General features: G+C 42.4%; 2 protein-coding genes and 2 pseudogenes across 2 annotated transcripts; 2 read left to right on the top strand and 2 right to left on the bottom strand.

Moving 5' to 3' along the window:
* The first annotated feature begins 32,567 nt into the window (after positions 1-32,567).
* On the top strand, positions 32,568-36,249 carry LOC139703615 (PDZ domain-containing protein 8 pseudogene; annotated as a pseudogene).
* Positions 36,250-60,953: 24,704 nt separating this feature from the next.
* Positions 60,954-61,586, top strand: LOC114084522 (protein lin-28 homolog A pseudogene; annotated as a pseudogene).
* Positions 61,587-66,376: 4,790 nt separating this feature from the next.
* On the bottom strand, positions 66,377-92,777 carry LOC139703633 (butyrophilin subfamily 1 member A1-like). Its single transcript, XM_071607116.1, has 6 exons — positions 92,444-92,777; positions 88,077-88,358; positions 85,393-85,506; positions 68,253-68,279; positions 66,605-67,093; positions 66,377-66,480 (listed from the first exon to the last, which is right to left on the bottom strand). The coding sequence occupies exons 1-6, from the start codon at positions 92,775-92,777 to the stop codon at positions 66,377-66,379; spliced, it is 1,350 nt and encodes a 449-aa protein (XP_071463217.1).
* A 15,992-nt stretch (positions 92,778-108,769) lies between these two features.
* On the bottom strand, positions 108,770-109,702 carry LOC114083904 (olfactory receptor 14A16-like). Its single transcript, XM_027925142.2, has one exon. It carries the CDS (start codon positions 109,700-109,702, stop codon positions 108,770-108,772), a length of 933 nt encoding a protein of 310 aa, XP_027780943.2.
* Between the last annotated feature and the right edge of the window lie 34,477 nt (positions 109,703-144,179).

Below are 144,179 nucleotides of genomic sequence, written 5' to 3'. Positions count from 1 at the left end.
TAATGATCAACACACAGAACAAGTTGATACTTTCTTTAAGTTGATGTCAAAACAGAATGGGATAAGTAGAAAGCTACCATGAATTAAAAAAAAAAAAAAAAAATCAATATCCCTAAGATGTCATTCTTCCATGTGATATCCATATATAATTTGATATAATCTCAATAACACTTAGAAGTAGTCAATGGATGCTACTTTTCCAAGTGTAATAAGAATAATTAATGTGTAAATGCAGCAGACTGTTGGCTTATATAGTCTACAGTCATGTGCCTCATAATAACGTTTTGCTCAAAGGTGTTTTGGGTTAATAATAGGTCATTATTATTATATTATTAATATATACTAAAGTTGTCTGTAGTAAAGGGACTCCTTGTGTGTGCACAGTGCTGCTGGTATAAACAAACCTAATGTACTGTTAACTACAGTATTTCATAAAGCAAAATGCTGTGGAGATTTTTATCCCAGGAAACATTGAGACCATAAAGCCTAGGTGTGCAAGAGGCTGTGCCATCCAGGATTTGGGGAATACAGAAAGATGTTTGTGCAATGGTGAGGCAGCCTAAAAATGCTCCTCCAGAATGTATCCCTGTATTTATGTGACATATGAATGTACATAAAGGACTTTCTAATTATGACACTCAGAATTATTGTTTCATTCTTACTCTATCTGCTGATTCTGTGCTATCAGACAGAGTAAGAATGAAGCAAGACAGAAACAAATTTTCAGGGGGCTGACAATTATAGGAAGAGCTTAATAATGACATAAAAGGTATTTGAGAGGGAAAAATAAATCACAAACAATGTGAAATGGGACCAAAACTAACTGGTATCTAATTGCAAACATACACTGTTTTCCTCTCTAATCCATAGACTATTGTTCATTAGAGATTCTGATGTGAAAAACAAAACTAAACACTTTCAGATGTGTATAAGAAATGTCTTACAGAATCCAAAACTCTTTTTCACAAAGAGTAAACATTGAAAGAGTAAATATTGAAAAAAATGAGAAATTCAAATACATTAAATAAAGGGAATTAAAAGATAAAAATGGAGGAGAAACCTGCAATACGTGCAACACCACAGAGCAAGATCACAGAGTGAGAGGAATAAATGCACAACTGAAATGGAACACCAGGACGTGGAGCAGAAGTTGAAAGCCACGTGTGGAGAGAGGACCACCTCAGTGAAGAAGAAGGCCCAGGAGAACGGCAAGCACATGGCGTTGACACCCACTGCAGGCCCAGGACCCCTGGGTCAGGACGGAGGACTGGGGAGAGCAGGAGGCTGCCCCTGCAGCAGTATTGTCTCTTGTGAAATTTACCACGACCTGCAGCCCATGGGTTTTCCTGACTATTCCTACAAATTTATAATGTTTTTTCCCCAGAGACACTGACAGTATATCACAGTGAAGATTCTCTCCCTCTCTCTCCCTCTCTCCCTCCTTCACTAGCTCCCTTATGACCTTGTATGCATGCATGCTTACATCTTGCCCCACCTCAAGCTCACTGGTTAAGGCATGGGGACAAGAAAGAGGACATTTTCTACTATTCCCAGAGAACCCATCCTTCCTGAGCCCTACATTCTGAAGAAGCTCTTTCCAAAGGCTCACTCACCTGAGACGTTCTCAGCCAACACGTCTGGGGAAAGAGAACCCCCAGCCCATCTTCCCCTACTCTTCCTGCATAGATCAGGAGGAGGAAGGGCTGAGAAGTGCTCATGAAGAATGGCCCTGGGAGGCCTGAGTGTCCTGAAGACCAGGGCAAGGCCCAGTCAAGAGAATGCCCCTGAAAAGACACCGCACCACCAGCAGAATACCTCCATCACAACAGCATGGCTGAAGGAACCGTAGGTCACACCTCAGTTAACAAGTCCCCAAGGTACAACAGATGGAGTGACACAGAGGAAGTGGACAGAAGTCGAGAAACACACCATATACAGAAGAAAGAGAAAATATGAACAGTTCTAGACATGGACAGAGTGAATTAGCCTCAGTGAATGAAAACCCAGGAGCAGCAGTTCACTGCTGAAATCTCCCCCAAATTCACCACAATTAATACATATCTTCTTCAAATTCTTTCTGAAAACTGAAAAGGGGAAAGCACTTCCACAATCACTCCTTGAGGCCAAAATTGTGCTGATTATGTATAAAAAATTGCACATAACTGTCTTTCATGAATACCTATGCAAAAATCTTCAAATAAATACCAATAAACCGTCTGAGGAGATTCATTTAAGGAATACACATAAAGACCAAGGAACTGTATTCTTGAACTGCAAGATGGTCTCACACTTGAAAATCAATTGGTGTGACACAGGATTTGCAACATGACTGAAACACAGAGCCATCTCACTTGGTGCAGAAAAAAAAAACATTTGAAAAAGACAACACACTTGTACAATAAACAGCAGAACAAATTTGGTCAAGAAAGGGGTTACTTCAACATAATTAAGTAATACCTGGAAAGCAGAGAGGACCATCATGACCTATGGTGAAAAAAAAAAAAAAGCTTTCCCCTAGGATTAGAACATAAGATGTAAATCTCATCAATTCCCACAAGAACATGCAGAGCACAAGTCTCACAACACTAGATTTGGAAATGGTTTCTGGGATGTTGTACCATCCATGAGATTAATGAAAGCATAACAGATCAATTTGATTTCACCAAAAACACCTTTCAGTCCTGTCATTTGCAGCACTGAGGCTGGGACTATGGCACCAAGTTCAGAGAAAGAAAGCAGCACACAAGGCCCTTGTGTGTCCCCCTCACAGGGTGAGCTACAGAGTGATTTCACAGAAAGTACAAGATTGTCACCAGAGGGAGGACAGGGTGGGAAGACAGGTGGGACTCACCCACAGAGACAGCATCCACAGGCCCCAAGATGGAAGGAGTCAGAGCAGCCTCTGCACCCATCACCTCTCTCCATCATCCACAGCAACCAGCTCACACAATGTGCATTTGACTTATTTCTGGCTTCCTGCTCCCTAGAGTCTCTACTGCAAAAGAACAGGGACATTTGAGGTTGCTCCTTCACTGCTGCTCCTACCAGAAAGCCTGCTCACAGTGGGAGATCAGAACCTGAGAATTTGTGGGGCTCCAGCACACCCACACATACACAGAGGCCTCACACAAACCTCCTCACAGGGCCATGACCACTCAACTTTCAAAGGCTGAAGTGATCATCTGCATGTCATATGTCACAGTGGTGGTTCCTGGACCCCAAGCCATTTCCCAAAGTTGATGTATCCCCAATGAGTCCACATGTAGGTCCTCGTGCACGCTGCACTGCAAAACTTACAGCAACAGGACAAGTGGTGCTTAAAACCTGGAAGCACCCAATAAATAGGAAGATGTGTGCTCAAGGCCAGCAGTGAAAAAGTAAGACACAAAACTCAATAAAAATCAATTAAAAGGGGCTGGGGTTTGTAGCTCAGTTGGTAGAAAAAGAAAAGAAAAAAATTCCTCAATAAAAATGAATTCATAATAAAAAATCAACTTCTATATATGAAATAAAATACTGAAATGAAATTAAGACAAAATTTCATTTATAAAAGAATCCCAAAAACAAATATGGAACAATAATAAAAGCAATAATATATAGTACATAATATATATGCTTAATACATGCATGATAATATAGAAGACAGCAGTCTGAGTATTACAGCTTGGATGTGAGGTGTCCCCCAAAAGTTCATGTGTGAGACAATGCAAGAAGGTTTGAAGGAAAAATGATTGTGTTATATACTTTAACCTAATTGGTGAATTAGTCCCTGATGGGATTAACTGGGTGGTGACTGGAGGCAGCTGGGGTGTGGCTGGAGGAAGAGGTTCATTGGGTGTGGCTATGGGGGATATATTGTATCTGGTGAGTGGAAACCTCTATCTCTGCTTCCTGATCACCACACAATCTTCCCCCATGATGTTCTGCCTCACCTTGAGCCCCAAGACCCAATGCTGAGCACTGGCTGCCCTCCAGGCTCAGTTCTGCAGAGAACTGAGGCTGGAGGGGTACGAACAGCATGACCATGTGTTAAAGCAGCAGCCCCAGCACAAATGTCCACAGGCCCTGGAGGAGCTGAGCTCTTGATGTTTCTTCTGTTTTCTTTCCAGCTATTTCCTCACGGAATTCTGTCAAAACTCAGGCTCAAAAAAAGCTGAGAGAGACCCTCTGAGTACACTGAGCAACTAAACTACTGTCTCCAAAAATACTCTGGAAAGTCACTATACATAATAGCAAACAAGAGCAAACTCTGAATAGAGGGAAAAACTAATTTCAGAGGAACCATTATAATATTCATATACCCACTTTTTGAAAGCAACAAAATAAAAAAACACACAATAGGAAAATACATCTCATCAGTGGAAAAAATGCTTGAATTAAACCACTATTGAGGGGTGGGGATATAGCTCAGTTGGTGAAGTGCTTGCCTTGCATGCACAAGGCCCAGGGTTCATTCCCCAGCACCAAAAAAAAAAAAAAAAAAAAAAAAAATTACTGACACTAGACTCATTAAAAAGACTTAAAACCCACTACCTTGATCATTTAGATGCATGACCTACAACAGTTCAAAACACCTGATAAACAACCGAGAGACTCACAAGGAAACATGGCGATAGCAATCATCTAACTGTGAGTGACAGATGGAGCACACAGGAGAGCACTCAAGATGACAGTCTGACTCAACATCACACCCACTACAGTGTTTTCATGGACACATCTAGGGCACTTCAACCAAGAGCAGCAGAGCACACATCCTTCTCAACATCACAGGAGAGTCGCTAAGACCAGACACTCTAAGCCCCAGCAGGCGTTAGTACAGAAGGCTACCAAATCCCAACATGGCACCAGGAACACTGGAATTACCATGGCATCAGTAACAGAAACACAGCTGGGGGACCACCAGATATCTGCAGGTCAAATCCCAAAGTTCTAAACAGCACATGGGTCAAGGGTGTCTCAGGATCAGTCTGAATATTTTAATGGAAAAGAACTGAAACTGCATCTTAGGAAACTTTGTGGAACAGAGCACAGGCAGGGCTTAGGGGGGATTAAAGGTGCTGAAGGCTTACATTAGAAAAGAAGAACTAAAATCAACTATTCAAACTTCCACTTTAGGAACTAAAGAACAAAGAACAAGGTGAACATACATCTGATGCTAGCATATAAGACACCAATGAAACTGCAATCTTGAAATCAATAGAATAAAAATCAAAAGCGGGTTCATCATGAATATCCTTGTAATGACACACAACAGCAAAGTAAAGAAAAAGATAAAAATTAACTCAGTAGAAAAGAAACTCAGTAGACTATTATTAATCCTACAGAGAGCAAAAGAACCATAAAGGAATATTATTAAGAACTGTGTGGCCACAATTTGTGAACTCAGATATACTGGACTGATGGAGTGCTTTAAGTCTCAAGACATGTGGAAGGTTAACATCCTCCGAACTCTTGGCACACCAGAGCAAGCAAGAACAGCACACTATTCTCAGGACACACTCTGCTGACGTGATCAGACTTGCCACAAGTTCCTCTTAAGACTGAGTCTTGCTTTACGCGTACTCTGTGGTTAAAATTATTTTGGGGAATATTCATGTTAACTTGTTCCCCTTAAGTTGTGATTAATCATTGGACTTAGATCTAAGACAGAGATTAAAGAAGTAGCTTGTGAACATTGCATTATTTTAATGTTATTCTTGGTATCTTGCTTATGGTAACCTCAAACAACTTGCTTAACTCTAACACAAGGGATATATAATGTCTGGGTTGCTTAAAATAAACATCCTTAGCTTTCCACAGCTCTGGGTCCCCTGTGTACTGTTTCTGGTCTCGCTCAATTCCTGATCTTCATCACTGGACCAATTCTTGGAGAGAAACAATCTACCACAAGTCACACAGAAGGAGGAACACACAACATGGACAGGCTAATGAAGTGATAACTAACCATCATCAGAGGAAAGGCCTGGCCCAGTAATGTCATGGTGGATTCTGCACCACACTAAGGAGGAAATGAAAACTACCCTTAATTCCCTCTAAAAGGAAGCAGGTAACACTTCCAACTCATTCCTCAAGGCGTTGTAGCCTATGTGATATGCCATGATGTGAACAGTTTCTGGCAGCCAAGCCACAGAACCTGCCTAGACCACAGATGGCTGGATTCGGCAGACACAGGAAATAAGAAACAAGAGAAATGAAGAAATGAATTGCATGCATTTTGATCAAAGTGTGGAGAAGCAGCTTTTTTGTTTCTCCAGCTTCATTTCTTAAATTCTGTGAAATCCAAGACCAGGATGGCTTTGTTGAGGAAATTCAGAAAACTACTTCTACAAGTGGAAAGAGTAGACGAATATCTAAGAGTAGCCAAATGTCCAGAAGTCTCCAACACCTTGTAGAGAACACCATCAGGTAGTATTATAGTCAGAAGGTCCATGCAAACCCCCAAATTCACAAGGTGCAAGGTGAACTCCAAGTGGAATGGTATTAGGAAGGGGCATCTGGGAGGGACATGGAATTAGATGAAATCATGAAGGATGCTCATGAATTATTAGTGTTCTCATGTAAACATGTTCTGTGCACGCAGCAGAGATGTCATTTAATAACAATTTTCATGATACTGAATCAATTTGTAAACAATGATTATATTTTGATATTTCAGGCAACTGCCATGTTTGCCTCATAAAATTTATTGTTAATCTTCCAAGTTCAGAAAACAGGAAACAAAACAGACTCTCCACCATCAGGAATTCTTAACTGTACAAAGGAACCAATATTCTCATGGATCCTTGTAGTCTGAATTTACCTACTAAGGTTTTGTGAATATCTAATCACTTTCTTCAGCAAAAATGACAGATGGATTTTTTTTTCTAGTACTATTCCTGAGTCTAGGACCTGTAATTCCATTTGAAATCAAATTATTAAAAAATTGAGGTCTCTAGATATTTCTATACATGCTCAGAAGAAGCAGAAAGATAAGAATTTGTATCAAATAAAACATTAGGTTTTTTTTTTTTTTTTAATCTACTTCTTTTTACCTCTTTAGAATATTTTACCATGCTCAGCTCTGAATACATACATTTCACGTTTAAGGGAAACCTAGGTCTCTAATAGGTGAGCAAATTATTTCAAAGTGATAAACACAGAAAGGGCTGGTGCTGAGGGAGCACAGATGTGTCAGGCTGAAGGGGCAACGAAGGTTCCCTGAGAACTGGACATCCTACTACCTGGTCTCGATCACAAAACACTCCATGATCACCCTCCCAAGAGACCTGGACCATGACTCCAGTCTTTGAGATTTTTCAGGTTTGCACAGCACTGCACTGGGGTTTTCCTCCTACACAACTGTGAGAGAATGCAAGGGCAGGAATCACTCCTGACCTGGCCCCTCAGCACCACCATCCACAGGCTCACTGTCCACCTGTCTCCAAAGAATGGGGATAGGGCTTGGGAGACAAAGTCAGAAGGAGGAAGCTCTTTAGTTGGGGCCTGTTCAAGGAGATTCCTCAGCCCCAGGGGTTTCAGCTGCTCCCCTGAGAGTCAACACCCCACACCTCAGGCTGTCCTCTAGGAAGGCTGACCCAGGGCCTGAATTTGCCTGCTTCCTGCAGGACACAAGGTAGCTGTGGGCACCTTTGGACAGCCCCAAGAAAGGACAGGAAAGTAGTTGAGGACACAGGACCCTGTGAAGAGTCAAAGGAAATTTCTACCCAAAGATTTTACATTGTCTGTGCTTGGGGAAGATAAAGGAAGACAGGAACAAAGTCTTTTTTTTTTTTTTTTTTTTTTTTTTTTATGTACCATTTAAATTTATTTGTTTATTTTTGAACAGGTTCATTCTTGCAAATATTCATAAATTCATTCAATATATACAAAGACTAGACAGTTAAAAGTAAAACTCTTAATTCCCCCTGTTTTCTTATTTCCTATTTACTTTGTGAGCTTTATCTACAGTTACTAGTTTGTTGTATCATTCCAGAGAAACTCTGTAATTTAGAAAGTGAATATAAAATTAGATAGTGATAGATGGATAGATCTGGATAGATAAATATTCTGGTTCGCTCAGAATAATTCCAAGTGATGCCCATTGTTACAGAGTAACTATAAAGGCAGCAGAATACAACAGACACTAGTATGGCAATATGTAAATCAATGGATGTGTAACTGATGTGATTCTGCAATCTGTATATGGGGTAAAAATGGGAGCTCATAACCCACTTGAATCAAATTGTGAAATATGATATATCAAGAACTATGTAATGTTTTGAACAGCCAACAATAAAAAATTAAAAAAAAAAAAATGCCTTTTTTTTTTTTTTTTTTTTTTCCTCATCTCCAATGCTTCTTTTAATTTGGTATATATTTTTTTTTTTAATTTTTTTTTATTGGTTGTTAAAAACATTATAAAGCTCTTGACATATCATATTTCATACATTAGATACAAGTTGGTTATGAACTCCCAATTTTACCCCAAATACAGATTGCAGAATCACATCGGTTACACATCCACATTTTTACATAATACCCTATTAGTAACTGTTGTATTCTGCTACCTTTCCTATCCTCTACCATCCCCCCTCCCTCCCCTCCCATCTTCTCTCTCTACCCCATCCACTGTAATTCATATCTCTCCTTGTTTATTTTCCCATTCCCCTCACAACCTCTTATATGTAATTTTGTATAACAATGAGGGTCTCCCTCCATTACCATGCAATTTCCTTTTTCTCTCCCTTTCCATCCCACCTCATCTATCTGTTTAATGTTAATCTTTTCTTCCTGCTCTTCCTCCCTGCTCTGTTCTTAGTTGCTCTCATTATATCAAAGAAGACATTTGGTATTTGTTTTTTAGGGATTGGCTAGCTTCACTAAGCATAATCTGCTCTAGTGCCATCCATTTCCCTGCAAATTCTATGATTTTGTCATTTTTTAGTGCTGCGTAATACTCCATGGTGTATAAATGCCACATTTTTTTTATCCATTCATCTACTGAAGGGCATCTGGGTTGGTTCCACAGTCTAGCAATTGTGAATTGTGCTGCTATGAACATCGATGTAGCAGTATCCCTGTAGTACGCTCTTTTAAGGTCTTCGGGGAAAAGTCCAAGAAGGGCAATAGCTGGGTCAAATGGTGGTTCCATTCCCAGCTTTCCCAGGAATCTCCATACTGATTTCCAGATTGGCCGCACCAGTTTGCAGTCCCACCAGCAATGTACAAGAGTACCCTTTTCCCCACATCCTCTCCAGCACTTGTTGTTGTTTGACTTCATAGTGGCTGCCAATCTTACTGGAGTGAGATGGTATCTTAGGGTGGTTTTGATTTGCATTTCTCTGACTGCTAGAGATGGTGAGCATTTTTTCATGTACTTGTTGATTGATTGTATGTCCTCCTCTGAGAAGTGTCTGTTCAGGTCTTTGGCCCATTTGTTGATTGGGTTAGGAGCTAGATATCAAATCAGAGACTCTGCGTCTGATAGAAGAAAAAGTTGGCTCCGATCTACATATTGTAGGGTCGGGCTCCAAATTCCTTAATAGGACACCCATAGCACAAAAGTTGACAACAAAAATCAACAAATGGGACTTACTTAAACTGAAAAGTTTTCTCTCAGCAAGAGAAACAATAAAAGAGGTAAATAGGGAGCCTACATCATGGGAACAAATTTTTACTCCTCACACTTCAGATAGAGCCCTAATATTCAGAGTATACTAGGAACAAAGTCTTTTAACAGTGGAGTTCCAGCTGACTGTCCTCTGCTCTCACCACATGGCAAATTCAGAAACAGAAAACAAATCTTTCATGCTGTGCCGCTGGAATGCAGTATGAGGAGCAAGGAATTGATAATGCTGTGAAGAGGAGGGGGAGATACATTCTGGAAATGTGAGGAGAGGTTAGGAATATTAAGGTTGTGCCAACAACCCTAGCAGGGGCTGGGTGGGGAAAGCAAGGTGACTCCTGGGGAGAAGGAGCACAAATCCTCAGATCAGCATCCTCCACACAGGAGCCCTACACCTGAAGCAGGATCCATGAGGCCCTCTGCTTTCACTACACACTGAGGGCCTAGGGCTGGGGTCCAGCTGGGCAGAGAGGGTTCTGCCAAAGTGGCTGCAGACCAGGCAGCATACTGAGAACCCACCTGCACCAGCCCACATCATGTCCTGAAGGCATCAAGGGCTGAGCTGTAGCAGCATCTGACTCAGGTCTGGGCTGGCTGACTCTGGGGCTGACAGTGGGAGGCCAGAGTCCAGCCACAGCTGGTTCCCACCAGTTCTAACCATCCCACTTCCCTGAGCAGTCCAGGCCCCACACACTCACCATTTCCTGCCTTCTGGGGAGTCCTGACATCCTCCCTGGAATCTCATAGCACCTGCAGGTCACAGGGAGATAAATCTAAGCCAGAGTCACTTGGGCCTCACACAGCAGAGAAGATACAGTCCTGGAGATGAATTCTGAGCTGCACAGGGTGAGAGATGAAGGCCTCTGACTGTGGAAGGCCACCTCCTCCCACCAGCTGCCTCTGACTGCCCAGGGTGCCACAAGACCCCTGCATACTCCAGCCCACATACATACCCTTTGGGACCCTAAGTGACAGGAGATGTATTAGACTCCTGGATAAATGAGGCCAGAAAGACACGGTCTTGGCAAAAGCACTTTTCAGGCAGGGTGTCCTTCCTGCAAGGGGACCTGCCCCACCAGGGGAACATTTCTACTTAGGCAGAACTGTCTTCCTGCCTTTCTGGGTACAGAGTCACAAGCCTATATGAGGAATTACAGCCTTGGTGTCCAATGCAGCCAACCCTGACCTCAGAGATGGTAAGTGCCAGGTCCGGCCTTACTGAAAAGGAGGGGACAGGCATCCATCACTTTAGAAGAGGCTGGTGCTACATGACCAAGGCCTCCAAATATTTTACCTCTCAGTCAACTCATTTTCAGTCAAAAAAATAAAAATATAATCAGGAAATACAATTATTAAATGCATGAAAAACTAATTATATGGTAATAATAGAAAGAATTCAATAAAAGGAAAAGCAAACACTTTAAGGCACCTGCTTCTCCCACAGTTCAGAATGAAAACCAACTTGTAGAAGGGTAAACACATTCCCAAGTTGGGAGCCACAGTCTGACTGCTGAAATGTGGCCCCAGGAGGGCTCATTCCCTGCTGGCCAGGAGGGGACATGTAAGCATTTACCTCTGGAACCTCCTATACCCCTTGTCCTTTAGGTTTTCTTAATAAGATAAATTCCAAAGAAAGAGAATGATATAGTCACATCTATTAAAAGGGGGTCTCTCCATCAAACTGCAAGAGGAGGCAAAAAGGCTGCCCTACCTCAGGGCAGATGTCTGCGGTCTTTACAAAGAGAAATAAATTCATGTACAGAAAATATTAAAAGAAAAAAGAAACAACCTCACAAATGAACTAAACATGAGAAAATGAGTGAAAACCATTTACAAGAACATGGAAATACACAGAAAAATGTTCATGCAAATGGTATTCAGTGAAAAACTATATCTAGTCACACAAAGTAAACACAGACAGACAGGTAAGAGAGATAAACACACATGGATGAATGGCCAGAGAGCTGTTCCACACACTGCACTGCAATTTATCCATAACCACGATTTTCCAATGTGTACATACTTATAAAGTGGGCCAACTTGGGGACCAAATTTAAAAATAGAATGAAATTGTAAAGAACATAAAAGTTACACTGGAAACAGGTGAGGTTCTGGAAGAAGGAACTTGGGAGGGACCTAGGAGACCCACGGCCTCAGACAGCAAAAGGAGTCTAGCCAACTGAGGCAGAGAACCCACACAATGCACGTTACAGCACCACAGTGGTAGAGCACTAATGGTTAACATTCAGTTACTGAAAACTCAAATCAGACAAAAACAAATAAAATTCTGCTTCCTCACAGCTGGTTAAAATACAAGGAATGACAGAAGGAACTGGCACTGTACCACCTCTCTGCACAGGTAGGGGGAGCAGGGAGAGAGAGAGAGGAAGCCTGCCCAGGGCCACGTTGTCCCTATTTAGACAGGGATATATGGGTTTACAGATTCTTACTAAACTAAGCATTAAAAAATTATTTCAAGACTTCTCTGTTCCTCTTTACATCAAATTACTCTATGCAAATAGTTGTTAACCGATGCCATAAAAATCTTTGATTCAATGAAGGAATGAAATTCTTTGCTGGGTACAGTGGAGCATTCCTGTTATCCATTTAAATTTAATATTTCAACAGGAAAATCTAGGTACTCCTTTTCAGACAATAAACATGTTATTTAATTGCTATATCCCAGATAATATTTGGTAACCATTCATCATATGTGACTTCTATTAGGAATTCCTAGTTCTGTCAATGTTATCAGTGTTAAACATTCACCTGCAGTTCACAGGGTACAGAACAGACCCATCCACTTCCAAAGCCCTGCAAACTACAGAGCTGATGTTTTGGTGAATTTTTGTAATGAACCAATTCATTTATCACAATGAATTGGGTTAATATACTCACTTTTTGCAACCATATTGGAAGAAATCTTCCCTGTTTCTTTTCCTAGGTAGCATTCCCAAAGCCAAGCCCTGGAATTCTATTTCAAACCACTCTCCCACCCCCACTTTCCCATAAAGAACACATCTGAAAGGAGAAAAGGGTACTGTGCAGGCCTGTAATCCCAGTGACTCCGGAGGATGATACAGAAGGAACATAACTTCAAAACCAGCCTCAGCAACTTAACAAGGCCCTCTTCAAATTAGTGAGGTTGAATCTTTGTAATAAAGAAACCGACCTCTCTACCACACTTTCTTCTGGGGCATTCATATCTGCAGCCACACTGAAACATAAGTTTTCCCTTTTTCTATTCCCAGGTAGCATTCCCAAAGCAAAGTCCTGGAATTCTATTTTAAATTAGCAACACCCACTCCTCTCCAAAAAAGAAGGCATCTGAGAAAGATGGTAAATTCACTCTTGGGAACAAAAACATTCATAAGTATTTTTAACTAAGGGAATATAAGGCCAAGTGTTTCTTTCTTTTCTGTTTCTAGCCTTCTTTTTTTCCCCCTGAATTGTATCTCTATCTTACCCTTTAGGGATACTTTCTAATCAGCTCTACTAATAAACTACATTTTACAGTTCATGAAAAACTGACACTAAAATAAGTGAGCCAGTCTTTCCAAGGCAACAAACCCAGGGAGCTGCAGCACCACTGGGCACTGACCTGTCAGACTCCAGCTTCAGGTCGGGCTTCTGTCACCAGGCACATCCTCCCACCCCCTCCTGCTGCTGAAAAGCTTTGTAGGGCTTTGCTCCACCTTGCTGGGGTCAGTTTCCCCTGCTCTTTAGGATAATTGTTCTTCCTTCAAAGCTATGAGCACATCTAGAGGGCAGGAACCATGTGTGTCATGTTCCCTCAACACCAGCATCTCACTGCCTGACCTGGGTATCTCTGACTGCTCCCCTGGGAGGCTGCTCCCCACACCTCAGGCTGTCCTCTAGGAGGAGCTGATGCAGAGCTTAAAATTGCCTGCACCCTGCAGGGCACAGGGAAGCTTAGGGCAACTTGCAGCAGCCCCAGGAAAAGACAGAACAATGACTGAGGACACAGGACCCTGTTCAATATCCAAAGAACTCCTCTGCCCAAAGGCACCGCACAGGTGTCTGGGTCTGGGCAAGATGAAGAGAGGAATAAGTACTTTTTAAACTCAACTTCCAGGTCATTCCTCTCTGCATTCCACTCCTGGGAAATGTTTGTGCATGTTAAAAAATAAATAAAATAAAATGTTTTTTTTTTTTTTTTAAATATCATTCATTAATAAGTGAAACTACCACAATTAAAACACTGTCTATTTGAATGTAGACTGGAACAAATGGCTGGCAAAGTGTGAACTGGAGGGTGCAGCTGGCATCTGGGAATGCGGGAGGGAACTAGAATTTCAGGTGTCTGCTGCCAGCCTTAGGAGGAGCCAGGTTCCAGAATGGAAAATGGATTTGATACCGTTTCCTGCACATTTAGCAGTATGTGTCTGTAGGACTCATAATCCTGGGGAGAAAAGAGGGACAGACGGGGACCCCTAAGGCCAAATGTCACAGTCAGAACACACCTTAGTCCAGAACCCTGATCCTCCCCTGCTCACCACGCACTCTGGGAGCATCAGGCCACATAAACTGCCCAGATTTGAACCAGGGAGGTCGCCAATAGGGAGCAGAAAAGAGGGCAGGGACCTGCTGCCCAGCTCACCCATGGGACAGGAGCCCAGGGCGACCCGCCAGAGAGGACTCAGCCATGCTCTGCAGCTGACCTGGGGAACCTGCCTCCCAACGCACCCAGCGGGAGGGACCAAGGGCCAAAGGCAAGGGCCACCCGCCAACAGAGACTCGGTAATACACTGTGCAGCTGACCTCGGAGACCCGGCATCTACCACCCCCGCCGCGGGACAGAGGGATAGGGCCCAGGGCCACCCGCCGGTGGGGACCCGCCCCAAGCTCCGCAGCTCACATGCACTCGGGTCCCCAAGGCAGATGGTGACCGGGTCCCGCCAGTCCTGGCCACACGCTCGGCATGACTCGCTGACCTCCTGAGGATCTCCCGGTACCCGAGCTGGTGAGGACTCCGGCTATGCAGGGTCACCTGGGGATCCCGTAAGAAGACTCCGGAGCAGTGGAGGACGAGTTCAGCAAGGGAGAAAAAAAAAGATGCGAGATTGTGAGAGCCCGCCCTTCCCCTCCGCCTACGCACCTGATTGGACAGTTCCTCCCCAGCGTCCCTGATTGTCCGCCTCCAGGCACAGACCCAGTCTTGAGTGACAGCTACCCTAGCCAATCAGTGGCTGAAACAGGCCAGAGTGACAGATCCAGGCTTTTAGGCTGGGCTTTCTTGGGACCTGACCTCGGCTGGAAACGTTTGTATTTAGCCTGGTGTAGAAGGCAACATCTAAAGAGGAGGACTTACGAAGGTCAGCGATATCTAGAAACCGTGCTGTCCACGATTGGGAGCAACTTGAGAATTTTATTAAGGTTTCAAATTACATGACCTTCCTCACCTGTGTTCCTTTCAGTAGATGGCCCGAGCTATGGAAAGCAAGGCCCTGTTTAATTGAAAAGAAATTTGTGTCATGTATTTTTAAATTTTTCGGAAGCCGCACAAAAACGTTAAAGAAACAGGTAAAGGGGCTGGGGATGTGGCTCAAGTGGTAGCATGCTTGCCTAGCATGCGTGAGGCACTAGGTTCGATTCTCAGCACCACATAAAAATAAAATGGAGATATTGTGTCCACCTAAAACTAAAAAATAAATGTTTAAAAAAACCTACAAATTCAAAAATTTTTTTTTTAAAAAAAGAAATAGGTAAAATAACTCAGGCATAGCTCAGTGGTAGAGTGTTTTTGTAGCAAATGCAAGTCCCTGTGTTCCATCCCCTTCAAAAACACAAGATGATTCAAAAAGTGAGAGAAAGTCACAGATAAAATTGGTTGTGATTTCTTTAGTGCAATATTATGTAAAATAACATTGCTTTTCTATGCAATTGATGCAATGAGGTATTACTGTAAGCACAGAGCCCACAAATGACAGAGGTTGGAGAAGGGAAGCAAATCTCTTTATTCTGCAGGGAAGTCAATCCATCAGGCCTGGGTGGGTTCATTTTCTAGGTAGAGCAAATGGTCCCCGGGTTACAGAAGGACTTTGGGTTTTGTAGTTTACAATGAGGGTGAATATTAATTCATTAGAGACTGAGGTTGTGCACTTTGGACAGTCAGGGACCTAGTTATGCAAGTTAAAATTTTATCTCAGGAAGGCAGTTGTAAAAAGTTTAAAACTTGTTGTCACTGGGAAAAGCCCACACTGGGAAAAGCCCGCAGCCTGGAGCAAGAGAAGGGGACCCAGGAACGAGAAACGCCCCTCAAGGGTGGGCACCACATGACATTCTTCCTCCAATAGGTCCCATGTCCTGCCCATATCCTAAAGCGTCCATCACCTCTCAGTAACTCCAAATGCTAGGAATGAAATGTTCAGCACATCAGCCACTGGGGAAGATTCAAGGGTCAAAACACAACAGTAATCTTGAGGACTTGTGTATTTAGTGAAAGTATAAAATATAAATATTATTTTTTAAGATTCATATAAAGATATGGATACATATTGATAGCAGCAGTGAAGTGGAGGCAAGTTAGTCTGGATGCCTCCAAAGATGACTTTCTTTCTGTAAAGCTGCCCAATCCCAGTTCCTGGTACATAGAAGTGATAAATAGACATGTGTAAAATAACTCTGTGCACAAAGAAATGAATAAGCCATGTTACATCTAATGTAAATTTACATTGTGTGTTAGCCAGAAGGTACAAGGTAGAGAAGACCTCATGGGCAGAGGGCACACCTGTGTGATGGCAGAAGCCCAGGAGCAGCCCCCCTGTTAGGTCACACCAGGAGAGCCCCCCCCACCCCCCCAGCCGTATGCTAGGGGACCACAATAGCACAATTACTGAAAATCCAAGATTTTTAAAAAGTAGGAGTGGATGTAGCAGCAATGTAGTAATTTATGGATCTTACAGAAATCACGACCAGATTGTGAGGCATTAGGGAGAGAATTCTACAAAAATATATCCAGGAGGCTTATGACAACAGTTCTAGAGCAGAATTTTAAATATATAAAAAATAAAGAAAGGAATTGGGCACATTTTTATAATATAAAGGGAAGTGTCAGGTGAGTGATGAGCTAATGATGATGTGAAATCCTGCTGAAAATGAGGCCAGAGGGGATACATCAATGAGGGGGACAGGGAGGTGGCTAGGAGGAAGGACACTATTTATTCCACTCAACCATAAGATAGAAGGATAAGGAAATTGTTGATTGTGTCTGGGAGGAAATGAGGTCACTTAATGAGAGGTTATGTGGTGACATCAAGAAAGGCATTAATGAGCAGAGTTTCACATGGCGAATTGTGAGAAGGAATGTGGATAGGGAAATAGAGAATGCTTATCAGAAATAACTGACAACTCTGATGTCGCTGGAATGGATGGTGTTCCGTATCCCTATGTGCCTTGAATTCTCCATCAGTACCTGACAATCTGCTTGTAGGAAAAGGCAAGCCCACAGCTCACCCAGGGTTAAGGATTTGCCTTCAGTTCTGAAGAAAGAGCAAAACACCTGCTAGTTTTCACAAGGCCCTGTTTGAGGTCACAGGTGGAGATTTCTAAGCTTGGTGGAGATGAAAACGTAGACTGCACGTGGTGCTAGATAAGAAAGAAATCTAAGAGTCCGGGAATCGGGATTCTCTTAGCTGACATTTAATTGGAGCAATTTCTAGAGGGGGAGCACCAGGGTGAGTAAAGCCCAGTAAAGTCGGTGTGACCAGAATGCAAAGCGTCTAGGCCTTCTGCACTTCAGGTCTCCTGCCCACAGCTCTTGCCTGGGATTCCCTGGTGACCGCACTGGCTGCAGGGGAGCGTCCAAGGAGTGGAGCGGAGAGTACCCTGGAAGACGATGAACAGCACCCGCCTTCAAGTCTCCGTGGCTTATCTTTATTTATTTGTTTTTACTAGCATTCTACTCAACTCCCAGAGCCTAATTTTTTCCAATTCTTTTCTGTTACAGTAAATGAGCATTGAGGGCTTGCAGATATGCCTGGCTGACATTCCTTCACACATATCCTCATTCTGGTTTATCTCTCCTAATCCTGCCATAGGAATATTCCTAAAATTCCTCTCAGTACATCACTCCCTCCTTTAAAATCCCTCAATGACCTCTTATGTTTGCATCACAAGACACATTTCGAAGTGTGGTCAGCTTGGAAACCTTCATGACATTTTCCTTTTCTCTTCTCCTAAAATGCCATATCCATGATGCTTAGGTACAAATCCTTCCTGTCCACCAAATTCCTTCATCATGTAAGCCCTCCCTCTAGGGAACAAGCATCTCTTTGTAAATATAGTTAAATTCCCAATGTTTCTCACTTGGAAGGCACTCGGTACACAGGAGCCAGGGAGGGTGTGCTGGAGCATGCCTGTCTATTTCCACTCCAGTTACTCAGAGTTCCAGAACACCCTCCCGTGAGCCACAGCTCCCTGAAGGGCATTCCTCCTGTAGAGGTCAACTTGCAAACTGCCTTGGGAGGCCTCTGTCACCCCTCAGTTACTGGTTACCCACTATTTTCTATTTTGGGGTCACTAGCAGGCCTGTGTTTTTTTTTTTTTTTTTTTTTTTTTTTTTTTTGTGTGTGTGTGTGTGTGTGTTGGTTGCTGGGGATTGAACCCAGGGCCTTGTGCATGTGATGTGAGGCAAGCATTCTATCAACTGAGCTATATCCCCAGCCCTCAGGCCTGGTCATCTGGTCATCAGCATTAGGTTCAAGGTTCCATTTAAGGGCCAATATCCTTCTAATTGTTTTATGACATTTACAATCCCTATGTTGTTATTTGGATATGGTTTAAGGTTCTGTAGAGATTCCATAAATAACATGAGCACTGAGACTTTAAACCTCTCACAACTCTCAAAAGCATTCTTCAGCATCAGTTTCAATTACTCATCTACTTAAAGAAATAAGGGGATGCTAATACTGGAACAATTTGCTTCATTGTAGTGACATTCTGACTGTGGCGAAAACCCACCCAGTTCTTTTCTATAATAAGCTATTGGTGCCTTAATCAGAGTGTGTTTGCCTTTCAAAGTGAAACAACAGAAACCAGAAATCCTAATTCCATTCATTTCAGCAAGTCTTTGTGAAATTTCCACCTTGAGCTTCAGCTTTTTATAACACATTTGCTGCTGTGATTCAAAGATTACTTTGCAAAAACCAATCCCTGCCGACATGAACCACCACAGGCCATGGGGAGCTGATGCTGGTGTGTACTGTTATTTTTTTCAGGGGAGTTGATCTCATTTGAGTGAACCCTCTCTGTCTCTACAAGATTTTTCTGAGGCACCTGGAAATAGAGTGGGAGGAAATAGCAGGGAAACTACATTTCCTCATAGAGGTTTTCAGTGGAATTTGCCCGGGGCCACCTGTGTCCTCAGGAGTGCTGACAACATTCCTGGCAATGATTAATGGTAAGGGTAGTGTGGGTGCACACACCCCAGGTGGCCATGCTCAGCTATGAGGAAGTTGATCTGCAGGTTCTGCCAAACAGGTGCATTGACCTGGGCATCAACAAACATTCCCAAGGGCAAAGTCTACACAGAAACACTTTGAACTGGAGTGGAATAAGAGCCATGGTAAGTCTGTGTGGGGAAGGTGCATGCGGCCTTTGACTCTTTACCTCCCAGGCAAATGGACTATGAGGTCATAACCTGACTCACAATCTCTGGTGTAGCTTCCATGTGGAGACTGGTTTCTTTCCAATATTCTTATCTGTAAAATGTTGCTGATAACATAGGTCGAATACATTTATTTTGAGAATAAATAACTAAATGATGACAGAGTGAGATCCTTCAGCTACCTCTCCCCATAGACCACTAAGATGAACAGTTTTCATGCACCCAACTATTAGTACAAGAGCTTAGAAAATCAGGCAAGAGACCATAATGCCTGATTTTAGTAGAGCACAATGAAAAAATGCATTGCAAGTGGTGTCAATGAGCCCCCTGCCCCAGCTCCATAACCCCAGGGCACAGAGGCTTCTCATCTGGGGGAGAACAATGGAATTCTGTCCACACCTTAGACTCAATACTCAGTACCAGGCCCATGCAGTGAAACCCAGTAAAAGGTAAGCACCAAAGAACCCCTAGTGCCAGGCCAATCATTCAGAACCAGTCACCAACAACAACAACATCAACAACGAAACTGCATATTAACACAGGTTTCCATAAAGCAAGAATGCATAAGAGTCATAGACATTTAGGCACCCCATAATACAGACCACCAAAATATATAAAACAAAGAAGACCAAAACGATGGAAGGAACAAAAGGTTCTACAATAATAGCTGCAGACTTCAGCATCTCATCTCAATAATGGACAGGATAGCTTCACAGCAGAAAAGTTGAGAAGCAGTGGACTCGGGCAGCACAGGAAATGAACGAGTTATGACACAATTTTCATTCTTTTCAAGTGTGCTTGGGATAATTCCTGGGACAGAGTGTATGTTAGACCACAAATTGAGTGTCCATTGATTTTAAAAGATATTAAATACACAAAGTATCTTCTACTAATACAACCTGATAAAGTTAGAAATCGATGATAAGTGGGGAGCAATGGTGGGTGTAGTCCCAGCATCACATGAGGCTCTGGCAAGAGGATCACGAGTTCAAAGCCAGCCTCAGCAGCTTAGTCTGACCCTAAGCAACTTAGTGAGACCCTGTCTCAAAGTAAAACATAAAAAAGGGCTGAGGATGTGGCTCAGGGGTTAAGCACCCCTGGGTTCTATTCCTGGTAAGAGGGAAATCCACAAAATTTTCAAAATTAACAGGTCTTTCTATAGAGGGGTGGTAAAGTTTCCAACTATAATTGTGGGGGTATCGACTTTTCCTTGCACTCTGTCAGCTTTTTCTGTGTCTTGGAGAGCAGAGCCTCTGGTCACTATGCATGGCTCTTCTGGCCCCTTCCATCTTGCCTCGCTTTGAGGTCTGCTATGTCTGAAACCAACATAGGTGTTGATGCTTCTGATTGGTGTCAGCATCACGAGTCTTTCTCAACCCTTTGATTTGAGCTGCATGAGATTTACATTGTAAATGGACTTCTTCCCAACATACACTTAGATCTTGCTTTCTGATCCATTCTGACAATTTTTGTGTGGATCTTTTCTTTCTTTCTTTTTTTTTTTTTTGTGTGTGTATGTTTATTTTGTTGTTTTAGAGTTTTCTGTTGTCTGTCTTTCTTGCCACCATTTGGATAGCCTCTTTCTGGGCTGTATTTTTTTCTTTTATTTTATTAGCCATGCATTATAGTTACACTTAACATTAGGATTTATTTTGACATAAATATTCAAGCATGGAATATAATTTGCCCCAACTCAGTCCCCAGTACTTCCTTTTCCCTCCCCTCCTCCCTTTCCTATTCCCTTCCTCTACTCCCTTGGTCTTCCTTTTACTTACTTCTGTGTTTTATATGAAGGTGAATGCACTGTGGTGTATATTTTTTTAGGACAGTTTGTTGGATTTCATGGCCCTGTTCCTCCCTTTTCCCATCGGCCCCTCCACCTCAGTCCCCTTCCTCTACTTACTGATCTCTTCTATTTTCATGGGACACCCCTTTCAACCCCTTACTTTTCTCTGGCTTCCATGAATGAGGGACAACATCTGACCCTTGACTTTCCAAGTCTCCCTTATTTTACGTAGGTTGATGTCTCCAGTTCCATGTACCAGCAAATACCATGGTTTCATTCTTCTTCAGGGCTGAGTAGAACTCCAGTGTGTATATAAATGACATTTCTTTATCTATTCATCTGTTGATGGTCATCTGGGCATTTTTGTCTCTTAATTGATGTAATCAGAACATTGATGTTTGAGGTGACTGTGGGCATAGTTGGCAATGTCTACAGTAGTTAGCAGTGTCTCTATTTCTTGCTCTTGCTCTTTGCTTCTATTTTCGACTTTACTGTTTTTCTTGTTTTTGTGATTGGAATTCAGTATCTTACAATTTTGTTTTTTCTTGCCTTTGGCATGGGGGACCCAAAGCCCACAAAGTGTGTCCAGAAGTTTCCCAACTAAGTCTAGCCTCCAGATCCCACCTCTGACCTGTTGATTTCTGCCTCTGACTCTGTGTGCCCTGTGCTGTCCCAAAAAAGACTTCTGCGCTGGGTGAGCCTGCAGCCCTCTCCCTCCCACAGGGTCACTGCTGCAGAGGAGTCTGCCCAGGATGAACCACATCTTGAGCCTTACGCATCTGCCATTCAGATGACATTTAAAGGAGATTTTGGACTTGAAGTTGGTGCTGGGACACGTTGACCTTGGGAGACCATTGGAAAGAGATGAGGTATTTTGCATATGAGAAGGATGTCCGTTTTGGGGCCCAGGGGTGGAATACTATGGTTTGGACAGTTTCATCCCCATGAGCACACATGTTAGAATTTAATACACACTGTGTCCATTTCAAGGGTGGGGCTTTGGTGAGTGACTGGCAATGGGATAAACAGGACCTTGGGCCCCCTCCTTCTAAGCGACCTTTGCCCCCTCTTTAGATATGAGCACACAGTGTTCTTACAGTCTGGAAGACACAGACACAAGGCACCACCAGAGAGCAGAGACCAGGCCCTTACCAGATACCCAGCCTGTGGGCTCCTTGGACTTCCTGCCTCCTGAACTGTGAGAAATACACTTATATGTCTAAATAAATCATCCAGTCTGAGCCATGTTACTAGGGTGGTGTGAGTGGGTGAAGACAGAGGCTGTCCAGCGGGTCCTTTAGCCATGTCCCTGTCATACCCTGCCAGCTTGATTTTTGGGAGCAGAAAGAGGGCAGGCTCATGTTAAGCTTGACCTCTCTCTCCCAGAAGCTTCCTCTCCTCCAAAGACTCCTGTTTCCTCTAGTGGAGAAATACATTTAGAAATCCAGACCTGGTGACCAAGAGCAAGCACTGCATCCAGCTGTCTGTGCTTCCAGACCTTCCATTCAGACAATAGGCCCGTGCACTGTCACACGCACACACACACACACACACACACACACACACATACACACACACAAGAGCGTGTGTTTATACTTAGGCCCACTGGTCTGTAGTTTATATTTGAATTTTGGTTCTTTCTGGGCGAGCAATATGTGATCCATGCCCTCTCCCAGCGCTAGGCAGGGGGGTGAGCCGCCCCTCCGTCAGCCCAGGGCCAGGCAGGCGAGCCCTCCACACCCCACGGTGCTTTCTGCTGCTGAGCAGGGGGGCTCAGAGGGCTGTGCATCCAGAGCACCTTGCACTTACCATGTGTTAGTCTGTGACGGCTGTTGGGACAAAATCCCAGTGCAAGGCGGGAGCACTGTGTGTGCACGTGTGGCCTTTACACCCTGCCTCGCTCTCCTCGCAGAGCTGTGGGTTGTGGGCAGCGCAGCCCCTTCCTGATGTGTACACGGGCAGCCGCTCTTTCTCACTGTGAGAAGCCTGAGTCTCTCCTTGTTCCTATCATCTATTCACTCATAGTTTAAAGACTAGAATGCATGAAACGCATTTCAGAATGCTCGCCTCAACAGGGCAATGAGCACATCTACTAAGGGGAGCTCCTAGATCTGCTGTGAGCTCATACCATTCACGTACGATGGACATGAATCTGGTATTATTTGATCAATGCTGCATCACCAAACTTCAGAGACCACCCCCACTTTCTGCCAACTTTCTGTGGCTCAGGGTTGAGGAGTATGGCTGGGGACTGGCTGAGTCTCATAGGGTTGTTTGGAGTGGAATATCCACTTTAGAGGGTCACATCCCCATGCCCAGCAGGAGGCCTCTGCTCCTGTCCTCCTAGTCCTCTGCGCAGGACCACCTACAGGTCCTCACAAAGCCAGGACGAGGTCTGGGACAGGCCTTGGATGCTGTGTACTTCTTCTCTCCTGCAATCTCTAAGCCACAGCCTGTCATCCAGCAGGGGACATCCATGCAAGGGAATGATGCAGAAGGAAGGCAGAAGCCTGGGAGCTACCCTGGAGGAAGGCAGCCAGGCTGCAGGAGCTGGTGAAAGAGGTGCAAAGAGTGATTTCATCCCACCAATAGGTCCTCGAGACCTCCTCCAGAGACAACTGAACATTTCCCTACTTCAGGGTGTCCACTTAGCAACCCCCCTCAACAGTAGGCGGTCACCTGATTTCTTTTTTTTTAAGCTTTTAAAAAATATTTTATTAGTTTTTGATGGACTTTTATTTACTTATATGTGGTGCTGAGAATCAAAGTCAGTGCCTTGCACATCACCTGATTTCTTTACCACAGACCTGCTTTTCCTCCTCAAGAATTTACAGAGAGGTCAACAGTATGCACTCTTTAGTGTCCACTTTCTTTTGCTGAGCACATGTTGGACCCTCATTCATATTTTCGTGTCAATGGTTCTTTTTAGCTGTCCAACACCATCCACTATATAAACACACATGGTCTATGTATGCATTTTTCTCCTTGAAGTTGTGTTCTCATAAACCACACTTAGGTTGATTTCCGTTTTTCATTATTCTTTATAAAGTTCCTATAAACACTCATGTGCAAGACACTAGACACCTGTACACTCAGTCCTGTAGAGGATGTCTCTCAGAGTGACACTGCTGATCACAGTTGTAAAGAAATGGCATTTTCCCAAAGCCACTGTACCAGAGATGTGAGTTTAGTTTCCTTTACAGCCTCATGTTCTTTACCTTTAATCAGCCAGACTGTGCAGTGCTGTGTATGTGCGGTGACACATGCTTCACAGCATGGACCAGGCAGAGGGGCATCGGCTGCATTTGGGACACACAGTTCAGAGCCATGTGACAGAGGATCTGAGGGGATACCACCGACAGAACCACAGGCAGCCTGCAAATGGGGAGACCACCTACAGCAGTGCAGGGGAGACCACATACAGCACCACAGGCCACCCGCAAACAGGGAGACCACCTACAACAGCTCAGGCCACCTGCAAATGGGGAGACCACCTACAGCCCCACAGGGGAGACCACCTACAGCCCCACAGGGGAGACCACCTACAGCACCGCAGGCCACCTGCAAAGGGTTAGTCTGTTGTTGACAGTACTCGGTTTTACTCGGTAATATTAAATGTGTTGTCATGTTCAAGATACTGATTCTGGTGTGGTGATGGCAATCAAAGTCATTAGCATGTGGTGTTGAAAAGTCCACAGCTTATCCTCAGTGACAGAGAAACACCTTCCAGTCTGTGTGTTGTGTGATGAGAAGTGCACAGCACTGATTCTGCTAAGGAATCTGCCAACTATTTTCAGAACTTCAAACTCAAATCCAGGAAGAAGTGGAGAACTTGTTATTTATTAAAGCCCAAAGAAATCACAGGAAAGGGGCTCAGGAGGGCCTGGGGACCAAGAGGATCAATGAAGATTGCCCCTAGTCTCCCACAAAGCTGAGAATGAGCATGCAGGACACTGCCAGCACCCTGCTCTTCAGAATCCAGGAGGGGCATGCCTGTGCACCACCGTGGTCCCTGTGGCTGGCCGCTGTGGCCTGGTGTAGTTGTGCTGTGGGGACCTGCAGGTAACCGCTCACACCTTCAGGATGCTAAGGCCATTCGTCTTTTCGGCACTGACAGTCCCAGGGTAGAAATAAGGCCTCAGTGGCTCGCTTTTGAAGTTGCTCTTGAAGGTGAAGAGAATGACAAACTCGGTGACATTGTAGAAAGAGATCAACCCTTTTTCATACTCCAGAAAAACCCCCAGCAGTGAGAGGGGTTCTCGGGTAACCACTGTGCGGGGTGTGGCAAAAGCTGAGCACTCGCCGTTCTGCAGGCGAAGAATCCAGAAGCCGGTTTCAGGACAGGCCTTGGTATACTGGCCCTTCCGCCTGACGGACTCCAAGCACAGCCCGACGGCCCACATGCTTTTGCCTGCCACTCCCACCTCCCAGTAGTGATCTCCACCAGAGAAGCGGTTCCAACCCAGCACACCCACCAGTGTGTCAAATCGCTCAGGGTTGTCGGGAACGTCCTGCCTCTCGGGCACATATGTCACACATTTCCCATCATCTGTCACGGCCAGGTAAGGGTGAGCGGTGGCTGCATCCAGTGTTATGTCTGCTGTAGGGGAAGAAAGTGTACCCATTAACTGTCAGGCAACTCAGAGAGCAGTGTGCCTGTGTGAAAGGGCCAAGCGCATGGCCTCGGAGGGTCCTTTAGAGATCCAAAGAGACAACACAGACCCCAGCAGTACACACTTGCCCGTGGTGTCTTCCATCCCCAAATCTCCTCCTGGGAGATGACATCTCCAGAGACCCCAACCTGAAAGGGATTTGCAGGGTTACCCTCAGGTGCAAGGGCAGGGCTGAGACTGGACACTGCTCTCACCTTGGGACCGGTCTTAAGCAACCTCAGAGTGCCTCTGCCATGTCTGCCCCAGGACTATTATGCCTGGCAGGGGTGTAGGCAAAGCAAAGCAGGAGAATAGGGATGTTTCAGAGGGACAATGCCAGGAGAAAGCCCAAAGAGCAGGACACTGGCCCTTGCCTCTGGAAGAGAGATCATGCTCGGGATCTTGGCCTTTTTCTGGATAAGAGGGAGAGAAATCAGAGAGTGGAAAATGGAGAGAGCGTGTATTCACAACTATTCAGGGAAGTGTTACTGTAAAGGAAAGGAAATGTGACAGGAGGCACCAAGGTGTTGCGTCAGGAGAGATCGTGGGTGAATCTCCTGCGTGTGTTTGTTTGCAGACAGGAGGAAATGGCACATGAGGATGTGGCAGAGGGGGTGTGGACGTGACAGGCGGAGGCTTTGAGAGCAGAGGGGACAGCGACCAAATCCCCACTGCATCAATCATCTCTGGCTCTGGAGGATCCGCGGTGGTGGTGTGGGTGGGATCAGGACAGTGAGGACTTTTTCTTGCCCAGATTTAGAAGCTGCGTTTCAGAATGAGGAGGTCCCACCACAACTCTGCTGGGCACACCTGGTGCATTTGTTTAAGGCAGTTTCCTAAATTGATCTTTCCCAGACAGTAATTTGGTTACTTACCATCAAGTTCATATTTCCAGAATCAAGTTATTTGAGAGTTGAAATGTGTCTTATGGATTATTTGAGCAAAATCTTTTTATCTTCTGAGGTAATTCAGAGAGGTTAGATGGCAAGGCAAAAGTCATCCTTGCCACACATTTTTCCCCCATCATATTTACCTGCAAATCTTTGAATCTTCTTTAGTTCTAAAATGAGATAGAGACATGCACAGTTAGTTGAGCCACTGGGCAGGGTGGGGGTACAGCAGGTCAGCAGTGAGGTCACTGGTCTTACTTACCAGCTTCCGCAAGGCGTTTTCTATGTGCTGCAAGAAATAACAGAGCAAGGTCAATGTCATGAGGGATGCCGGCTCGTTCTGAATTCAACCCACCAGAGAAACACAACTTACCGAGTTCTTTTTTGACTCTACCTAAAAAAGAAAGAGGTAAAAAAGTATGAATTTCTGAAATTCCCAGATGTTTAATCCTAGGTCATGGCTCTCTGGGTCTTGGAGGATGTTGGTGGACATCAGGTGAGAGCTCTGGAGTGTGAGGCCCAAAGACTGAAAGCCCACCATGTGCGGGGTCTCTGGCTGCACCCCACCTCACCACCTGCTCCTGAAGCCTACGTAGCGAGGCCTTCTCTTATCAGCCTTCAGTGACAGCTGCCTTGGTTCTGTTTCTAGTCATGGATCCCTGAGTTGATTCCAAAAGTTTCCTGCCCAACTAGCATGTTTTCCTGAGTCTCTGCATTAGATTGAGAGCGATTTCCTGTACTAGGGTCACTGGGATGAGGGTGACCATGTGTCCAGGTACAGGGAAACTGACCTGCAAGGTGCCAGCTGTAACTTCATGCCAGAGGCGGGTGCCCGGGGGAACAGAGGCGGCCTCTCCAGCACTTCTGCACAGGTTTTACTTCTTGATTAATTATAAATACGGGGTAGTATTGCTAAAGCAACAAGTGCTTATTTCATCAAAGAATTAGACAGAAAGTTAAGACAATCCCATGAGGTAGCCATCACCCTGACACAACCACGTTAAAATGTGTGGGTGTAAATGTATCCAGAGATTAATGAATTGCACTCCATGAGGGATCTCTTCACCATCTCTGTGGACACAACATCTGGTTGTGCAGCAGGAGGGAGACCCAGCGGCTCCTCTCCTGGCCTCCCTGGCCCTCACTTGGTTGCCTGGGGCCTCCTGGCCTGCCTGGTCCTGGGTCTCAGAGGCTGGCATCCCATCCCAACACCTCACCTCCTGCCTGTCTCCCTCATCTCTGTGGAGGATACTCCTCTGGTCTTCTGATGTCCTCTCTTGCTTGTGACAGTGTATTATATACCCAAGAGTCTGCATTTTGATTTTTCTAAAAAGTTCCATTTTCTGTATTTTAGGTTTACAATGTGATGCTATGAAATACATATAGACAATTAAAGAGTTGCTGTGGTGAAGCAAATCAGCAGACATATCGCAGTCACTTGTGAGAGCAATAGCTGAAATCAAGCCGTTTGGTGAACATTGCTAGCAGTTTGATTTTACCAGCCGGAGCTCCCTCACTGCAGGCCACATCTCTAGACGTGTGGGCTCTGCTCACCTGCTTCTTTTTCCTTTTACAAACATCCCCCGCCTCCTCTCTTCTCCCTGATCCTCAAAACCTGTTTGGTTCTCTATCTGTGTAGTTGATGTCTCTGCTTTAGATTCCACATAGAAATGAGACCAGGCAGCACTTTCCTTCTGTCTACTCCATTCAGCCTAAAGTCCCCCGGTACTGCGGTCCACCTGGATCATGAGCATCAGATTCTCCTCTTTCAAGGCTGAATATCTCACTGCGCATATGTGCCAGCACAAGGGGAATGGTCACATCCTCTGCTAATGGACACCCAAATAGTCACCATATCCTGGCTGTTTTGAATCATGGGATAGCCTTAGGAGGTGGTGATGTCACCTCCTTAGGGTACAGACACAGAGGAGGGACAGCATAGTCACACACTAGACCCCCTCTTACCTATTGGAATCTCCATGGTGTCTTCACAATGGCCAATCCAGCAGTGGGGGGAGCACCCTGTCTCCACACTCTCCCCAAAATTGTTATGTATTTTCCATGATCATCACCCCAATGGTGGAAATGGAATTCCTGTGATTTCAGCAGATTCAGTCTCTCTTTATTCAGAATTCTTCCTTTTGTTCACCATCCAGGGGAAAAATGTGAGGATTTCATGCCCTGAGTGCTGTCTACCTCTCCTGACTCATCCCTTCTACTACTTCTTTAGCAATATCTTTGCTTGATTTTTTTTATCTTTCTGTTTTTCAGTGCTGGGGATCAAAGCCAGGGCCTTGTGCATGTCAGGCAAGAGCTGTACCACGGAGCTACAACCCAGCTGTTCTGTGGTCCAACTACAGTTAAGCACTAAAGTTAAATGCTTTGCTTCTTTAGTGGTCAGGTTTCTTGTTTTGTGATAGCAGAAGATCTGGTTCTTTGCATTGTTGGCAAAATCCATTAAAATATTTTCCTTATTTAAACCAGATATTAATTCATTTCTGCTCAGATCAGTTGAGCAGACAGACTGGAAATGTAAATGGATGTGGAGTTGTTTCTGGACTGGGGGCCTGAGGCGTATGTTGCACCAGGGGGACATGGGGCTTAGGCACATGTGATGAACTTCATTTGACAGATACCTTCTCTTAGTAAAAAAGAGAAAAACCTGAACAGGACTTTGCAGCCAGAGTGAGGTGTGCTGGGAAAACATCCAGGCCAAGATCATTTAATCTTAATTTCTCCTCAAGTCCAAGATGAGAAACACTGTGTGTGAGCCCTCAGGAATGTCCTGTGCTCTTTGTAATGCAGAAGTGCCCTCAAGGGCTGGAGGACACGGGAAGCACAGCTCTGGGAAAGCTGAGCATGGCACAAGCCGGGTGGACAGCCTCCTCCCTCCATGGGGTGGTGGCCTGGTGGGCAGTATCTGCCATCCGTAGGGTGGGAACTGGTGGGCAGCCTCCTTCCTCAATGGGATGGGGACCTTGTGGGCAGCCTCTTCCCTCTTATGTCCATGGGGTGGGTACCTAGGGAGAGGCCAGCTCTCTGTTTGGGCAGGGCATCGACTGAAGGGAAAATGTCTTGCCCCAGGGGCTCTAGTGAAGGGATGCTGCGCCTCGAGCTACTCTTCCCTGAAACTGTGATGTCCCCAGAACTGTGAATCGGCCACTGAGGGCAGAAGCACAGTTCATCCGGGTTCATCAGATCAGCCAATTTCCTGGGTAAATGTGAGATTGTCACGTTCATGGCTTACCTGTGGAGATACCTTCCTAAACACAATGAGCCAGTGAGACATAAAATGCCGAATAAGACTTACCACATTCTTCTTCTAATTTAGCTGAAAATAAAATAAGAAAAGAGAATTGGCAGACAATACTGATACTGTAACTTTAATATCAGATGATGCTTTTATTAGTCTACATGATAAGTTAAGGCTTTGGTCATATGACATTTGTGGTAGCCAAATATAATATTTTATGACTATTTCAGGTTCTGGCTGGGTCAGTGTACCTAGAGCAGGAAGGTGGGAAGAGGCCACCAGGCTGATGGTGCCTTGTGGTCTCATGACAGTCTGAACGGGGCGGCTCTGCTCTTTTCACAGGAAACTCAGTAGGTTCATTTTGGTTCCCAGGGTCCAGATACTGCCCAGGACAAGAACCTCTTCTCCCAGCTCAGCACCACACCACTGAGGCTGGCCATAGCAACCACAGTGTCTGGAACTCTGTGGAGGTGTTTTGAGGCACATGTCCAACACTGAGAATGACCCTAGGTCACAGCTGACATTATTATAGCCACGTGACAGGTGGAAACTGTACCCCGGGAGGCTAAGCATCTGCACAGTCTTGGAACTTATTAGATATGGAGACATAATTTAAAGTATATTCTGATCCCATTATTCATCTAAAAAGAAAACAAGAGCCAAACTATCACTTACTTCTCTCGCTCTGAGTGAGAGTAAATGAAAGAGTGAGTGAATGAATAAGGAGTTGAAGTTAAAAAAAGAAAACTCGGCTCACACAGAAATTCTCTCTTGTACTGGAACTGTTTTCATTACTAAATACCAAACTATTAGATTTCTAAAAATAATAAAAATGAATGTATTGAGATTTTGAAGATGAAACACCAAAGCTACATTATTATTTCTTGACTCTCTAGAGCTATTTATTTAGATGAGAGCATGTCCCTAATTGGGTTCCTTCTTTTTTCTTTAAGATTGTAGCTGTTCAACATCTAACTTGTTCTCTACCAACAAGAAAAAATATGTTTAGTATTCAATATCTACTTGTGATAACACTTGCACGTGAGAACGTCAATGATTTGCTCATTTTCAAAGCCAATGTTCAAAATTCCATTCCTTGAGCACCTTTACACGTGGCCAGCAGGTGCTGTTTCCAACCACTACCCTCCTTACAGCCTGCCCTCGGTCTCTACGGTCAGATCACCTGGCTCACCTGTCCTCCTCACACCCTTCCCTGGGTTTCTGCAGCCAGATCACCTGGCTCAACAGTATTTCTCACAGCCTGTCCTGGGTCTCTGCAGTGAGATCACCTGGCCAGCAGGTCACCTAGCTCACCTGTCCTCCTCACAGCCTGCCCTGGGTCTCTGCAGTCAGATCACCTGGCTCACCTGTCCTCCTGACAGCCTGTCCTGGGTCTCTGCAGTGAGATCACCAGGCTCACCTGTCCTCCTCACAGGCTGCCCAAGGTCTCTGCAGTGAGCTCACCAGGCTCACCTGTCCTCCTCACAGCCTGCCCTGGGTCTCTGCAGCAGGATCCCTTGGCCACTTCTGGTCTGCACCTGTCACGGGCTCCGCCACACCTTGCTTCAGTTCATGTGCTATCCCCCTTTATCCGTCTATACCTAACAACTTTCATCATCCTACACATACTTATATGTATTTTTTGAAATATGGAAGAAAGATATTGTGGTTGTCTTAAAATACTATTTTAGGTCATTTGGTGTGTCTGCACATAAGGCTTTCTTGCTATAATAAAAGAACATCAAGTGTGGTATATTCTAATATTCCACAATTTATGAGTTAAATGGAGCTGTCACTTACCATTCTCGTCTTCTGTTTTCTCTGTACAAAGCAACAAAACACACAAAAACAATGCTATGTTAGAAAGGGTCCTAGGTTCCTATTCTCAGATAATCTACCCCAGCCAGTGGCATGAAGTGCAGGTCAATAGGAGATCAGTGAACATAAAGGAATGATCATGAACCCTGAAGTTCTGTTAAGTTCAGATGTTGTAAGACAGGTTAGCCCTGGACCAAGAAATTTAAAAGAGCTCAAGTCTCCTTGATGTTCTGAAAAATAAAGAGCAAATAAAAGCAAACACAGCACACGCTGCAGAGAAGGCCACTCTTCCTTCTGCTGAGGGCTGTGCACCAGGCACCCTAAGCAGGGTGATCACTGGGACTCACAGGAAGAGGAGAGGGGTCCCACCTTCCACAGGTGCAGAGCTGCATGCAGTGGAAGTCCAGTGTCCACACAGCTCAGGGCCTGGAGGACACTCAGACCCCTCCCTTAGCTAGAAAGGGCCAGCATTATGGGGGAGCAGAGTGCACTTGGAAATGACCACAAAAGGGCATCTCCTGGGAAAGAGGACAAGTAGCAAGTGCAAAGTCCTGGAGGGCACTGGCTCACTAGACAAACACCCCCTGGAAGAACAAGGTTGAGACATCAAAACCCAAGCAAAACAAAGGCGAGTGCAAAGAAAAAAAAGTCGGGCTTGGGGGAGGCGCCGTCCCCGCCTCCTCCCGCCCTCGCCCCGCCGCCGCCGCCGCCGCGGTCTCACCGGCCGCCCCCGGAGAATCTGAGGAGGCGCGGGCCGCTGCAGGCTCAGGCGCCGCAGCGCGCGGGCCCAAGTCCCGGACGAGGCCCAGGGAGCCGCTCGCCCCGACCCCGCCGCCCCATGCCCTCAAGATGGAGGCAGCGGGGGCGGTGGCGTGAAGAAAGCGGCGCTGTGGGCGCGGGAGTAGGGGGCCCGGCGGCCCGGGCGGCGGCGGCGGGATGGGGCTGCTGCTCAGGATCCTGCCGTCGGCCGTGCTGGGCTCCTTCCTCACGCTGCTCACCCAGTTCCTGCTGCTGTACCGCAGACAGCCAGAGCCGCCGCCGGACGAGGCGGCCAGCGCAGGCGACGGCTTCCGCTACACCAAGCCGGTGCCGGGCCTGCCCCTGCGGGAGTACCTCTATGGCTGCGGCGGGGCTGAGGAGCCCTCCAGCGGGGCGCCCGAGGGCGGTGCGACCCCGGCCTCCGAGACCCCGCCCCGCCGACGCGGGAGACCTGCTACTTTCTCAACGCCACCATCCTGTTCCTGTTCCGGGAGCTGCGGGACACCGCGCTGACTCGCCGCTGGGTCACCAAGAAGATCAAGGTGGAGTTTGAGGAGCTGCTGCAGACCAAGACGGCAGGGCGCCTGCTGGAGGGGCTGAGCCTGCGGGACGTGTTCCTGGGCGAGACGGTGCCCTTCATCAAGACCATCCGGCTCGTGCGGCCCGTGGTAGCGTCGGCCACCGGGGAGCCCCATGGCCCCGAGGGGGAGGCGCTGCCCGCCTCCTGCCCGGAGGAGCTGGCCTTCGAGGCGGAGGTGGAGTACAGCGGGGGCTTCCACCTGGCCATCGACGTGGACCTGGTCTTTGGCAAGTCCGCCTACCTGTTCGTCAAACTGTCCCGAGTGGTGGGGAGGTTGCGCTTCGTCCTCACCCGCGTGCCCTTCACCCACTGGTTCTTCTCCTTCTTGGAGGACCCGCTGATCGACTTCGAGGTGCGCTCCCAGTTTGAAGGGCGGCCCATGCCCCAACTCACCTCCATCATCGTCAACCAGCTCAAGAAAATCATCAAGCGCAAACACACGCTGCCGAATTACAAGATCAGGTTCAAGCCGTTTTTTCCATATCAGACCTTGCAAGAATCTGAAGAAGATGAAGAGTATATCCATATACACCAGTGAGCACTTGCTGAAGGACGTCTTAAAGTTACGTTGTTAGAATGTAGCAGATTACTCATTTTTGGATCCTATGATAGAGAAGCAAATATTCATTGCACACTTGAGTTGAGCAGTGGTGTTTGGGAAGAAAAACAAAGGAGTTCTATTAAGACGGTTGAATTAATAAAAGGGAATTTACAAAGCGTTGGACTTACACTTCGTCTTGTTCAGTCAACTGATGGATATGCTGGGCATGTCATAATTGAAACTGTGGCCCCAAACTCACCTGCTGCAATTGCAGATCTTCAGCGGGGAGATCGACTCATTGCTATTGGAGGTGTAAAAATTACATCGACACTACAGGTGTTGAAGCTTATCAAGCAGGCTGGTGACCGAGTCTTGGTGTACTATGAAAGGCCTGTTGGCCAGAGCAATCAAGGTACTGTTCTGCAAGATAATTTTGGCCAGTTGGAAGAAAACTTTTTGTCAAGCTCATGCCAACCAAGTTATGAAGAGGAAGCTGCAGGACTTGCAGTGGATGCTGAAAATAGAGACCTTGATTCTGAATTTGAAGATTTGGCAAGTGATGTCAGAGTACAAAACGAGTTCAAAGATGAGGCACAGTCATTAAGTCATAGTCCCAAACGTACTCCAACAACACTTTCTATTAAACCTCTTGGCGCTATATCCCCAGTTTTAAACCGTAAATTAGTTACAGGAAGTCACCCACTACCACCAAAAATTCCAGCCAAAGAAGGAAATAAACCGCCAGCCCTAAAAACTTCTGAGGTACTAGACCCAGCACAAGTGTCAAAACCCACCCAAGGATCCACTTTCAAACCACCTGTGCCACCACGACCACAATTAAAAGTTCCTTTGCCTTCTGCTGACACCCCAAATCAGGCTGAACCAGACATTCTTTGTTGAAAAGCCAGAGAAGGTGCTTCTTCCTCCTCCTCCTGCAGATAAATCTGAGAAGCAAGCAAAAAATGTGGATCACATAGAAGATGTGACTACATCTAAGCAGTTTATAGCAAAGCAAGAAATGACTAAAGATTTTACTTCAGAAGGTTCTTGCCCTACTAAAGACAGTTCGGATGACCATCAAATGTGGGAGTCATCAGAAATTCTTTATCGGAATAAGCTAGGAAAGTGGACAAAAACCAGAGCATCCTGTTTGTTTGATATAGAAGCCTGCCACAGATACCTGAATGTTGCACTGTGGTGCAGGGATCCTTTCAAGTTGGGAGGTCTCATCTGTTTGGGGCACATTAGTTTAAAACTTGAAGAGGTGGCTTTAGGATGCTTAGCTACATCAAACATGGAATACCTTTCAAAATTCAGACTGGAAGCTCCTGCACCTAAGGCCATGGTCACTAGAACTGCTTTAAGGAATCTGAGTATGCAAAAGGGCTTCAATGACAAATTTTGCTATGGTGACATTACTATTCACTTCAAATATTTGAAGGAAGGAGAACCAGACCACCATGTAGTTACTAATTTAGAGAAAGAAAAAGAACTCCATTTGGTTGAAGAAGTTTCTATCCTGCCTAAAGAGGAGCACTTTGTTGGACAGATGGGTTCATCAGAAAGTAAACATAGTTTCCAGGATACTCAGTTCCAAAACCCAACTTGGTGTGATTACTGTAAAAAAAAAGTTTGGACAAAAGCAGCTTCCCAGTGTATGTTCTGTGCTTATGTTTGCCATAAAAAATGTCAAGAAAAGTGTCTAGCTGAGACTCCTCTTTGTGGAGCAACTGAGAGACGAATAGACCGAACCCTGAAAAACCTTAGGCTAGAAGGACAGGAACCCCTCTTGGGCCTGGCTCCTCGTGTTGATGCCGAAGCTAACAAGTCAGTTAATAAAACGACAGGTTTGACAAGGCACATTATTAATACAAGCTCTCGTTTGCTAAATTTACGTCAAGTCTCTAAAACTCGCCTTTCTGAACCAGGAACCGATCTCGTAGAACCTTCACCAAAACACACACCCAACACGTCAGACAATGAAGGCAGTGACACAGAGGTCTGTGGTCCAAACAGTCCTTCCAAACGAGGAAGCAGCACAGGAATAAAGTTAGTGAGAAAAGAAGGTGGGCTGGATGACAGTGTTTTTATTGCAGTTAAAGAAATCGGCCGTGATCTGTACAGGGGCTTGCCTACAGAGGAGAGAATCCAGAAGCTGGAGTTTATGCTGGATAAACTACAGAATGAGATTGATCAGGAGTTGGAACACAATAATTCCCTTGTTAGAGAAGAAAAAGAGACAACTGATACAAGGAAAAAATCACTTCTTTCAGCTGCTTTGGCTAAATCGGGTGAAAGACTACAAGCTCTCACACTTCTTATGATCCACTATAGGGCAGGCATTGAAGATATTGAAACTTTAGAAAGTCTATCATTAAACCAGCACTCCAAAAAAATAAGCAAGTACACAGAAGATACAGAAGAAGACCTTGATAGTGAAATAAGCCAACTGATAGACTCGCAGCCATTCAGCAGTATCTCAGATGACCTATTTGGTCCATCCGAGTCTGTGTAACCAACAGGCTGTGTCAGCTTTCAAATGACTGGGGAAAAGATGCATCTAAAGTACCATGGATACAGCCATGTTTCAGTTCTCTTATAATGCACCTCAGCCTGCTGCTCCAGTTATTTACTTGTATAAGAAAGAACAGGAATGAGTTTGTTTTCCAGTAAAAATATGACCAGCTCATTAATTGGTTGTTTTGGGTTGCATTTATAGCTATGCTTTTTTGGGGTTTATACTGGGAATTTATTTTTACTAATTTATTTTTAACTTTTTCTAATTATGTAAGCTAATTTGTCACATTTATGTATGTGTGGTGTCTCACTGTGTTATTTTTCCTTCAACTTAGTTTTTGAATTAGTGTTAAATAGGATATTGTCCAGACTCTTAATATTTTCATTTCCATCACGGTTATAACAACAGTTTTGCTGCATGCCCAAATTGACAACAGCAATCTTTGAGGGAACAGGTTTTGAATCTTTTTGTTTTGTTTTTTGTTTTGAAGTTTGTCATTTCTACTTGCTTGAGATTTTTGTTACTTTGGGGCTTTGGGGGGCTTTTTCTTTTGTTTTTGCCAAATATAACATGGAAGCAGATGCTGCAGTTTTAGTCTGTTATGCTGATTTAGTAAAATTATTTTTTACATATATTGCTTGCTATCTATGCTTCTGAGATTTTTGTCTAAAGCTTGTGTGCAGCTGAAGTATAGTAGATACACAGTGATGAATCTGAAGGGCTTGCATTGATAAACAAAATAGGGAATAATAGAATACAGTTGGTCAAGAATTTTGTAGAAGATAACAAGATTACTGAAAATTAGTAGCCAGTAGGGTTTTGAAATATTTTTTCAATATTTTTCAAAATTTCAATTCTTTCCTTTTAAATGGAAGTCCTAAGCATTCATGATTTTTTTTTTTTATCTTCAGTTCTCCCATAGGAAATAAAGCATGTACAAGGATATTTAAAGTTTCAGAGGACTGTTGTTAAATGACTATTGATAATTGGTTTTGTTTTAAAAACATTCTCATGTAGGAATATATATTGTGAAGGAGAGGAGTTATGCAAAGTGTATTTATTGCTTCATCTATTTTACAGGCTTAAAGGAATAGTGATCATTCTGAATATTTCTGTAGTGCAGACTGTCATTCTTTTTTTTAGAAAGAAAAAAAAAATAGACCATATACATAGGAATTGGAACCAGTTCTCTGAAAATGAAGATCTTCTCTGATACTGGTCCACTTATTGATGCCAGTAACACATCTGAGGGAAAATGTGTAAACTTGACCTCTGTTTGTATACCTTAATAGTTTGGGCCTATTATATGCCTACAAAATAAATATATGTATTTTTCCCCTTTAAAAGAAAAAAAAGTCCCTGAATACAGAGAAACTGTCAACGTTATGCATGTCTTAGTACAAGTGTCTTAGTACAAGACATGTTCTTAGTACAAGTCAACATGTTCTGCCAAGAAACGAGAGACCCTTGGAGAAGTCAAATGCTGTCTGTGTATGTGGGTTGACAGCTTGTCACATAATACAACACCAGTTATGATTAATAGCAATGAAGAGTTAGAAGAAAAGAAGTGTGAAAATTAATCAAATTCTGGAGTTAGTTTATAAACAGAAGAAATGGTAGAACAAAAACTCATAAGTATACACAATTATCATTTATTCATGAAAATAAAACAATAAAACAAAAAACATTAAAATTAATAAGAACTTTGAAAATAAAAACATATTTTCAAACCTGATAAAAGTTAGAACAAATGTGTCTCACTGTAACTAATTTAAAATGGAAAAAGTTTGTACAGTGTATAAATGATTATACTACCAAATATGAATTTTAGCTGATAAGTAATTATATAAAGACTAGTTTAGAATATTGATAGTTTATTCTATGGAAATCAATCATGAATATAGTTTTTAGTAGATCAAATATATTTTTCTATGACATTTTTCGCCAAAATGAAAGCAAACACCACTCACCTCTTTGTTTTTTCAACAACTCTATAAAACAAAAACAAAAACAAAAAATGATAAATAATATGCAAAAATAAACGCACAACTTTCAAAATCAGTCAGGAGAAATTACCCAGGAAGCTTTTCTGCCTAATATCTTCCAAGGTGTCTCAGTAAAGAACTAGCCAGTCGTCTTAGATGGGGATGAGGGCCCACCCGGGAGATAGGTGCTGGGATTGATCCTAGTGTCCCTAAAGCCCACGTGTAGAGCCTTTGTTGCCAGCCTGGCGCAATGTGGCATGTGGTGGTGGGTCCTTAAGAGGTGGGCCCAGTGAGGTCCTCAGGCCCCCTGGGGTGTGCCTCAATGGGGAATATGGGACAGGCCCCTCCCCTCCTCCGTCACATGGCCACCAGGTGGGCAGTCTTGCCATGAGGTGCTGCTTTGCCACAGGCCAACACAAAGGCAGCTGCCCAAGTGTGGACTGACCCCTCCCAGTCTGTGGGCCTGAAGCATCCTTTTCTGCTGGTAAGGTGACTACTTCGGGAGTCTGAGGAACACGTCAGGAGGCAGGGATCTGTTGTGGGCTGAGCCTGGTGGTTACCAGTGACTCCAGAGCAGCTGGACTAGCCCACGGCAGCAGTACCACTCCACCTGGTCTAAGTCTAAGTAAGTCCCATTTGGTTATTGTGCAGATCTCAGCGTGGAGCAGAGTTCAGCCTGGCTCTCTGCAGGGTGTGCGCAGTGGAGACATGGACAGGGCCAGGGCTCGCAGGCTGAGGCAGGGGTCTAAGGAGACCAGCCTTCCCCGACTGCTGCAAGAAGAAACCCTAGGCTTTGCAGAGTCGTCCCTGAATGCTTTTCATGGATCAGCCTGATGACAACACAAACACCAGCCCCACAAGGTTGAGGGTCCAGCTGGGCCAGAAAGAAACCTGCAAAGGCCAGGAAGAGGGAGGCGCTGCCCGAGCATCTGCACCTGCTCTCCTCCCTGTTGCTAGGAAGGCGGCCACAGGCCCAGGAGCAGAGCAACACACTACAGGCCAGTTTTAGTGGAGCTCTGGGTGGCGGCCAAGGCTCAGCTCCAAATCCTATTTTTAGTTTTCATTTTTTGGTACTGAGGATTGAACTCAGGGATGCTTCATCATTGAGCCATTTCTCCAGCATTCTTTATTTTTTATTTCGAGACAGGGACTCACTAAATTGCTTAGTGTCTCTCTAAGTTGCTGAGGCTGGCCTCAAAACTGCAAAACTGCCTCAGCCTCCCCAGTCACTGGGATTACAGGCATGTGCCACCACACCTGGCTGTGTTCTGAATTTTAAATGATGCACCATGTTCCTTTCCTGTATTTTTATGAGTTTACTGCAGCATTTGGCACTTTGATTACACATACTTCTCTGTGTAATCAAAATTTGGTATATTGTGGAGATAATGATCCAACAACATTCAGGAAGAGTGGCATCGACTAGTTAAACAAGAGAAACTCTGTGCATGTATGAAAAAGTAACAACAATCCCCATTATTGTGTATCACTGTGATGCACCAATAAAAAAGAAAAAAAAAAAAAAGAGACTCAGAATCTTTTCCTTTCCTCTCTCCTTCAAAATTGCCTGATCTTTTATATTATTATCAATCTTTGCATGAGGGAAAACACATGAATGACTTCTCATATTGTTGCTGGAGTTCACTTTCAAACCCCAAAGTAGACATTAAAAGATTAAATGTCCAAAACTTCTGTGGTTCATTTCCCCACAGCAGTGTAGACTGTGATCAAAATGAACTGAAAATTACCTACTTGACATGTGAGAGCCAAGAGCTTTAAGGCAGGGTCACTGGCAGAGAAATAGGAGGCCAATTCTTCCAAACTGTGAGTCCACACTGTGATTCAGAGGTCAGAGGCAGGGACCCCCCCCCAAGCCCCTCCAACAGCGTGAGCAGCGCTGCATCCTGAGGGAGCCCAATGTGGCTTGTTGGATGTGTGGGGGTGGTTGTGAGTCACCTATACTGCAGTAGCCTGGGGACACCTTGAAGGCATAGGACCCTCTTCCACCATCTCCCACTGAATATTAATCCTCAGATGCATGATCAAGACCCAAGCAGCCTCTCCAGGCACTCAGCCTCCTGAGGGTCCCTGCAGGGTGCCCTGCACTGTGGCCCTGTCCCTACATGGAGCACAAGGCTCTCTGCCTAGCAGCTGGACCCACTCACCGTGCTGCTCCTTGAGCAAACCTGCAACAGACACAAACAGACCCATCAGTGAGACTTGTTTGCACTGAATCTTCTGAGTGGGTGGCGTGTGATTATATTAGATTGGCTAATTTATATTATATTAATTGGACAAATATTCTAAATGATTAGTCCATTTTTTCTGTTGTTCTATGCACTTCCAGTCTTGGCTTTGTATATTCCCATTTTTGCTGTTTCCTAACAGCCAGAAACCCAAATATGCCTTGACACAAGGAAAGTTCCCATATAAACAACAAACAAACAGACAAAAAGCCCTGTTTTCACAAAGTTTCCTGTGACCCATGGGCAGAGGAGGCTGCCTGGTAATTCTGGGGCATCTGGGATGCTGACAACCACCCCCCCCCAGTCAGCAGCAAGCAACTTCTCAGGAGGGCGCCTCTTCCCTCCCTGGCTTTGCTCCCTTGGATTAGCCCCCTGGCCCTTCCTAAGTCCTGCTGGCAGGGGAGTCACCCTCAACAGGCAGGACTCGCAAACACTAATCCAGCCAACTGAGAAAAGGACTGGACAGAATCACAGACCAACCCTCCAGGAGCCGCTGGGAATGGCTGGCTTCAGCTGTGCTCCAAGTAACTCCCAAGAAACACTCAGAAGTTAGAGGCAGCAGAACAGGTGACCCTAGTGAGTGGCTCTGCTTGGAGAGAAGCTACCCTGGAGAGGGGTGGTGCCTCAGGCAGGCCAGGCCCTGGGTGACAGTGGTCACTGGTAGTCTTGGTGCTCATTGTCAACCGCAGTCTTCCATGAGTCCCCAGGACACACAGAAAGCAGCAGTAGGGCCCTCCCATTGCCATTTCAGGAGGGTATATGACTGTGATAAGCCAGGGTTTCCATCCCAGGACATGCACAGAGCATTTCATCATCCCTGGGCACACTAATGAATACCTCAATAAATAAACTGGTCTCCAAATCTACCAATTTAAGGGTAGACCACAAAAGTTCTAAGCATATATGCTGTTTTTATGAAAGAGCTGATGTTGACCCCCAAACTTCATGTTCTGGTAACTATGCGAGGCGATAAGGTGATGATGGACTAACTCTTCCTTTTTACGGCGTTTCCTGCCAGTTCTCAGTGATGCAGGGGACCCACAGTCCACTCCTGACTTGTGGTGACTAGTGCCCTCTGCTTCCCAGGAACCTGAGCCACCCCTCCCCACGCACTTCCCTGTTACTTTTGGCTCTTCTGGCCCGCATCAGCAGAGCACAGGTGACCACCAGGCTGACTTCCAGGAGGACCAGGAACACACACAGCCCCATCGTCCAGGACCAGTCCTTGGGAAACAAGGCACCTGAAACACACAATCATCAGACTGGAGTCCAGCTGGACAGCAGGGGACCTGGCTGTGGGGTGACTCTCCAGGAGCCTTCTCCAGACAGGAGGAGCTCAGAGACTCTGAGCACCCCTGCCCTCTGCTCCACTCCAGGGAATCAGGAATCCTGAAGGTGTTCCTCCTTCACAGCATGGGGCAGAGACCAGAGGTCACGTAAGGGATTATGAAGATGTTGAGACATGTCCAACATGTTATGATAAATCAACACAGGGTATCATCTAGATTTAATAGTGCTTACGATTATATTTGTGACATGTAATTATTTTATAATAAAATGTTACTAATAGAACACAGTTTTCTCCTTCCATGTGGATCTCCTTTCTCCTTCCTCGCAAGCCCTGATGTGGCCAAGTCTTCTTTACCTGGTTGTTTTCACACATGTATGCACATGAGTGAGCCCAACAACATGTTGCTGAGGGGTAGGGGGAGCTCCTCTGAGGGCAAATGAGGAAGTTTGATCCTTTCAGAGGGTAAATCCAATAGGTCGCATGGACCAAGTCCCAGAGACAAAACCCTTACATGCCCAGGAATCCTTCTGAGAGGAATGACCACTGGTCCTTTAAATAAGCAGCCCTGGCCGGGCCATCCACACCTGTCTGTGCAATAACCTTCCCTGAAAAGTGGTCCTGAAGACCTCCTCACTCAGGAATTGCACTCATGTCAATAAGATGCTTTCGATCTAATCAATCAATGACTTTTAGTTATTATCAATGATTTTAAGTTCCATATAGAAGCATTTTTACTATTATCTGAAGACACTTTTTAAATTTTCATCTTCCATTTTTTTTGAAGAGAGCTCTAGTATGATTACCTGAGCGTTGGTGAGTTTGCCTCTCTCACTTCCCGCTCACAGTGAGCTGCCTCAGCTGCTTTCTTCACTATGAAACTCTAACTGGGAGACTTGGTTAATTTTTCCTTCTTTAATTTTGCTTTACTGAAATTGCAATTAAAAAAAAAAAAAACACCAGAAAATACAACTCTACTGCTCTGATATATGCTTTTGTCACATTCTCCTTTTGAACCTGGAATTTTCTTCCATTATGTCAAACAAATGTGGGTGCTTGAACTGAAGCACCCGAGAAAGGGCATTTTAGTTGATGGGATTCTTAGGAGCCTTCATCAGTGAACAGGCAGTGCCACACCTGAGCTGAGCCCTTGGGAAGTGATGGGGACAGGAGAATTAAGACACAAGTCCCCCTGGGTGCCACACTACCTCAGCCAGTGGGATGCAGTCCACCATGGTGTAAGAGTCAACAGGGGGACTGCAATGCACAGGGGCTGGAGTGGATTCCTGGAGGACAGGTCCCTGCGCTGGGACTTGAAGGACCAGTGGGGAAGCTTGGTGAAGGCTCCCAGAGGACAGGAGTGTGGGGTACCCTGTGGTCGGGGCGGGACAGAGAAAGGAAGGAAGTGCAGAGTTGAAACGGAGGTCATGAGAAGGCAGACGAGAGGAAGAGCCTGTGGACCTGAGTCACTGTCATGCCCTGACTGGGCAGAGGGACAGAGAGCCGCAGGAGAGTAGTCGGGACCAACTCTTGTGGAATGCCCACTCTGGCTCTGTGCTGCCCAGGTGAGTTCCATCAGTCACTCCTCAGCCTTCTCATGGCGCGCACACCATCAGGAGCCCTATTTCTCCTTTGGGAACTGGCAGGGAAGGTCAGTACCCGTCCAAGATCCCAGAGATGGTGGGTAGCACTGCCAGGATTCACATTAATTAGTCGGTGGCAGAACAAAATGTTAAAGTGTTCTGAATGATTTTCTCCTGGGCAATAGTTAAAGAACATCTTGAGGAGAATCTGGGAGATTCTCTCCCATGTTGCATGGGCTTTGAAGGCTTTTGCATATCCGTAAATTCATTTTCATAAGTAAAATCATTTCTTTGCCAATAAATGGGAGCTGAGGATGAGATATGTTTTCACTAAGACTCCTCACATGGAAGTCACAGAGGAATGGACCAGAACCTGGCCCAGGTGACTGCCCAGGTCTTTGCTCGTCACACCTGATCAGCTGCAAGGACAGCGTGGACTGTGGAGGGAACTCACCTGCCAGAGACACATGTGCTTCCTTCTGCTCGCCGAGGAGTGGGTTCCTTACAACACAGGACAAGTTTCCTGTTGACCTCTCGTCCACTGTGATGGATGCCTGCACCTGAAACGTGCCAGGCTCTTCCATTCTCACTGTCTCATAGTCTTGTGTGAAGTGCAGTCCCTGCCTGCCCTTCCACTGCACCTGGGGCTCGGGGTACCACCCCGTGGATGTGCAGGTCAGCCTGATGCCCCAGGCTGTGTCAGGTTCCACGTGAACACGAGGAGCCATGCCCGTGCCTGGAGAGGGAAGGAGGCAGAGAGAGCACACTGTTCCAGAAATGTCCAGCTGTTTCACATGGACCAGTGAAACTGCGATTGCTCGTTAACCTCTGTGAACCTCAACTCTGTGTTTTGTTTGTGTGTTTTGTTTTTGTGACAATGGGGTAAAGTCACACAAAGGGTTTGGAGGAGGAACAGATTAAGACCGCAATTTGGCCTTTACTAGAGTACTTCAGTTCCTACCAGGTCCCTTCCTGCTGTGTTTCTTTCCGTTGTTCCCCTTTGAGAACTACATGTAGTTAGTAAAACCCATTAGTCTATTTGCAGCCAGTGGACACACATGAGCTGGTGGCTTCAGATGTCAGTTGCAAGTTGTCCACATAATTTCTATCACCCTTCTCCTATACAACTACCTCAGATTGAACTTCGTATGGCCTTGGGCCAATATGGCAGACACTAGCCACTGTGGCAAAGGAACCTTGAAAGATGTCTATGCACCCCCCCTGATTAGTAGCTTCCCCCTCTGAACTGCATCAATGGATATACCTGCTCAGAGGGGGGCTGCCTGTCTCAGTGCCCTTGCTGTTGGGAGTGTCCTAGAGGCTGGCCAGAGTGCTGTCCCTGGACATCATCTGTGTGTCTTGGTCATCACGTTGCCATAGGAACTGGCTCATCCTTCCCTCACTCTCTCTCTCTTCAAGGACAGGGGTGCAAGAGCAGCAGTGACTCATCTCCCAATGTGAAGATGAAGGCTGTACTGGGGGAAGGCTGAGGATCAGGAGTAAACGGAGGTGGACACACACAGTGAGACCCACTCCTCCTGCCTTTGTCCCTCCTCCCAAGATTTGGGATGACAAGCAGCTGTCACTTGTGCATAGTGTTTTGCAGCTTAGTGTGTACTAACACTAACTTATCCAAACCATCACAGTGTCTAACAAAAACTAAAGTAAATTTACTGGTATTAAACAATCACTTTTGTGGGCTGAATCATGTTCCTCAGAGGATATGTTCAAGTCCTAAACCCAGTGCCTGTGAAGGTTGCTGTGAGTGGAAATAGTGCCGTTTTAGATGTAATTCCTAAAAATGAGTCTACATAGGTCGTATTGGAAAGGTGGGACATTCGCACAGAGCCAAGATGGCATGGCGAGATGGAAGCAGATCTTAGAATGGCGTGGTCACAGTGCAGGAAGTGTCTGGAAGTTGGAAGGCACAGGCCTCTCTGTTGGATTACAGGAGGATGACACCTTGAGTTTGGATGTCTTCACCCTGGAAATGTTTTCAGGATATATGTGCATAAAGTTGTCAAGTTAGGAGAAAATTTAGCAGAAAAATCTGTTTTCAACTGGTCAGTAATTCTTTCTCCTAGTCTTCTTTAATTTGGGAAGAATCAATAAGTACCCACCTTTCACTGTGCAAGCGTGAGTTCAGGGGTGCTCATGGCCTGTCCAAAACTGTCACTGAATATAGGGCAAGGACATGGCCTGTCAAGGCACACTGCAGGAAGAGATCTCCTCCTCTTGGGCTCCCTGTGACAGACTGGGTAGTCCTCTCTGAAGGCCAATTGTGAGGATAGCAATGGAGAAACTTATTGCCTGAGATTGTCACAAGGTCCCATGACAAGAGCAGGGGCAAAGCTGTTCAAACTCAGTGTGAGCCTGAAGCCTGGACCCCTCCACACCTGCTCACCCTGGCAGAACTGGCAGTGCTGTGGGCGCAGTGTCTGGGCAGAGCTGGGATCTGACACGAGCTCAGTGCAGGGATCCAAGCAGACAAGAGTGTCATAGGAAGATGGAAACAACCATGTTGGACTGGGGAAGAGCAATTCCTGATGGTCGGTGCATCTGATCTTTCCTGTCTCCTTCCATCTCCTTCTGGATTTTAGAAACTAGAGTGATATCTTAGACTAAGATGTGCTTCTGGGACTCCTCGGAAATATCATGGCTGGGATGGAGCTCAGTGACAGAAAATGTGCCCATGTGCCCAGCATGATTGAGAGCCTGGGTTCAATCCCTAGAAGAAAGGAAAGAAAAAAGAGAGGGAGAAGAAAGGAAAGGAAAGGAGAGAGAGAGAGAGAGAGAGAGAGAGAGAGAGAGAGAGAGAGAGAAGAAGAAGGAGGAGGAGGAGGAGGAGGAGGAGGAGGAGGAGGAGGAGGAGGAGGAAGAGGAGAGGAAGGAAGGAAGGAAGGTGAATGAAAGAATGAGATATACTAGATTCTCTCCTTTCTCCTCTTCTTAATTATGTTGACAAAGAAAAGGGTTGCGACTATATTTCTCTTACAGCCTGAGACCATTGGAATAGACTGGTCAGATGTTTTCTTCCTCTTTAACACTCTTGAAATTCCGTCATAGGATTTGCCTAGACTAAACCTCCACTGTCCACTAAACCCAGTATTTATCCTAGCAAAGTATAGGCAGAACAAAAAAACAGAGTTAACGTTATACAGAATATAAAGAGTTTTCATTCCAGAGAAGTTCACCTGTGACCAACACTTTGAAATGTGCTTCATTGTGGTAGGTGGAGCTTAAAAAGAAACATCTGTAGTCGCCTTCATCTGCAGGATGGATGTTGCGGATCCTCAGGGCCACTTGACCCCTGGTGATGTTCTCCCTCAGGATCTCTGCCCTCCCTTGGTTCTCTGGGTGCTGCTGGTCCTTGTCCTGGGAATTCCTATAGTTATGTACCAGGCCTGATTTGTTTGTATGGTGCCATGTCACCTCCATGTTCTGAGCATCCATGGAAGGGCTGAGGTGACAGGAAAACATGGCCTCTTCTCCCACCATGACAATGATGGGTGAGCTTGGTCCAATCACAAGGAACTGCCCTGAAAGTGATCAAGAAAAATAATAGAGCCTTTGCATAGAGTGTGGCACATAGCCTGAAGCTAATTTTATAGAACATTTTTAGTGCACCTGTATTTTGATGATAATCCATCCAATGAGGTCAGGCAGGGAATTTCACACTTGGATAATCACATGAGCTGAAGAATTTTACACCTGTAGCATCTGTTGTGGTGCTTGTTAAAATTTGAATCCCCAATGGCACCCAAAAGCTCATGTATTAAAGACTTGGTCCCAAGATGGTGGTGCTATAGGGAGGTAACAGAAACTATAGGAGCTGGCACCTAGTTGAAGGGAGTGGTTCTATCCTGTCTTCAGCCTCTTGCTCTCACTCTGCTTTCTTGCTGCCATTAATTGAGTAGCAATTAATGCCCTCTCTGCTGTGGGTCTCTGCCTCACCACCAGCCCATTCAATGGAACTGGCTGACCATGAACTGAAACCTCTGAAACCATGAGTCAAAAAAAAAATCTTCCTTCTCATAAGTTGATTTTCTCAGGCATCTTATAACAGCAAATAAATTAAAAAATGAACTAACTCAGAAAAACAGTAAATAAATTAAAAAATGAACTCAGAAAATAGGTACTGAGAAGGGAGTTATTGCTGTGACTATACCTCAACACATAGTCCAAAATCCTTTGAAATTGGTTGTTGGAAGAAGTTTGGAAAAGGTTGAAAGTTTCTATAGAAGTCCTATAATGTTGAAAGTGGAACTTAATGAAGGACTCTTCTGATAGGAGCTCGGAAGATTGAAATGCCAATAGGCATATGGACAATAAAGACTTCATTCATTAGGCTTTTTTTTAATGTACATATCTATGTTTATTTTTAATTGACTTTATTTTTTAAATACATGACTGCAGAATGCATTTAAATTCTTATTACACACATAGAGAACAATTTTTTCATATCTCTGTATATAAAGTATGTTCACACCAATTCATGTCTGGGAATGAGCACGCTGTGGGGAATTGGATTAGCAGTCACATCTGTTACATTCCAGAAAATAACCTGTCTAAATTTTACCCATGCTCAGAGACTATGTGTGAGGTTGAGTTTAAATATGATGGAATCATTGATCCAGGAGAGAGAATTTACAGCTCACAGCACTAAGGCAATGACAGGGTATTGTTGGCAGTTTTTAGCCAGGTTCAATTCTGGGAGCCAAAGGCAGAGCAGAAAGATTTGAAAAACTTTCAATTGGGGCAGAAAGGGAACATGTTTAAGTTTGTGACCAAGGAGGATGTGATTGCTGAAGAGATCAGTGTCTATAAAAAAAATACAAGTGCTTCTCATAGGGACACTTGGAAAGATGTCTCCAGGGTATCAAGAATTGTACAGACAACACACAACACAAACTCAATGATGTCAAAGAACAAACTCACTTGAAAGACTGCTTTGAGAAAAGAGGCAGGAATACCCTGTTCCAAAAGGACCATCTAGGAAACCGCTTTCCCCAGGATTCATGTCAGCATGCTCAACTAACTAGGAATTCAGAAGTCACTGCAGCCATAGTCCCAGTGGGTCCAGCTAATGCTTGAGCTGGCAGCAGTTCTTGGCATCGTTTATGGGGTGCTGGTTCTGGAGGAATGGAGAATGCAAAATCTATGGGATCATGGGGGTTTCCACTGAGATTTAAAAGGGAGACCAATAAGCCAGGCTGGGTGGGACAGTCTCAGCTTCCCTGAAGGGTTAATGTGTTAACTGGTGAGAATAAGGAGGGACACCAAAGTTGTTATGTTGACCACAGGAAGTTGGAGATGCCAGGAATTTGGGATGTTAGTCAATAAAAGCACCAGGCAATAAAAAGAATCAGCCCAATACAGTGATCATGTGGGATACAACTGGCAAGGTCACACAGCTTGCCAAGCCCTTTGGACTCCACACACTGCCCCCATGTGCCCTGGATGCCTAAAGGATTTAGGGTTTGCCATCTGGATTTTGATCTTGCTTTGGTCTGATCCCTTCTTTCTCTTGCCCATGTGAAAACCACATAGCTAACAAACCATGCCTAAAAATCTCCTACAAACGAAAATGAAAGAAAGATGATAAACATAGTGAAAGCATGTGAAATATAAAAATCCCTAGACAGTTAGGTACACAGAAGAGAAGTAGAACAAAGATCCAACCTCAACAAAATAAACCCCATTGAAACAGTAAAGTTACCAATATAGTAAAACCTCAAATCCCAGAGATGAATGAGAAGGAAAAACAAAGAATATTTGCAAAAGAAGAAGAAGAAGAAGAAGAAGAAGAAGAAGAAGAAGAAGAAGGAGGAGGAGGAGGAGGAGGAGGAGGAGGAGGAGGAGGAGGAGGAGGAGGAGGAGGAGGAGAAGAAGAAGGAGAAGAAGGAGAAGAAGAAGATGATTTTAAAAGTGCAGGCATAACACATTATTTTTAAAAACTAACCTTGAATTTAAGTAGACTAAATGCTCCAACTAAAAGATAATGACTGAATGGCTATAAAAACAAGACCAACATTTGCTGGCTATAAGAAACTCACTTTAAAAATGAATATGCACAGAAAGTGAAAGACTGGAAAAAAATCTAAAATATCAATTTTTTATTATTTATACGTTATAATCATCTTTTTATAAATTATATTATTTTATCGTTCTGGAAATTGGAGGTCAAGTATTTTCTAGAAATTGATGGCTGTCAACCAGATATTTTGCATGTTGTGTGAACATAAGTCAAAGATAAAATAGAAAAGAAAAAGTACGTCCCAAAATAGAATTAAAGACAGAAACTTGAGAATAGCCCTAAGATCTTTAGTTGTCAAAAACAAGAAATAACTGAGGCCTGGAATTGTAGTATGGAATAAGATGTCCTCTCAACAAGTCTCCAGTGTAAAGGAAAGCAGTCTTCCTCCTTCTCACTCACCTGCACCTGGCCAGGGAAGAAGGAGGGAGAGCAAGCATGTCCAGCTGCCCACACAGAAGAACTGCATCCTAGCTGGAAGGTCCCAGTGCCTGTGGGACTGTCACAGAGCACAGTCCTGAGATGCAGTACCTACATCCCTCTCCATAAACAATTGCTAAACAGAAAACCAACTTACAACATCACTGAATACTGGAAATGAAAGTAAAGTGTCATGCAAGTGGACTTTGATCAAGTTGAGTCATTCTTTTACATGTTAAAGGACCGAATAAGGAAAGAGAAGAGATACACAGAAGTCATTATGATATGGTAAAATCCCTCCCAGCACCAAGGAAACGGACTCTAATATCTTTTTCCAGACTTTGATTTTTGTTTTCTGTTTTTGATTGGTTTGCTTGTGGAGACATTTTTTATTGGTGCATTATAATAATACACAATGTTGGGATTCACTGTGACATGTTTGTACATACACATATTATGATTTGCTTCATTTCTTTCCCCAGTACCACCCTTTACCCTCCCTTCTTCCCTCTCCCTAATTGCCTTCCTCTAGTCTACTGGTATCCCTTCTATTTCTATGAGATCCCTTTTGTTTTGTTTTGTTTTACATTTTCCTCTCTAGCTTCCACAGGAGAGAGAACACACACTTTGACTCTCTGAGGCTGAATTATTTCACTGAATATGCTATTCTCCAATCCTATTTAATACCTTTGCACTAAAAAAAGATTTCCTTTTCAGACAAAATATGGTTCACAGACTTCTACATTGCTGCCCTAATCCTAATGTGTACTCAAAGTTAAATAATCTGATTTTTGTCCTTTGACTGGTTCCTTTAGAAATTCTTTATAGCTGTATTATTAAGAGAAATTGCAAAGATAACGTTACATTTATGAGTGATGTATATGTTTGCTTGTGTTTTATTTAAGGATTATAAGAATACCTTTGGTCTTCAGGAGATAATAAAAGATGGGCAATCTGAGATAGTTTTTCTCAAAAACCACTCATGATGGTTTGACCTTATTCTTCTTGTTCTCTAACTATGTAAATACAGAATATGAACAGATATGTGCACAGAAATTTTGTGATGTCACATAGAGTTAAGAGTGTACCTCTAGTTAAAAGCAAGCTAAAATGGATCCAAATATTAAAAAAAAAAAAAAAAAAAAAAAAAAAAACATGGCTTCATAAGGTTTACATAATTATAAGCTATGATTTTATTCTTAATGAATATTTTCTCAGTTATTTGAATAATCTGTAGTCCTTAATTCATAGAATATTTAACATATATGTCTATTTATTAAATTAATATATATGTATTTGCTTCTTATAATTTTCTTTCAACAGAAAACACATAATTTATATTCCTTATACAGGCATTTATCGAATGCTCTGCTTTTTATAGTTACAGATATTTGAGAAATGTATTTCACTATAAAAATTTTTTCTTTCAAGAGATAATATCACTATCAAGTAATCTCTAATTCTCAAATTATTGTACAAACTTTGATAAGATAATAAACAAATATAATTTTGTCTACAGAAATATCCATATTTCAATATATTTTCATTGAGATTTTTTTTTCATATCAAGGTACAATAATTTGTTTAGATTCTAAGACTTATAGAAATTCTTCCAAATTATAACCAAAAGAAAGAATTCTAAACGAAGAAGAAGATACTTCCACAGAGAGGAAACATAAATTGGAGGTCCTACAAAGAGGAAAGAAATCCTCTTTGGGAAATATAAGGTTGTTATATTCTAGATTTTTCTACATAAGGAAATCCTTACATCATTATCTATTATCTAGACAGATAATAGAGAAATTTAAAATAATTGAGAAACTGATTTATGTATAACTGGACTGACTGTAAATATAAACTAATCAATTCTAGTATATTTTAGGTTATTTCCCTGACCTTATTATGTTGATGTGAGCTAAGATTTTATCCATATTTTGACATAATAAAGACTTATTAAAATGTTAAGTTTATTTCCTTTAACTAAGGTTTTTATTTACCTAGTGATTCTTAATGTTTAAGAATTAATTTTAGTGAATAAATTCACATCCTTAATTAAACAATCAATGTTTTAAAGTGCTGACTAAATTCTAACTTTGACTTTTCTCCTTGGAGACTAAATTTGATTCTTGCATATTACTTGTATTTGTTGGATGTTTATGGGATTTTGAAGAACATTTAATTAGGATGGGTGTTCTCCAAATTAATGTTGCACATTAGTTTTGAACAATAAAAGTTGCAAACTTTGATGGAAATTCATTGGTATTATATAAGTTCTCTGACTGGACCTATTATCCATAAATAATATAGTAAGACTCATATACTACTCCCTACAATGGGAAGTAACCTTAATCATATTTTTAAAAAGACAATTAAGAGACACCTATTTAAAGGATAATATTCTGAGATATGGAGATATTTTGAGACCTTCTCTCAAAAAGAGATTGAGGGATCTTTTTGAATTGTTAGAATGAATCAACTAGTCTATATACTGGGAGATTACAATAATCAAATGGTATCTCATTTTCTTATCTAGCCTCAACTCTATCATCAAAGAAGGCCTTAAAAATTGCCTACTAGAAAGAAAGATCGAAGGGAACTTTTCAAACTTAATATAGACCAAAACAAATTCAGGGAGATTTTCAAGAAATCCAAATTCATGTATTATTTCAAAATTTATGCCAAATGTCTAATCTTACCTAGAGAAATATTATGCTATTACTTAGCTAAATTTTGAAATAGAAGGCAATTTTAAAACTAGATTTAAGGGAGATTTATCTTAACCATGTCCCAGTAACACAGAATAGGGACAAATCTGATAGTCTAACTGAAGTACAGACAACCCTCCAAAACAGATATCCAACATATAAACAAAATGCCTAAAAAAGAATTTTAGTAAGCCTTTAGAAAAATTCTACTATTTTCATAGAGATACTTAAAGGGACAATACAGAACCTAAACTTATAAGGGGCCACCTATTTTCAAAAGATGAGTCTATTGTCCAGTTAGCCATCAATATTACAAAGGATTTACATAATTCTAGCCAAGTTTAGGTGTTGTACCATAGTTAAATGGAGCCCAAGTGAAGAAGAAAAATAAAGGCAAACATACAGACAAAAAGAGATTAAAGTTGTAATCTTACCACAAGAAAAATAAGATTCTTAGTTAAAAATTTTACTCTTCTTCTAATTAAAAACAGCTTTTGAGAGCCTCTAAACATTAAAATGGAGTCTTAAGTCAAGCCCTGTCAACAGTTTGTCACTGTGGAAAATAGCCCTAAAAATAGTTACTCCTAAAATATTAGACAGCCATAAATAAATCAGCTCCATAGCCAATGACTAATTTTAGTAATAAATTTAACATAATAGAGCTTTTTTCAATTTTAGTGCTCTGAGATGATACCCTATATACATTAATATTTTTGAAATTAGTAAAGTCATGGATTATGCATGGTTACTGGAGCTAATTTTGCTACATTAAGTGGAGTTATTAAAGATGTTCATGCATATGTTTCTTTATACACAATTGTTTTGACAATAATTCCTCAAGATGTCATTGCTAGTTCAGTTTCATACAAATTCTAAATTAGGTCATTGTCTTAAATCACACTATTGACTTATTTTTAACTATTAATATTTGAGATACTAACCCTCCATACTTAAGTCTACACTAAGTTTGATAATGATAATGACAGCTTTTTTTTTAGATTCATAGATAAAAGACTATTCATTTCTTTTCTCTATTTCATTTTTTAGTAATGGTAAAAACAAAATATCTTCTCTAGGCTTATTTAGCATTTGACTTTCTATTTTGGATAGATGTTTACATAATTTCTCATGCCCCTAGTAAAGACCACCACCACTCCTAATTTAAAAACTCTGTCTCTACCTTTATTCCAAATTAAGATAATTGATTAAGTTAATCTAGAGCTAATTTCAAAATATAAATTTTTGTATACAACTTATTGTATTCTTCATTTTTGATAATTCTGTTAAAGTCAAAATCAAGTCATACATTTAGTAAATGCTAAATTTCTATTTACCATACCCCCTAAATTGACTTTTGTCAAGTCTCACGACCAGCTGAAGATAATAAATCTTTATCATTTAAATACTTGTACTATTGTCAATAATTTATACTAATGATATTATGATATATGTCAGCATTTCATTCAATGCTAATATATTAAAACAGGGAGAAACAGGACCCCACAGGGTCACAATAAATCTTACAAAATATTTTTAAAAATTTTTCTTAATTGTAGTATTGAGTCTTACTGCTGCTGAACATGATTCAGTATATTAAATGAAATTTCAAAAATAGAGTTTAACCTGGTTATTATGGAAAGGTTAAAACCCTGACACAGAAAAGTAAATCTCCCAACTGCGGAGTTTACATCCATGCAGCTTCATGAGCTTGTCAGGTAAGTAAAAATTAGGATCAAACTTCTATAGGCCCATTTCTCAGGTCCACCTTTAATATGTTTTGTGCTGTGGACTGGAAAGTCCACCTATATAATCAGATTAATTGTCCTGACTGTAATGGTCAGTTACACCTATATGTTGATCCTGTGTAAACAGGCTGTCTGGGAGTATCTTTTGAGAAAAAGACAGCATATGAGAAAACTAAGCCAGCCAATCATGCTGGTCCTTAGAAATTAAGACTATATATCTGGACAATTGTCAAAATAGAATGACTATTGAAATAGAAACTTCCTATATAGGCCAGGCATTTACAGACTGGTCTCCTAGAATTGACAAGGATAATTGCAGAAGCCTTAACCCTCAGTGAGATGGCATCCAACAGAATGTCTGGTGCTTCTGCCTCCAGAATTTTTACATTACTGACCTAAAAGACTCCTTAATGTGATAATTGAGAGAAAGGATGGTTAAAAAATCCTGTAGCTTATAAAAGGTACAACTTGCCTCATTCCATCCCTAGTTACAGTAGTGGAAAGGACATTGATCCTTCATCAACTTTCCTTCATCCTATTGCCAGCTAGCATGCAGAAGTTAACGTTCAGGCTTTGAAACAGGTGCATGCCAATTAACCAGACCTAGGCAAGCTCTTGATTTCATGATCCTTGAAGTGAATACTTAAAACATTATTCATTGTTCCTACAATACAGCATTTGTGGCTATGTTTTAAAACAATATGTGATTTTTAAAAAATAATTTTACTTAAATTACCTCCAAGATCCCTCATAGTCAGATAAGTCCTGATGGAAGAATTGAAACTAAGTTAAAATCCTCTACAAACCATTGTAATGAATAATGTGAATGAGCCCTCTGCTCTATGGTTTGTGGAAAGGCTTGAATGTCATGCCAAATAAAAATGTCTATGTTACTATGGTCAAACACAATGCTTCCCAATAAAATTGGGAAATGATTAAGAATCTTCTGATGAGTATTTGACAGAATAATAATAATAACCTAGATCTTCCAAAGTTATGTTATTGAAATGATATGTTTTCTACTAATTCTTTTTGTGTTTCAATAGTAGATCATGACAACCTTGGACCAAGAATCCAGTGACTAAAATATATAATTCTATAGTTGCCTTTTTTCAAAAAAAAAATATATTAAGAAAGGGAGAATAAGTTTGGAGCTGCCCTGGATGCAGATGCCTTTAAGTCCTGATGCACCGGGTTCTGACCAATTACTGTCTTCAGTCCTGCACGGCAGTGCCAGGTCGCAGTAACTTGGGCATTGCTCCTGCTAAGAAAACAAGGCAAGGCTCCAGGTGTAGGCGACACCTTGCTAGGGTTGAGTTACACTTACCTATTTGTAATCCTACTCCTTGCCTCATTTGAATGGCTTCTCCCCAATGAAAGGGTTCAGCATATGCTCTTCACTCTCTTTCTTGCCTGCCTTGCTCCCCTGTGGGAGCTGCAGCTGAGGAGTGGTCAGTGAACCCAAAGAAAAGGTACTTTCTGAGCCTGTGTCTTTATTTATTCCTCAAATTCACTTGGAGTGACCCAGATTGGTTTAGTTGTGAGACGCAACACCTATCTATTTTCTTGAAATTGACATAACTTAATTCTTCTTTATAGTTGAATAAGACTCTTTGTATATATGCACCACACATTCATCTGTTGACGGACATCTACGCTAGTGCCATAGTTCGGCTATTGTGAATTCCACAGCTGTAAACATGGATATGCATGTATTGCTATAGCATGTTGAATTTAAGTTTTTGGGATAAATACTGACTAGTAGTATAGCTGGGTCAGATGATGCTTCCATGCCTAGTGATTAGAAGAACTTCCACATGGATTTCCAGAGTGACTGTACTAAAGTACAATATCACCAACAGTGTATATGAGTTTATTTACCCCCATATCCTTGTCAGCATTTATGATTATGTGTGTTCATGATGCTTGCCCTTTTAACTGGAGTAGGATGGACTCTCAGTGAAGTTTTAATATGCATTTTTATGATTCCTGAAGATGTTGAACATTTTTTTTATGCTTGGCCATTTAGTTTTATTTTTGTTTTAATTTTGTTTTTAGAGCTCCATGTATTTGCTTTTTCAATATATTTTAATAATAATAAATAATAAAATAATAATAAAAAATGGCCATCACATTTTTATTTGTGCAGTGCGAGGCCATCACCTCCAATGTCAGTGTGGTCAGGAGCTGTGTGCAGAAGTGCAAGGACAGCACAGATGTCCAGTCCCCAGCATCCCTGTGAGGGGTCTTCCCTGGCACTGCTCCAGGAGATGAACCCCCACCTTGCCTCTAACCTTGAGGAGCATGCATGAGTTTGACCTCCCGTGGTTACAGGTATTTCTGGCTCAGGCCACCTGCACCTTGCGGCTCAGTGGTCGAGTGCCCCTGAGTTCAATCCCTGGTACACTTCCCCTGCAAAAAAAAAAAAAAAAAAAAAAAACATTTATAGCCTGGCTAGAGAAAAAATAAAGAACTTTCCAGGAGAATAAAATGAAGGAAAGGTCAGTGAGCAATCACTTGCTGAAGCGATTTGTGCAGATGAAAGGGAATGCTGTGCTAACAAGAAGACAATAAGGAAACATCATGGAAGGCAGCGCAGAGGTTGGCAGGGCTGGCCCTCTCCATAGGAGCAGAGGCCTGAAAGGGAGTGTGTCTCAGAGAAGGCACCTGGTGCTCTCCACGGGCTGGCTGCCCAGGCCCTTTTCAGAATTGTGCTTCCTACTTTCTGGTAAAGCACTCCATGGCTACTTCCAGGGCACAAGTACACCCAGGTCCTGGTCATACTGACAGTAGAACTCAAGTGGCATCTACATGATGCTGGTTGTGTAGGCACCAACAATAGAGTCATGGCAGCTTTAAGTAAGATTCTGAAGGGCAACCTGGGATGCCAGGCTAACGTTGGCTGCAGGAGGAAGTGTCCTTGAGATCACCCAGTGCGGTGATGCCTGTTATATCAATGGGGATGGGGCCATCACCAGGACTGAGCTTGAGTAAGGCCACTAGCAGCATGCACTCGCAGACCTGGGAAGTCCCAAGTGTCAGTGCAAAGCCTCAGGGAGCATCTTCTTGGGATTTCAGACAGCAAAGCTGTGGGTGTGGTGCTGCCCAAGGCCCTGTGGGCCCACTCCCCACCACAAAACCAAGATTTTGAGACTGGGCTTCACATAAATGCAGTTTTCATTGTGAGGCAGGATAGGCTCTGCAGGCCAGGGTTGAGTGCTATGGTTTGAATATGCTTTGATCATGCATCCAACAGCCCACCTGTTTGGACTGAGGTCCTCAGGTGTTGATGTTGGAGGTGGTGGAACCTTTAGGAGATGGAGCCTGATGAAAGGCAATTGGGTCACTTAGGAACTGGTCCTGGAAGGGATGATGGTCTCCTAGAATGAGTTTTTATTTTTTTGTGTGTGAGATTGCATTGTTATGAACAGAGAAGGATAGGACCCTCCCACTCTCTGCCTTTCTCTCTCTCATGTGATTTCTTCTGGGTTCCTGCCGTAATGCCATCCACCATGAGGCCCTTAGCAGAGGACAATCCTGTGGGAAGAACTGATCTTGGACTTGAAGCCTCTAAAACTATGAGCTAAATAAACTTCTTCATCCTGCATTGTACAGCCTCAGGTTATAGCAATGAACAACAACATCCTAAAAGGCATGTGATGACATCACATGAGCTTCGACTGGCAGTTTCCTGATTAGTGTTGTTGAGTGCAGCTTATGCAGTTGTCGTCCATTTATATGCCTTTTCATGACAAATGTTTATTCAAATAATTTTCATATTTTTGATGTCTTTTAGTGCTTTAATACTGAGTTGTAGGAGTTCTTTATTCATTTTTAATATGATTTTTCCAATTGCAGCATTTTTTCAATTTTCACTGTGTTCTGAATGCCAGGCTTTTAAATACGGATGTTCCTCAACTTACAATGTAGCTGTGGGATGAAACTCCACTGTAAGTTGAGGTACAGTTATCATAGCTGACCTTCCGAGCACCTTAGCATACATAGCTAAGCTCAAAGTTCTTCCATTAGCCTAGCAGTGGGCAAAGCCATAGACATGAAGCAATGTGCAAATAGCTCATGCAAATCTAGTGAGTGCATTTTAATTGGAGAATTTAATTCATCTACCTTTGAGGTGATTGTTGGTAGGTAAGGTCTTGCTACAACCATTGTGCAACCTGAGCTTTATTTTATTATAGTTACTTTTGGTCTTCCTCCCTGCTACAGTATGGATGTGAGGTGTCCCCCAAAATTTATGCTAATGAGGAATATTCAGGGGGGAAATGATTTGATTATGAGAGCTGTAACCTAAAGGCTCACTTGGGCTGACTTACTTTGGACCCAGAGCAATGGACATGGCTGACTGTAGACTAAACCTCTGGAACTGTGAGCTAAAACAAGCTTTTCCTCCTCTTCTTCTTGTTAGCTGTTTTGATCACAGCAATACAAAGCTGACTCACTCTGTCTCTCTTACGGTCTGACCTTTGTGGTTTGGTGATTGTCTCCAGTAGTATGTTTATTCCTTGCTTATTGTTTGTGTGTTAAAGAATTTTGGCATTTATTTCAGTCTCCTAATTTGGCTTTGATTTTGCCTTGTTTATAAAAATTCTGACCAGGCTATCTATTTTCTCTGAGACTGTAGTCACTTCCATTGTTTCAGCCCTGTTTGGCACTCAGGTCCAGATTTTATGGTGGTCTGTTGTTGGTCTGTTGCCACTATTTCAATAGTAGAGATAAATCCAAGCCCTGGGTTTTCCCAAATGCACACTGGTGGTGGATTGTTCAAAAGAAATAGGGAAGTGCCTAGAAAGAGTAGTCTGTATCCACAAGTCTTTCCCTGGGGCCAGGAGAGACTCGGATGCTTCGTCCACAGATACCAGCCTGTGGCCAACAATTCTGTCAATCTGTCAATCTATGTTACATTCTTTGCACACAGCCCACCAAAAGCAGCACAACACTGGGGTAGGAAAAAAAAAAAGAAACCTCACACTGCTATTGGCTACCTCTTGCTGAGGCAGACTTGTGACCCAAGACCATAGCAACACAGCACAGGTGCTGTTGGCTGAAACCATGTCTATAGACTGGAGTTGCCTGTCTTTCCTGAAACTGGGGCTGTTCCGCAGTCTCCATTGATAGGCAAGCCTGGGTGTGGAGGCACTTAGGACCTGCCCAGTATTAGTTTTCACCTGGGAAACACTGAGTTCCAGGGCAAAGTCTTGCACTTACCACACTTTCCTGTTACCCAGAAGATGGGTCTTCTCCCACCCTGCTGCCTGAGGTCAGGATAATGTTGGTGAAGGCAGTCATTTGGCTACCCAGTGGATGCTGAGCTAGGTCACACCTGCCTCTCAGATTGGCAATGACTTGTGAAGTCTCAGGAGTGTGGTGAAGCCCACACTGAAGCTGATGTGGTGCAGGCTCACACACGAGTCCATCCCACAGTTCCCACCTTGTGCCAGAGTGACTCTAGAGTCCTATGTCTGAGCAGTTATCTGTTGAGATCTGCATTGCCCAAGGTTGGCCTCGGCCATCTAAACTGGTGCTTAACTGGGATATGCCAAGTCTCCCAGCCACAGAGGCCTGCACAGACTTAGGAGGAGGTGGTATGACCTGGGCCCCCTCTGAGGCTGGGAGCAATGCACACTGAACTGTGAGTCTGTGCCGCAGTCCGACTGCAGCAAAATAACCGGGGGTGGGGCTGGGGGGGTGACGAGCAACTTGTGTAGATTGATACAGCAGGAATGGGAGCCGTTAATTGTAGGACCACAGAGGTATTTATACATTCCACACAGCTTATCTTAATTAACATAAACTAGATACAGCAGTCAACCAATAAGGAATCTCCACACTCAATGGCTCGCAGGCGTTACTTCACAAACTACTCCCTCTGGCAATATGCCAGGCGCCATCCTGACTTGTTTACAGACCCTAACAAGTCTGTGCCAGTAGTGCTCAAGTGGCATGTGCTCTTTGGCTGCTGTGACCAAAAGACCTGACAAGAACTTTTTAGAGGAGGAAAGTTTGACCCTTACAGTTTCAGAGGTCTCAGTCCATAGACAGCCAGCTCCATTGCTCTGTATGCAAGATGAGCAGAACATCAGGGCAGAAGAGTGTCACAGGAAAGCAAGCCAGAACATGGGTTTCAGGAAGCAGAGAGACTAAGCTTGGCTCACCAGGGACAAAATATAAACCCCAAAGGCAGTGACCTTCCTCCTCCAGCCACACCTTCCTGCCTATAGTCACCACCCAGTTAATCCATTCAAGAGGATTAATGCACTGATTAGGTTAAGACCCTCATAACCCTATCATCTCTCCTCCAAACTTTCTTGCATCTTCTGACACATGACCTTTCTGGAGACAGCTCATAGCTAAACGATAACAGTAGATCTTGGTCTTAAATGGGTCTAGAGGCTCCATCTGCACTGTGGCCTGTTTACAGGGCCTTCTGTGCTTTATCTCACTGAGACAGGGCTGGCACTAGAATCTTAGACAAAGCTTTTGCTGTCTTTCATGCCTAGCTGATCACTGAGTGGAGTCTTGCTCCCAGGTCAGCCTCTGAGGTTGGTGGAGGAGTGCAGGCCTTCAGCTGCCTGGCCTAGTGAAGTTCCAGGCTAAGTCCATGGGAATGGCCTGTCAGAAGGGGTGGAGCCTTGCCTATACAGGGTGTTACTGTAGTGGGCCTGGGCCTGGGTTTCATGTCTAAGCCCCAAACTTTATTCTCTCTTCCTCCCTGAAAGGGGAGGCAACTCTCCCCATGCTGGGCTTCTAGGAGTTAGGGCGGGTGACTTGGGCAACTCGTTCCTTCCTGCCCACTTCAAGAAGTATTTCTGGCTTCTCCGAACCACCCCTTTGCCTGCGGACTTCTCTGGGGCCAGCAGCCGCCCGACTAGGGGCCCGGGGCCACGGGCTCAGCAGACCACCATGGGCTCGGTGTCCAACCAGCAGTTTGCAGGTGGCTGCACCAAAGCGGCGGAGAAGGCGCCCGAGGAGGCGCCGGCGGACGCGGCCCGGGCAGCAGACGAGCCACAGTTGCTGCACGGTACCGGCATCTGTAAGTGGTTCAACGTGCGCATGGGGTTCGGCTTCCTGTCCATGATCGCCCTCGCCGGGGTCGCGCTCGACCCCCCAGTGGACGTCTTTGTGCACCAGAGTAAGCTGCATATGGAGGGCTTCCGGAGCCTGAAGGAGGGCGAGGCAGTGGAGTTTACCTTTAAGAAGTCTGCCAAGGGCCTGGAATCCATCCGTGTTACTGGCCCTGGTGGTGTGTTCTGTATTGGGAGTGAGAGGCCGCCAAAAGGGAAGAACATGCAAAAACGCAGATCCAAAGGAGACAGGTGCTACAACTGTGGTGGGCTAGATCATCATGCCAAGGAATGCAAGCTGCCACCCCAGCCCAAGAAGTGCCACTTCTGCCAAAGCATCAATCATATGGTAGCCTCATGTCCACTGAAGGCCCAGCAGGCGCCCAGCTCCCAGGGCAAGCCAGCCTATTTCCGGGAGGAAGAAGAAGAGATCCACAGCCCTGCCCTGCTCCCTGCAGAGGCCCAGAATTGAGCCATAGCGGGTGGGGGCTATTCTTTTGCTATCAGGAGTTCAAGGAGCAGGCATCAATTGGCAGAGTGGAGAAAGTGGGGATAAGGGTGGGTTGGGGGTAGCTGGCAGTGCCAAGTTTCTCAGGCCGGGGTTCCCCTGCATCATCCCATCTTCCCTTTCAGTGGGGGGAAGGGGCGAGGCAAAGGAACTCCAGCCATGCTCTATCGAAATGCAAGTAAGGGCTTTGGGGCAAAGCCACCTTAAAACCTGTGTGCTTTATCTGATTCTTCACCCCAAAACCTCTAGCTTTTGAAAGTGGCCTGGATGATAGGGAGGTTGTTTTCCTTTCAAAGAAGGAAATGTAATAATATTTCCCTTGCCAGGGCATGAAACAGTTAACACAAAAGATCAGATGAATGGACCCAACCCACAAACTACCACATCCTGTGGGAGAATCTCAGGAGCAAAGCAGGATTTTCACATCTTGTTACCTTCCTCATAATCCAATCTTGGGATATAGTGCTGGAAACTGTCCCAAGTCATGGGTTGTGAGGATAGGCAAAAGGGGTGGTTGGGGAAACAGCTGCAGACCCACTGCTCCTAGCTCACTCCCACTCTTTCTGGGCCAATGTGATTTTATTTATTTGCTCCCTTGGATAACTGCACCTTGGGTCCCGCTTTCTCCAGGATGCCAACTGCACTATCTGTGTGCGAATGACGTATCTTGTGCATTTTAACTTTTTTTTCCCCCTTAATATAAATATTCTGGTTTTGTATTTTTGTATATTTTAATCTAAGGCCCTCATTCCTGCACTGTGTTCTCAGGTACATGAGCAATCTCAGGGATAAGGCGGCAGCAGCTCCAGGTCTGCACAGCAGGAATAATTTTTGTTGTTGTTTTTATCACCATGGAGAGCAACCATTTGGAGTGCACAGCCTATTGAACTACCTCATTTCTGCCAATTAGAGCTTGCTTTTCTGCTATACTGTCCTCTTGAAACCCCCTCCACCTTAAATGTTTCATAGGAGACTAGGTTTTAATTGAGTTGCCCCATGACTTGATCTCCTTGTACTGGAAGACTGGAAATTAGTCTAAACAAAAAAAAAGTGGTGCAGGGAAGTTTGAGAGGTGGGGGCCAGGTTAACAGGTCCAGAGAGGAAGCCAAAGTTAAGTGATGGTTGTCTAATGCTAAGGCATGGAACTTGCTTTATAGACCCATCCTTCACCAGATTAGCCTAGGCCTACCATGTACAACAGGGTGTATATGTGTTTTTGTTTTAAAATTTTTTTAAAAAAGGAGAGTAAGGATGAGTTCAAAGACCAGTACCCTTATCCCACCCTAGGAAGGCTATATGAACAAAGGGCTAAAATCCTTAACCTTCCAAAACTCTTGGCTTCCAGGGAGACCCATAGCAAGGACTCTATGTGGCGCCCAGAGCCAGTGTCCTGCCCTGCTGCAATAATTATGAGTAGTGTCAAGGTAGCTAAAAGAGGAAAGAAAGGGGGTTTCGTTTACATGCTGTGAGATCACCGCAAACCTACCTCACTGTGTTGAAATGGGATAAATGCAATAGAACGCATTGGGTGGTATGTGTCTGATCCTGGTTTCTTGTCTCCCCCAGATGCTGCCCCCCTCTAGTTATTATATTTGTCTGGGCTTTGTAGGACTTTACTGAGTCTCTGAGTTGGTGATTGCTAGGTGGCCTAGTTTGTGTAAATATAATGTGTTGGTCTTTCTCCATGTTCTTTTGGGGTTTTATTGTTTACAAACTTCTTTTTGTATTGAGAGAAAAATAGCCAAAGCATCTTTGACAGAAGGTTCTGCACCAGGCAAAAGGATCTGAAACATAAGTTTGGGGGGCCCTCTTCTTGAAATGAGGGTCTTAAACCATCTTTTATGTTCCTCTTTCCCTGTTTGCTATTTTGGGTCAGATCTTCTGTCCTAAAAGCCTGACTCTTATCCTACCTTCTTCCTCAAAAGAAAACCTACATACACATTTAATCCTTTGAGTGTCTCTACAACTCTTAAATGACTTATGCAGAATTCCTAAAGAAGCTGGGATTCCCTGCCCCTTGTTCCTAACCTCTGGAGTCAAGACCAGCTCTTGATGCAATTCATGCCAAATACCACACTACTGTTTACATGGATCAAACCTACTTAATCTGTAATTCTAAAGTAGAGAGAAGCAATTGGGGGCTTTCCATGTACAAAGTGGGGTCAGGAGACCAGGAAAGAAAATATGAATGTATGTTCAAGTCACTCAGGAACTTTTATTCAGGTGCAAGAAACTTATGTCAAAGTGGCCACAAGATTGTTTAATAGGAGACGGACGAATGTAACTCCATGTTTACTGCTAGAAACCAAAGCTTTGTGTGAAATCTTGAATTTTATGGGGAGGGAGGGAGGGAGGGTGGGAAAGTATGTACCTATCTGTTCTTTCCCTGATCTCTTCCCCTCATTCCTGAAATACAGGAGACTAAGCCCCCTTGGGCTTTGGTGACCCCCACCATTGGGGTGTTTTTATATTATGATTTGATTTTGCTGTACCCAGATACTTTCTTCCTTTCCTATTTTCTAATCATTTTATAACACACATTCTGACTCTTCCCTTCCTTCTCCTCTCCCTGGGAAAATCAATGAATAAAGACTTATTGGTACTCAAAAAAAAAAAAAAAAAAAAAAAGAAGTATTTCTGTTATACTAAAAAAGAGCACCACCTTCTCTCACTTGTTTTCTTTTTAGCTCTTTTGAAGATAGTTTGGTGCATGAATGTTATGGGTTGAATATGTGGTGTTCTCCCAAAACTCATGTGTGATACAATGCAAGTACGTTCAAAGTTGGAATGATTAGGTTAGAGAGCCTCACCTAAGCAGTGGATCTATACTTCAGCCCTGGTGGGAAGCGCTGTATGTGTGTGTGTGTGTGTGTGTGTGTGTGAGTGTGCACACGCGCATGTGCGCCTGCTTCCAGGCTGTCATGTCCTGAGCTGATTTCCTCTGCTGTGCCCATCTGCCATGACGCTTACCTCTCCACAGGCCCAGACCTACGGAGTCCTCTGAACATGGACCGAACCTCTGAAACCCATGAGAGCCACATAAACTTTTTCTCCTTTACATTGTTCTCAGGTCTTTTGCTTACAGTGATGAAAAACTGACCAAAATAATGGATATCTGTTCGGCTTGGAGTTTCAGTTGCCATTTTGCTTCATTCTTATTTATTCATTTTTATTTAAAGTAAAGGCATTAAAGTAAGCCTTAAATATATATGTATATATGTGTGTGTATGTGTGTGTGTAAATGGGCTAAGCCATGACACTGCAAAGCAAACCTGCTAAAAGGATTCTTTATTATAATTTAAAATTCATTTTTCTTCAATTAATAGTTGTATAGATTGCAGAATTATAAATCATCCTAAAGTTTAGTCCATTAACAGAGATAGTTTCTCATACAAGATTTTTGTCATTTCTGTATTTCAGGAATTTGAGGATGGTTGAGTAGCTGTGGCTCTTAATCTCTTGTGAAGTTCTAGTTGCTGCTGGTTTTACAGGGGCCAGACTGTCCACTTCAAATTGGTTCATCCACATGGATATGAGCAGGAGGCCTAAAATTCCCTCCACGGGCCTCTCCACAGAACTGCTTGAATGCCCTCACGGCCTGGCGCTATCATGTTTCACAGTGAGTTATCCAGCAGGCCAAGAGGACACCTGCTGTCCACTGCAGGATGTGACTTGGGATGCTACTTAACACTGACTGCACTGGATTCTGGGAGCATGGCTGTTACTCACTGAGGAAGATCTATGCAAGGGTACCAATAACAGGAGCAAGGATCACTTCTGACCACACTGAAAACAGTGAAAACACAGTGAAACGAAGAAACTCAAGTTCTGCCCCTTCCCACTCAGTCACCTCCAAAACCATCTACTTATTTTTTTACAAGATATTTATTTTACCTGCTGAAGAACTTTGTACAGATGGAGATGTGCACTTTTTTTTCTGTCTGCCTTTTTTGATTAGCAAAATATATCTGGGAATCATCTACATATTGCACATTGTAGTCTCTCATTGTTTTTTCAGTTCCAAACACTATTTTGGGCTATGAATGGAATTAAGTTTACTTACAGATTCTCATGTAGGACATTAATTTCTAGTTTTCAGTTGTTTGTAATATAGCTGCTAAGAACATTCTTGAAGATCTTTGGTTCATAGTGTCCATTGCTCTAGAATAACACCCAGCAGTGAAATTACTGATTATAGTAATAATTTAACACATTTAACATTATGAGAAATAACCAAATGTTTCTTCAAATGGATTCTTCAGTCAACAAAGTGTGCAAGTTTGAGTTGTTCTAAACTCATTTTCTGTGAGTTCTTCTGTGAGCAAGGCTTTGTGTCTTTTCTGACAGGCAACAAACACAGCAGATGCTGAAGGGTTTCGGCTGGAGGCAGACATCATGGCCTGCATCTGAGTGCATGATCATGCGACCTAAAGGCCCTGGGATTACACACAGAGCTGCACAGAAATGCCTGGAGAGCATGTGTCCTTCTGGGCAATTCAATTCTACTCCATTCTGTGGCGTTCAGTGCTGTATTTGCTCAAGAAAAGTGACGATTGTTACAGTGAACGACAGTTGGTCTCTTGCCTGGGAAACCTCACCACTTCCTGCTCATACAGAAACAGTCCGTCAGCTGGTAAAGCACATAAGGCAATGTGACAGTGACCTACCAAGGACAGTCTTGAAGCACTTTCAGAGTCTAAGAAGGATGGCAGAGCTTTGTCTTTCTGCAGGGAAGGGGATGGAAGGAAGCACATTCATTGAGGGGGAGAGGGACAGCAGCCGGAGCAGCTGAAGGCATCCTGAGTCTTCCCAAATGTCTGCAGGGAGCCTGGCTTCTTGTGGCTTGCAGCTCTCTGCTCTGGGAATGGCAACCCAGACTGTCATTATGACCCATGAGGACATAACCACTACGCTCTAGAGAGGGACAGCAGGGTCTGCGGCTGGCACCTTGACAATGGTAAGGCCATTTGTACTTTTCTCACCAGCAGGCTCGGGGTAGAAGTACGGCCTCAGGGGCTCAGTGAACTCACTTTTGAAAGTGTGGAGAATGGTACATTCAGTCACATTGTAGAACGAGATCAACCCTTCCTTATACTGCAGAAAAATGCCCACCCTCAGGAGGGGACCTGTGACCTGGAGAACGTGGTGGGAGACGGAGAGGGCCTTGTACGTGCCATCTTTCAGGCACAGGGTCCAGAACCCGCTCTGGGTCTTAGCAGAGATGTACTGTCCTTTGCGGTTCACTGACTCCACACAGATCCCGACGGTCCACTTGCTGTTCCCTGCTACTTCCACCTCCCAGTAGTGGCTGCCACTGGAGAAACGGTTCCGACCCAGCACCGCTGGCATTGTATCAAATCGCTCAGGTTTGTCCGGCACGTCCTGCTTTTTGGTCACGGATTTCACACACTTTCCATCAGGTGACACGGCAAGGTAAGGGTGAGCAGTGTCTTTATCCAGTATTATGTCTTCTGCAGAAGGAAGGAGAATTAATGGTAGGATTTCCACTAGAACCATCCAGATTGTAAGACAAGGCAAAAACAGGTCACACTTGAGGTTCTTTCCATAAGTAAGGACAGGATCCGTATGCTATTTCCCATGAGGCCATTCCACAACCAAACACAAAACGGTTCTGACTCAGTGTGAACTATCCCTGAACTATTTCATCTCTACAACAGACGTGAGGTGTTTCATCACAGGTTCCAAAGGACCTGGTTATAGGTTGGGACGTCCATGGTTAGGGCCTTGACATAGGTAATGACAGTACAGATCTCAGGATATTTCTTCAATATTTAAGCAAGGTCTACCCCACCCACCTGGGTGGATTCAAAGGGATAGAGGTGGCTGTGGAGGCCCTTACATGCAGAGCAGAGAGACAGAGCATGCCTGAGGGCCCAAGCAGCGGGAGGTGGGCGGTGGACAGCAGCATGTGAGCAGGCAGAGGACCCAGCCAGAAAGGCAGCACTCCGAGGGAGGGAGGCCCCACCAGAGCCTGTCTTCAGGAACGGGGCCTCTGGACAAAGTGGAGGGCAAGGGAGAGAGTTGAGAAGGCATGTTCAGAGGCAGCTCCTTGTGGAGGGTTGACAGTCGAACAGATGAGAGGGTACCCACGGTGGGGGTGGCAGGGACTGGATCCACAGAGGCAGCCCTCTCCACCTTCTCTTTTCTACAAGGAGAAATGGTGGTGTTTGTGCAGGTTGATCAGGGGAACCTGAGAGGCATGAGAGCTCTGAGACTTTAGGAGAAGAGAGAAAAGGAAACCAGCCCGTCTCACCAGTCTGCTTGATCTAGACAGTCTTGTGGCTGTGGAATTGCTGAGGTCAGGACAGAGAGAGGACTGATTTCTCACTTACCTAGAAAGTTATTTCAGATCAGGTGACACCATGTTACCCCTGTTTGCACAGCTACTGCACTGTGGTCTTTTCTAAAATGAAACCTTTCCTAGTCAGCAAATTGGTGCTTATTGGAAAGAACGTAAGCCCAGAATCAGATTATGTTGACAGTTCAAATGTGTGCTAGAGATGGGGAGGGAAAACACTTCTCTTTTTTCACAGGGGGACTGATGGAACTGCAGATGACATTGCAAGCACAAAGTCAGTCTTCCCCACAGAGTAATCACTTTGCACTTACCTGCAAATTTTCGGATTTTATTCAGACCTGCAATTGATGAAGATGTTCAGGGTTAACTGGGTGACAGGGAAGGACAGGGCTGTTGTAGGTAATGGCACATGGCACATCAATTGGGAATCCTGGCTTCACTTACCCTGTTCTCCAAGGAATTTTCTTTCTTCTGCAACAGTAAATAGGAAGAGGTAAGTGTTCTAAGTGGTCACAGGACACATTTATAATTTACCTTATGATAGAGACACAGGACTTACCAAGCTCTTTGTTAATTTTATCTAAAACAAATAAAACAGGTAGAAAGATATTAATTTACAAAATTCTGAGACATTTGATCCTTAGCTTTAATTTTATATGACTTGTGTGGCATTACTGGATATGTGGAACATATCTCTGGGCTCAGGGATAGAAGGAACTGGCTGCCTCAGACCACACAGGGCATCTCTGGGCTCAGGACTGCATGGGCTGGCTGCCCAGAACACATGCGAGGCACACAGAGAGCCAGAGCTTGTCCGCCCTGGAGGTCACTGAATCTGCTCCTTAGATCTAGTGTCAGAAACTGCCATGCACTGGTTCATTGCTCTTCATGGCAATTATTTTTATTTAGTATGTATTCATATTATTAGAGAGAAAAAGGGAGAGAGGGAGAGGGAGAGGGAGGGAAGAGAGAGAGAGAGAGAGAGAGAGAGAGAATCAATTCTATTACATTTTCAATAGTTAGATACAAAATGTTAAAATATCTTTTTACTTATATATTATATTTTAATTCATAACAGCAAAAAAGACCATCCAATAATGCTACTTCATCATCTTTTCTATTCATTTTAAACTTTATTTCATATTTTCCATGAAAGTAACAAGCATAGTTTAATGCCTGAATATTATTTATTTTTGTAAATAATGACTAGTGGCCTAGTCTTTTATATTATGGATTTAATTTTTTTCTTATTTTGATCAAAGCAGACACACAAGTAAAGATTATCTATATTTCTCATCTGTGAGATTATAAAGGCTAAGAAAAATAACAAATATTTTTGGTCTTGCTTTACAAGGTCAGCCAGGACCCTCTTTAAGGGCCTCGCCACTTGAGTGAGTCACCTACCCTATCAGTCAGGGGGACCAAGAGGACCCTGGAGGCCAGGAAACCATCTGCAAACATTTTTCAGAGGAGTGTCTTTGGGGAGGGAAATGTCCCTAACAGTTCAAGGCAAGCTCCATGTGGTCAGCAAGACTTTGACGCATTCTGTCAAATGACACAACTAGTAGAGGAAGAGACTGAAGGGGCCAAGAGGCTTCTCAAAAGTTTCTAAGAGTAGGCCTGAAAAGTCTCAGCTTACTGAGCAGTAGAAGGAGAGGGGTCAGCACAGGCGTCACCTACTTGGTCTTAAACACTCAGCAGGGAAGTTCAACAATGTAATAACAAGAGGAGGAATGAGAAGTGGGACAACAGGGATGCAGGGAGACTTGAGAGGAAGACAGAAGCCTTTTAATGTGATGCTATGTGCAATTGTGGAAGCTCTAGCAGAAGTTAAGTAAAGCCCCCAAGTCACGGAGAAGGGGTTCTCACGGACGGTTGCCTGGCACCAAAGCCCTTCCACCAGACTCCTGCACAGAGAAGGTGGAGCAAATAGCTTGGACAGGGGCCCTGTATTTAGACAAAGACAAGAAAATATGATCCCAACTATATATTTTTAGTAGCCCATATTTGTGGAACCATCTAAAAGGAGAGAGAAGCCCTGCATGACTTATTTAACTGGTAACTTCAGACTTCGGCTCACTTATATTCCGCTTTATAATTTATCATGGTGCTTCTACTTTCAGGCTTAACTTCTGATCCTTTTTGCTTTTATGTTCCAGCTATTGTTTAAAGACAAGTTTAGCACTGGGACAAGGAACCTGCTGACCAGACTGGCCAACACTCCAGGTCCCTCAGGACTGAGGAATGGCAGAGGACAGGAAAGATGGTGACAAGGACTTAAGATTCTTCACTTTGTCCTGTAAATGTCTGTGGGGGGCTAAAAGGGGGACTAAAGACTCGGCCTCTCTGCTTGCATTTTACACCAACCTTCTTTGCTCCAAAGTCACCCTGGATTCCAGGAAAAAGGGCTGATGGATGGACCTCATGTGAAGAGTAGAGTCCATCCACCTTTCCCAGCTCAGGCAACAGCAACTTCCTTATTGGACAAGGCCCTGTGGGACCAGCCTGAGATAAGGATGGGCAGGGCACACCTGACCAAGACCTCCTGCATTGGCAGCTGTGCAAAGCCTCCAGCTGTGTAAGCTCCTCACACTGGACCTCAGTCCCCTTTCTGTAAATCCTCAAAGTCCTTGTCAGCCCTGAAGACAGGGCTAAGGACATGGGTCCCCGCATCTTTCCAGAGTAGATGATCAAAGTTCCTTTTCAAGTTTTTTAAAACAAAAAAACAAAATAAAAAACCATTCAATATCATTAGCCACAAGGAGTAACTGCAGGTCAATACCACCATGAGAAACCATCTCACCCCAGTTAGAATGGCTGTGATCAAGACAGAGCAAAACATCGTGGTGAGTATGTGGAGAAAAAAAGACCTTAATGCCTTGTATGTAAAAAGATGAACTGAAAGTAGAAGAGGAAGTATTCTGGAGGGGGAATAGAAGGAAGGAGAAGCCAGGGTAGAGGTAGGACAGAGAAAATCAAAGCACAATAATAGACACACGAAGATAATGGCATGAGGAAGCCCATCAATGTGCTCCATCAATCTGCAGTAGAAATTATGTTACCTTCCAGCTTTAAATCTTAATGTTGTTGTTGTTATTATTATTATTATTATTATTATTATTATTATTATTTGGTACCAGAAATTGAAGTCAGGGGCAATCAAACACAGAGCCACATTACCAGCCCTATTTTCTATTTTATTTCTAGTCACGGTCTCACTGAGTTGCGTAATGCCTTGCTAAGTTGCTGAGGCTGACTTTGAACTCACAACCCTCATTTCTCAGCCTCCTGAGCTGCTAGGATTACAGGTGTGCACCACTGTGCCCAGCTAGATATTATTTTATCAGTGAAGTTTTAGGCTTGGTATCTGTTACTCCTTTGTTCCTTTTTCCCTCTTATATAATAACTGGAAAAAAGTATACCTGTCTCATGTCTTTCCTTATATTTGGAATCATGAACCTTGCTGATTTCACAGGCTCTGGGCTGGAGAAGAATTGTCCCCATGTGACTCACACCTGGAGTCTTCTTCCCTGTGTCTGATTCAGATGAGACTCTGGTCCTTAGACTTTTCCTTTGGTGATAGAAAAAATTAGGACTTTGAGGATATTGAGACGGAATAAATGTATTTTGCATGGGAGAATGACATAGATGTGGGGGACCAGAAATTTTCACCATGGAAAGCTGTGGTCTGAATGTCCCTGGAAGTGCATGTGGAAGAAATAATCTGCTATGCAGCTGTGTTGGAAGACAGAACTATTACTAGGCAATTCTGTAATGGGAGAACCGTCCTCATGAAGGAGTTAGTGCCATGATCATGGTGTGGGCTGGTTCTCTTGGGAGTTCCTGATAAAGGAGTGGGCGAGGCACCTTCCCCTCTCTATGCTGCACATGAAATCTTCTGCCTTTCCACCTTCCACCATGAAATGATGCAGCAAGTTGGCCCTCACAGGATGCTGGTGCCATGACCTTGGGCCATTGTAAGAAGTAAATCTGTGCTTTAAATAAATCAAGGTACATATGAAATACCAGTCTCTGGTATTCTATTATAGGAGCATAAAATAGATTAATACAATATGACCAATTTAAGTAACATAAACTATAGTTATAAGCTTTTCTTCTTCCATGCATGATGCTTTTCTTTTCCTTATACAAGGGCAGTTTGTTTGCATTCTTTTAAAAATGCATTTGAGCCTGGCACAGTGGTGCACACCTGTTATCCCAGTGGTTTTGGAGGGAGAGGCAAGAGGATAGCAAGTTCAAAGCCAGGCTCAGAAACTTAGGGAGGCCCCAAGAAACTTGGTGAGAGCCTGTCTTAAAATAAACCATAAAGAAAAGACTGGGGATGTGGCTCAGTGGTTAGGCATCCCTGGGTTCAGTCCTTGGTACCCAAACCAAAAAATGCAATTGATTTTATTTTAAATTAAAACCAAGTTTGATTTACCCTGTATGAATGAGTTGGTCACAATTATTGGAAACATAAACAAACAAATAAATAAAGGCTTAAAGAACAGGATGTGTCTGAAGTCATCCTAAATCCAATGAGGGGTTTCTTTGCACAGGCTCATTTGAAGCACTGCTGTACTTAGTAGCTTACCTTATGGAAAAAGATTTTGCTAGGCAGAGAATCTGCCTCTGAGTTCCCTCCAAAGTCAGATGAAGCAGGGACAACTTTGCAAATACCATTGTGAACAACACCTCCTGGCAAACCTGGTGGCATTTCGTCTGGTGCCTAAGGGGAGGCAGCAGCGTGGGATGCTTTGAAACAGTCCCACCATGCTGTTCTTGCTTCTTTGCTTTCACACAAATCTCTATGTGTTGGCAGCATGAAGAGCCCCCCTTTGGGAGAGTCGACAGGCCATGGCACAAGCCCAGGAGCAGGCTCCTCACCCCTGGGCATGGCACCCACACAGCCGTCTCACGCTGAAGCAGGATATTTTTGGTAAGTTTTGAGGCACGGAGTCCCTAGGAACAGGCAGAGCCCCTTCCATTTGGGACCCTATGGCTTGTCTCCTCTAGTGGGGCTGTGAGTCTTGGCAGTGGCACTGTGTGCAGTGGAGCAGGCCCAGTCCCTCCAGAGACAATGACCATTCTGTGGCTCTAGGATGAGCAATGGCAGGGCACTTGGCTGTGTGTGTGTGCAGTGGTAGGCTGCATTTGGATGGAGTGTGGACTTGGGAGAGCAAAACAGTGTTATAGAGACTTGGGGCAATGGACACTGGAGTGGACAAAGAAGAAACTCTCTCTCTCTAGAACCCAACATAATTTAAGGACTAGATTCCTACTTCTCCCAGGTTCATGAATTCAGCCTTTCCGCAACCATTTCCTGGATAATGGTGAAATCATCATATTCATGAGCACATCAAGAGATTTATCTTCCTAAAACAGAATGGTGGGTTTCAGTATGCAATGGCTAACTAAAACTTACCACATTTCTCCAGGAGTGCAGCTGAAAAACAAACAAGTGGAAAACAAATTAGCTGACATGGGTGAAAATGCAAATTCACCTAACTGATGACCCTTAACTCATTATCACCATGCACAGGTCAACAATTCCTGGTCATGGGAGGCTCAATGTAGTGAAATACTTTATGAATATATTGGGCCGTAGACCAGCTCTGTCAGTGAAAGAGCAGTGAGCATGTGAGAGGAGAATATTCAGGCCCAGGATACATTGTTGCCTACATGATTATTTAAACTAATTTTTAAGCTAATTTATTATTTCACAGAAATAATTGAGTGAGGATTAAATAGATGCCATAGATTCATTTTGATTTCATGGGATCTCAGAATTTGGTAAAGCAGATAGAATCATGCTTTTTCTGGAAATTAATAGCTATGATTCTGGTAGTAGTAAGAATAACATTATCTGTAATATGTGTTCAGGTATTTAAATATGCAAAATTTTAATCTTGAGTGTGAATGATATCACCTCAATAGCATTATCATAGGTAAATTGCAAATGAAAAATGCGGCTGAGTGAGATTAAAAAACTGCAAGATCTTGGAAATCTTAAGAACTGAAATAATTTTAAACAGGTCAGTCTGATTTCAGATCCCATTAATACACATTAAAGTCTAAACACCACTTATTTATCTCCTAGGTGAACCAACATTAATGAATGGATGAATAAATTAAAAGGAACCACATAAATCACACAGATTTTATTTCCTTCAATGAAACAGTTTTTATTCAATAGATTAGGCACTGTTAGATTTGTATAATGGCTCAGGAATAAATCTGATTTGTGAATTTTAATACCAAATACTGAATACCAAATAATCGGCTGACTTTTAGGCTGTTTGCTTATTGGAGCATCTCTGAGTGGATTCCTTCTTAGTTTTCTTCCAGAAAACCTCCCACCTAACCGTATAATGCATTCTCTGCCCTCAAGAAAATGTGACATGCGCAGCACCACCTGAGCGCAGATCCGTTCGGCCTCTCAATTCTTGGCCAGCGTTCAGGTAACATTCTCTCCTGGAACGAGATCTGCGTGCTGGCCGCCTGGGCTTGGCTCTGCCTGGGCTTGGGAAAGAGAGTCCCAGGGCTGATGTCCCTCTCCTCTGACCAGGCCACCCGCTGGCTCACTCTGGACAGCAGTGCAGCCAGCGCTCTCCTTCCTCACCACCGCCTCTCACTCCCAGTCCCTGCTCTTCAGCAACTTGGCCTGGCTGGCCCCTCCTCAGCAGGACCCATGGGCTCACTCCTCCTGCTGTGGGAGGAGTCACTCGTCATCACTGGGGGGCGCGAGGGAGGTGGAAAGGCTGAAGCCCCACACCACGCCTTTCCCCCATCCCTGCCAGGACTGTCTACCTTCTATGAATGCTCAATACGGACCTTTGAAATTACCACGATATTGGTTTAATTGCCCCCAAACATTATTTTTAGGTGATTAAAGGAATTGCTAATGGATTTTGGTTTTGTTGCAACAATCACAAAGATCAATTGTGTATATGTCAAACTACTGCATGGGTCAAAAATAAATGTCACTTACCTTTCTCTTGTTCTATTTCTTCTATATATGAAAAAGCACAAAAAAACAATATTAACAAATTTCCTCTTGTTCTTAACCACAGACAGTCCATCCCAGGATTTGGTCTCCATTTGACAACAGAGAACCTGAGACCAAAGCTGGGTGTTCTAGTGTGTGTGACACAGAGAGGAACTCATATTACCCGAGTAAGAAGTCATAACACAAACTGAAAAACACTTTTTAACCTGTGAATATATTTATATGGAACAGAATATTAAAAATTTTCCCTTTATGCCTTTAAGTTTCGGGTGAGGTTCTCCTGCTGAGAAAACAGGCAACAATTAGTTACAAACTCTCCATCCTCAACTAACTTTGAGGTACTCAATTCATCACCAAAGTATTAAAGAGGAGAAGACCTGTCAAGTGACCAGGAGCAAATAAAATAACTCAGGGCAGAGCCAGCTCTGGATGGTTTCCAGAAGGGCTTGCTTTATTCTGTGGATCAAGAAGGAGGATGCCTCTTGCATTCCACGTAAACAACATGTCTTAGGGAGCTCCAGAAATAGCAAGAGTGTTTCCAGATGCACACCTTAGTGTTTTAAAGTCCTGGCTCTTTAGCCGTCCTGAAGCCTGGGGTCTTCCAAGCTGGACCTTACCTCAGTCTCCACCTTATGCTGATTCTCCTACATAAACAGTTGAAGGTGTCTGGAATTTCCCTGCTCTTCCATTCATCTGCCTCACATTTGGAGTATTTCAGACATCAAGGGTAAACAGATCCTCAGAAGCTTCTTTGGAAGCGTCACAATAATGATCTCTGTTTCGTAGTACCTAGTTCATGTTTTCTCAAAACAGCAGTTAAGCATTTGACCAAATGTGGCCACATAACACACGGTCACTTACACCTTTGCTGCTGGCTATAGGAAGATCTACAACCCACTTGCTTTAGGCAGGAATCACTCTCACTCTAAGTCCTTCAGAAGGGCTTCCAGAACCTTTTAGTGGTAGAGATCTGGGGTCATAATTTGTCTAGGAAGTGCAGCCTCCCACTCTGCACACAGGGGACATCTTCTCACATCTCCTCGAAGCCTCTGGTTTACCCAGCACAAAAGCACTGAAGACAGGTCAGGTGCAGATTTGAAAAGAGAAAGAGGAGGACCCTGTCTCAGCAGAGGACATCTCTGTATTGATGACTTCCTCCTCCTCCTCCTCCTCCTACTTCTTCTTCTTCTTTATGGGTACTGGTGCTTGAAATCAGGGGCACATAACCACTGAGACACATCTTCAGCCCTAGTTTGTATTTTATTTAGAGATGTGGTCTCACTGACTTGGTTAGTGCCTCGCTTTTGCTGAGGCTGGCTTTGAACTCGACATCTTCCTGCTCCAGTCTCCTGAGCTTCTGGGAAGCTTCTGGCTCTTCCGTTCCCTGCTCTTCCATTCATCTGCCTGGCTCTGTGTTAAGATTCTTAAAGGTAATCCTCTGTGCCCTTGCAACCACTGGCCAGTCCCAATATGTCCCTTTATGGCAAGATGGACAATTTAAAGACTCCCTTTGGAACCACCACTTCTTCCTTCTTAGGTCCTGTACAATCTGGCTGGTCCCCTATAGGCAGGTGTGTTCCTAGGCAGCTCCTGACCTGACTGTTCAGATGGGACTCTCTGTGGCCCAGAGGAAGCCTGTCAAATGCACGTACCAAATTGCTCATACCAGTGTATGACCAAGTCACTATAAAATATTAATTGCCAGGAATAACAGATTATATGAAAAATTAGGTGTTACAGAATATTCAAACCTGAGATTAATAAACAGAATGGATTTCATATTTCTCTTATCCTATCTGATTTGATGGATGGAACTGGAGGCTATCATGCTAATTGAAAAAAGCCAATACCCCCAAACCAAAGGCCTAGTGTTCGCTCTGATATGCAGATGCTGACTCACAGTAGGCAGGGGTGGGAGGAGGGCCATGATTAGTGGGTGGGAGGGAGGGGAGAGAGGACTTGAAAGGCAGTAGAATGAATTAGACAGTCATCACTTTCCTATGTTCATATATGAATACATGACCAGTGAAATTCCACATCATATACAACCACAAGAATGGGAAGTTATTCTCCATGTATGTGTAATATGTCAAAATACACTCTACTGTCATGTATAACTAAAAAGAATGAATAAAAAATATATAAATCAATAATCACTTTAAAAATGAATTTTAAATATCATTCCATGAAATTCATCAGCCAGACACAAAATGATTTTGAGAAACATTAAATGATTGATTATATGTCATTTCTCCTTAAATATGTCTATAGATTAAAAAAAAATACTAATCAATATCTGCCTCAAAAACAAAGATTCATTCTTCCACTCAACAGTTAGTTATATATCAGCCAAGGGCCAGAAACTCAGCAGGCTACCAGGTCTAGCAGTGAAGGAGAGGTAGCCCCACCTTGTCACCTGTACAGACCAACATGCAAGGTGACAGGACAAGCAAGAGAATGGGAGCCCGGGGAGGGCTCCGTCCCACCCCAGGGGGAACAAAGAGTTGCCACTCTCCTAGAGGGAAGGCAGAGCTAACCTGGAGGTGACCGAGGACACACAAGTTCCAGATGGGAAAAAAGCAAGTCCAAAGACCTACAAGAGGGCAAATATTATAAAGGATAAAGCTGACAGTGAGAGACATTGGCCAGATGGAGAAGTAGGAGGCACCAGGCCCCACCTTTCCTCACAAGCAGTGAGGTGGCTATTCCCAAACAGGAATAGCTCTGCAGGGGCCCCAGCAAATGATAACTCCAAAGGAAAGATCACCAGGAAAAATCAAAACACTTGAGATATATGGAGAGGCTGATGGAGAAGGGCTGCAGCTACATGTGTCAGCCAAGTGGGGTGCGACCAGGGACCCGGAGGTCTGTGTTGACAGTGTAAAGACATGGTAACCACGTGTGGAATCCATCTATAGTCTTAACACAAAGCCAAAACACAGATTAAAAGCAAGGGCATAGCCACAGCAAATGGTCAAGGGACACATAATATAAAAAGATAAAAATTGTGACATATACTTTCAAGAGGTGTGTTGGTTAATGGAGTTAAGATGTTGAGTTTCATTCTGCCCAGTTCATTTCTTTGTGGTCAGTTAAGTTCCTGTTTGCTTAAAATAGTTTGTTAAAACTATGTTTTCTGTAAGCCTCACAGGGACCACAAAGCAAATCTCTTAAGAGATGCACAAAAATCCAACAGTGAGGAGTTAGGATACTGTGGGAGAAAATCATTTAATCACAGATGCTAGGAGGAGAAAAGGGAGAAACCAGTAAGAAAACAGGCCCATGGCAGCAGCAAGCCCTGTTGCCATTGACTGCCTGAGTGCAAGGGGGTTGAATCCTCTCATTAGAAGACAGAGTGGCTGGAGGCATTGGAAACAAGTTGCAGCTGTACACAAACCACAGGAAAGTCACTTCACCCATAAGGACAGATACACCCAAAGTGAAGTGATGGAAACTGTCTCATGCCAGTGAAACCAAGAAAGAACTGAGTCACCTAGACTAATATGGACTTTAACTCAAAACCATGTGGAGAGACAGAGAAGAACATTAGCCATGACATGTTTATATAGCAGGGAGAGCTACAGCTCTATAGGTATACACCACCTTGTACAGCTGGAATATATGCAAGCTTTATTTGTCCTGATACCTCAACAAAGCTAAAAATAACAAGGTTGAAAGAGATTAAAAAATTAAATTAAAATATATTGTGAGAAAAATCATTAAAATATGGATAAATGGGTCAATAGTTTCAGATATTTTCTTTTTTTTAATTTTATTACATAAGATCAGGAAAAAGCCTTTAAAAAAGTTCAGAGTTGATTCTGTGATACATTTGGTTAGTATTTTCCAACATAATAAAGCAAAATAATATTAAGGGAGAAATTGAAAACTGAATCACAAGAAAAATCAAGGTGAAAATTAATCAGAATTTTGTTGTTGATGTATTCACCTAGAAACAATCATAGAAAAGGCCAACCAAGAATATGCATCCAGGTTTAGGGTTATGGTTAGGATTAGGGTTATGCTTTATGTGGCCTTAAAAAAATAAAATCATTTAATAAGCTGAGATATTCACAGTGAATATGCTTCAGTGTGATAATCTTAAAATTAAAATGTCTGTGTGACTACAATTCATAATATTATCAATGATAATTTCAGCAGATAAATGACATAAATACACTTTAAAATAATTGATGATTATTATGTCTAAATTAATTGTAACATAACTTTAATATATCAAACATTTTTCCACAGTATGTTTGCCTCCAAAACGTAAAGAAATTGTACTCACCTTTCTGCTTAATTAGCTGTTCTGTATGAAATGAGATAAGTAATAAACAAAGATAAGTCCACAGCTATCAAAGTCTGGGAGACTTGCTAGAGAAGCAATCTTGACTCGATTCTTTCAAGCCATGACTTTGTAAAAGATTAGCCAGATATGAGATAAGAATGAGGACAAGGCAGAAGAGATGCTGAGACGGTGTTTCCTCATCATCCCCAGGTGGTTTTCTGAGACTTGCAAAGCACTGTGGAGGGCCATTGCCCTGTGGCCTGTGTCCACCCTTGCCTCAGGTTTCTTCTCTTTTCTGTGGGGCTCCCTGTAAGATATTCCTCAAAGAACTCATCTGGTTCTTCTGTGAGACCTGAGCACTAAGGGACAGGGACAGGGTTCCAGGCCCTGGGCAGGAGTAGGTATGGAAAGAGTGGAAAGAGTCAGGATGCCCCGGACCAGCCAGTCCGTCTCCAGGGCCACAACTGGAAGAAATCCTGGGCATTGCAAAGATGTTTTTGTCCTTGAGCACTTCATAGGGTGTGACTTGGTGATGATAAAGAGCAAGATTCTTTGGTTATTGGTGTGTGGGCATGGGGAAGGATTCTAAATCCCAGAGGGTTAGAGAGGATCCTCCAGGCACAGAGAGGCAAATGCAAAGAAGGCACTTCACATACAATTAGGGAGCCTTCCTTCTTCTCAAACCCAGGGAAAGGAGTAAGCAAACAAAACCAGCAAAATAATGAGCAAGAAATAAGAAGTGGTAACAGTGGGCATTGGTAGAGCTCTCGATGGTGGATGGGGCTGTTTTCAGATTGGCTCCTTTTCTAGGATTTTATGGGTTTACTGCAACCTTTCCTTTAGCATTCTGCCCAGTTTCTACAACCAGTTTCTTTATTCCTCAGAATCAAAGTCATATTTACAACCTGGAAGGAATAACAGAGATAATAATCCAACAAAGCAAAGGGATGCTTGATCAAGCTCATTAGGGACACTAAGAATCTCAAACTCGCCATTGATATTTATTGATATTTCCTTCCTCAAATCTGTCCTTCAAAATCACCTGGCCTTTAAATTGTAGCCAAATACTTTAGCAGAGAGGAATTTATGAATGACTCACCATGTGTCCCTTGAGCCTATCTTAAAAACAAATATGTGCCCAAGTTAAAAGGTACTTGTCTAAAATCCTGACAGTTCATTATTCCGCAGGCCACCAAAGTCTATGACTTGTGTAAGTTGGGATTTACGTTTTCCATGTGTATGAGCTCAGAGATGTGGCTGTGCTCAGAGTCACAGTTGACAAGGATGGATGATCTCGGCTTGTGATTCCATCCATGTCAGATTGGGATGGGTCACATGGGTTTGCCTGAGCAACTTCTCCCTCACCCCTTCTCTGGGTGCCCACCGTGGTACAGGAGAGAGTTATGGGTTATGGTACAGGAGAGTTCTCTGGGTTATGGGGCTCCTTGGGGGAAACACTGCCACAGGCATTAGGCATTTTCTATTTAAATAATTTTAAACTGTTTGAAGAATAATTTCTCTGATATTATTAACTAGTTGGAGGTAGAGGGTCAAGACCCAAAGGAGATTTACCTCCAATATTGTGTTTCTAAGCTCAGGTAGGTATCGATGATTCTTACCCATGTTTACTCACCTGGAGGGGCTCTTCACCTGAGAAGTGGCCTGCAGAGATCACACTTGCACCTCAACTCTGTCGGGAATCTCTGCCTACTCTGGAGACCTGGAGACCTGCTTTTCTGATCAAGCTCAGCATCTGCCCTCCAGAGCCCTGGACTAGGACACAGGGCAGTGCTGCCCCTCTCTAATTCCCTCAGAACAGCTTTACCCTGTAAGCCTAGTGCCTCCCCCAGGGCCAGCCTGCTCTGCCAGGGACGTCTTTGCAACAGCAGCAGGACCCAAGGTCCTCATCTTCAGCTTGTAACATCTTAATCGTAATCCTTGGGATGAAGCAGGTGCACTTACCTGGTCCAAATAGACCAAGTGAGTGAAAATGGAGTTTCCAAAATGGCTCTTTTGATTTTAAAATCAAAGCAGAATAAATTGTCTTCCTCTCAGAAGTAAATCTCAGTCTATTTCTCATTCTTACATCTTCTTCTCTACTTGTAAGGCCCACAGGTAGGTAAGACCCAGGTGTGGACACACTTGGTAACAGCTTGTCTTCTTGCTGGATTTGACCCATTCCTCCTGTGTTCAACCTTGGACTATTCTCCTACATCGAGATTTAATACATCAACTTTAAACTCTGATGTTTAAATGCTTCTCAATATCTTCCTAAACCATCAGTGTGGTCCCTGGCCCTGCAGTGTCAGCGTCACACATTAGCTTGTAGAGTCCTCATTTTTAGGACCAGCCTGGACCTGCTGAACCAGAAGTTGGCATAGGGCTCAGCTCTCTGCACTTTTAATAGCTGAACCTGTGGCACCCCCAAGTTGGAGAGCCTGTGCTCTACGGGGTCCTCATAGAAGACTTGCTAGGCAGAGTGGTATGGTGATTCTGCCTGGGTTCTCTGGAACTACCAAAGCACAGCTGCCCCTTGGAGATGTTGCTGGAAGTGTGCACACAGGCATGTTAAGCAGGGCAGGTGGCTCGTCCTCACCCACGCTTTCCCCTGATCTGCTGCTAACACGGATGGCCTGAGTTCCTTGGAACTTTCTGAGCTCTCCCACTTCCCACACCTTCTCATGCTGGACAATGTGTTCCAGAGACCTAATGGGGGGATGAGGTTCTGTGAGTTAAAACTAAGCCAACTCACCGTGCTTTGTCTTGAGTAGACCTAAGAAAAGAAAAGAAAGATGGATTGATTGGTAAGACTCACTGGGGCCTGGGGGAGCTGCCTTTCAGCTCACAAGAGCTCTGCAGATCCAGTTAGATATCAGGTCCCCACAGAGTTCCTATCTGTAGTTGAAGGAGCCCAGAAATGTCCACATTCCTGTCTTCCCCAAGTATAGAGAGCAGGGTGCAGGAAAAAAAAAAAAAAAAAGGGCAACAGAAAAAAAAAAAAGAAGCAACGCTTTAATCCAGGAGTGGAGTTCAGGACTTTTACCTCCAAGCCCAATGTTATGAGGAAAGCAACTTTGCCTGCTCTGGTGCAGACTCTTTAGTGCTTTAACCATTGTGAAGTGAGTGGCCCAGTGGCAACAGCTCTGTTCCACAGCTGTGCCTTCCTCACCTCTGCTTCCAGGCTCTGCTTCACACCAAATGGAACCTAAGCATTAGGCAGAGGATCCCATGACTCCACCCCAGCTCCAGCTGTTCCCTAATCCACTTCTTCCTTCTGGGAACTCACATCTGACAATGTTGCATATTAATAAGTCACACACTGTTTGTCTGTTTATGTTTGGCTTATTTTTCTATGTAGTATTTTGAAAGTTTATCTCTATTAGAGAATATAACAACTTGTTTTTTGTGTCTGAATCTATGCCATATTTGTTCATCCATTCATATGACTGTGGATGCCTGGGATATTGATGCCTGTGGCTCTTGTGAGTAATGCCACAATGGACGCTCAAGGGCAGGTGACCCCTGTTGTTGACTCTGTGGGCACACACCTGAGGGGGGTGCTTGGTCCTAGGATAATTCTGTGCACAGCTTTTTGAGAAAATGCCAGGCTGCTTTTCACCAAGATTGCAGCATTTTAAATCCCATTAGCAATGTGCAGGACACAGAAGGAGGAGGAGGACCCAGACCCGCTCCCTCTTTAGCAAATTTCTCAAGGGAACTAGCAATGGGTGGCGCGAGAACCACCTCACACTCTCAGTGACCTAAGGTCCTCCCATTAGCTCAGTTAAGAAGTCTGACCGCCTTTCTGTTGTACAACCCTGGGGACCAAGCAGAACACAATGGGCCCTGGTGGTAACCAGACCAGGTCCCAACCACTGCAGCATCCCTGGACTGGACCTCACGCCAGGCACCAGGAAATTTAGAAAGTGGGAAACGTTACTTTCCCCATAGGAACTAGAGTCACACCTGTGTTGCCTGTGCCCTTGACTTCTCCAGACACCTTGATACATGGACGCTTCCCAATTAATGCACGCTAACAGATAAACGCCCACATTTCAGCATGAATATAGACATTCCTTGATAAATCAGTCATTTTTGACTTGAGGGTCTCACTGTGTTGCCAGGTTGGTCAAGCCATTCTCCCTCCTTAGCCTGCCAAGCTAGGACCACAGGTGTGCACCACCACACCTGGCTCAAATCATTCTTTTTTATTTTCTAAGTTTTATTTCTGATTGTTTTCAATAGGTAATGCATGTGTGTGACTCCCAAATCAAAGGGATACATAATAAGATACACTTTGTGGGGTTCCCTCAAACCTGTGCCCAGCTACTCTACCCCCAAAACCAGAAGCCCTTCCTAAGTAGAGAGGTGATGGAAACCAATTTGAGAAACCCCAGGCTGTCCTCATTTTATTTCATTTTTGGTATAAATACTAACAGGGATCTCTTTCATTCTAAAAAAAATGTTTAATTTAGACAAATATTATGCAGTTACACTCTCTACATTTAACTACTTTCTATATTTTCTTCAAATTTGGTTTATGTAGAACCAACTTAATAAGAGTAAATATTCCTTTTCCCCCTTTATATGATAAATCAGTGTGATAAGCCTATTCCACACACTTTGGGATAATGTTGTTTGAGCTGAAAGAGTGCATATGTGGACCCAAAACAATGTATCTTAAGAAAACAGCTTATTCAGGGTAGTTAAGCAATTGTTTTGGATATATGCTCCTAACAATTGGACACATACACACACTCACACACACTATTTGATATTTTTCTGTAGTTCAAGCTGATATAATTATTGAATTAAAATGATACAAAAGGGAAACAGTGAAGATCGTAATTTGAATGAGATATTTTGAATAAATGATGACTGGTGACATTGAAGTAGTACATTTTGAAAAATTTTCCAAATTATCAGACATGTTGTCAAATTATTTGATCAATAACCAACATTCTTCTTATATTTTTCTATTGGATTCTTTTCTGGCTTCCAAATATTATTTTTGGTTCCTTCAAACATCTCTCCATATTAAAAAGAAACCTGTCTTCTAAAGTTGCACAACATTAGTAACATCATGTTTTGGGACAAGCCATGTGACACTCTGGGCAGGGCTCTGTCAAATGTCCGTTGCAGGGACTGGAGGCCCAAGAGCAGCACGTGCACAGGGCAGGCATCTCTTCCCACCCTGGTTTCTGTCCACCCTGTATGAGTACTCCCTTTGCAGGAATAGGGGAAGTAAATCGTGCAGCTGGCTCTCAGGATACTGCAATGGGGTGAGCATCTGTCAATAGAGGGGTCTAAGGCAGCCACATCCTGGTCCTACAGGAGGGCTGGTCAGGGCCTGGACAGCACTGGCATTGATGCTGATGGAGGGAAACCTTCCAACAAACTGGGGGACATGCTGGAAGGCAAGGCCTCAGCTCTTCTTCCAGCCCTCCTGGGAGTGATTCTTTCTGAGAAGCGTTTTCCCTTCACTGCCCATGGATGAGCAGTTGGTTCCCATCCTGCACAGTTCCCTGGGCTACCCAGGTTTCCAACAGTTGGCTTCAATCCCAGCACTGCCCACCTGGAGTGAGAATCGGGGCATGGAATTGAATTCTCTCAGGAGATGCTTTCTTTGGAGACTGGGAAAAGGTAGACAGGCGCATGCAGCCCTGGCCTGAGTGTAGTTTAAATCTGTCAAAATCCTGTGACTGTTCCTAGAGGAGTCACCCGAGCCTGATCCAGCATGCACCTTTCAAAGTTAGAAAACACTGGCACTCTGAGGACAGGAGAAGATGCCCTAAAGCTGACTAAGGGGTTCTGCTAAGAGAAAACACCACAGCCTTTGGCCATCTTTGGATGGAGAGACAGATAAATAGACAAACAGACAGACACATACATCCATAGGAGGTTATAGTTTTTGAATGCAACTATTTAAGTGACAGATCTGAAAACAATCCCATAGACACACACATAATTCTCATGACGAGGTGGCTGCCTCAACGAGGAAACCTGTCATCTGAGAAAGACGCAGGCCAGAAGGTGAAGGTGAATTCTGTTTCCTGTTCAGGTTATTCTTTCTCAGTTTTAATTCTGAAGACTGCCCCTCATCCACTCCTGACTTTCTTGCACAGCAGTCCTTCGGTCTGTCCCCACTCACCTTTGTCTTTCCTGGCAAGCAGGAACACAGCACAGATGGCTGCAGCGAGGACCAGGACAGAGACGAGCACGGCCAGCACCACCATCCAGGTGCAGGAGCTGGGGAACAAGCCCTCTGCAAAACAGGACACTCTCTCAGGGTCCCTGGACCACATGTCCTTCTGGGGACACTGTCAGGAAGGGCCCAGTTTCCCACTCCGGGCCCCTCTCCTGGTAATCCGAGGAAACAGGGACCCTGAAGAGACTCCTGCTGCCCTGCGACTCCAGAGGTATGGAGACACAGAGGATTTATACTAAAAATTGTAAAAAATTTTAAACACAGTGAAGATACAAAACCAATTCTTCAGCCACCTATGTACTAAGAACATTTCTTAAAATCAACACAAATTCTACATATCTATGGGGTGCCATATGAAGTTTTGATACACATATGCAGTGTTTAGTGTTCAAATTGGGTTAACATTCATCTCTCTTCAAATAGTATTTCTTCTTGGTGAAAACATACAAAAACCTTTCTGCTAGCTTTTTAAAACTGTGGTGTACTTCATCATCATCTATCGTCATTCTACTGGACAACAGAACACCCAGACCAATTCCTTCTTTCTGACTTCTTCCCCATTGACCACCTTTCCATTATTATTTAACTAACATTAGCATCTCTGTATTTGTGACTTGTAATTATTTTTTTTAATAAGTAATATCTTCAAAAGTACCACGTTTCTCCTTCTGTCCACTTCTCCCCCCTACTAGGTCATTCCTAAGGGACTTTGTCACGAGGCCTCTCTATGCAATTAACTTTTACATATATGTATTTGTGATCCTAGTAACAGTGCAGAGGAGTCCTGGGAGCTTCTCTAGGATCAGGGAGGGGTTGTGATGTTTTGGCAAATAGGTTTCCTGTTCAAGGTTCTAGAAACAGAATTCTACTTCCCCTCAGGGCCTCTTCTGAAATGGCCATGGCCAGCAGTTCAAAGTGACTATTGGGCAAATATTTTAACAATGGGTTGGTTCAAGAGAGGCATCAAGGCCACTCATTGAAGGACTATATTTAACTATAAAGCCCTGTATACTTGGAATTCTGTAAGAGAGTACATCACTAACTACACACCAAATGTAATAAATATGTGAGTTGATGAATGTTAATTAGCTTGATTAAGGCAATACTTCACAATGCATGTGCATATTGATGTCACCTATCATACCTTACATAGGGGACCTTTACTGCCAACACCTTTTACTTAATAAGATTGGTTCAAAACAGGCCTTAGGACACTATTGTTGATGGATTACTTTGATCCAAAAATCTTAGCAAAAGGCTTATAAATTAATCAATTGGGAAATTATTACTTATATAGTAATTGCTTCCAACATAAATATGAAGAACTATATTCTTTTTCTGTTTTATCTTCTACATTTTGATTTTCAAAAACTCTGTATTACTATAATTTTTGCGGCTGTAATCCCAGCTCATCATTTCCTGTTAAATGTCTATTCCTTTCTCCACTGTATAGTTCTGAGAAGGAGGCTCCATCCCTTTGCTCTCCTCTGAGCTTATGTTATTAAGATTAATACTTTTTAAAAAAAGTAATTTACTCCTCTGACATTAGTGCTTGTCTTCTTTATGATTCCAACTTTTCAAACAAATGTGACTTCCCAGACTAAGGCATAAAAGAGTGTTGACCCAAAGTCCTTCCTTAGTACTGTTCTAAGAAGGAGGAATATGAAAGAGGAATAAGGAGGAGGAATATGAAAGAGGAATAAGGAGGAGGAATATGAAATAAGCCCAGTGTCTTCAGGGGCTTACCCTCCCACGATGACGTGCATGACCAAAGTCACGCACACTGAGTGGGAAACTTGGTACAAATGCCTCAGGCATGGCTTCCCAGAGGGGACGATGCTAATGTCTGTACATGCAGGTGTGGCATCCAGCTGGGTATAGGGAGGAGGAGGGAACAGGAGGGTGAATGTCCAGAGCCCTGCTGTGGACCTGCAGGTGGGCAGAGAGGAGGTAGCAAAAGGTGACCCTGCAGGAGCCAAAGCAGATGGGGTGTCAGGAGCACCTTCTGCAGACTTGCAGACCTCAAATCCAGACATTTCCTATTAAAGGACTGTGCACTGAACCATCTGGGCAGACTTCATGCCTGCACAGTCACTGTGGGAGGGTGTAGAGCCTGTGGGGTCTTTCTGTGCTGGTGGCATGACTGCATCAGCTAAACTCATAACACTCTCTGGGGAGACCCTCTCATTCCTGCTCCCTAACACCTGGGCACTGAGAACAGGAAGGTCAGTCTCACCCAAATCTGCAAAGCTGGAAAGCGACACGGAGAGGATCCCCTCAATTCATCAATGTCAACTGCACTGCACTTGTTGGCAGTGGTTTCCCTGGGCAGTGGGCTGGATGGTCAGAGGAGAGAACTGGCATTATCCTACAATGCTCCCTTACTCTCTGAATGCCTTCACACATGCAGGCATTCATATTCTTGTAAAATAAACTAATGGCATTTCTTTGCCATGGAGAGAATTATAAAACAGGACAGAAGACATGTTTTCCTAGCTCTCTGGGTAGGAGGAGTTGCAAACTGGTGAATGGCTGCATCCTTCTGGGTTGTCTGTGGTGGGCCTTTGCTAGCCACACCCTCTCTCTCAATGGCCAGATCTCAAGAATATGATGCGGAGGGCACTGACCTGCTAAGGAGACACACACTCCCTTCTGAGAGCTGAGGACAGGGTTCCTTATGAAGCAGGACACATTTGCACTCAAGCTCTTGTCCACCATGATGGAGGTTTGCACTTCAAACAAGCCGTCTCCATCTGTCGTCTTGGTTTCTGAGGCTGGGGTCAGGTGCTGCTCCAGAGAGTCCTCCCAGTGTACCTCGGGCTCTGGATACCACCCCATGGATGTGCAGGTCAGCTTCAGGCCGTCGGCATCGTCAGTTTGAACATGAATATGAGGGGTTGACCCCGAGCCTGGAAAGTGAAGAGAGGCAGACACAGCTTCTTCAAGTTCTGAGCCACTTCAAGTGGTGTGAACTTACGTCTGCTGGTCATCTTTGTAAACTGGGAGTGGGACTAAAACTAATCAATCAATCCATAAATAAATATTGGCCACAAAGGACTTTAGGGGGAATAAAGTAAATCACCCATGTCAACATTTAACATACGAGTCCCTATCGTCCTTTTTATTTTTCCTTTCCACCCTTTGAAGCCATACTAATCATTTTATCTGGTTATTTGGAAAACTGGACACCAAACTTGTTATCAATCCAGGAGCAGCCTGTGCAGCTGCCCTTGGTGGTGATGAGGACCCAGCGGGAGTCCCACATCTGGCCTCCAGGCCTTCATCCTGGCCCTTCTCAGAGGAGCTCACCACTATGTTCCTGGATATGGCCGGGGCCCTCCGTCAGATTGGCCATCCCTTGCTGCACAGGCTGCGGAGCACTACGTGCCTGGCTGAACTGCGGCACGGACTTGCCTGTCACTTAGTGTCAATTAGGTTTAAATGTGAAAAGCAGTTTGCACCCAGCAGCCGCCACTCTGGACCACGCAGACCTGGGCAAGGTAAGCCTACCTGTGGCAGTGGCCACCCAGGAGACCACATGCCCCAGCCCCTTTGGAGCTAGGAGTGGCCTGGAGCTTCCCACAGGGGCTGAGTGGCAATTGCATGTGCTGTGGACTCTGTTTCTAAGGAGAAGTGCCCCTGCCTCCTGCCCCTTCCTCTTTCCTGGGGCTGCAGTGCAGGGAGACTGGGAATCATCCCTGGTAGTGAAGAAGGAGTCCATGCCATGGTGGGTGCAAGGTCAACGTGGACTGTGGAACCTCACAGGTGAGCTGCTGCGGCAGACCTGTGCCCAACACCCCTGCACTTGAGGTAGGAAGCTCTGCTATAGGACACTCGTTTGCAGGTTAGTGAATAATCTCAATCTTAGCTAACAGAAATGATAAGATACAAACAAATGTACCGGGGGTCAACCCGCCCATTGTGGGTTGAGTTCGGTTTCCTATAAAGACATGGTCAAGTCCTCACCCTCATACCTGTGAATGTGACATTCTTTGGTAACACAATCTTTTCAGATAATTGGTAAAGACTAGGTTGAGTTGGATTAGGGTGGGTCCTGATCCCATATGACTGGCAACTTTTTAACAAGAGAAAAAAGTTAGACCTAGGGACACAGGGACATTAGCCAAGCAGATGTGGAGTTCAAGACCGGATGGTGAAGCTACAAGCCCAGGGACAGCTGGGTTGCCAAAAGCTGGATCAGAGAGGGAAGCTCTCCCCAGGGGCCTTGGGGCCTGGCTCTCCAACTCCTCGATTTGAACTGAAGGCCTCCAGAAATGTAAATAAATCTAGATAAATAAACAACTTCTGTTGTTTCAAGCAAACTCGTTTGTGGTGATTTGTTAATGGAAGCCCTGAGAGTCTATTGATGACCCTCTCTTGTCACCTCCTGAGGCCTTGCTAATTGGGCCCTAAACAAACATCTGGAGTGAAGATTGAATGTTCAAGCCCATGGTGTCCTGCACAGCAGGGACCTCAGTGTCTGAACAGGAGAGGGTCATTTCAGAAGCTGAGGGCTTTGAGAAGCAGTGGGGAACGCCTGCTCGGCCCAGCGGCCCCATTTCCTGTGCTGACATGGAGCAGCACAGCAGAGCCAGTGGCTTCAGCTCTCGGGACAGCAGCTCCCTTTCCCTAGGACATGGGTGACACTCTCAGCGCAGGGGCTGGAGAAGCCAGGGAGTAGCTGGGGCTCTATAATCAGAACATACAGTTCAGCATACAGGGCTGCTCAGTGAAGGAAACAGAGGGTAGTTTCCACTTGTCCCTCCTGGCCCTTTCACTTGAAAACATGTCCCTCTGTGTCTCATCACTGGCTGTGTCCTCATGAGTTCAATAAAGATGGGCTTGTGTTTAGTATATTCTAAAAATACAGAACTCAGTTAGCAGGACTTTATAGAAACATGGCGTCAAGGTGCCAGATTTTCTGGGGATAAGAGAGTAAGGTGGTTCTCTGATTCAGGCCACTGTCCCCTGTGTTACATATTTTCAGAATCCGAGATATTAACTTTGAGACCATCCTTGGGGGAAACCCATGGTTTTTGCTAGTGCAAAGAGACTGAGGATATGACTTGACACCAAGGCTTTAAGTGGTATTTCCTCTCTCCTAGAGGAGAATTTCAACATCTGCCTGCAGCTCCCACCACATGTTAGTCCATGGATCTGTGCTCCTGTGAAGCTGGCTGGGGAGTGGGACAGGGATGAGCCTTGGCTTTAAGAACTCAGCTTCAGAATTCACCGAAGGCTGGGGTTCTGCAAAGATTTTCACCTGCAGCACCACTGATGGTTAAAGATTGGGGACTGCGTGGGGTCTATCTAAACCCAAGGTGTGGGAGAACCTTTTCTCTAAGACACACAGTACACTGGGGCTGCCCAAATGGATGACATTTCCAGCAGGCACTGATTTCTGACCTTGAACCAAACTTCACTCCTCTAGGAGGGAGGAGCAGGTGAAGACATGTGGGCCCAGAAACCACACAACCTAGACCACCACAGGACACTGAGGCCTTCTGGAGAAGAGGGCCACAGGCTCAATCCAAGGACCTGCGGTTCACCAGGAGCTGGGCTCTGGTGAGGCCTCCTAACCTGGCGCAGCAGCCAGCACCACGCTGCATTGTGTGGAGTCCAGTGGGTGTGACCCAGAGGCTCAACCCAGGACACCTGGTCTAGACAGGGAGGAGGTGAAGAAACAGGCTATTTCATTTTCCTGGCTTAAGTAAAGAGAATAGCAGGTTCTCAGAGTGATGGTTCCCACTGTCATCACCAGGACATGATGGAAACTACAGCCTGCCTGGAGGTGTGCCAAGGGACGCTGCCTCAAGTAGGCAGCAGAGAAGCCTTTCTTTGGAGAAGCATCTCATGTTTAGAAACATATTTTGTCACTTACTATTCCAGTATTTATACCGTGATGGCCCTGAAGGCCTGTGATAATTTGGGAAGGCCTGGCCCTTCATGAATTCTGGCTTCACCATGTGTGTGCTGTGAAAGTTGCATCCTAAACTCTATAGCTACTGAAATACCAAGCATTCCACCCGCAGAGAACACAAGGAAGTCAGTAACCCACTTTGGGCACAGTGGGGACCCAGAGCATGATAAGGAGCCCAGTGGAACTCATTGCTATAGCTAGTGCTCCATGCCAACAATGCTCTAGGGGAGGCTGACATGAGTTCTACCTCGTTTTCCTCAGCATTCTACCTGCTCTTTATGCTTGAGTGGAAAGCTCAGTTGCACTTGCCCTGACTTGGGGAAGCCGTGGGATTGGAGCATCGGGGCTGCCCCCTGTTTGATACAGGAGATGAACAGGTCCAACCTGCCCTGGCTTCAGAAGCTCAGTATGCTCAACGCCCTCTGATGGTGGCGGCTGGTTTCTCATGGGTCCCCCTGAGAGGAGGGAGATACAAAAACTCTTTCTGAGGCTTTAAGATGTGTGTGAAGGGGGCTAATGCAGGCTCAGCCTCTCACTGAAGCTGGACCCTTCCTTCCTCCTTCACCTGGCAGGACAGATACTTTCCTGGGGTTCATATCTGACCAGGAGCAATACAGAAGGGCATGAACTTATGCAGGACCCAAGTAAACCAGAAGGCAAGGGTGGGAAACACCACATTAGACCACCCAGGATCGTGCTGGATGTGCATGGTAGTGAGGTGCACTGAACTCAGGCCTGATGGTGGGTTGTGGAGTCTTTCTCCCTCTGTCTGGCTCCTTGTGGGGTTTGAAAGCCCAGGCTGTGGGCTTCTGGGACCCATCAGAAATGAGGCACGCTAGAATCCCTCCACTTCCCTCCCTGGAATTATGTTGACCATGTGGAGATGCAAATAGATTCCTATTAAAACGTAAGAAAGACAAAAATAGAGCCTCACATCTCTACCTTTCTTGGCATCATATCTAGCATTTGTGTAGCTTAGCCCAACTCTGTCCATACACGATGGCATCAATATGGCTCTTGATAAAACAGAATATCAATAAAAACTGAATCAGAGCTTCTGTTTGACAGGCTCACCTGTGACCTCCACATGGAACCGTGCTTCATTGTGGTAGGTGGAGCTTACAAATAAACACCTGTAGTCCCCTTCATCTGCAAGGCGGATGGGGTGGATCCTCAGGGCCACCTGCCCTCTGGTGATGTTCTCCCTCAGGAGCTCCGTCCTCCCATGGTACTCTGGCCGCTGCTGCTCCAGGTAGTCCTTGGAGTCCCTGTAGTAGTGCACGAGGCCCGAGTGGTTGCCATGGAACCACCTGACTTCCATGTGCTGGGCATCCGTGGAGGGGCTGAGGCAGCAGGGGAACTCGGCCCCTGTTCCCACTACGGCGATGACTGGTGACCGAGGTCCCATCACTTGGAATTGTCCTGGAAATCAGGAAGATAAAGCATCATGGCCAAGGGCTGGCAGGCGGGGCTGCGACTGTGTGATGAGAGCAGCAGATCAGCTCATGGACACACTGAGCCATGGCCAGCTAGTGAGCAGGGGACGCTGGAAGGCAAGGTGAGTTCAGGAGGTAACACGGGATGTGAGGGTGGGTGCAAAGACCTGGTCCTTCAGGTGTGCTTTCCCAGGGGCTAAGAACTGAATTCAAATCCATGTGCATCAATTTCAGTCTAACAGAACCTGCAAAGTTACAGGGTGTGGTCCTCATTTTACATTGGCATAAACTGAGTCAATGAGTGCATGGGGAATTGTCATGAGCCAGGCTCAGAGAGTGTTCTAGCACCAGCAATATGAAGGTCTCTGTTTAAACCTTGGATTACTCAATATATGATACATAGTACATACAACGATGTGTGCTGTGAAGAAACAACTAAATGCCACGATTCTGTGTGACGAATAAAGGGAACACTACATACAATGTTATTGCATTTTAGAAAACAGGCATGAGAGCATCTTTACAAAAACAGTCTAAGACATTGCCACAGCTTATATCTAAGGTTAGGAATTATGAAAAGTGAAAAGATAAATGTAAATGCAAGTATTCAGACAATGTTTGATCTGCTTGGTGGCAAAATCAAAAGTGCCCTTTCCTCCCTCCCTTTCCTCAGAGCATCGCTTGAAGAATTCTGGAAATGTAAACCCTTTCTCTTTCTCTTTTGGCAGGTGTGATTTTTTTAAAAAACTGCCTCAGCCTCCTGGACTTTGACAGCATGGGGACCTGGAGGGGGCCTTGCGGTGTGGGCAGGGAGGGACGCTGCACCCTTGTCTCTGTCACTTTTCAGCCTGGTCCCTGATTGTCAGGGAGTTAGGAGCAACTCTGTAGTCAGCAAGCACAGGGGACAGCCGCTGGCCAAGGAACTTGAGATGAGCAAGATGTGGGACGTGGTACTGTCACACACCCTGACTTAGGACAAGGGGCCTTCCTGTTGGAGAATGTGAGATTATTGCACCACGTTGGCTGGACTAAATCAGTGGACAGGCTTCTTTCTGAATTGCTCTAGTGTCAGAGAATTAATTGTGTTACAGTCAGTGAAACTGGTCTGTGGTCTGAGAGGCTCATTGCTCTCTGAATACTTTTCTATGGCATTAAAGAGAAGTTTTGAGATTGTTGGATATTTCATTTTTAATTATTTCCCTGTTATATGATTTTATGTAAGTATCATATTTTTCTTTATAGCGTTTGGTGTGCAGTTAACCCCCTTGCACATCAAGTGCCAACTCACAACTTTCAGCCTCCATTTTTAAAACATGAACCCTTTCTTGTAAACATGGGGGGAAGCTCCTGTTATTAACATGAAATTTCTTCTTTCTAAATAGCTGATGTCTTTTCTTCTTAGTGAGCAAGGTGAGGCCGTCTTGGTGGCATTAAGGTGTTCTTGGAAGCATCTAACAAGAGCGAAGGACAGGAGGCCTGGATTCCACACCTGCAAAGCCTGCCTTACAGACCTGGAGAGACGCTTGATCCAGGAGTGGGGACCCCAGTCTGCAGGTTGTGCTGAGGCCTAGGAAGGAAACAGCCAGTGCAGGGAGGAGAACAGCACCAAGCGCTCCACAGGCTGCACACAGAGCTCAGAGGCCTGAGAAGCAGCACAAGGCACAGCACCCCCTGAAAGTCCCTGAAATGGTCATGCTGACTGAGCACCCTGCCTTGGGACTGAGGTCCCTTCCTGAGCCAGGAAGTCCCCCATCCATTTCCCAAGAAATTGCCATGTGCCCAAAGCCACATCTCCTGTGAACTCCCCAGGCTGCTCAGCTTCCTACGTGACTGTCACCTGGACACCATGATAGTTAATCCATAAAAGGCAGAGGCCTCTGACCTGGGCAAGGTACATGGGGATAGGTGTGGGACACACCTTGCCTGTTACTGTAGGGGACACTTCTATGACATAGTTAACTTGAGTCTGCATGGAACCTGGGCTGTGCCATGGTCATTTAGCACCCCAAGAAGAGGACTAGCTACGCCACCCTGTAAGAGCAGCATTGACGGGGCCAGGACATGGTCATCACATAGTTTAGGAGGCTCACAGTCCAGGGGTCACTGAACTGCCAAACTGTTTCTGGATCAACAAGAGCTTGGGGAGACACCTAGCCATATGTGAAACTCTTGGCACATGTCACATTGGGCTGGAATTTCCCCTAAACTAGCCAGAGTTTACAAAAGCTCATGCAATGTGAGCCAAGTAGCACTGTGTGTATTCCCCCACAGACTCTCAATAGCAAGCTGCCTGAAAAATACATAAAGAAAGCAATCTTAGTTTCAGTAGCATAAAAATCACAATAAAATTCTTAGGGGTGAATTTGTCAAAAAGGTGAAATATGTACATAATGAAAACTACAAACAATGATGAAGGAAATTGAAAACACACTCACACACAAATAAAATATACCAATGTTTATAGCAATACAATTCACAATAGTAAATTATGGAATCAACACAGATGCCCATCAATAGATGAATGGTTTGAGACATTGTGGTATGTACATACAATGGAGTTTTGCTCAGTCACTGAACGAATGAAATTAGGCCATTTGCTGGTAAATGGATGGAAATGAAGAATATGCTAAGTGAACTTAGTGAAGCCCGACTCAGAGACTCAAATGTGGAGTGTTTTCTCTCATATGTAGAAGCTACAGTAAACAAATAAAAGAGAGAGAGAAGGATAGGAAGACATGAAAACCAAATCAAATATAAATTAATAGACAAGCTAAAGGAAGTCTAGTAGAGTACAGGAAGGAGAATGGGAGAGGGGAGGGTGGGAGGGAAAAGGTGGGATCATGAACCAAAATCCATTTCCATGCATGCATGAGCTTGTCTGGATGAACCCAGCTACTATGTATAGCCATAAAACTCTTTAAAAAAATCCTGTGGCCATGGACTGGAAAATATTTTTTGTCGTATCAATTCTTTTTCTTTTCCCACAGTTTTTATTGGTGCACTGTAGTTGCACACACTGATGGGATGTGTTGGTACATGTTCATCCATGCACACAATATGACAACACAGTATGTCTAATATCACTCCTCAGCACTTCCCCTCCCTCCCCCTCCTTGGTCCCTTTCCTCCATTGCTGTTCCTTAGAGTTTTAGGAGATTCACCTCCACCTTTCTTTTCCCCTGTCCTCTCTAGCTTCAGCCTATGAGAGGAAACATGACCTTCTGAGTTTGACTTTATTTCTCATAACATGATGGTCCCTAGGCTATCCATTGGAAAATCTCTTAAAATGACCACAGTACCCAGAGTGATCCACAGAGTCAGTGCAGCCACTGTGGAAACTTCAATGTCACTTTCCACAAAAATGAAAAGAGAAAGATATGTAAATTCACATAAAAGCACAAAAGACCCCAAGGAGTCAAAGCTGTCATGAGCAGAAAACAAAGAAAGTTAGTGGGACCACAGAGCCTGACCTCAAAATATATTACTACCAAGCTAAAGTTGACACCACAGCATAGCACTGGTACAAAACCACACAGGCTGATCTAAGTTGAAGGACTCCACATGGTCACAGACCATTGAGTTTCCACAAAGCTTCCAACCACATACCACGAGAAAAGTCAGTCTCTTCCAAAGCAACTATATCCACAGGCAGAAGAATAGAACTGGACCTTTATCTCAATCACATGCAGAAATCAACCCAAGCAGACCATAAAGACACATAAAACTTAACACTGTGAAACAGAAGAGGGACACTTACAATGTTGCTCCCCAACACTCCCCTGGGTACTGATTTCCAGCACAGGGCCCCAGGCACAGAGGACAAAAGCAAAATGAGGTTGCATCACATAAAAGCATTCTGCCCAGGACAGAATCAACAGAGGGAAGGGAGAGCCCGTGGGAAGGAGGCAACCTGAAAACTACACATCTGGTAAGGGGGTGACATAATAAAGGAACAGCCACTCAAGTCGATAGCATGCAGGGACACAACCCAACGTGAAGTTGGAACAGGACCTGAAAAAGCATCTCAGAGGAAGCCCTGGGCAGGGCTGACAGGTTTAGGAAGCAGCTTGCCACCCACAGCGATCCAGGAAATGCACACTTGAACACGAGGCACCTTGGCCTGTCAAAGGGCTGTCCTCAGAAGGGCAGGAGGTGAGTACTGGTGAGGCCGGGGGAGATGGGCCCTGGTAAACTGTAGGGGGTTGTGAGCTGGCACAGCTACTTGGTAACAAGACAAAGTGCCCAGAAAATTAGAACTGGAACTGCCACGTGATTCTGCATTCCTGCTACCAGGTGCACAATAGCCAGGGACAGCAAAGCCATGTGTCAGATGGATACCTGAAGTCCTCAATCACTGAAGTCCCCCAGGGTCCACAGTGCACTCAACCTCAGTGCCCATCCATGAATGACCAGGTTAAAATATGGTGTAGACACACAAGGGACAACTAAGTCTTGTCTTTTAGAAAGGGGATTGTTTCATTCCCAACAACACGGATAACGTGGAAGACATTATCACAAGTAAAATAATCCAGAACCTAAAAGAAAGATGCCACAGACTCTCACTCACCTGTGGACCATAAAGAAGGGGAGCCCATGAAGACCCAGAGTAGAACATGGGTCTCCAGGGGCTGGGCTCGGAGGCTGGGAGTCAAAGGAGGCAGCTTTGGTTTCCCAGGAGAAATCAGAGCAAGAGATCCACTGTACGACCCACTGAGTCCATTAACTGCACACTCACATTCACCTCCCAATGTAATGAGCATGTGGGTTAATTCTTATGTTAATTAGCTTGATTTAGCCACTTCACTATGCAGGGACCTATACATTTTAAAATATTTAACACCACAAAATAACCAGGTATCAACTAGAAATAAATTTATTACAAAGTTAATTTTCTTGTTTGCAATTGTCTTTCTCATTTGCTAGCAATGAATGAAATTCATCTTGGTATTTGATAGCATGTATTTCATTAAAATCAACATGGATTTTCTCTGGTAAGATGTACCATATTTCACCTTCTTATTTAATATTCTATTTAAGTTGAATATTTTTTAAGTTATGTTGACATTGCCCATTGCATGTGACCTCAATTGATCCAACTTCCACACAACTTTTGTGAATGTACAGTTTTTATATTGAACGGGATACTTTTGTTTGATTGTTCTTGTTAGCAGGGGTTGAACCCAAGGGTGCTCATCCTCTGTGCAACTTCCCCCCACTTTTTATATTTTATTTTGAGACAGGGTCTCTCTAAGTTGCTTAGGGTCTCAATAAGTTGCTAGGGCTGGTTGAACTTGTGATCCTCCCAAGTTGCTGGAATCACAGGTGGGCGCCACCACACCAGGCATGAATTCACATTTAAGACATGAACTCAGCCAGGTGCAATGGCGCTTGCCTGTAATTCCAGCTACTTAGCAGCTGAAGCAGGAGGATGGCAGTTCCAGACCAGCCAGGGCAATTTAGTGAGATCCTGTCCCTACTATCCAGCAATCCTGATGCCAGGTACACAACCAAAGGAGATGAAAGCAGCATGGGGGAGGGGCAGCCTGCTCCTGGGTTTATGGCTGCATGACTCCCAGTGGCCTAGACGTGGGACTAGCCTCAGTCTCCATCAATAAGTAGACACAGACAGCAACTGTGGTGTGTGTACACAGAGGGACACGGCTCCACAGTGAGGTAAGGGAACCCTGCCGTGTAGGCACAGGATGAACCTGGGCGTTCCCCTAAGTGAGGAAAGCCAGGCACAGGACCATGGACCCCACAGGATGGCACTCTCTGAGGGGTGTGAGGAGATGGTCCCTGGGCAGTGCACAGCAGTGTGGCTTCAGCAGAGCCCCGGGGACTGTGGGGACCGAGTGACAGGGAGACACTGCCAGGCAAGCACGAAATAGGGAGAGTGAGTTCTGTGTTCTGCTGCCCAGTGAGGGGAGTATGTGAGAAGTGTTGAGGGTCTGTGTCAAGATTGCTAGAAAAGATGCTGCATGCTGTCACCGTGAAGAAGCGATGTTTGAGGTAAAGAATATGCTAAGCATCAGAGTTTGCTCATCACGTTCACATACCTGTATTACATCATTGCAATGTGCCTCATAAAGACATATGGCTATGATGTGCCAGTTGAAAATTAAAATTAAAGAAAAGCAGAAAAGGTGGAAGGCACAGGAAAACAGAAAAGACAGACGGAGATGAGTTCCTGAGTGTCAGGGAGAGGACATGAGCACCGAAGCCCTGGCCATGTCCTGTTGAATACAGTTCTTTCCAGGCTACTGCCCAGGACAAAGCACAGAACATATGTCCCCCTTGCCACTCACCTGCACCTGGCCAGGTAAGCAGGAGTGAGAGCAGGAGGGTCCCGAGGCCTGCTTGCCAGAGCTGCATCCCAAGAGGTGCCTCTGTGTCTGAGAGTCGGACCCCGTCCTTGCATGGGCACCGGCAGCCCTGGTGTCTGGCTCACGCCACACCTCTGCAGCGGCACTGATGACAGGACCGTCAGAGGGAGAGCTGGAGGCCACTCTGCCCATGATGGAAAATGAAACCAAGGAGCTAGGGGACTTTGAGCTGCTGACTTGCCCTTTCAAATGCGGCAACATAAGGCAGGGCCTCGGATCCCATGCTGAAATACCTGGTGATACAGAACAGGTGGAGCAAAGCCACCTGCCCAGCACCTCTGACCCTGAACTCATCATATAGACTTGGACTCCTGATCCCTGTTCAGCCCACACTTCAAGTGAGTCATTGTTTTCCATGATTGTGTATTTTGGGTCTGAACTGGGTTGGCCAACCTGGAATTACTACAATACAAAACACCTCGACAGTAGCTTATGAAGGGACAAGGCTCTTACAGTCCACAGTTACTAGGAACAAAGGCGAAGGTCAGTTGGCTGCATTTGTTTGGCTCCTGGTGAGAGCTGTCAAGGAGGGCTATCAAATAGGAGTGTGGATGGTCGTGTCTTGAACCACAGCAGAGACAGAGAGAGGAGGTTCACAGTCTCCAAGGACCTGTTCCTTGTACTCCCAGGAGCCCAGCTGGGTCCCATCAAAGGCCCACAGCACATCCACCCCCACCATCCTGGGCCGAAGCCTTGTCTTAAATAAGCTCTCCCTCTCTGTAGTGTCTTTTCACCACGTTGTTTCTTTTCATATGCAGAAGTTTTTAAATTCTATACAATTTCTTTGGTCTCTTTCTTGTTTTTAGTCCTGCCTTTGCTTTTGAATTAAATCCTCCTCCTCACCTCCCCCTGAAAAACTGCCAAAACTAATTCCTTGGAGTATTTCTCTTACACTTTCTTTTACTAGTTTTGTGGTTGGTTGTCTCATGTTTAAGTCTTCATCCCATTTCAAGTTGAATTTCTACCCAAGGACCCCATTTCAGTCTTGGGCAGGTGAATATCCAGTTTTCCCAGCACAGTTCAAGGAGAAGTTGGTGCTTTTTAAGCAATGAGTGGTGCCTTGTGAACAATCATTGGCTGTAAATGTGAAGATTGATCACTGGACCTTGTATTAAAGTGCTGCATATTGGTTTCAGAGCAACTGATCTTCAGACACTTGAGCATCTTGATCAAGTTGGAAGCAAAGAGAACCTTGGACAGGAGCTCTACAACTTCTAGCCAAATGCTCTTCTCTGTTATATTCTATTTCTGCCCCTGGCCTCCACGCAGCCCCGTCTCTGGAGGCAGGGCACTCCAGAGGAAATGGAATAGTCTCAGAATCAGAAAGCTAATTTGATGCTAATATTTCAGACACATATTTCTTTAAACTTTGAAGCTATTGGTGTATGCACAGATAAACAATTAGGAAACAACTCTACAGTAAATAAAAGTTTCATGTGCACATAGAATGGGCTTTAAACCTGCCAGATGTATAAAAAAATGTAGTGAACTGAGTACATAATGCCTATGCTCAAGTATTCATATAAGGCTATATAGACAACTGCTGAATAAATGATTGAATGGCACATGGTGTCAGCACACACGGGGTTTAATTACACACTAAGGTTCCAAAAAAAAAAAAAAAGTACAGGATATTAAATTATCTAAGTTCAAATTGTGATTCTCCTACTTATGTTCTGCATTATCCTTTCTCTCTGAAACTCAGATTTGTTTTTACAAAGAAAGTGAGACTCTTGCAAGTACATATCAGATATGAAATATGAAACATGATTGCCTATTGAGAAAACAAATTGTTTCTAAAAATGTACCATGTCTTCCTGCAAAAGGAGAATTTTCTTTTGGTAACTGTGACCCCTAAATGACAAACAACTTCAATTCCCAAGTCATTCTGAGTGGAAATTTACAACATAACTGACAAAAACAATCCCCACTGAGCCACATCCCCACTGAGCCACATCCCCACTCAGCCTCACAGTCACAGGCGGAGGCCCTCCCACATGTGACCACAGGATGAACTTGGAGGACATGATGTGAAGTGCAATAAGCAGGCACAGGGAGACAGGACCACGAGGACCTCCGGGTCTACTCCTATCTGAAAGCTGAAACACTTGATCTCGCAGAAGTTGAGAGCAGAACGAGGATGAGCAGAGGCGGGGGAGGTGGGGCAGAGGAGAGAGGTTGGTCAGTGGGCGCACTGTTCCAGACACAGAGAATGAGTAAGTTCTGGGCTGCTGCGCTCAGGGGTGAACATATCATGCATTTCAGATAGCTAGAAGACAGTCTTCTCGCCACACAGAAATGGCAGGTGGAGGACTGCATTTAGAAATCAACTAAAACCTGCTAAGGGATGACTCAAGTCATTTACCAAAAATAAAAAGGCACTTTTTTTTCATTCTCAAGGTCTTTGCAGCATTTTGGGATTGGCAACTAATTACCTGCAAGAGAAGAGGTCAACTAGGGCCTACTGAACACCCACTCTCCTCTCTGCTCCCTTTTTTCCTTCTCAGTAGGAAAAAAAAAAAGGATTTGAAATTTTTCTCCCCATTTCCCGAAGTCAGTGCAATGTCTTATATTCAGCGATGAAGCTTGTCAGATTCAGGCATCGGCACTAAGTCCTCAAGGCGGGGCATCCCCAAGTGTCTAGAAGTCAGGGCATCCTCACTCCCTGGGACGCTATGAGCTCATGGCTCCCCACCACCAGCTTCCTCCCTCTGACAGAGATGTGCTTCCTTTCTGGGAGGCAGGACCTGAGAAGGCTGGTCCTGGGACCTGGGAGGACTCAGGTCTAGGTCCACATCAATGGAGCTGGCAAAGCTGGGCAGGGACCTCTGTGGGGAAACAGGGGGCCTCACGTTTTGTGGATCCTTATCATGACCACACTTAGTGTCCTGAACCATAAACTAGCAGGCTTCTGCATTTATTTAACACTTCTTGCATTGTTCTCAGTGAGTTTGTATTAGTTTTCCGTGTTTGAGACTTTCTTTTTTTTTTTCTTCAGTTTTTTCTTCTTAAATATTTCTTATTTTATTCAATTACATTCTTCACAGAATAAGAAAAAAAATGATTCCTATACAAGCTCAAAAAAGACCCCAAACAGCCAAAGCAATTTGGATTAAAAAGGGACACAGCCACATCAATGTTTATAGCAACACAATTCACAATAGCTAAACTGTGGGACCAACTTAGATGCCCTTCAGTAGATGAATAGTTAAAAAAAATGTGGCATATATACACAATGGAATATTACTTAGCAATAAAAGAGAATAAAATCATGTTATTTGCAGGTAAATGGATGGCATTGGAGAAGATAATGCTAAGTGAAGTTAGCCAATCCCCCCCAAAAAACAAATGCTAAATGTTTTCTCTGATATAAGGAGGCTGACTCATAGAGGGGTTGGGAGGGGGAGCATGGGAGGAATAGATAAATTCTAGATAGGGCAGAGGGGTAGGAGGGGAAGGAGGGGGCCAGGGATTAGCAAGGATGGTGGAATGTGATGGACATCATTATCCAAAGTGCATGTATGAAGACACGAATTGGGTGTCAACATACTTTATATACAAATGGAGATATGAAAAATTATGATATATACATGTAAAAAGAATTGTAATGCATTCCGCTGTTGTGTATTTAAAAAATAAAATCAATTAAAAAAATAAGAATGTGGGAAACATCACAATCTCTCATTTCCAGACACAGCAGAGCCAACCAAACAGCCAACCAGATGGTACACAGATCAGTAGAACAGAACTGAGTTGCAGAACCAAGCCCACAGGGACAGCCAAGTGGCTCCCAACAAAGGTGACAAGGACATACACTGGAGAGAACACAGCCTTATTTTTGACTTGCTGGTGGCTTATTTCTAGGAAACAGTTTCTTTCTTCATGTTGACATTTTTTTTTCCTAAAACCAGTTGAAGCACTTAGAGGACTTTTGGGGTCATTTCTCAAGGCTGATTGTGGAGTAGGTGGAATCACTTCTTTTTGTTTTACTCCCAAAGTGTCCATTAGGAGATTTTGATCTCCAAGGATGAAATTCCTGCCTGTGAAGTTTGGAATCAGGCAGGTGCTGGTGATAGAACAGTCCACATTTTGAGCTAAAGGACTGTGAAGTTATCAAATCTACTCTGCCAAGGAAACCAGGGTCTAATGTGACACAGAAATCACCTCCTTAGAGCCCGCTGAGGGCTGCCTGCAGCAGACCAGGAGAGTGCGGGGCAGCTGGTCCCACTGCCCCATGGCTCTGGAGCACCATGACATCCTAGGAGCACAGCTTGGAGGGCTACAGGAACAGTGGCCTCATCCTCCATCTAGAGCCCAGAGGTCGACACAACACCTGAGCTCACCTGCACATCTTTGGATCCAGAGAAGTGCCTTGTCTGCATGTAAAGTTGAAGAGATACCTGGGAGGGCTCCCTGCTTCGGCTGGAACCTGCATATCCTTCAGTCACCAGGACTGAGGCCACTGCTCGGGTGCAGGCAAGTCTGGCCCATGCTCCAGGGGATGCAGAGGGGGAGGAGGGGTGAGCCAGCTCAGGCTGGAGAGGGCCCTGCAGACCTCAGGGTGATGGGCTAGCACAGGCTTGTGGGGTGACCTGCAGACCTCAGGGGTGATGGGCTAGCACAGGCTTGTGTTGGGGGGACTTGCAGACAGTCACTCAGGGGTGATGGGCAGCACATGCTGGGGAGGGACCTGCAGATCTCAGGGGTACTGGACCAGCACAGGCTGGAGAGGGTCCTGCAGACAGACACTCAGGGGTGATAGACCAGTAGAGAATGGGAAGAGACCCACAGATAGACACTCAAAGGTGATGGGCTGGCACAGGCTGGGGAGGGACCTGTACAGACACTCAGGAGTGATGGAATGGAGGCCAGAGATAAACTGCTTGGTGGTCTGAGGCAGAGGTCTGACAGAGGCTGAGCCTGTCCCTGTCTCTGAGGCCTGTCCCTACTTGTCAGTGTAAGAGGAGCACAGGAAGAAGGAGTCCAGGCCATGGTAGAATCAGCCCCCTGGAGCCCCAGAGCAGGGCTACTTGGCTGAAGTCTGTCTTATTTTCCCCAATGGCCTGAAAGAAGAGGGGCTGTGCATGCCAATTGATTTCCACTCTTGGTGATCTCTGCTCCATGCTGAGACTGATTGTCTACACACAGGGTGCTGGGGGTTAGTTCTTCAGCTTGCCCATGGGAAGGCCAAGGAGGAGCAGCTGCTGGGACCTTGCACAACTGTGAGCAGGAGACTATCCAGTCCAGAGGGGCACAGCTGGTGAGTCCCTGTCAGCAGAGGCAGGCACCCATACCCAGCCCTGGGGATTTGGGAGGGTTGCACAGCAGCTGCAGCCCCAGTGCACAGACCCTGGGAAGAGCCACAGTGCCCCCTGCTGCTCACCAGGCAAATATCAATCTTGGTGGAAATGGTGTCAGGAACATAGCCTGGGAGAGGTGGCCCAAGGATGTCCATAGGCCACATTCCCTTGCTCCATCTCAAATTCACTCATGTGAGTAAGCAGCCTTTGCCTCTGAGGAACTCCTGGACTCCCAGGAGGTTAGGGCATGGGGAATGTGGTCCTCACAGCATGTGAGGAGGTTGTGGGAAAGGGGTGAGAAAGCCGAGGGGGCTCTGGGATAAAAGACGAAAAGATCTGGGCAGAGGCTTCCTCAGGGAACTGGGAGCAGAGAGAGAGAAAGCATGCCTTGCTCACTAGGAACAAAATATAAACCCCAAAGGTGCATCCTCCAGCCACACCCCACCTGCCTATAGTTACTACAGGTAATCCATATCAGTGGATTAATCCACCAATTAGGTAGCACCTCTCATAATCTAGTCATTCACCTGTGAAATTCCTTGCATTACCTTGCACATGAGCTTTGAGGGGAGAGTTCATTTCTAAAACATAACATTCAGCAAATGTCCTCTACTGCCAAGTCTCGACAAATGGGTCACCAGATGCTTGATGAACCAAAGGAGGCCAAATAATAAATGATCTTATGTTGTTGTAATAAGAAAGTCTTTCTTCTTTTTTAAAAAATATTTTTTAGTTGTATATGGATACGTCTATTTTTATTTTTATGTGGTGCTGAGGCTCGAACCCAGTGCCTCATGCGTGCTAGGCAAGCGTTCTACCACTGAATTACATCTTCAGCCCATCTTCTTTAGAAAAAGAAGATGTGTGTTCCCCCTTCTGAACAATGAAGAAGGTGTCACAGGTGATCTCTTTGACCGGTCTCTGGTCCGCTTCCATGGCCCTTTCCTTGACTGGGCCCATCCTTGGCACAACTGGAGAGCTCAGGTTTCCCAAGAATTCTGCTGCTGAGTCTGCACAGAGAGAACTCAACTCCTCCTGTTATCTTCTCACTTTTTAAAATTCTTTTCCCCAGAGATTTGAAGTTTTATTTTTTTCAATATCTGGTCAGAAATCTCAAATGGTTAGAACTGTTAGATATTTGCTTATCATTAGGGTCACCACATTAACTTATGCTAACAAGTCATCAGTTTTTAAATTAATAGTGCTATAAATATTGTTATATATTAAAAATCAATGTTACTCTTGCACGCCAGTTTTCCCCATTTTTTTCCTCTAATACTGCCATTTTAAAAATTAATTAATTAATTAATTTGAATTAATATGTATGACAACATTTTGATTCATTGTACACAATTGGAGCACAACTTTTCACATCTCTGGTTGTATATAATGTAGCACTATATGTGCAGTCATCCATGTCCCTAGGGTAATGATGTCCATCTCATTCTACCATCATTCCTGTACCCATGCCCCCTCCGCATGCTCCTCCATTTTGCCCAAAGTTCCTCCATTTTTCCCATGCACTCCCCCCCCATATGGTTCAGCATCCACTTATCAGTGAGTGGCCTTTGGTTTTGTTTTTTGGGGATTGGCTTACTTCACTTAGAATGATAGTCTCCAACTCCATCCATTTACCTGCAAATGCCATAATTTTATTTTCTTTTAATGCTAAGTAATATTCCATTGTGTATATAAATTTCTCATCCTCAACCCTTGGTAGCTTGTCACCCTGCCTGTCTTAAGCAAAGATCATCTTCCCTTGGGCCAACAAGAATCCCCCGACCACTGATATTTCATCCCAGTAATTTTCTATGCACAGAACTGCTCCATGCCCACCTCCCTTGGGCTATAAACCTCACTTATCCTCCCCTTATTGAAAGTTGGGCCTGATCTATCTCCCTGGATGGGATAGTCTTTATACCTCTCAATGGTCCTGAAAAAGGCTTTTAGAATAGTTTTTTTTTTTTTAAACTGGTATCAGTAGGGCTACCTTCCTTTCTGTATGTCCCAGAAGACAAACTCTTTTCTCCTTCAGTTTCTAGAGGCTTCCCACATTCCTTGGATCATGGGCTCCTTGCTTATCTTCAAAGGCCAGTATTGGTAGGTTATGCTGTCATCTCTATGCTTCTCAGACTGCAGGTGGGAAATACTTGCTGCTTTGAAGGTTTATGTAGAGAATTTGGGCCAACCTTCTTCATCTAGGATGGTCAATCTCAAGGTCTTCTACCTAAATCATATCTGCAAAGTCTTTTCCCATAGATAGCAACATATTCACAAGTTTCCAGGAAAACTACCCTGAATGTGCAAATCCCCGACAATTTCAATACACACAAAATTGAGGTTTACTTGGTTTTGAAGGAAAAAGAGGCACAACTATAAAAGAAAAATGTCATACATGGAGATATGATGGGTATCTGTGAGTCCTGGGGATCCTCTCAAATGCTAGCATCTGTGTGACACACACCAAACACTTGAGAATGAGCCAGTCTCGCAAAGCATTCTTTAAAGAAATGTATGAACATTTTTTAGTCATAGAATTTCACATATCTATCACTTGTCCCTGTGGAAATTCAGCTGCCCACTATAAAGCTACTTGTACTTTGGTTAGAGCTATTGCAGAAGGGTTATTATGGTCCATTTCTCCCAGAACAAATTAGAAGGAACCTCATGGCAATTGTAGGAACATTTTTAGACTCAGACTGTTGAGAATTAAATTGACTCTGTAAATGCACTTTAAAGCAATTTTAATTTTAGCAATGTATAGGTTTTGACTTGTTTTCTCGAAGGAATTTGAAACTTTCAGACTGCCCACTATCTTAAAAAAAAAACAAAACAAAACTCTGTTCCACAAGAATACACCCAAGATTGACATTGTGAACAAGACATTAAAAACTTTTAAAACAGAGGCAATACAAAATTTTGTGAGAAAATAAAGGATGTGGATCATATGTGTTAATAATTTACTTGTTATGAAAACCCGTGCCAAATGCCTACGGCACAGGACTCTGCAGATGTGGGTAAACCGCAAGAATAACACAGTCTAAGGAGGAAGTCAAAAGCTTTGTGAAATGTCAAATGACAACCAAAGTAACTGCCCAGAAGCAGCAGCTGGCAGTGCCCAGAGGCATCTGACTGGACAAAGTGACCCTTTGAAGGGATCCGAGGAGGAAGAATCACACGGACCATCTCTGGACCAGTGGAGGAAGGCGTGCTCACTCAGGCATCGGGTCGGAGAGGAGGTTCCAGCAGGGGTGACAAGCATCCGACTTTCCCTTGGGTGGCTATCTCTGCGACCTGGGGTTGAAAGGCCTGTGGAGCTTTCCCTAAGGGCAGCAGCTGGTCCATGGTGCTCTCCGCACCTGGGGCCCCCAAGCCTCTTCCCTCAGCAATCCTGGCAATCTTTGAAGACAAGCTCACTGCAGTTCCCCCAGGAGACCTGGCTCTCTTCCTCTCCTGTCTCTGCTGTGTGGGCCTTCTTGTCCTCCAGCCTCTGCTCACACTTTGGTCTTTCTGGTCTGCCTTCCTCCCCCACAGATTCATGCCTCTTCATCCCTGAAAGAAAAGCTCAGACATCCCTGTTTTCAAAAAAGTACAGTGGCCTTCCTTCACCACATCTGTTGTGAAGTCTCTGGTTTGTTGATTTTCTTTCTTGGACCCAAAGCCTCCTTTGGATATTTCTATAGGCATATGTATTGATATATAGGAAATTTGAATTTTAATGTCTGTCTCCTCTCTTGAGACTGCAACCACCCCAACTATGCAGAAACCAGCATGGATCGGGGCTGGGAGACCAAAGAAGGTGACCTTCACTAGACATAAAATCAGGGGTTTTAACTGGCATTTTAGCTTGGCCATGTCCTACATCCTCATGTCCCTGTAGCCAACTCCAACACAGTCCCTTTAGGATGGTAATAAATTACATCATCAACATGATGTTCCAGACCCCACCCTTGCCAGGGACCACCACACTTTGCCTGGGAGAGGCCTTCTCTATCTCTGTGTCCCACCATCCTGTCCAGTGCCACTTGTCACAGACCAAGGAGCTCCACTGGGATGACAAGAGAAAGGCCAGCATACCTCAGTCCACTCACCAGCAGAGGCCTCGGTCCCCACCCATTTGACCTGGGCACAGAGATGCTTCTCAGTGTCACTGTAATGAGTACGACCTGATTCTCATCAGCTCCTTACTGTAAATGTCCAAAATCATGGCCAAATATGTTACAGAGGTGCAGGTGATTAAGTCAGAGGGCAAAAGATGGTGATGTTGTGAGATCAACCCTTCTAACTGGAAGGAGGATGCCTGTTCACCAGCAGCTTCCTCAGCGCCACCTTCATATCCTTGTTCCTCAGACTGTAGATGAGGGGGTTCACAGTGGGTGGCACTACAGTATAGAATACTGAAACTAGCAAGTCCAGGGTTGATGGAGATTGCGGCAGGGGCCGTAAATAGGCAAAAAAGCCAGAAGAGAGGAATAGAGTCACCACAAGGAGGTGAGGCAGGCACGTGGAGAAGGCTTTGAACCTACCTGCGCTAGAGGGCATCTTCAGCACAGCGGAGAAGATGTGAATGTAAGAAATATCCATGAACACAAAGCAGCCAAAGTCCAACAGCAGGCTCAGTCCAATGACCGTTAGCTCCCCAATGTTGTAGGAGCAGGCCAGGGCCAGCAGCTGTGGGACGTCACAGAAGAACTGGTGAACATCAGGAGACCTACACCTGGGTACGGAGAAGGTAGCCGCTGTGTGCAGGATTGCATTGACACCTCCACTGACCCAGGAGTAGGCTGCCATCTGCATACAAGCTCCATGGCTCATGAGGATCTCATACCTGAGCGGGTGACAGATGGCCACGTAGCGGTCATAGGACATGACTGTGAGTAGGGCTACTTCCGTTGTGGCAAAGAGGAAGAAGAAAAATACCTGGGAAACACACCCAGGGAATGAAATGGTGTTGCAATTTGTCAGAGAGTTTGTGATGGATTTGGGAACAGTGATGGAGATGAGGCACAGATCCAGGAAGGACAAGTTCTTTAGGAAGAAGTACATGGGGGTGTGCAGCCCATGGTCCTTGGTGATGAGGGTGATGATGAGGATGTTCCCAAGGAGGGCGGCCAGGTAAGCCATCAGAAAGAGTGCAGCATGCAGGATCTGGAGCTCCCAGATGTTAGAGAAGCCCATGAGGAGGAAGGAGCTCCCAGAGGTGAGGTTTTCCATCTCTCTGGATGTCCCAGCATTTACTATGAAAAATAGAGAGAGTGAGCTCAGGCTTCACCCAAAGGCTTCACTTTTGTGTTTTCCTGATTCCCTGCCTCTCACTCACCCGTGCATGGATCAGGAAATGTGAGATGACCTGAAACTGACACCAGCAAGCCTCCATGAGGCTATTTGAGCACCGTGTCCACACTGTGTGCATGATGGAAGAGGGAGGTCAGCCTAGTCCAAATCATGAGGCTGTCATCTAATCTGCACGAAGGTCTACGATCCATACCTGACTCAAACGTCACATACTTGACACTAAAATAGAAGAGGCAGGGGCTTTGGAGCCATCAGTCCCAAATACAAATTTTCATTGAGACACTTATTAACACTGAGACCCCAAATAAATTATCCAAACATCATTTCCCTCAATTTACAGTGTAAGTTTTTCCACCTGGTCTCTGATCCAAGTGAATAATGCACATAAAATATCTAACAGTTTGTGAACAAGAAGGTCTTTAACCCATACAACTTCCATATGGATTCAGCCTTCCTTCATTATGGCAAAGTCAGAAAAACATTGAAAATGTGAAAACAATAGAAAAAATACTGAGTGTTGTGTCTAGTTGCATTTTATTACTTTGAGCTACTTTACAGTGCTGGAGGTTTTAGGATATTGTCAACTATGAAGATCATTCTTGTTCATAGAAACAGAACTGATTCAAATTTTCATGTAGTGCAGTAGGTTGCTGCTCTGTGGACCATGTCATTCACATCCCTCTGTAAACCCCATCCTGCTCCATTTGCCTTGAGTATGACACTTTGATTTCTCCTCTGAACCACTTGTGATGTCTTGCCAGTCCCTCCTTATTTAATGAGCTAGACCAAATTTTATCCTGCACTTTTTATTGACACAGTATCTGTGCATATCTTGGGGCACAGTATGAGTGATATGTAATGATTTAGTAACCAGCATTTGCTTCTCTCCAACACGAATCACTTCCATGTGTTGGGTGGTAACATTTAGACTCTTCTCAGTATTTTGAAATATGTTACAGACTGTTGAAGGCTAAGGTCACCCTACTAGACACAGGAAGACAACACCACACGTTCTCAACTATTTGTGAAAACTGTAACACTGACCTCATGGAGAGGAGAGTGGAATAGTGTCACTGAGACAGGGAAGAGTGGGGAGGAGTGGGCCCAAAGAGGCAGGAAGGGCAGGAAGACACAGTCAGGAGGAATTCATTCTGGGTTCCATAGCCTGTGCTTGTTTTATATTCACATGAGAGTCTTGATTTTATTATCTATCTATCTATCTATCTATCTATCTATCTATCTATCTATCTTATTCAGCACTTACCTGGATAGCAATTCCTAATATTCACAGCCATACTTCGTGAAAATACTTGATAGATCTTAGGGGAATAATACACCAGAGACAGACAAGAGAAATGCAAAGATGCTCTTCATTTTTTTGTCGTGTCATAGTTTACTAAACCCTGCTGCTCGGTAGCACTGATCTGTTTACTGTAATATCCACACTAATTTCTTGCACACACAGGCCTTCTTATCCTTTCCAAAATCCTCAAAGTGGGTGCCCTTGTCTTTCAGGCTACACTGCAGTGAATCCTAGGCAGTTGGGGCACCAATTCCCCGCTTCTGTTCAGAACCGCCTGCTGGTTCTGCTTTCCCCTTTGGGTCAGTCTGGGTGCCACAGCCTTCCAGCCTCACCTGTCAGTGGAGGTGGGCTGCTTGTCACCAGGCTGAGGGTAGGAAACACCTGCATGTCTCCACCAAGCGCTCTCTCTCTTCTGGTTTGCTTTTCTGTTCCTTCCCATGTCTCAGAGGAGGAAAGGCCCTCTCCTTCACAGAGCTGTAGTGCAGATTGCACTGGGGACACTGATGCTGTTTTGCAAAGTGAGTTTAACATCCATGTTTCCAGGTGTGTTCTGAGGAGCCAACCTAGGCAGGATCCCTGTGTGAGGGCTAGCAGCCACTCCAGGGCTCCCTCTTGACCAGTTCCTAACCCAGTGCTTATTTGGTGAATGCCAACAATGTTTTTCCTGAAAAATGCTATTAATCATTCACACCAAGCTTTTTGTTTTGTTCTTGATAAAACTTCTGCACTAAAAGACTTTTTGCCTCCTGCCTCCCAGATCTACTGAATCATAAACCCTGGGACGGACCCAGGGCAGGAGTGCTGATGCCCACTCAGATTGACGTGGTGCCTGCTGGTGCTGAGGCTTTTACTGGAGACCTTCTCATTTTTTTTTCTTAAAAATATTTGTACCCATCACTTTCCACTTTTCTTCTGTCTCCTGAGTAAACACAGACTTACTCTGTCGTTTCCAGCTGTCAAAATAAATTCTCAGCAAGAGCCCCTATTCCTTCTGGAGATCCAGTCACTTGTCTCAAAACAACTACGTGGGAATTACATTTTAATTCTCTGATAAGTGGTAATAGAATAATTTCCTAAACAGTACCTGGAATAAGCATGTATCGTGGCACCCAGGGGGCCAGGCAAGGGCAGGCAGCCAGTGTGTCATGAGTTGGGAGGAAACAAAGAGGATCTGGTGTAGAGAGCAGAGGAAAGGGGAAGATCCTTCAAGCTCTGCTCCTCAGGGGTATGTGCTGAGGCGGAGGTCTGAGAGGTGCTGGAGGAGGAGGTGGGAGCTGGCGAGAAGGAGCGGAGGCTGAGAGAGGAGTTCTCACCTGTCCTGCCTCAGCAAGGGCACCAGGGCCTGCTGCAGGGCTGCAGAGAGGCTCATCCCTCGCACAGCTGCTGTCCACATTCAGCAACTTGCCAGCTGGGAGTTTGAGGGACAGGGAACCAAGTGAGGATGCTACTTTTAAGAGCACACGAGGGCGCCATCGCAAGAGGTTGGCAGGACAGGGTCACACCAGGCGTGAGAGAGAAAGAGAAAGCACAAAATAAGGAGGAAAAAATTCATGGAAGGTCAGATGTGCTCTTCAACAGGTGAGGGAGAACAGAGGGCAGAACAGAGAGCTGGCTGCAGAGCCCTGGGGATGAAATTCTCCCATTTGCTCCCAAACTGGGAGGGAGTGAGAGGGACAGTCCCTGCTGGCCTCATGGTGTCTCTGCCTCTTTCCCACTGCCTCCCTCTTCCCGACCTAGCTGTCCCAGGCCCAGGGCTGTAGGAGACTCCTGTGCTAATGGGAGACAGAGGAGCAGGGCTGCAGAGTGTCCTCGCCTCAGGGAGGGTGAGCAGCAGCTTTGGGTGCACATGTGATTTTTCCGTGCTGCCTTGATTAACGTAACATAAAACAAAACTTCATGGCTCCTGCTAAGAACGTCCTGGCATTGCTGATGTGCAGTTAGAAGGATGTGCTTGGGGAAAGCCCTCCTCTGTCCCTGGAAGCACCCACAGCCTGCCCAGGGCTGGTGCCCCTGGCTTCTCTGGCTGGGCTCCCAGTGGACAGGAAGACCCCACAGTGCCTTTGGAAGCATGCACACACCCACCCATCTTTGATCACCCAACATATTCAGAAAATATTATAATTGAATCAATTCAGAAAGAACAGCTAAAGTGGATTCTAATTGAAATGATGTGGAGGCTTCTTATATTTTTGGAAGTTTCTGAAAATATTTCTGGGCTCCAAAATAATTTTAATGTCTACTGTTCCCCTCTTCAATATGAATAACTCAGAAATTGACTCCTAAGGTCCATGTGAGGAGGATGTGTCCAGTTTATGGAGCTCACCCTCCTGGACTCTGAGCTCCCTGTGATGGCTGCTGCTCCTTTTCTTCAGAGTAAGGGGACTTGGGAAGGTCTGCATTGTGGAAGGCTCGCCAAAGGAGAAATTCACTACTGGGAAACTGAGATCCTGAGTGCTTAACCTCTACCAGCCATAATCTGAGTCTTTCCAAGTGTTACTATAACTTATATCTATGCTAAGATCTACCTGTAATATGCCACATGATAAAGTACATAGTTTTATAAATATGCAATTTGCAGTGGTATTTATACATAATACTTACATCTTTATAACAGGGAGGGAGTGCCTTGCAGGAAATCTGAGTACACAGCCCACCTCACATAGCCGGAACAGGACCTGAATGCAGGTGGCCAGGCTCCACAGGCCTCTCAGTGTCCATAACTTACCTGCCCCCAGATGCCTTCAAGAACAGCTCTTTTTTCCTGAAATTGAATAGAGAGACACTCTATCACTGAGTTGCTTCCCCCATCCTTTCTGATTTTGACTTTGAGACAGGGTCTCTGCAATGCCCAGGCTTCCAACTTGCATTCTCCTGCCTCAGCCTCCTGAGTGGCAGGCCACCTGTGTGCCCAGCCATAAAAAAGTTTGAAGAAGTGACCTGGTAACTGTGCTCCTCCGCAGCATGCCTCTCATCTTGAAAACAGACTTCACATCCCAGCTTTCTGTTCCTGACCCACATGCAGTATATCAAGTCCAGGATCTGGCGTCAGATGGCCCCAGGGGTCTCCTCCACTCTGTCTCCCTGTGGGCTGCCAGGAGGTGAGTTTAGTGTTAGAGTCTGTAAACAAGTCAGGATGGCGCCTGGCATTTTGCCAGAGGGAGTGGTTTGTGAAGTAATGCCAGCGAGCCATTAAGTGTGGAGATTCCTTATTGGTTGACTGCTGTATCTAGTTTATGTTAATTAGATAAGCTGTGTGGAATGTATAAATACCTCTGTTGTCCTACAATAAATGGCTCTGTCTGGCCCAGAAGCCTGTCAGTAGATGATGGATTAAGAAAATACAGTACAAACACACAGTGGGTTTGACTCAGCCATAAAGAGGAATGAGATCATGGCCCTTTCAGGTAAATGGATGGAACTAGTGAACATCATGCTAAGTGAAGAAGACAGACTCAGAAATCAAGGGTTGAGTGCTTTTCCTCATGTGTGGAAGAGCAGAATTAGGAAAAAAAAATTAGGAATCCCATCAACAAAGCAGGGAAATCAGTGGAATAGAGGAAAGGGGATGAGGAAAAGGGAAGAAGGATGGGGAAAAGAGAAAAATGGTGGAATGAATTGATCAAATTGTCCTGTCTATATATATGAGTATATCAGTGAATTCTACCTTTATGGATATCTATGAAGATCAATTTAAAAGATACATATATAGAAGGAGCATCAGAAGAGGAGAGGAAGGGGAATGAGGGAGGGAGGAGAGGAGGGAAAGAGGAGGCACTGGGGACTGGATTAGAGTAAATTATGTTCCATGCTTGTATGACTATGTCATAATAAACCCAACATAGGAATAACTAAATTGTACTCATAAAACATTGAGGTATGCTTAATAATATGCTTCATAGTTTAAAAGCACATGGAAAGTGTTACACAGCATAAATAACAGGCACTTATCCCTAAATGCAAGAGTTTCAATGCCCATACACAAACATAATCTATCATGTCACAATACATGCTAGCAGGAATAAGGGAGAAAAATCACTGATGATCCTCTCCCCTGGTGGAGAAGAGGCACTCTGTAAAACTCAGTATAGTTTCATGATAGGCTATTAAACTGGAAATTGAAGGAAATGGGAATCCACTTAGGGAAACAATAGGAACAGGGAAAGAATTTGAATAGCAGGAATAATAAGAAGGATTTACTGTAGAACAGTCAGAGTCTTACAGTAAATTTCAAAGCAAAGACAATGACCAATGATGAATGTCTGAAAGTTTCTTTCTAATATCAGAACAAGAAAAATGTCCTACTTTCACTACTTTCATTTAATGAAGAACTGTATGTCACAGCCAGAATAATGAATTAAATAAAAATAAATAAAAGACATCTAACAAAATAACTGACAAAATTATCTTAATTTACCAATAGCATGATCTTATCTGTTTAAAAAAATCATGAAGTTTTCTCAATAAACTGCTATAATTAATAAATGAGTGCAGCTAAGATGCAGAATACAAAACCATAGAAATAAGACAGTGATTTCTATAACATAACTATGAGCAATTGGAAGAGATAAAGAAAACAATCCATTGGTAGTAGCAACAAAAAGAATAAACACGATTGTCTTTTGCTCTGATTTCCTTCCAATGTGGATTTGAGGTCTCTCTCTTGACAGTGGCCAGAGGCCAAGGTGGGCACTCCCTGGAGGAGCTCTGACTGGAGAACATCAGGTTCAGGTGTGTCAGACAGAGGGAAGAGGAGGAAGCAAAAGCCCAGCGCACTACACAGAAGAAATGTACTGTTCTCCTACGCTCATGTCCCAGAGATGTCAGAGGTGACAACTGAGAGTTGGAGGTGACAGGTAGAAAGAGTTAAGTTTGGGGAGAGAAACCATGGGACTCTGCCTTCATCAAGGTCCACAGGCATTATTTGTAGTCTTTCTCAGGGAACTGGCTAATGTAAAGAAAACTCAGCAAAGGGAGCACTTGTATATCTCACTGTATAGAGCTGGCCAGCAGCTGTGGGGGTGTTGGATTTGGGCTCGGTGAGATGGGAAACCAGCTGCCTCATCTCCACAGCAACATGAGAAAGGCTGGCTTCACTCAGGCCAAAGTCAATAAGTTCAGCTGGGCTTCAAACCACTTAGGTGGGGTCTGTAAATGGACCCCAAGGAAGCAACTCTATTAATCAAGGACATGACAATAAAACATTCAGGAATTAACTTGGACAAGGAGGTGACAGGCTTGTGTACAGAAAATTACAAAATACTGCAGAAAGAAGTCACAGTAGGCACAGTTGAATGGAAAGGTATTCCACACATAGGTAGTTGAAGACTTGAGCATTAAGAAAACTGATAGAGATGTTCAAGTGACATAAAGATATTCCTGTAGGTGAGATACACAGAGGAATCATGCAGAGTTCAAATAATAATAAATGTTGGAGAGGAAGTGAGGAAAGGAACACTTTTACACTGTTGGTGGGACTGTAAATTAGTATAACAACTATGGGAGTCAGTATGGAGGTTCCATGAAAGACTGGGCATGGAGCCACCATTTGACCTAACTATACCACTCCCCAGTATTTATAAAGAATTAAAGTCATCAGACTATAGGGATACATGCAGACCCATGTTTATAGCAGCACGATTCAAAACAGCTTCCAAATATGGAACCAGCCTAGGTGTCCATCCATGGAAGAATGGATAAAGAAAATGTGTTGTATGTATACAATGATGTTTTACTCAGCCACTAAGAACAATGAAATTGTGTTATTTGTAGGAAAATGAATGAAACTTGAGATCATTATGTTAAGTAAAATAAGTCAAACTCAGAAGGTCAAGTGTATAAGTGGAAGTAGACAGAAAAGATGGGGAGTCTCCTAAAAATAGAAATGAGATCAGTAAAGTTTGCATGGGGAGGGAGGAGGGGAGGAAAAAGGGAAGTACTGAGGAATGATATTGGCCAATTATATTGTTATAGTGTGTGCATGTGTGAATATGTAACAATGTGTCCCACTAGAATGCAAAATTATAATGCACAAAAATGCACACACAAAAGAAGAATAAATAATATAAAGTCAAACACAATCCTAATATATAAAAGTATATTTAAAACACCTTATAAACAATTGGATTAATATATTATTTTAAAATATAAAATGTTCTTTGGTCTTATTTGAGAGAAGACATATATCATAAGGAAATAGATAAAGAGGACATCAGGGCTTCACAAGCCTAAAGTGAATGAACATCAAAAAAAAAAAAAAATAACAGAAGAATGTTATACATGTAGAAATATGTGAAAAGACACATTTGTATTAATAGAAAGTGAAATGCATGACAGCATTCAAAACTTTTTTTTCTTTCAGGGACTAGGGATATACCTCAGTAGATTAAATGTTTGCCTTACATGCACAAGACCCTTGGTTCAATTCCCACACCACTAAACAAACAAACAAACAAACAAACCAAAACCCCTTTTAAAAATGCAGTTATAATACAAACAAGTTCTGAAATATTAGTATGAGGATTAAGAGTGGTATATGGACAACCAGATTTCTACATGCAGAATAGCACTGAAAATTCCCAGCACTTCCTTGATGTACCAACTCAACTGTATTAAAGACTTTAACATAAGGCTGGATACTGCACTACAGCACAGGGAATCCCACTCTCACAGCTCTACCTCCCAGAGTACTGGAAGAACTAGGAAGAAGTATCAGAAAAGAAAAAGGAATAAAAGTCATCCCAATCAAAAAGAAAGATATAAAATGATTTCTATTTGTGGATAACATAATTTATATGTAGAACATTTCAAAGGCACCAAAAAATTTAGAACTAATAAATAAATTCAGGAAAGTACATGATACAAAATCAACATACCATGGGGGAATGAGATGGACATCATTATCCTAGGTACATGTATGAAGACATGAATGGTGTGACTCTACTTTGTGTACCACCAAAGAAATGAAGAATTTTGCTCCTTTTGTATACTATGAACTGAAATGCATTCTACCGTTATGTATAACAATTTAGAACAAATTAATTAATTAATTTTAAAAAATTGGAAAAAATCAACATACAAAAGTCAGTAGTAATTCTCTACACAAATAATTACCTAGGAGAAAAGGAAATCAAGAGAATAACCACACATTTGATTGCATAAAAATAACTGTAGAAATCAATTAAGCAAGGAAATGAAAGATTTGTACACTCAAAACTAAGCATTGGTGAAAAAAAGTAAAGAAGGCATAAATAAATGGAAATATACCATATGTTCATTGTTATTATATGGAATTTATATGGTTAAAATATCCATGCTACCTGAATAAATCTAGATTTGATGGAGTCTTTATTAAATCTCAGAAACATTCTTCACAAAAAAAAATGGAAAAAAAAATTTTGGAGCCACAAAAATTTGAAATGTTCATAGCGACGCTGAGAAAGAAAAACAAAGTCGGAGGCATTACACTTTCTAATTTAAGATATTTTTACAAAGCCATAGCAATTGACAGTATAACACAGGCACAAAACTAGGAACCTAAATAAATGGAACACAGAGCTAAGAAATCATCCAAATATATGTGGTCAGGTAGAAAGAATCTCAACAAGGGCACCAAGAAGACACATTGAGAAAGAGGAGTCTCTTCCAGACATTGCTAAGTAAAAAGGAATATCCACAAGTGAAAGGATGAAATTGGCTCCTTTTCTTACATCACATGTATAATCATCTTGAAATGGATAAGTGACATAAAAGTAAGGCCTGAAACTATCAAACTTCTGGAGAGGAGCTTAAGGGAAAATATTTTCAACACTGGTCTTCATGGTGAGATTTTTAGATTCCAGCCCTGGAAAGTTGCAGACAGCCTGTACTCAGAGCAAGCACTTCTAACCCCCTCTGGGCATAGTTAGAGGGCCACACAGGACAGAGGCACAATAATGAGCAAATCATAGAGATAAGCAATGGCTGCAAAAATGAGGGAAAGTTTTGGAATCTGGCAAATGAATTTTTTGAAGAATAGTCATGAGACTCATTAAGCTAAGGAGATGGCAGATAACCTCTGGGAGCTCATCTTCAGAGTTCTGCCTCCTGAACAACCCTCCCACATGAACCCTGGTGCACCTAGCAAGCAATACCCAGAGGCATCTGATGTAAGCCTCAGGTGTCTGATGCAGGCAGTATCTTTGGGGAAATTAGGTGGCCAAAAGAACTGGGAAAATTAGTGCCCCAAAGCATGTTGCAAGAGCAATGCACCACGAAAGAAGAGAAAGTACTGAAGATGTTGGGCTAATTGTGCTGCCAGAGGGAGAACTCAGCTCCTGGCATGAAGAGGCAGCACTTCACATGATTCTGTGAGAGAATTCTGCTTACCTTAACATGATATTTTTCCAAATCATGTGAAACAAAACTTTGATAGTTTAATCTTTTAGAAAGATGTTTTTGATTGGCAAATCTTCCCTTTGAAAAATTAATCTAGAGAGATGACTTACTAGATAATTCTAGAAAACATTTCCAGAGTTTAAAGCAATCTGTCTCAAACTCTTTTGAAGAACTGAAGAGAAAGTAGCCGTCCCAAACTTCATTCTGAGAAGGCAATAATTGCCCTGAAACCACAAGGAAGGACATAACAAGAAAAGAAAACTAAAGATCCATATCCCCAAGGGACTAGTAATGCAAAAATCCTGGGAAAAAAAGAAAATTGAATTGGACAGCACATTAAAAAAAAGTAATACGCTTGAGAAAGTGGGATTTATAAATGGGATGCAAGGATGGTGCAACTTACAACAATCAATCAATATAATACATCAAATTCACCAAATGAAGAACAAAAACCATGATCAATGGAGAGACTGAAATCAATGCATCTAAGATCAGGGATAAGGCAAGGTCCCCTCTCTCAGCACTAGTATTCAACAGAACACTAGGATGTTATGTTCTATCCAGAGGACAGAGATATGAAGAAGAAGCAGGAGACATTCAGACACATTAGCACATTTACCACTTCACATATTTATCATTATTTTTTTTATGTCTGTGGTGAGAAAATTTAGGATCTTCCCTCTGCAACCATCAAGTATACAATGCCCTGGAGTGCAGTCTACATGCTGGGCAGTAGGTGACCAGAACTTATTGACCCCAGCCAACCTCAATCCATTTCTGTTCCACATAATTCTGTGGGCTCAAAATTTCCAGAGTTCACATTCTAAGAGCCTTATTATGATTATCATTTTGTATGTAGTATACATATGCCTCCTATATACCTGAAATATATATATGTATATGTGTATATATATATATATATATATATATATATATATATATATATATATATATATATATCTTATATATATGACATATACATACCACATATATATGTATACCATCATACAAAGTAAATGTAAGCAAATTTTGTTGTTTCATTATACTTCTATAATACAAAAATAATACCACTCTGAATATTCTTTTTAATAGCACTCTTTGTTTTTCTTTATTTCTGCTTATTGAACCCGGGGAATTAAACTGAACTATGTTCATAGCAATTTTAATTTTTTAACTTGAGGCACGGTCTTGCTACATTGTCCAGGCTGGCTTAGAACTTGAGATTCTCCTGACTTGGGCTCCTTGTGATGAACCCAGCCTAATTCCATTTTAAGATTGGGAGCCATATCATCACAAAGTCATGAAAAGTTAATTTCTGTTTTACTATAAATTACTGCAATTTCTAAACATATATGGGATTCCTGCCCATGCCTTGAACTCACCATGCCTGGCTTTCCCTGACCAGATAACAACCCTCTCTAAAACCTCAGTGATGCCTCATAAATTCTGATGTTGGGGTCAAAATTTATTCCCTACTTTGAAATGTTAATCCATGTAGATTATTAACTTACTATCTTCCTTTGTATTATGCTTGTAAAAATCCTGTTATCTATAAGTTCTCACGACACACGCTTTGCAACTGTTTGTGCTATAAAACTGTGGTCCTAGAGAGTGGGGTGCTACTCTCTAGCCCGGGGTTTTGGGAGAGATAGTCCTGGCCAGTTCCTGTGTACACAAAGATAAGCTTGCTTTAATTTGATTCACAATTCAAGTTGGTGGTCTTTTCTTTGCATCGTGGTTTAATACTGGGTCACTAGGATTACAGGTGTGCACCATCACACCAAGCCTCAACTACACCCTCAAAGAGAGAGAAACTATTTTAACTCCTCACAGTTGCTATGTTCTTTAAAGTCACCGCAAATGCTGACTTAGTAAATACCGTCCCATTGCTCTCATGAGAAATTCAGTTAGGCCCCAACAACCCTGATCAAAACTAATCACAGCCTTTTCACCAACCACACAGACCCTGTTCTGGGAACAAAGCTATTGTTCAATGCACCCTGTGGGTTCTTTCATCAGCTCTGAGATCATCACCATCAATGCTGTGACACAAACCTCTCAAAGCTCCTCACACGCATGTATTCTCCTAGTAAGACATATCAGAACCGAAGGGTTCTCAGGGACACTGGACAGCACCTAACACCACACCTGGGAGGCATTTTGAACAGCAAAGCACCAAGAGCAGAATAATGACAGCAGCGAGACATGACTTTGACAGAGAAGAGGACATTAGTGTATGAACTGAGAGCGCAAACAAGAAGGCAGAGTCCTGCTCCATCCTTCCTAAACCAGGAGTGTGCATTGGGGGTAACTCAAATAGTGCACTGTTGCTGCATTTTAGGAGCTACAAATGCTCCCGCTGAGTAGAGAAACAACTCATCGGTTCCTCCATGAACCTTTTGAGGTGATACCAACTGAGCCTTCATAGGCAGCAGGCTCAGGATTGAGACAGGACCTGGGAGAGCCAGACTGGAACCACCCTTCACATCGGACACCCGGCAAAGGGAATGAACGGCCACCCTTCGCATTGGACACCACCATGGTAGAGAACTGAGGTCACAGAATTTGGCAGAGGGTATAGCTTCATTGAAACTGGTGTCTGCAGGTGTGTGACCCCCAGGCCCTTCCTCTCCACACAGGGGGGAATATCAAGCCCCACCCCCAGCTCTCCCGTGAGCTCGATTGTCAGACCCAGGGAGTCAGGAGCGGCACATGATCCCCAGCTACCACTCCCACCAGCGCTGACAACTGAGGTCTCTTGCACCAGCTCCCAGGGGCATGGCTACCTGAGGGCAGGCAGAATAAGTTGATGGCTCCCAACCCACGCTCCACAACCTTAGGGTCTGGGGGAATGGCAAACACAGAGAGTGTGCCCAGTCATTCAAGAAAATAGGGCTCCTGGTAGCGGCTGATGCAGCGTGTAGCCAGTTTTGTGGTGAATGTCACAGGTGAGTGGGGCCTGGCTGGAGGAAAAGTGGGAAAGTGACTGGAGACCAGGAAAGGCTCTGGGCACCCAGGATTAGAGAGCCGCCCAGTAGGGGAGGAGGAGCCACCTCACAGGGATTGGTTCCTGCATATTGAGAGGAAAATCTTGGCCTGGTGGGCACAGCCCCACCTACTGGAAGAGAAGTTATTCGAACTCTAAGATTGCATTTTTAAAATTTATTTTTATTTTTTTAATTTTAATTTTAATTTTATTTTTTTTGGCTTTTCATTTCTTTTCAATTTCCTTATTCCCCTTTTCTTGAATTCTACCTGTTTACTCTCATTCTCTTTAGCGACTTCTTCCCTCCCCTTCTAATACCTTTCCTCCCAAGCATTACAACGCTGTCTATGTGTAATTTACTAAATGTGTATATGTAAATGTTCCGAGGTGTTATATAGTGCTACCAATTCCCTAGCTACCTCCAAATACTCCGGACCATTCTCCTGTTAATATCCCTCGTCAGTAGAGCAATCTTCCAAGGTTGACAAGATATACGAACCTCTATACCATCACATCACTCGACCTAAATATAAGTCCCAAGACCAAATCGCAGATTGCTATATGCCACCAGAATCCATATGAATTTTATGAAATGAATGAATCTGCTTTAAAGTGCAACAAAATTCATCATCTCTAGTCATAGTCTCCCATCACAAAGGAGAGACTCCAGAGATACACAAAACCAAAATAAATTTATAGCAGTAAACTGTAACTCAGCAGTCAAACAGAACCAGAAGTAACATGAGCAGCATGAAAAAGCAAGGAAGAAAAGGAGTACAAACAATGCAGGACAGCCTAAATCTACAGGAGAACCTAGAGGCATCAGAAAAATGGTCAAATAAAGAACTCAAGGAATACCTTATACACATGGAATGGAATCTTAAAGAGGACATGAGACAGCAAATTCAAACAATGAAAGAACACATTGAAAATGAATTACATAAACAGATTCAAGAAGAAAATAAGCAACTTTACCAGGAGATAGAGATTATAAAAACAAACAATAATCCTAGAAATGAAGGAAACTATAAACCAAATTAAAAACTCAAATGAGAGTATCACTAGCAGAGTGGAGCAAGTAGAAGTCAGAATGTCAGACAATGAAGACAAAATATATCATCTTGAAAAGAGTCTAGCCAACTCAGAAAGGCTGGTAAAAAAACAAGAGAAAAACATCCAAGAGATATGGGATAACAAAAAAACCAAACTTAAGAGTCATCGGGATAGAGGAAGGTATAGAGGTCCAAACCAAGGCAATGAGAAATCTGTTGAATGAAATAATTTTAGAAAACTTTCCAGATATAAAAAAGGAAACGGATGTACAAATTATAGATGCATACAGGACACTGAGCATACGAAATCACAGTAGACCAACACCAAGACACATTGTTATGGAGATATCCAATATACAGAACACAGAAAAAATATTAAAAGCTACAGGAGAAAGGAGACAGAATACATTCAGGAGTAAACCCATAAGGTTAACGGCTGATTTTTCATCACACACTGAAAGCAAGAAGATCCTGGAACAACGTATTTCAAACACTGAAAGACAATGGATGCCAACCAAGAATTTTGTATCCAGCAAAATAAGCTTCAGGTACGACAATGAAATAAAAACTTTCATGATAAACAAAAGTTAAAAGAATTCGCAGCCAGAAAACCAGCATTGCAAAGCATCTTGAGCAAAATACTACACAAGGAAGAAATGAAAAACAACAACCAAAACCAACAGGGGGAAGTACCTCAGTAAAGCAAGAGAGTGTGTGTGTGGGGAAAGCTAATCATGGAGAAACAAACCAAATTATAAAAAAAGATAAATAATCAAACATGACTGGAAGTACAAACCATATGTCAATAGTAACCCTAAACGTTAATGGCTTAAACTCACCAATAAAGCGACATAGGCTGGTAAGTGGATTTAAAAAACAGATCTAACAATATGCTGCCTTCAGGAGACACATCTGATTGGAAAAGACATACACAGGCTGAAGGTGAAAGGTTGGGAAAAATCATACTACACACACGGTCCTCGGAAGCAAGCAGGGGTGGCCATCCTCATATCGAATAAAATTGACTTCAAGACTAAGTTAATCAAAAGGGATAAGGAAGGACATTATATACTGTTAAAAGGAACCATTCACCAATAAGACATAACAATTATCAATATTTATGCACCGAATAATCGTGTGCTGCAAAGTTCATAAAACAAACTCTCCTCAAATTCAAGAATCAAATAGACCACAACACAATAATTATGGGTGACTTCAACACACCTCTCTCACCATTGGACAGATCCTCCAAACAAAAGTTGAATAAAGAAACTATAGAACTCAATAACACAATCAATAACCTAGACTTAACTGACATATATAGAATATATCAACCATCATTAAGTGGATATACTTTTTTCTCAGCAGCACATGGATCGTTCTCAAAAATAGACTATATATTATGCCATAGGGCAATCCTTAGTAAATATAAAGGTGTGGAGATAATACCATGCATCTTATCTGATCATAATGGAATGAAACTGGAAATCAATGATAAAAGAAGGAAGGAAAAATCCTACATCACTTGGAAAATGAGGAATATGTTACTGAATGATCAATGGGTTACAGAAGACATAAAGGAAGAAATCAAAACATTCTTAGAGATAAATGAAAATACAAACACAACATATCGGAATCTATGGGACACAATGAAAGCAGTTCTAAGAGGAAAATTCATTGCCTGGAGTTCATTCCTCAAAAAAAAAAAGATAAAACCAACAAATAAATGAGTTCACACTTCACCTCAAAACCCTAGAAAAAGAAGAGCAAAACAACAACAAATGTAGCAGAAGGCAAGAAATAATCAAAATCAGAGCTGAAATCAATGAAATTGAAACAAAAGAAACAATTGAAAAAATTGATAAAACTAAAAGTTGGTTCTTCAAAAAATAAATAAATAAGATTGACACACCTTTAGCCATGCTAATGAAGAGAAGAAGACAGAGAACTCAAATTACTAACATACAGGATGAAAAAGGCAATATCACAACAGAAGCTACAGAAATACAGAAGATAATTGGAAATTATTTTGAAATCCTATATTCCAATAAAATAGAAGACAGTGAAGACTTTGAAAAATTTCTTAAGTCATATAATTTGCCCAGATTGAGTAAGGAGGATACACACAATTTAAACAGACCAATATCAATGGAGGAAATAGAAGAAGCCATCAAAAAACTACCAACCAAGAAAAGCCGATGGGTATACATTGGAGTTTTAAAAAACCTTTAAAGAAGAATTAATACCAATACTTTTCAAGTTATTTCAGAAAATAGAAAAAGAGGGAGCTCTTCCAAATTCATTCTATGAGGCCAACATCACCCTGATTCTGAAACCAGACAAAGACACTTCAAAGAAAGAAAACTACAGACCAATATCTCTAATGAACTTAGCTGAAAAAATCCTCAATAAAATTCTGACAAATCGGATACAAAAACCACATCAAAAAATTGTGCACCATGATCAAGTAGTATTCATTCCTGGTATGCAAGGCTAGTTCAATATACGGAAATCAGTAAACGTTATTCACCACATCAATAGACTTAAAGATAAGAACCATATGATCATCTCGATAGATGCAGAAAAAGCATTCAGCAAAGTACAGCATCCCTTTATGTTCAAAACACGAGAAAAACTAGGGATAACAGGAACTTACCTCAACATTGTAAAAGCTATCTATGCTAAGCCTCAGGCTAGCATCATTCTGAATGGAGAAAAATTGAAGGCATTCCCTCTAAAATCTGGAACAAAACAGGGATGCCCTTCCTCACCACTTCTATTCAATATAGTTCTCGAAATACTGGCCAGAGCAATTAGACAGATGAAAGAAATTAAAGTCATAAAGATAGGAAAAGGAGAGCTTAAATTAGCACTATTTGCCGATGACATGATCCTATACATAGCAGACCCAAAAGGTTCTACAAAGAAACTACTAGAGCTAATAAATGAATTTAGCAAAGTGGCATGATATAAAATCAACATGCATAAATCAAAGGCGTTTCTGTATATCAGCGACAAATCCTCTGAAATGGAAATGAGAACAACCACTTCATTCACAATATCCTCAAAAAAATTAAAATACTTGGGAACTAACCTAACAAAAGAGGTGAAAGTCCTACACAAAGAAAACTACAAAACACTAAATAGAGAAATAGAAGAAGACCTTAGAAGATGGAAAGATATACCTTGTTCATGGATAGGCAGAACTAACATCATTAAAATGGCCATATTACCAAAAGTACTGTATAGGTTTAATACAATCCCAATCAAAATCCCAATGGCATTTCTCGTAGAAATAGAAAAAGCAATCATGAAATTCATCTGGAAAAGAAAGACCCAGAATAGCAAAAGCAATTCTAAGCAGGAAGAGTGAAACTGGCGGTATAGCGATACCAGATTTTAAACTTTACTACAGAGCAATAGTAACAAAAACAGCATGGTATTGGTACCAAAACAGGTGGGTAGACCAATGGTACAGAATTGAGGAGACAGAGACCGATCCACAAAATTACAACTACCTTATATTAGACAAAGGTGCTAAAAGCATGCAATGGAGAAAGGATAGCATCTTCAACAAATGGTGCTGGGAAAACTGGAAATCCATATGCAACAAAATGAAACTGAATCCCTTTCTCTCACCATGCACAAAAGTTATCTCAAAATGATCAAGGAGCTATAGATAAAACTGGAAACTCTGCATCTGATAGAAGAAAAATTTGGCTCTAATCTCAATTTCGTGGGGTCAGGCTCCAAATTCCTTAATAGGACACCTATAGCACAAGAATTAAAATCAAGAATCAACAAATGAGACATACTCAAACTAAAAAGTTTTTTTCTCAGCAAGAGAAACAATAAGAGAGGTAAATAGGGAGCCTACATCCTGGGAAAAAATATTTACCCCTCACACTTCAGATAGAGCTCTAATCTCCAGAGTATACAAAGAACTCAAAAAATTAAACAACAAGAAAACAAATAACCCAATCAAAAAATGGGACAAGGATCTGAACAGACATTTCTCAGAGGAGGATGTACAATCAATCAACAAATACACAAAAATGCTCATCATCACTAGCAATCAGAGAAATTCAAATTAAAGCAACTCTAAGATACCATCTCACTCCAGTAAGTATGGCAGCCATTGTGAACTCAAACATTAATAAGTGCTGGTGAAGATGTGGGGAAAAGCGTACACTTGTACATTGCTGGTGGGACTGCAAATTGGTTCAGCCAATTTGGAAAGCAGTATAGAGATTCCTTGGAAAGCTGGGAATGGAACCACCATTTGACCCAGCTATTCCTCTTCTCAGACTATTCCCAAAAGACCTTAAAAGAGCATATTACAGGGATACAGCTACATCAATGTTCATAGCAGCACAATTCACAATAGCTAGACTGTGGAACCAATCACGATGCCCTTCAATAGATTAATGGATAAAAAAATGTGGAAATTATACACAATGGAATATTACTCAGCACTAAAAAATAATAAAATCATGGAATTTGCAGGGAAATGGATGGCATTAGAGCAGATTATGCTGAGTGAAGCTAGCCAATCCCTAAGGAGCAAGTGCCGAATGTCTTCTTTGATATAAGGGGAGTGACTCAAAACAGAGCAGGGAGGAAGAGCATGAGAAGAAGATTATCATTAAAGAGGGATGAGAGATGCATGGGAATTGGAAATAGAAGGGGAATCACACAGAAGATGGAAGGAGACCCCCATTGTTATGCAAAATTGCATATAAGATGGTTTGAGGAAGAAAAAAAGAGAGAGAAAAGTGTCATAGAGTGGGTAGAGAGAGGTGATGGGAGGGGAAGGGAGGGGAGGGTGAAATAGGAAGGTTAGCAAAATACAATAGACACTAATATGGCTGTATGTATAAATGTGGCTATGAAACCAATGTGATACTGCAATCTGCACAGGTGGAAAAAAAGAATTCATACCCCACTTGAATCAAATGTATGATATGTCAAGATCATTGTAATGTTTTGAGCAACTAATAAAAAAATAAAAAAAAGAAAGTGAATGGAGGGAAAAAAAGAATCAATAAATGGAATGGATTCAAACTGAAAAGCTTCTTCTCAGCAAATGAAACAATAAGTGAGGTAAATAGCCTACAGAATTGTAGCAAAGTTTTACTACATGCACATCAAATAGAGCACTAATATCTAGGATATATAAAGAACTCAAAAACTTAATACCAAAAAGAAACCCCAACAAATAACCAAATCATTAAATGGGCTAAGGAAGTGAACAGAAGTGCAAGTCAAAAGTACTCTAAGATTTTATCTCACTCCAGTCAGAATGGCAGCTATTATTAAGAAAAACAACAATAAGTGTTGTCGAGGATGTGGGGAAAAAGGCACACTCATACATTGTCAGTGAGACTGCAAATTGGTGCAGCCAATCTACAGTATGGATATTCCTTGGAAATCTTGGAATGGAACCACAGTTTGTCCCAGCAATCCCACTCCTCAATTTTTACCCAAAAGACTTTAAAAAAGCATTCTACGGTGACACAGCCACATCAATGTTTACAGCAGCAAAATTACAATGGAATATTACTCTGCATTAAAAGAGAATAAAATTTGGCATTTACAGCTAAATGGATGGAGTTGGAGAATATTATGCTAAGTGAAGTAAGCCAATCCAAAAAAAAAAACAAATGCTGAATGTTTTCTCTGATATGTGCATGTTGACTCATAATGGGGATGCAGGAAGCATAGAAGGAATGGAGGAACTTTAGAAAGGGCAAAGGGGAAGGAGGGGAAGAGAAGGGGAATAGGAGCAGGAAAGATGATGGGAGATGGACATCATTACCCTAAGTACATATTTGAAGACACAAATGGTGTGATTCTATTTTGTGAACAAGCAGAGACATGAAAAATTGTGCTCTATATATGTACTCTGAATTGAAATGCATTCTGCTGTTATGTATAATAAACTAGAATAAATAAAGACATAAAAAACATTAACCAGAGTGATCAGGCAAGAAAAGGAAATCAAAGGATTACATATAGAAAAAGGAGATGATGATGACATGATCCTATATCCAGAAGACTCAAAAAATTCCACCAAAGATTTCTAGAGCTTATAAATGAGTTCAGCAAAGTAGAAGAATATAAGACCAACACCCAGATATCGATATCCATATATTTCTTGTACTCTAACATTTATTTAGCTTTACAGAAAAGAGGAAAATCATCCCACTCACAATAACCTAAAATAATACTTGAGAATTAATCTAACCATGGAGGTTATATAACACTTTACAATGAAGGTTATACAACACTGAAGAAAGAATTTGTAAAAGTTCTTAGCAGATGGAAATACATGCCAAGTTCTTGGACAAGCAGACTTACTATTGTCAAAATGACTGTGCTACCAAAAACAATATACAGATTCAATGCAATCCCCTCAAAATGCAATGACATTCTTCAGAGTTAGAAAAAAATTCTTTAATTTATTGGGAAAAATGAGAGACCCAGAATAGGCCAATTGATACTGTGCAAGAAAAGTGAAGCGTTCAAATCTGATCTGATATTATACCTCAGAACGGAGTAAAAAACCCAGCATGATAATATATTGGCAACAAAATATAAAGTCCAAAGGAAGAGAATAGAAGAGTCAGGCAAATTCACATACTTGTAGCTATCTAATCCTTGACAGAGGTGCCAAAAATATATTTTGGAGAAAAGAAAGTCTTTTAAACAAATGTTTCTAGGAAAAATGGATAGCTATATGTAGAAAAATGAAAATAGATCCCCATTTCTCACCCTGTGCACATGGATTGGAGAAATATGAATTAGACCAGAAACACTACAAATTGTGGAGGAAAACTTGGGGTCAAAACTCAAGCAGGTTCCAGGACTAACTTCCTTTAAAAAATGCCCAAAGTGCAAGAAATAAAACCAGGAATCAATAAATGGGCTATCAGTAAATCATAAAGCTTCTTCACAACAAAGGAAATAATTAAAAATGAGAAGTGAGTCAACAGAATGGAAAAAAAAAACAAAACTCTTAATTGGCTAACAACAAATAATCAATCAATAAATGAGCAAAAGAACTAAACAGAAACTTGTCAAAAGAAGAAACTTAATTGACCAAAAAATATATGAAAAAAAGTTTGAATATCTTTTGAAGGCAAGGAAATGCAAGTAAAATCTACATTAAGAATCCTTCTCACTCCAGTCAGGAGGATATTGAATATATATATTAACAAATTATGGTGAGGTTTGGGAAAAAGGTACACTTGTACATTTTTTTTTTGGTGAGACTGCATACTAGTACAACCACTCTGAAGAGCAGGAAGGAAATTCCTCAGAAAAACTAAGAATGGAACTACCAAATGACCCAGCTACTCCATTCCTCAGTATTTTTCCAAATGACCTTAAATTGACATACTAATAATGATAGTGGTATTTCAGTGTTTATAGCAACAAAATTCAAAATAGTAAACTATGGAATTAACCAGGTGCCTATAAATAGATAAATGGGTTAATATAGATATATATGCATATAGATATAGATAGATAGAGATAATAGATATACATATAGGTAGATATATTAGAGATATAGATAGATTAGATAGATTTGATAGATAGATTTGATAGATTAGATAGATCGATCGATAGATGGATAGATAGAGTTCTTCTCAGCCACAACACAGAAATAAATTATGGCATTTGCTGGTAAATTTGTGGAAATGGAGAATATTACGCTAAGTGAAGTAAGCCAAACTCAGAATAACAAAGGTCAGATGTTTTTTTTTTTTTTTTTTTTCATATGCAGAAGCTAGAGGATAATAAAGAAAAGATGGTAGGAATGATAGAATAACATAAAGGTAATGCAAATATTAGTAATGTAGAAGGAGATCTACAGATTGAGAGGATGAATAAGCAGAGGCAATGAAAAATGATTTTAAGAAAATTATGTCATTTATTATCTAAATATACCACAGGGAATTTTATATTTATGCAAAAAGGACCAGTGAAATATGAATAGGTGAGTGATAGGAAGTCTAGTGGAGTAGAGGAAAGAGGATGGGGAAGAGAGGGAGGGTAGGAGGGAAAAGAGGTAAATCATAAACTGAAATCAAATTCCATTTATGCATGAGTTTGTTGCAATGTTGTTGTATAGCAACAAACATGTATAGCTAGAAAGCTCTAATAAAAATAAAAATGAATTCTAATTGTTATATATTAATTGTGATTACTTTGTTTATATGCTTAGTGCACAGTATGCTCATTCTCTTGGTTTGTATTTGCTAAGACTTTTTATAAACTAGACATTTATAAAACCCTGATATTCTTCAGTATTAATAATACCTCCATTTAATTGTAATTGCCAAAACATGAGAGAAAATATGATGCTTTTCTGTAAGTTTCTGAATAAACAAACTGTGTGTGTGTAGTACTTGCAGAAAAAAAAAGAGTCAGATGTTTAAAAAAAATCAGTGCTGGGGTTGTGGCTCAGTGGTAGAGTGCTTGCTTAGCATATGTGAGGCACTGGGTTTGATCCTCAACACCACATTAAAAAAAAGTAAAAAAAAAAAAAAGTTAAAAAATGTTTCTATTAAGAAAATCAATTGTTTTAATCCTAGGATATAATACTGAACACAATCTCATGTAAAATAAAAATAATATGCTATGCTGCAATAAGAAATATATTCTTTTGAAAAATATTAGTGGCACAGTGCTAAAGAAGAATATGATTTTTAAGACATGATTAAAGTTCTTTTGTATGGACCAAGAATAAATATTTTATGTTATTTTGGAAATAAAGATAAGCTAAGTAAAAATTGTTTTTCATTGCATTAATGCATAAAAATATTTAAAAATTTGTTTTTTTGAAAATAACTATAATTTAGGTCCATCAAAATAACACAATTGGTTAGTCTTAATATATATTTCTAAAGCTTTCTTATGTTTAATTGTTTTAGAAACACCTTTCATTCTCAAAATGCTCCTGTTTTGTGGTAATTGTATGATTGTCAGAGTAATAATTGTTTTAGATTTACTCTATTAGTTCTTGTTATTCACCATCAACTCTTGAGGAATGTTTGAAGTTCAAATAATTGGATGTCTAACACACATTTGGTGTTGGACCCTCAGAAAATTTTAGGGCTGAGAAAAATTAAAAATAATGTTACCAGAATTTCACATTTTATTGTTGAGGGTGTTTATCCTAAATGCCCCAAACCTGAGAGCTACATGTTTAATCTAAAGATATATGGTTCATCATCAGTACAGAGGGATTGGAATTCAGGACCCCATGAGTCAGCTCAACCTTCTTTTCAGCACACCCACTATGCCACGCATCAGCTGCTGGCAAAACTCAGGTAGTCCCATAAATTATGGCCAGCTAAAATGATTTATGGTTTGTCTTATGCTCTTTTGTTGGTTTTAATTTGTAGATTTATGAGGTCACATTATGTTTCTACCAATTTATTTCTTCTTATGAACTTTCTCATGTATTGACCAATAAAGCATAACTGAGCAAAAATAATCAGTGCATAGTTTGAGTTAACTTTATAAAATTATCACTTACATCAAGTAAAGGTTATCATTACCAAAGTACCTTCCCTCATGTTCCATTCTAATTAATATCTCCTTCATCCTGAAGTAACAACCATTCTGACTTCAGTTGATAGATTTATTTTTATGGCTTGGCAGCTTTTATGAATGGAGTCATACTGTCTGTATTCTTTTAGTCTGGTTTCATTTCCTTGTCAAATGTAGCTGTAAATTCTTTTCAGTGCTATAATGTATCTGAATATATCACAAAGTCTTTATCCATTTTTCTGTTGATGGACAGCTAACTTATTTCCAGATTATGACTGTTATAAGTAGTGCTACCATGCACACTTGTGCTAAGGGAAAAAATGTAAAAGCTAAAGGTAGCTACTTCTGCTTTGAGACTTCAATATGAGCACAGGAAAAAAATATTTCCTAAAAAGATTTTCCTGCGTCTATGTGAATCTGATGCACCCAGAATGGGATACTTTCTGCCTCTTCAACAGTATACTGTGCTGAGACATTTTACATAATTATGTGGACATGGGTCACAACATTATCCTATGAAGAAAATGTTTCTCCCAAGTTCTGAATGTGAACCTCAATGAGCTTAACACATTTCTACTATGTTAGTGCATCATTTCACCACTAGAGGGCAAAAATGATTTGGTCAGATCTGAAGTCAAATGATTAATAATGGTGAGGCAGAAACAAGAAGCCAGAGAGTAAAATGGAAGAGCATACAGAGCAAAGTCAACATCCATAAACTTCAACTTTCCTGGGCTCAACATTTTCCCTTCTTTTTCTCTCGCTTCCTAAACTTGGGAGAAGTAAGATTACCTTTCTTCCCACCTTAGGCCAAATTATCTATCCTCAAGCAAACACATACCACAGGAATGAAATAATTCAGACTACAGGGGTGGTTCTAGAAGTTTTAAGAAACAGCTATCTCCCCAATTCTACAAGTGAATTATGACCACTCAAAAGGCACAGCTGGAATGTAGCCTTTAAACCACCTCTTTATTTTTTTAATTAATTTTATTTTTTTAAAAATACAAGACAGTGGAATGTATTACAATTCTTATTACGCATATAGAGCACAATTTTACATATCTTTGTATAAAGTATGTTCATGCCAATTCATGTCTTTATACATGTACTTGGTTTTTTTTTGCATTGAAATTCTTATTCCACATATATACCACAATTTTTCATATCTCTGTTTGTATTATAAAGTAGGTTGATACCCAATTCGTGTCTTCATGCATGTACTTTGGATAATGATGTCCATCACATTTCACCATCCTTGCTAATCCCCTGCTCCTCCTTTACTCTCCCTTCCCTCTTCCCTATCTATAATTCATCTATTCGTCCCATGATCCCCCTCCCTACCCCATTATGAGTCAGCCCCCTTATATCAGAGAAAATATTTTTTTTTGGGGGGGGGATTGGCTAACTTCACTTAGCATTATCTTCTCCAACCCCCAACCATTTACCTGCAAATGCCATGATTTTATTCTCTTTTATTGCTGAGTAAAATTCCATTGTGTATATATGGCACATTTTTTTTTATCCATTCATCCACTGAAGGGCATCTAGGTTGGCTCCACAGTTTAGCTATTGTGCTGCTGTAAACATTGATGTGGCTGTGTCCCTGTAGTGTGATGTTTTAAAATCTTTTGAGTATCAATTGAGGAGAGGGATAGCTGGGTCAAATGTTGTTTCTATTCCTAGATTTCCAAGGAATCTCCAAACTGCTTTCCATATTGGCTGCATCAATTTGCAATTCCACCCACAATGTATGAGTGTACCTTTCCCCCTACATCCTCGTCAACACTTTTTTAAAATTTTTCATAATAGCTGCCATTCTCACTGGAGTGAGATGATATCTTAGAGTAAACCACCTCTTTAAAAGTCTTCTGTTCAACTTGACAGAATTACATCCTGAGATAATAGTCCTGTGTTTCTACTTTGCTAGCAAAGCAATACACCTCCCCCCCTTTTCTCCAGAACTTGTCCTTAGATATGAATTGTCATCAGGAATAAAATCTGAGCTTTGGGTAACACTATGGTGTTTACTGAAATGAAGTCACTGATGGGCAAGGCTATGGGATGTCACAACTTTTTTCTCTCCTCCTCTTTTTCTATCTATGCCCTTTCTCCTCTCATAAACTTAACCAAGTTAATAAAATGGAGATTTTTTTCCTTCAGGGGGAGAAGAAAATTGTGAAACCAAGTTGCATTTATACTGTTTATAATAAATCTCTACTAAAGAAGAATATTTGGCTGACAGTCATGTTCTCCTGCCTAAGTATGACCAAATCCATTAAGAATTCAAAATAAAAACTAAAAAGCAAAGGAGAGCCTAGTAGGAGCAACCCATTTTTCACATCTCATTCTGCCAAATGACAAATCAGAAAGGAGACTCCTGAGGATATCCTGTGTTCCTTATGTCCTTTTGCTGCTTTTAAGAACTAATAAGCAACTTCATGGTTAGCTAACTTCATGGTTAGTCAAGACTCCCTCATGATTTGGTTTAATCATCCTTGCATCCTTTTAAATACACATCATATCTACAGCACAGCAATTAATGGGTAGCCTAAGTTCTTACCATTTCAAACTAATTTATATATATATAAAGTTTAAATAAACAAAGGAATAAGGGAACTATTTTACCTTTATTTTTATGTGGTTCTAAGGATTAAACACAGTGCTTTATGCATGCTAGGCAAGCACTCTAACACTGATCTCCAACCCCAGCCCTGGGAAATTTTAAATAATGTGTGGCCAGTGAATTTCTTCTTGCCATCAGCCTGAGAGGAAAGTCTACAAAGACCAATTTCATTGACCTGCAACAGGACATATTTCAAATATCCAGCACTTTTTGGCCCAGGAGTCCTTCTGGGTTCAAGTGTGCCTCAGTGAATCACATTACTGGCCAAAAAAAAAAAAAGGGTAATTTCTTCAATCCCCATTCCAGCAAAAGCAATAGGAAAGTTCAGAAACTTATCTGAAGAAAATACTTTTAAATGGAAGAAAGCAGAAACATCTTCAGAAATGATTGAGACCTATGGTGTTAGACTATGATGACAACATTTTGAAAATTAGAAGACAGAATTTTTTGGAAGAAAATGTTATTCATGATAAGCTTAAGCTAGAGGGGGGGAAAGTACCTTTAAAACTTATTTTTCATAAAATTTTATGTCAAAAGATATGAATGACTTTTTTTCCAAGGCACTTGAACTTCTTTTCTGGTGTGAACTCTAATCTACAGACAGGGAATTTCTCAGACTCTTCCAGTTCTGGTATTCTGCTTTATTTGGGTAGCCCTACACATTTCAAAATGTGAAAAAATAAGAATCTTTAACTTACAACACGTACATTCAAGACCATATTCATGTATGTATAATATTTATTCATCCTATTCTATGTCAAATATTTCTAGAGGCTGTTCACAGTTCTTGGATATGTCCGCAAGTACCTCTAGAATATGCTGCATTGAAAGAACACAGCATTGCATGTATGATATTCCTTCTCTAATGGCATAATCTGATTCCACTCATGAGGGAATATCATGTGATTCTGAACTAAAGGAAAATCTACAGAGGTACTGAAGTACACCATTAAAAACTTATGTGCCACAAAGAGCCCAGAAAGACTAAAGAAATATCGCAGATTAAAGGAGGCAAAAGAAACAGGACGAATAAAGGATTCTGAAATTTTCCAAGACTGAATTTTATTTTGGTTATAAATAACATTGCTTAAATAATTGGCAAATTCTGAATCATATTTGTAGATTAGATATTTATAATGAACCATTTTTAAAATTTTGGTCTTTATACTGCATGTAAGATAACTTCTTGCTTTTAGGAATACAAATATTGAGTAATGAAAAACAACATGCGTACAACTTACAAATGGTTCAGAAAAAAGAATGTTATATACCTATAATTATATTTACTAGAATGAGAGAAAGAAAAGAGATAAAGAAGAGAAAGAGAAGAGATAAAGAAGAGAAAGAGAAGATAAACATTTTATTAAAGTTGATAAAATGTTAACATTTAGGTTAACATTTCTCTGTACTTCAATATATTAAACTTTTATTGATCTAAAATTGTGAAAACACAATATTTCTGAAAGAAATATTTTTATAATAATATTAACAAACAACAGTATACTCAATTAAATAAACCATGGATCTGTATAGGTACAAGTAAATGAATAAATTGAAAGTTGGATGAATAATATTTATATAGTCTCCAAGTACTTCCCCACAAAACTAAATAATTAAAGGGAAAACATGATATAACATAAGATATATCTAGGAGATAAGACCTTTAGTAATTAATGTTATTATCAGCAATGATGGAGAAATTAAAATATAGGTCTTCATCTTGGGATTTAAAGAGAATAATCACAGAATAACTTTTGTGATACTCTTGCCCAAAATATGTAACCTTGTCTCAATCATAAAGAAAAATCCATCTTAGGCACATTCTACAATCATTATTCTTGAAAAGATTCAAGGCCATGAAAGTCAAGGAAAGATTAAGGAATGTTTGAATCTAAAGGTGTCTACAAAATACAATATTAAGTTCATTTCATGGATCTGAATGGAATTATTTTGTTATAAAGGACAACGTGAGCCAAGTTGCAAAACATGAAAAAAATAGATTTCAGTTGTAGAAGGCATTTGATAGAATGTATTAGTATTGATTCTTTCATTATGAAGGCTGCATTGCAGTTATGCAGCATGTTCTGACTTTTAGGTAATATTAAAGAAATCATGAATGATGGCATATGACAGCCATTTACTCTAAAATTATTCCGTGGGAAAAATGTACTTTATGCTAGAAGTTGTAGCTAGACTATTATTTTTCAAGAAAGAATAAACAAATAAAAAAGGCAAAATGTCTTAAGCAAATGTATTTCTCATCATGAAAGAATTATAAGTTAGTGCTTTATACTAAAATCATAAAAATTTATATAAGTTTTTTTTCTTGTTTGTAAGGAATATAAGTTTGATGGCACTATAATTGCAATACATTAAAACATGTGATGTTTAGTTCTACCAAGGTAGTAATATTGACCACATTGGGTAATGTTTAAATGCAACAATTTACATAGTTTGGATACATAGAACTCAATAAAAACTGGTATGCACTTGCACTTCAAATTTTGTTATAGATGCAAAGAAATAGTCTCATATTTTGAGAATTTTACACATGAATAATACAAACATATTTTCTTCAATAAAGTTTTTAAAATAATATGGCGATAGTTTGAAATATGCAATACTATCTTTCATATCTATTTTTCTTTAAAAACATCGTTGGTATCCTTTTGATGCTTCCACAAATAGATCTTGTCTTGGCTTTTTAGTAAATCTTATGGAAGAAACTTCCATTAGTCTAGATTCAAATTCTGTAGCAAATGGAGAGAAAAATAATTATATTTTTTATCTCAAAGGTTTCATAAGCATCAATCAGTAAACAAAAAGTTGAAAAATTATCATTTTTCATAAAATGAATTTTTTTTTACATTTGTACGACCACAATACAAAGTTACTATGAAATAGTTTGCCCATAGTTTTGTGCAAAATTGTCACTGTGAATGAGTATCAGGGTTTCAGATTTTCCATCCCTCTTCATGAATATAACAATCATGTACTAAGGTACTCTGGCAAGCACTGGGATGACAAGATGGAGATGATAAAGGTCACTCCTCAACAATCATAATTTCCATACAGATTAACAGGCACTGTGACATGTGTAGAACAAGGTACTACTGAACACAGAGAAGGGATTTCTGTTCCAATTTTGTGGCAGTGTTAGAAGTCCTTCCATGAAGGTGCTACATGAGTTGATACCTGAAGTATACAGGGAAATTATGACAGAGAGGGAAAGGATGCATAGAGACAATGAGATATGAGAAAAAACATTTGTGGAACTGTAAGTGGTCCTGTGTGACTAGAAGCTAGAGCAAAGTGACAGTAGTGTGAGTGGGAAGAGATAAGGTTGAACACCTTGACAAGAAACTCTTTGGTTTGGGTATTTTCACTTCTTGCTTAGAAATTTCAAACTTTTCTTGAGAGCAACAGGTAAACCAATGACAAAGTCATGAGCAGGGTGTTTAAAATGCTTGACTAAGTTTTGCTAGATGAGTCTGGGCTAACTGCCATAAACCACAGAAAATGGGTGATGCCTTTCTTTTTTCAAGAATACTTTCAGTGTATAGGCTGACAGTTTCAAAGTAGGGCAAAAGTGTAAAAAGAGGCAGTTTCAAGTCTAAGAACTTTGATTTGTTCATTTCTCAGATTTGGAAACAATATATAGCTCTTTCATTTTAATTGATTTTTACTCATAAGGTAGGACCAACATTTTTGGAACATGTAGTTCAATAGTTTATGTACTTGATGAAAATATGTGGAAATACTTCCAACTATTTGTTAAGTATGGCCATTTAGTTTTTTTTTTTGTTGTTGTTGTTGTTGTTTGTGCGTTTTTTTTTTTTTTTTTTTTTTTTTTTTGTATAAAATCAATTATCTTGCTAATTCTACAAACAGGGTCTAAAGTATATTAATGAACATAATAAGTACTATTTTGTGATAATAATGATGTGATGTTTAATGACTTTACATTTTTTTTACATGTGAAGATAAATTCTTTTGATAGATTTCTAGTCTTATCTTCCTTCTTTTTTTAAAATCTATGTAAGCAGCAAAGAGGCATTTATTGAAAGCTAGCTTGGTCCTCTGCACACACAGCAACTGGTGACACTGAGAGGCCATCCTTCTTTTTTAAGTTAAAGTATTTTAAAACTCTTACTGTAGTATAACTATACACAGAAGTGGTATTAATTATGAACTATTAAAAGATGCACATAAAATAATTTGATCTCTCTTTCTCCCCAGTTCCATTTTCCTCTCCTGCCTTCACCTTTGAAGACATTCTGCAGTGATTAAGGAGAGGTGCCTCTATCTTGATAGAGGAGTGCTTTGTAAAGCCACTCATTAAGGTTAGCATGATTTGAAAAATTAATCCTCCACAGGGAAATCTACAGACTACTAGATTGAATTTCAAATAAACTAGCCTATAAGGAAGTAAATAACAAACATAACTTTCTCTACAAAAAATAGTTGATCCCCCCAAAATCTTCCTTTGCATTGTATCTGCATTTACACACTCATTCATGATTGTCTTGTAAAACAATTACATGATTTTTCTGGTAAGAACTAATGAGGATATCTTGTATTTGCATTGTGCTTAATAAATCACAGAAATATTTAACTTTTATTCTCTTTTTGTACACAGTCATCCAATTTTATGACTCTGAAGCAATTCAGGACCATTTCTCCCAATTTTTCCAGAAAAAGTATGCATATAATCTAAGAAACAGTTAAAAAATACATATCATCTACCTTTGACTTTTAATTTATGTATTCAATGTTCCCTTTCAAGTATTCTACTGCAATGGTGTCTTATATAACTTAGATGGGCTGTTTCTTTATCAGGAGTCTGCTAGTATTACCCTCCTCTAGGCTCTTTTTGATTCCTATATTTTTTTTTAAACTCAAAGCCAAAGAAAAAGTGAGGCCTCTTTTTAACATAGGAGTTAAGATCATCAAAATACCATTGAAGCTCTAAAACAAGGTGTGATAAAATTGATATTTTAACAACAATGACTCATAATGAAAACAAGATGCTATCTTTTATTTATATGATTTTCTAACAGATATCTCACTGTTGTAAGAGTCCCCCTAATAAAAAATGGTCAAACATTATAGAAATATCTTAAAATGGGTCCAACATAGTTGAACATTGTTTTTCTTATTAACTCTCAAATAGAGCTCATCATTTTTGGAATAATATTTAAATCTTGCAAAAAGTATTAGGAAATAACATGGTGGGACTGCAAGGTTCCTGTTATAACTCCAGGAAGATGGAATCAGTGCTCAATGTACATAAGATGATAGAAAGAGTATAATTGACTCTGTTTTATAGTGGTTGCTTTTCAAAGACTCTTGATATCACTGCCACCTTAGACTGCTTCCAGTAATCAAAATTCATAGATACATAAAAATGGTCTTAGTATAGCACTGCTATACTGCCCATTAATCTGTATGAAAATTACCAGTATATGATTGTTGAGGAATGGCCTTTATCATCTCCATCTTGTCATCCCAGTGCTTGCCATAGTACCTTAGTACATGATTATTGTATTCATAAAGAGGGATGGAAAATCTGAAGCCCTGATACTCATTCACAGTGACAATTCTGTATGAAACTGTGGGCTCCTTGTTTTACAAATTTAAATGAATGCTTAATTAAACTAGTTTAAATATATTATAATAGCAGTAACAGTGAAGCAATAAACATATTTTACAAGAACTATGATAAAGATTATGTAAGTAAAAACAACTAAGGATATATTTTTATTAAAAAACTGTCAAAACAATTTAGCAAAAGCAGAAATCAAATAATTTTAGTGTTACAAGCTTATTTAATTTATAAAATTATTTAATAATCATTTACATTATAAACATCCATATTGGTGAAATTTTTGAGTATCAATCATGCACTTTTGCCTGAGTGGAAACCTTGGGGGTGGTGCTGAATAAATGAAAGTGTTAAAAGCACAGACACACTAAAATCACACAGAAGCGATGTCAATCACTTCAATATTTCTTTTCAATTATGGACAGTGATATTTATTTTAAAAATTAATTTAAGGAAAGTTCAAATTATAAGTTCAGTTAAATACAGTTAAGAATACAGTTAAGAAGTAACTGTCTCTTGAAAATGAGACCTCCAGTGATTTTTTAAAAAAATATGTAAGATATTTTTGTTTTTTTAATATAGGTTAACATGACCTTTACTTAACATTCATAACTTAACAACTCAGTATTTCACCAAAGCCAGAACAAGATTACCAGAAATCAAATCTGAAACCCCAAAGAGAAATATAATGTAACTAATCTCAGCAGTTACTTCTCAATGCTTTGACATGAAGCTATACAGTTTTGGTAGGATTCACTACATTTTCTCTTTGAATAAATTTTTTGTGAGGTAACCAATTATATGTAATCCAAGGGTGCATTGGGACAGAACTTGTTCACAGAGGACAATATGCCATTTGGCTCTGCTGTTTCTCCATCAGGAGTCTGTTAGTATTATATTACCCTTCTGTAGGCTCTTTTTGATTCTTTAAGGATTACACAAGACAATTATTTAGTATTTCAATTTTTTCCTAAATGACATGCATTTAAAAAAAATCTCATTTGTCCTCATACTTTTCCTGCTGTACCTGAATCCTGCCATCCTCATAGTCTAGAAATGGAGATTCAGTTTCAAATTAATGAATCATAGATGAGTACAACTATCTTTGTACTGGATGAGTCTATATTCTTTTCATGATAGCAATTGAGATTTGAAGAATAGTCTGAGCAAGATATCATGGACATAATCAATAAATTACAGATTTAATCAACCATAGTTTTGCTGCAATTGATCACATTTGTCTCAATTTATGATCATGAGAATTAGATGCTTTTAAATAGTTGAGAGGTCATGAAGATAAATGAAATCTAAACAGCTATTTTTTTATTTAAATCAATTTGACATGAATACAATTAAATCTACCAACTAGAAATATATAACATTTAGTGAAGGAAATATATCATGAAATACAGCATCTGCATTTCAGTTAGGCTGGGAAATCTGTAATGAAATGTTAATTGCAATTAGGTATAAGCATTTCCATTTATCTATTTCCTCATGGTCTTAAAGTATGGCAATCGGAAGACATGGGGATGGTGTGTATTCCAGTGGTAGATCATGTGATTACCATGTGCCAAGCTTTGGGGTTTCAATTATCAGCAACAAATATAAATATTGTTTCAACATTATTGAGAATATATTATGAATGTCAGCATATATAGCTACTAAAAATCTATAATTCAACCTCTTAAAACTTTACAATTCTTTACTCAAAATGAAGCATCTATTAGGTCCAAGGTTTTCAATATTTTTTCTTTCTTAAATTTTAAAATCAGTTCTATGTAACTCTAAGTCTTCTGTGTTTAATTGGCTTATAACTGTACACATATATGAGGTAGAGTGTTATTTCAAAATTGGCACACACTGTATAACAATCAGATCAGGAAAATTGGAAGACTTATCACTTCAATGAGGTCTAAGTTGTATTTGCCGGAAATCAGTTATGTTTCTGTGTTGAGACAGAATATGTGTTTATAATATTTGAATTTTTACATTCACCAAGATGCAACATTTAGCCATACACAAATATCACTTTGAGTGCTCCTTCAAAGACAATTCAAATAGTTTACTTGCTTGATACTTACTTCATTTTCTGCTTTCTCTTTTCATATTGCTATCTTTTTGTAAAAGACTATTTTCATGGATTAACGTCATATTTCTGCTTTCCAGAAAGAGACGGTATCTTTCATTCTGAGCTTGCAATCGTCTTATAATGTCATAAGATTGGTTTTCTTTATGAGTGAATGTATCAATTTGATTTTTAACTTTTTTTTTAAGGTCATGAAATTCCTGTTGAAGCTGTGTAATTTCACTTTGGATTCTACATATTCTCCTCTCTCTAATAGATTCCTGCTTTCTGATGTGTTCATTCATTTCCCATTGTTCATTTTCATATGTATGTCTTTTTTCTTGTTCTGAAACCAAAGTCCTTACTCTGAGAGTATCACTTTTCTGACCAATCTCATTTTCTATGTCTCTGTTTGTCATTTCCAACTGTGAAACCTGTTTGGAAGGAAGATCAGGATACCAGTTATGATATGAGATTTGCACACATTAATAAATGACAGAACTAGGGTCAGCACTTAAAATATATATGTTTATCAGTGAACACAGTTCTGGAAATCAGGGTGGGGCCAAAAATATAGGCAAGTAGTGAGATTTTTTAATACCTTTATCTATCTATTTGTTTACTTATGTGGTGCTGAGGAGCAAACCTAGGGTCTCACCTGTGCTAGGTGAGCACTCTATTTCTGAGCCACAATCCCAGCCCCAAGTTGTGAGATTTTATCCAAGCCTTCCACCTCTGCTTCTAGTGCTCACCCACCATTCTGTTCTGTGAATGTATAAACATCAGAGAAGGCTTGTGTTGCAAGATACTAATGGCAAAAAC

Source organism: Marmota flaviventris (assembly GCF_047511675.1).
Source record: "Marmota flaviventris isolate mMarFla1 chromosome 5 unlocalized genomic scaffold, mMarFla1.hap1 SUPER_5_unloc_1, whole genome shotgun sequence".
NCBI lineage: Eukaryota > Metazoa > Chordata > Mammalia > Rodentia > Sciuridae > Marmota > Marmota flaviventris.
The sequence above is the reverse complement of the archived record's forward strand: the minus strand, read 5'-3'. Positions and strand labels throughout refer to the sequence as shown.

Bases quoted from the DNA above. Each gene is read 5' to 3' on its own strand.
- LOC139703633 (XM_071607116.1), bottom strand. From the start codon at position 92,777: ATGGGACCTCGGTCACCAGTCATCGCCGTAGTGGGAACAGGGGCCGAG. The intron at 88,359-92,443 runs GTGAGCCTGTCA...TTCACTTTCCAG, and splicing joins GTTCCATGTGGAGGTCACAG to GCTCGGGGTCAACCCCTCAT. The intron at 85,507-88,076 runs GTCAGTGCCCTC...CCTGTTTTGCAG, and splicing joins AGTGTGTGTCTCCTTAGCAG to AGGGCTTGTTCCCCAGCTCC.
- LOC114083904 (XM_027925142.2), bottom strand. From the start codon at position 109,702: ATGGAAAACCTCACCTCTGGGAGCTCCTTCCTCCTCATGGGCTTCTCT.